The sequence below is a fragment of the Primulina eburnea genome, chromosome 13, assembly GCF_022965805.1.
Source record: "Primulina eburnea isolate SZY01 chromosome 13, ASM2296580v1, whole genome shotgun sequence".
NCBI lineage: Eukaryota > Viridiplantae > Streptophyta > Magnoliopsida > Lamiales > Gesneriaceae > Primulina > Primulina eburnea.
Genome location: NC_133113.1, coordinates 29,325,374 through 29,426,453, shown reverse-complemented (window position 1 = coordinate 29,426,453; position 101,080 = coordinate 29,325,374). Strand labels below are relative to the sequence as shown.

General features: G+C 34.7%; 11 protein-coding genes, 1 long non-coding RNA gene and 1 pseudogene across 29 annotated transcripts in view; 4 read left to right on the top strand and 9 right to left on the bottom strand.

Moving 5' to 3' along the window:
* The first annotated feature begins 10,289 nt into the window (after nucleotides 1-10,289).
* Nucleotides 10,290-13,860, top strand: LOC140809415 (ubiquitin carboxyl-terminal hydrolase 2-like). Of its 2 annotated transcripts, none has more exons than XM_073167032.1 (6): nucleotides 10,290-10,446; nucleotides 10,685-10,728; nucleotides 11,605-11,651; nucleotides 12,703-12,749; nucleotides 12,845-12,947; nucleotides 13,032-13,860. In XM_073167032.1, exons 2-6 carry the CDS (start codon nucleotides 10,698-10,700, stop codon nucleotides 13,803-13,805), a joined length of 1,002 nt encoding a protein of 333 aa, XP_073023133.1. In that variant the 5' UTR covers nucleotides 10,290-10,446; nucleotides 10,685-10,697; the 3' UTR covers nucleotides 13,806-13,860. The 2 variants fall into 2 exon arrangements, with proteins under 2 accessions (XP_073023133.1, XP_073023134.1); XM_073167033.1 differs by having other exon boundaries at nucleotides 10,305-10,442.
* Nucleotides 11,658-12,599, top strand: LOC140809416 (uncharacterized). The gene is made up of 2 exons (XR_012113111.1): nucleotides 11,658-12,462; nucleotides 12,536-12,599. It is a non-coding gene; the product is annotated as an uncharacterized lncRNA (long non-coding RNA).
* A 427-nt stretch (nucleotides 13,861-14,287) lies between the features above and the next one.
* On the bottom strand, nucleotides 14,288-32,628 carry LOC140809414 (phospholipase SGR2-like). Of its 4 annotated transcripts, XM_073167029.1 has the most exons (22): nucleotides 32,266-32,628; nucleotides 31,837-32,059; nucleotides 29,680-29,780; nucleotides 29,335-29,526; nucleotides 25,667-25,822; nucleotides 24,835-24,906; nucleotides 24,599-24,751; nucleotides 23,899-23,949; nucleotides 22,813-22,983; nucleotides 21,509-21,658; nucleotides 20,666-20,731; nucleotides 20,019-20,555; nucleotides 19,887-19,941; nucleotides 19,654-19,784; nucleotides 18,809-18,881; nucleotides 18,355-18,457; nucleotides 18,164-18,257; nucleotides 17,989-18,051; nucleotides 15,405-15,453; nucleotides 15,193-15,296; nucleotides 14,986-15,032; nucleotides 14,288-14,862 (listed from the first exon to the last, which is right to left on the bottom strand). In XM_073167029.1, exons 2-22 carry the CDS (start codon nucleotides 32,039-32,041, stop codon nucleotides 14,634-14,636), a joined length of 2,802 nt encoding a protein of 933 aa, XP_073023130.1. In that variant the 5' UTR covers nucleotides 32,042-32,059; nucleotides 32,266-32,628; the 3' UTR covers nucleotides 14,288-14,633. The 4 variants fall into 4 exon arrangements, with proteins under 4 accessions (XP_073023130.1, XP_073023129.1, XP_073023132.1 ...); XM_073167028.1 differs by having other exon boundaries at nucleotides 31,837-32,628; XM_073167031.1 differs by lacking the exon at nucleotides 32,266-32,628 and having other exon boundaries at nucleotides 29,335-29,504; nucleotides 31,837-31,859.
* Nucleotides 32,629-33,957: 1,329 nt separating this feature from the next.
* Nucleotides 33,958-36,827, bottom strand: LOC140809559 (CBS domain-containing protein CBSX3, mitochondrial-like). 6 transcript variants are annotated; one of them, XM_073167223.1, is made up of 6 exons: nucleotides 36,616-36,827; nucleotides 35,303-35,565; nucleotides 35,093-35,174; nucleotides 34,514-34,587; nucleotides 34,371-34,431; nucleotides 33,958-34,260 (listed from the first exon to the last, which is right to left on the bottom strand). In XM_073167223.1, exons 1-6 carry the CDS (start codon nucleotides 36,770-36,772, stop codon nucleotides 34,118-34,120), a joined length of 780 nt encoding a protein of 259 aa, XP_073023324.1. In that variant the 5' UTR covers nucleotides 36,773-36,827; the 3' UTR covers nucleotides 33,958-34,117. The 6 variants fall into 6 exon arrangements, with proteins under 6 accessions (XP_073023324.1, XP_073023325.1, XP_073023326.1 ...); XM_073167224.1 differs by having other exon boundaries at nucleotides 36,611-36,813; XM_073167225.1 differs by having other exon boundaries at nucleotides 35,303-35,570; nucleotides 36,611-36,751.
* Nucleotides 36,828-40,054: 3,227 nt separating this feature from the next.
* On the bottom strand, nucleotides 40,055-45,737 carry LOC140809431 (mitochondrial import receptor subunit TOM40-1-like). 2 transcript variants are annotated; one of them, XR_012113112.1, is made up of 12 exons: nucleotides 45,473-45,737; nucleotides 45,255-45,336; nucleotides 45,050-45,149; nucleotides 44,870-44,965; nucleotides 44,743-44,793; nucleotides 44,464-44,529; nucleotides 43,665-43,766; nucleotides 42,902-42,970; nucleotides 42,718-42,801; nucleotides 41,262-41,344; nucleotides 40,540-40,635; nucleotides 40,055-40,439 (listed from the first exon to the last, which is right to left on the bottom strand). XR_012113112.1 is itself a non-coding variant. In XM_073167052.1 (11 exons), the coding sequence occupies exons 1-11, from the start codon at nucleotides 45,609-45,611 to the stop codon at nucleotides 40,383-40,385; spliced, it is 942 nt and encodes a 313-aa protein (XP_073023153.1). In that variant the 5' UTR covers nucleotides 45,612-45,736; the 3' UTR covers nucleotides 40,055-40,382. The 2 variants fall into 2 exon arrangements, 1 of the variants encoding a protein (XP_073023153.1); XM_073167052.1 differs by lacking the exon at nucleotides 41,262-41,344 and having other exon boundaries at nucleotides 45,473-45,736.
* A 1,319-nt stretch (nucleotides 45,738-47,056) lies between these two features.
* Nucleotides 47,057-50,651, bottom strand: LOC140809485 (uncharacterized). Of its 3 annotated transcripts, none has more exons than XM_073167133.1 (6): nucleotides 50,393-50,651; nucleotides 50,241-50,275; nucleotides 49,320-49,508; nucleotides 48,689-48,739; nucleotides 47,497-47,561; nucleotides 47,057-47,370 (listed from the first exon to the last, which is right to left on the bottom strand). In XM_073167133.1, the coding sequence occupies exons 1-6, from the start codon at nucleotides 50,473-50,475 to the stop codon at nucleotides 47,278-47,280; spliced, it is 516 nt and encodes a 171-aa protein (XP_073023234.1). In that variant the 5' UTR covers nucleotides 50,476-50,651; the 3' UTR covers nucleotides 47,057-47,277. The 3 variants fall into 3 exon arrangements, with proteins under 3 accessions (XP_073023234.1, XP_073023235.1, XP_073023236.1); XM_073167134.1 differs by having other exon boundaries at nucleotides 47,057-47,361; XM_073167135.1 differs by having other exon boundaries at nucleotides 49,320-49,499.
* A 1,176-nt stretch (nucleotides 50,652-51,827) lies between these two features.
* On the bottom strand, nucleotides 51,828-58,430 carry LOC140810867 (auxilin-related protein 1-like). Its single transcript, XM_073168765.1, has 8 exons — nucleotides 57,473-58,430; nucleotides 54,383-56,072; nucleotides 54,129-54,267; nucleotides 53,932-54,029; nucleotides 53,741-53,806; nucleotides 53,209-53,298; nucleotides 52,835-53,011; nucleotides 51,828-52,176 (listed from the first exon to the last, which is right to left on the bottom strand). Exons 1-8 carry the CDS (start codon nucleotides 58,039-58,041, stop codon nucleotides 52,138-52,140), a joined length of 2,868 nt encoding a protein of 955 aa, XP_073024866.1. The 5' UTR covers nucleotides 58,042-58,430; the 3' UTR covers nucleotides 51,828-52,137.
* A 4,344-nt stretch (nucleotides 58,431-62,774) lies between these two features.
* LOC140809424 (uncharacterized) lies at nucleotides 62,775-68,300 on the bottom strand (annotated as a pseudogene).
* A 2,778-nt stretch (nucleotides 68,301-71,078) lies between these two features.
* Nucleotides 71,079-73,494, bottom strand: LOC140809551 (F-box/LRR-repeat protein 12). Of its 4 annotated transcripts, none has more exons than XM_073167206.1 (2): nucleotides 73,259-73,494; nucleotides 71,079-73,160 (listed from the first exon to the last, which is right to left on the bottom strand). In XM_073167206.1, the coding sequence occupies exon 2, from the start codon at nucleotides 72,400-72,402 to the stop codon at nucleotides 71,230-71,232; it is 1,173 nt and encodes a 390-aa protein (XP_073023307.1). In that variant the 5' UTR covers nucleotides 72,403-73,160; nucleotides 73,259-73,494; the 3' UTR covers nucleotides 71,079-71,229. The 4 variants fall into 4 exon arrangements, with proteins under 4 accessions (XP_073023307.1, XP_073023311.1, XP_073023308.1 ...); XM_073167210.1 differs by having other exon boundaries at nucleotides 71,079-72,663; XM_073167207.1 differs by having other exon boundaries at nucleotides 73,276-73,494.
* A 1,512-nt stretch (nucleotides 73,495-75,006) lies between these two features.
* LOC140808858 (large ribosomal subunit protein uL18-like) lies at nucleotides 75,007-78,187 on the top strand. The gene is made up of 9 exons (XM_073166166.1): nucleotides 75,007-75,101; nucleotides 75,655-75,724; nucleotides 75,811-75,902; nucleotides 76,327-76,453; nucleotides 76,538-76,617; nucleotides 76,744-76,860; nucleotides 77,202-77,336; nucleotides 77,472-77,641; nucleotides 77,845-78,187. The coding sequence occupies exons 1-9, from the start codon at nucleotides 75,099-75,101 to the stop codon at nucleotides 77,954-77,956; spliced, it is 906 nt and encodes a 301-aa protein (XP_073022267.1). The 5' UTR covers nucleotides 75,007-75,098; the 3' UTR covers nucleotides 77,957-78,187.
* Nucleotides 78,188-86,593: 8,406 nt separating this feature from the next.
* Nucleotides 86,594-90,738, top strand: LOC140808805 (uncharacterized). Its single transcript, XM_073166077.1, has 2 exons — nucleotides 86,594-87,299; nucleotides 89,276-90,738. The coding sequence occupies exons 1-2, from the start codon at nucleotides 87,058-87,060 to the stop codon at nucleotides 90,591-90,593; spliced, it is 1,560 nt and encodes a 519-aa protein (XP_073022178.1). The 5' UTR covers nucleotides 86,594-87,057; the 3' UTR covers nucleotides 90,594-90,738.
* Nucleotides 90,739-91,379: 641 nt separating this feature from the next.
* LOC140808804 (acyl-coenzyme A thioesterase 2, chloroplastic-like) lies at nucleotides 91,380-94,604 on the bottom strand. The gene is given in 7 exon segments (XM_073166075.1): nucleotides 91,380-91,700; nucleotides 92,332-92,460; nucleotides 92,602-92,814; nucleotides 92,816-93,066; nucleotides 93,523-93,700; nucleotides 93,912-94,384; nucleotides 94,482-94,604. Coding segments are annotated over 6 exon segments (1,305 nt in total). The 5' UTR covers nucleotides 94,299-94,384; nucleotides 94,482-94,604; the 3' UTR covers nucleotides 91,380-91,553.
* Nucleotides 94,605-99,757: 5,153 nt separating this feature from the next.
* LOC140809752 (asparagine synthetase [glutamine-hydrolyzing]) overlaps nucleotides 99,758-101,080 on the bottom strand; it is a 4,765-nt gene continuing 3,442 nt past the window's right edge. For 2 of the 3 annotated variants that reach the window (XM_073167471.1, XM_073167472.1), the window contains exons 11-14: nucleotides 100,978-101,066; nucleotides 100,797-100,883; nucleotides 100,390-100,497; nucleotides 99,758-100,282 (exon numbers count right to left, since the gene is read on the bottom strand). In XM_073167471.1, the coding sequence (XP_073023572.1) occupies nucleotides 100,037-100,282; nucleotides 100,390-100,497; nucleotides 100,797-100,883; nucleotides 100,978-101,066 (530 nt within the window). In that variant the 3' untranslated portion in view covers nucleotides 99,758-100,036. The remainder of the gene's footprint in view (nucleotides 100,283-100,389; nucleotides 100,498-100,796; nucleotides 100,884-100,977; nucleotides 101,067-101,080) is intronic. The other variant, XM_073167473.1, reaches the window with a different exon arrangement.

Below are 101,080 nucleotides of genomic sequence, written 5' to 3'. Positions count from 1 at the left end.
ATGATAGGGGCTAAGAGCAAAGATCTTTTTTATTCAAACACAAACATTTATTTATTACATAGTAACCTCCTGTAGAGGAGGAGAAACTTGTTTAGCTACTTATCGTAGCTGAACTCTTAACACACATAAAACTTGAAAGAAAATATTACAACCTTGTATGAAAGAAATGGAGAAAATATTTGATGATCTTCACTTCCTTCTTCCTGCCTTATTTATAGAAGGCTCCTTCGGATTTGAAACTTCGGATTTCAAATCTTCATTAGCCTTTACAGCTTGCTTGGGGACCATGTAGTGGTTGAAGGGTCCCTGTCTAGATTATTAATCTGGACATCAACTTCTCATCCTCCTTTATCTCTCTTAGATACCATTGGCGATGAGTTTCCAGGATATCGGCAGTAATTTCATCTTTCTTATACTCTTTGAAATGATTTACTAACCATTTAAGAGCTTCTGCCTCCTTCCTCTTGTATGTTAACCTTCTTTTCAAAACTTTTAAATATACTCGATACATTTTTAAGTTTTGATTCTGGTGTGTTAACTGGTTTCCTTTCTGTCCTTATTTATGGATGAATTTTCGGGACCAGTTAATTTACTTTTATTCATTGGATTCCTTTTAGATTGGTATCCAATGCTTTGCTGAGTCATCCACCATTTGTTATTGGTGGTTCATTTGTCTTTTACCACTAATTAGTGGTTGTAGTGGTCCTGCTTTTTATAATGGAGGGTCACATGTCCCTTTTAATTTTGTCGAGGAATCTTTGGTTTTTTGTATCCTCGAGGAAAATGTGAATGTGGTCCTTCCCCACTTGTCCTTGCTTCGGTAAAATGTTTCCAATCAGATCTCGGTTTGAAACCTTTACCGAACTCTGGTTCTTTCTGAATTTGGCATTCAGGGCAGATGTTCTCCGACCATCTTCCTATGTGCGCCATATTGCAGAACTTTCGGCGAGTCTCTTTGCTTGCCGGTAGCTTGCTGTTCCACAAGAGATTTCTTTTCTTCTCAAATAGATCTTCTGCGAAACTTATTGTTTTTCCTGTCATTGTATTTAACAGGAATGATCCGTTCACTGAATGATTGTAAAATTTGAACGGAAACTTGACTTTGTCCATCTCAGTAAGACAGACCCATAAACCCCAAGCTCTTCTGGTAGAAATGTCATCTTCAGAAATCGAAGATACCAGGGGTGTTTCTTCTGTCGGAGGGTCCTTGATAAATTTCTGGACATTTGAATCTGGCCTCCTTAGCTTGATGAAATGAAAGGCTTCATGTGTGCCTTTCCCTGCTGGTTCTGGTGTTGTACTGAAAAAATACAATTCCAGAATATCTCCTCTGGACAAATAATCATTATTTGCCCAAGTTTCATGAACAGCTTCCTGGATCCATTTTGGTAGACATGAAATTTCCGGAAAGCTGGGTGATGTAGTATAAACTGAGGCGAGAGCCCCAAATTCATACCAAGCTTTAACCTCCTTGGGATATGAATTAGGTTTCATCCATACCCTTGGATATTTTCCTGAAACATCAACCCTGTTTGTAGCTGGGTTAATGCCTATTCTTGTTTTCAACTTCTCCCAATTCTGCTGATAAACCTGGAATGGAGAAATTGTTGTTTCGTTAGTACCAACCTTAGATTTGCCCTTATCAATCCGAGGCCTAAGGTTGATCTCTCCCTCTTCAATCCCCGAGGTGAAGGGTTGACTTGAGGACTCAAGATAAGGATCAGGAGTCTCAACTTTTGTTTCAGTCGACTCATCTGGTGATGATCCCGACTTAACACTTGTGCAAGGGGTATTTGAATCCCCCGCTACAGGTATAGAGTCCTGTACTCGAAAACTCTCCATTTGAGAAACCAGTGGTCTCTCAATGCCCTGGAGGATAGGCCTTTGCGTTACAGACCATAACTGAGTATATGCCTGTAAACATCCTGTAATTCGATCAGAGACAACTCTCTTATCAGCTTGTTGTAGCCTTCCCGCAACTTCTGCGTTAACAGCTAACTTGTTGAACTCGGTTTGAAGCATTTCAAGGTGTTCCCTCAAATGCCTCTGCATCTTGATAATAGCATCAATGTCAATGCTGTCCATCTCTTGTTAAAAAATCTGCAAGAATATTTTCATGAGATTTTATTATCATAATATCAAAAATATAATTTTGACATAAAGCTTGCCATCGTAATAATCTAGCCTTCTCCGGTTTAGACTCAATTCTATTCCTCAAAAAAGCTTTAACTTGAGTGTTATCAACTTTCAAAGTGAATTTCTTTGCAAGTAAAAATAACGGCCATTTTTCAAAAGCCCTTTTTACTGCATAAAATTCCTTTTCGTTGATATGACATCTTATGGCTTCTGCGTCTGAGAATAACCCACTACAATATCTGTATGGTTGTTCTCCATCTGGTGTGAGCTTTGTTAATACTGCAGCCCACCAATGATCACTGGCATCGGTATATAATACCAGATCATCCTCGTCTTGAGGAATAGCCATCTTTGGAAGATTTTTGCAAACCTTCTTTAAATGGATAAGTCCTTTTGTGTGTTCGTCTGTCCATATAAATCTAGCATCTTTTTTCAATAATGGACTGAACACCTTCCTGTGTTTTGCTAGGTTTCTAATAAACATCCCAGCAAAATTAACAACCCCTAAAAAACTTTGAAGTTGCTTCTTGTCTTTGAGATTTTCTGGAAAATTCTGCACCTTTTCTACTATGTGTTCTTGCAGAATTATTCCTGATTCATCGATTTCAATTCCGAGGAATTCAATCTTTCTTGTAGCAATGAATGCTTTCTTTTCAGATAAAACCAGTCCTTCTTTCTTGCAAACATTAGAGAAAATCTCCAAATGTTTAACATGTTCATTCATATCTTTGGATGCTATTAAAACATCGTCGATGTAAACAAACATAAACTTGAAATAATCTTTGAAAAGATTATCCATCTTTCTTTGAAATATCTGGGGTGAGTTAGTCAATCCCATTGGTAATACTTCCCAAATATAATGTCCTTGAGGTGTGGAGAAAGCTGTGAATTTCTTGCTTTCTTCCTGCATCCGAATCTGATAGAATCCAGACTTGCAATCAAATTTAGAGAATATCTTGGCATTGCGAATGCAACTAATCAAATGTTCTCTACTAGGTATAAAATACCCATCAAACTCCAGAATCTTATTAATTTCTTGATAATTAATAACCAATCTGGGTTTTCCTCGTTTAATTTCACCATGATTTCTTACCAGAAAACCTGGACTGCTATATGGTGATATACCTGCTTTGATTAATCCAAGGTCCAAATGTTACTTGATTATAATCTGCATATCCCTCTGATCAAGGATGTTCATTGGGATGGGTTTACAACGGACAAATTCATACTCTTTGCCTTCCTTGATCTTAAGGCAAGCCCTGAGTTGATTTCTGTCCCACCATGCCAAAGGATCTTCGTTATAATTTTCTTTGATCCTCTTCTTGACATCTTCCAGTGATACCTTAGATTCAAACTCTACTTCATTTGTATGTAGAGTTATCTTAAGGCATTCTATATCTTCTGGTTGGAGTTCCTTATCTGCTCTTAACTGAAGCATTGTTTCTCCAAACCGTCTTGAATCCTTCATTTTTGGGTTCAGAAGTTTTCCTGAATCACCACGCTTGCTGCGAAACTGGATTGGCAATTTTCTGTAAAATGCCTCCCTAAGTCTCTGGACTATGATTTTGTGAGCACATGGTGTTGTGAACACTAATCTTCTAGTCTCATTTTCTTGTGTATAGGACTTGAACATTTGTAGGAAATTATTTCCTAACAATATGTCAGCTCCTGTATCATGAAAATAAATTGGTGGTGTCTTTACCTTGTACCAAGGTGTTTGTCCAGCACCGCCAATCATGATTTCAGTCATCTTAATCCCTTTACATAAGATTAAGATTCTTCTGGAAAAATCTCTTCCAGCAATCTTGGGTAATTCTTCTTCCAAATTATTTGGAAAAACTCCTCGTTTTGCTGTACATATTCCAGCACCTGAATCAATATATGCAGCAAAGTATTCTGCCTTATATTGTTCATACAACATTCCTACTGGAATGTATATGGAGAATGGACTTGTGGTCATTGGATTTTCCACATTTTATCTCCTGCCATAAACTCCATTCCATACTCTAGACGTTTCCAAGGTTTATGTTCCTCGAGAAACTCTAGCCCAAGAATCAGTCGTTCTGATTCTTTTCCTGGAATTCCTTGAATATGAACCTCCAATTCTCCGATATTAATCAGTCCTTGGTAAGTTCCTATCATCGGTTGTTCCAAATAGTATATTGAATTACAAGGAAATTGATTCCTTTGTTTTGTAATGTCAAATACTATTTCTACTTCCTTCCAACCTTCTGGGCATCTGAGCTTTCCTATTGTAGAAAAACTTTTCAACTCCTGTTGGGTTTCTATGACAGGCTTTTTATCCCATCTGTAACTTGTAATTCTATCTCCTTGAAAAGATAGTCTTCTTGGTTCCAGTCTAAGACTTTGATTCCTCTGTAGAATCGGTTTGTCTTGGATCTGGATATCTGTTTCCTGTATTAAAGGAAACTCAATTCTTTCTGGATAAATTGCCTGCGCAACTTTTCCAAATATCTCAGAGATTTCAATAAACACGTTTCTAATAAACAATTCAGAATGATGTGTATTAGATAGAGCATATGAAATCTGATAGGTAATAGAATATGGTCTATTGCCTTCTTTCATCAACCTTTTTTCCTTGAAGTTCTGATGTAATGTCAAGGCTCGGCTGAAATCTCGATCTGCCAGGTTGTAGGCTATCCTTGGATAGATTACTCCTACAATTTTTCCTGCACAGAGGTTTCCTGAGATTGTTCCCAGTACTGAATCTTGTAGATTCCCCATTCTTTTATCGCATATGGCGATATCAATTGGTGAATCTATCCCTTCTTTGAAAGTAGCCTTTATCATAATCTGGATTGCTCCTATATGAATCCAGGACATAGTCCTTGCTACTTCTATCTTGAGTTTTTGTAATTCCTCCTTTATTTCTTCGAAAGGAATTAACTGCATCTCCATTCTATTTCCTGTAAGTTCCATTGGGATTGCCATTTCCCTTCTAGAAACTTTATAGATTAGATGATGCTTTCTGCTTCTTAGGCCAAGACTTCCTAAGAACTTTTCTACCTGTCCTGCAGAGAAACCTTGGTATCTCTGTAGACTTGGATTTTCTCTCATGATTCTTTGAACCATGTTATGAGATATTGTTGTCTGGCTAAAAAACCCAGACAAATCTTCATGTGTTTCGTGTCGAAACACCTCGTCTTCAGTCAGATTCCGATTCTGTTCCATCAGATTCTTCCTGACTTAAGACTTCCTCTTCTTCATATATACTCTCATCTGAGGCAATGTCCTCAAATCGGTATACTTGAATGAGATCTTGGTAATAAACTGCATCTTCTATATCCGGAGTAGGATCGAAGCGTTTAATACCTCTTTTCTCATTTTCTGGACAGTTGGTTGAGATATGACCTCTTGCTCCACATGTCCAGCAATTACAATCTTTGAAACTTTCATTAGCTCGCGTATGAGCTCTTCTGAAAGTTTTCTTTGTAGGTGTTCTTCCTGTGCTTCGAGATGAACTTGATGCCTGGGATGATATCCTACTTCTCGATGGTCCGCTTCTTTGTCCAGATTTATAAGATCTGGCTTTCTGTCTAGACCATACGGTTCTTGGTTTCCAAGAACTTCTTCCACTTCGTGCATAAGGATGAGTCCTAAAACTTTTCCTTTTATGCTTCTGTGGTTTACTTCCAATAATTGTTGGAAGATCATTTTCCTTACAACACAAAGGAGTTCTTTTGTTGATACCCCTTAGTCGTTTGTAATTCTTTTGTAATGCTGCCATGTGACACCATTCTGTTAATTTCCCTTTAAGAAAAGAGGCTCTTCTTGCCAATGTATCTGGATTACCAGGTACGTATTCCCGTATGAGCATTTCTCTCCAAGGGCTTGGCATTTTTGCGAAGAAAAGCTGCATAGCTATATCTTCTTCGACTCCTGAATTCCATCTATATTTGGTGAATAACATAATGTATTCATCTACCAAACATATATCATGTAATTCAAGACTATACAGAGCTTGAGTATATTTTTTCTTCTTCTCTGTATCTTGACTATTGAAATAGTCTACCCCTATAAAGTGTGCTTTGAATAGGGTAGCCATCTTTCCAGCGATCTCACTAAGAGATTCCCCAACTAGGACTGACTCTTTCATGTCTGATGAAGTCATGTCCCAAGCAATTTTCACTGATCCCATAAGACTCATTTCCAAAAGTTTAATGAATCCTTCTTTGTTGAGATCAAGTGTTCCTGCTGCGATTCTCATAGCAGATATCCAATCGTCTATGAGATCTTCTCTGTTTTTGAAGTCCAATACATCAAGGTTAAGCATAACCCCGTAAGGATGTATAGGATCTAAAACAGTTTTCCCATAGGGTGTTTGGTGCAAAGGAATTTGAGTTCTCCTTGTCCTTGTTCCCGCTGGGTGTGATCCTCCACCAGTATGGAAATCAGTCTGAGATTCTCTCATATTTACATTATGAGATCCCATACTTTCCCTTGGTGGTTCCTGAGAAGATGACCAGGTTATTGCAGGTGGTGTTTCACCTACTGCTGTATTCATCTTTAGATCTACTACTTTGAGATTTGCGAAAGATTCCGCAAGCTCTTGTAGATCCTCCAAACCAATCCTTTCTAAAGTTGTCATTAGATCAATTTCTTTTCTGAGACAGACTTGATTAGATTGATCATCTTTTCTTCTTCAGTTAAAGGTTTTGACACCACTCTGGCCTTCCCTTGTTGATGTAACAAAGGTTCGGTACCAAAGGATGGTGGTAACCAGCCTCCTGAAGTTCTTCTACTAGAACTTGGTTGTTGTTCTAGTTTTTGTATTCTTGTTTGAATATCCTTTAAGATCTCAAGAATTTCTTCTTGTTTCTCTAGGACCTTTTCAATCCTTTGAGGTACATAATATAGCATATTGCCATAATTTTGTACCGTTTTCTGTATTTCTCTAAGATCCAGAGAGAGCTTAGAGGAGTCTGGTACTATCTCCAGAAATTTATTATTCTGAATCATAAATTTTTACCTGAGGGTGCTGTTGCTTCCCTTCGTAGATCTTCTGTCTATACAGATCCATTGTTCTCTGAAGAATTTCTTCTGAGTAGATTTTGAAGTATGTTTTTACGGTTCTTTAAACCTTGTAAACGCATACCTTTCGTTCTGAGTTCAGTGAAGCATGTACTTCGCTGTAATTCTTGTTCTAATTGAATTATTTCCAAGGAAATAAGTTCAATTTCGAACTGGATGGTAGTCTCTGGCATATTTAACAGATCATTGAAGATCTGGTCTTTTCGGCCTGTAAGAGTCTACCTTTTGTGTATGCAAGGTTTTGCAAACACTGCTGTCTTTCATCAGGAGATAAATTTCCTGATTCAATGAGTTGTTTCAGATGCTTTATAGAACATCTGAATAGCTCTATTCGGAAACTAATGTTTCTGGAATAGAGATTGAAATGATTTCGGGGATTCCTAAATCCTTTCATTTCTTGATATATGACATCTACCGTCATATGTCTGATGTTTCCATCAGATCTGTACCATAACTTGGTGGTCACCATTGGAACATACCTTTGTTCTCCTGCTTCTGATATCTAACAATAGTTAGATAAACTTGTGTATATTCCAAAATATTGGAATAGTTCTTGTAAATTATTCTTCTCGAACTAAAGTTCGGATTCATAATTTTTTCGAAATTCTCCTTCTCATACATTTAGTTACTAGTAATAATAAAATTTTCGTGTTTGAAATAAATTAACCATGCTCTGATACCAATTTTGAAGCGCGGAGGATCAATTAAAAGAAAATAGAGAATAAGGGTAGTTTTGTCAATTTTATAGGTTTAGGGAGTTAAAAGAGAGTTTTTGATGGCTAGGGAGTTAGGGACAAGTTAAGTTTGGATTTAGGGATTTATGAGCAATTTCCCCAAAATCTAACTCTAATTAACATAATATCTCGATATAATAATTTTCTAAATGTCATTATATAAGTCTTTTGTGAGACGGTCTCACGAATCTTTATCTGTGAGACGGGTCAACGCTACCGATATTCATAATAAAAAATGATACTCTTAAAATAAAAAGTAATACTTTTTCATGTATGACTCAAATAAGAGACATGTCTCACAAAATACGATCCGTGATACCGTCTCATATTTTGCCTAATTTTAATACAAAGCAGCATATTGTCTACGCAATAACTTCACAAATTATAACAAAATAGGTACGAATATATTTCTATACAAAATATTCGTAATCTAAATATTAACTTTAGATTATTCATAAAAATACTAATTTTATTACACATGTGCGTGCATGTAATAGATATATGGTATATTTTAATCAAAGTTTTTGTCACGTGTGATTTAATAAAGTAATTTTTTTGGTCGGGTGAAAGTTGCCTGCTCCTTTATAGGAAACTAGACAGCCTAATTTCAACGAGTAAAATTAAGGACAATTGATGCTTATAAAACACAAGATAATTTTGTCACAAATTTCATGGAGAAGTAGCTTATTAAAATTATAAATAAATTGACGTAAAAAATAATTTTTTTTAATGAATAATCTAAATAAAATATTTGTATAAAAAAACTGACTTATGAGACGGTCAAACATGAGTTTTTATAATAAAAAAATTCAACAAGACATTTGTATGACATGTAATTCATTAATGTATAAAGAATCAAATGGTTTTGATTATAAAGAATCAAATTGTAAAAAATATTGAATTGAATTGCTTCGATCATTTATTTTGAATAATTCAAAATATATTATATCTTAATTAACAGAATCGAAAATAGTGAATTATTTGGTCGACCAAATGTTGCTCCCATTATTTATACGGTAGTACGGCACCTAATTACTCGCGATGAGTGAGCAGTTACACGACTATGGGCTTCGTTATTTGGGCTCTCTTTTCCAGATCGGACCTTTATTTTATTAAGCTGCGTTTGGTTTGGATGATAAATTAATGATTAGTAAATAAATGATAAAAAAAAATGATTGTGGTAGGAATGTAATATATGATGTTATATTTAGTATGTTTTTTAAGTGTAGGATAATTTTGAATTTTTTGATGAAAGGACAAAATTGCTCTTTCTTTTTTTTTTTCTTCTTCCACTCCGGCGGCGACGGCGACGGCGGTGGTCCGGCGACGGCGGTGGCGGTCGGTACGCCCCCTTAGTCTATTACATGGGATAAAACTAGCTGGGGGATCGGATCGGAATTCGTCCCGAAATCCTCGTATCCACTTTTTGTCTCGATAAAAAATAAATTTTTTTTCTATTGATCTCGTAGCCGACAATACCAAGACCCGAATATTCAAGATCCAGAAAGTTCCAGATCCCGTCAGATAGAGAAAAGATAACTTGAAAGTTAGAAGAGTGGTAACAATGTGTTCATTTCACTTTTTAAGTTTAGGAGAAAGTGAGAAATGGAAAGAAACTCACATTTATTTTATTTTGTATAGTTTTATTTCCATTATAATATTTTTGTATGTAATTTTTTTGTTTTGAATGAAGTAATTAGCCATTTAATATAGAGAAGTTCTCATGTGAGATCGTCTCACAGATTTGTGAGACGGGTCAACCCTGGTCATATTCACAATAAAAAGTAATACTCTTAGCATAAAAAGTAATACTTTTTCATGGATTATCCAAATAAAGATCCGTCTCATAAAATACGACCCGTGAGACCGTCTCACACAAGTTTTTACTTTTAATATAATCCTTAAACTCATCATATATGAACAAATTATTTTTAAATACGTTAGTCAATATTTATACGGGCTTCGTTTCAATATATATATATATATATATATTTTATCTAAAATTACAATCTTCTGATCCAATGCCTTACTAATATTGTGATAATTTTTTAAAATAATCGGGCCGGGCCGGGCCGGGCCGGGTCAAGAATCCCGATGAGATGACGATAGTTTCTCGATCTCTATTTCGACAATAATCGGGAAGGAAAAAATCTCGAAAACTCTGGCAAAAAAAATGTGGGTCAGGATTTGAATGAAACAAGATTCATCAGGTTAGGTTGACCGAGTTTTTTTGTTGCAGACCCGGATAGAACATTAATGCATTGTCATCTGAATCAAACACATTATATTTTAACAAAATCAAATCCACTAAAACAAATTCTTACATAAAAAAAATTTATAAAAACTTTTTAAATTCTTATATTTACCACAAATAAATAAATTTATAGATCGGTTTTTTTTTTTGGTCAGACTCCAGAAAACTCGAAACGTCGAAGTTGAGCTTAGGCTGTGAAGACAGGCCAAAACTCGCCGTAAGGCGCCGCCTCTCCGCCGCTATTCGCAGCCTCCAATATTGAAGTAGTAGGTACGTTGTATAATCTTTAATTTACTGACAGGCTCCGCAATTTTCGTTTCATTTGGATTGACAGTGCGTCTTAGCTTATTTTGTGGAAATTGATAAGGTTTAATTTTTCTACTGCGTGTCGTGGTTTGTGTTCAACGCTTTCCGTGTCTAAATTTAGAGTTTACTGAGAATCTGAATAGTATAATGCATAAAAATTGCGCTTTTATAAAACTAAGCCGTAATTTTTGGAATTTTGCAGTTGCAGAAACATCATGTCTTGGTGCACTATTGAGTCGGATCCTGGTATGTTTTCCTTTGGTGTTCATATCATGTCCCTGTTTGTTGAAATGGAATGTCATGGCTTTTTTTTTTGAGGTGTCTGAATTTCACTATTTTTCCGCCTTCAAGATTCGATCTTTTACAGAAAACATCGATTTTTTTGCATTTTTTATTGGAAAATTGGAATGTTGACATGTCCTTGTTTGATTCAATGTACAACGTCGGGAAGAACTCTAACGCTGAACCCAATTATGTTTTTTCTGAGCTATCTTCTATAAAGTCACAATTTAGGTTGAAATACGAGTTTTGTCGGAGTGTTGAAAGGATGGTTGGAATGAAATTCGTACTCTTAAAGTTGTTTTTTTCATTACGCGATTCATTCATAGTTGTTTTATGTGGGTTTTCCCATAAATTTTTTTGCTTAGTGATAAGGATTGCTTCCTCTTCATATCCATATATCTACTGCTGTAAAGGATAATGCATGGATTCTAATGTTTGGTTGGGTTCATTTGATCTTAAGTATTAAAACCATGTAGCCAAAGATTCTTGATATTTTGGGCCAAGTTTAGTAGCCTTGGTGTATAGACAAGGACCCCACCTGATAACAATAGTGTCATCCAAAAGGTATACTTCCTTAGAAAGCTACAGAGGCAAGTAATTTTGACTTCTGAATCTCCAGTTTTAATAAAAGCAGTAAATTATTGCTCAGTAAACTTGAAAAAACAACTTTTATATTCCTTATTCAAAACTGAATTATGCTAAAGTTCTTTCTCCTGCATTTGTTTTGGCCTTTTCCCATATTGACTCAGTTGGAACGCTCTCTTGAGCTGCCATTTTGGGCTTAGAATATGAAACCCAAAATTCGCATTCTGTTTTATTGAGTTTGCTTTCTTGCCACAGGAGTTTTCACCGAACTCATTCAGCAGATGCAAGTTAAAGGTGTTCAGGTATTGTTCTTGATGCATATTCATCTTGCGAGGTGCTCTGAAATTGAGATCGTATTTCTTAGATATGCTATTCAGCATCACACACAATAGAATTGCCTTTTGTTTGGAGAATCTTTTCAGTGAATTTTAGATGATCTGAACTCGAATACTCTGGTGTAAGTAAACAGTTGGAAATGGGAAGATTGGAATGTATAAGTTTCTGTTTTCTTTCTTGTTTTTCTTTTTTTTTTCTTTTTTTTTTGGTGCTTGCGGTTGGTTTTTAAAAGATTGGAATATAGTCAGATTTTAAGAAAGAAAGAAAGATGATTGCTGCAGTAAGGTATCTTAGGGAACATATGAAATTGCCCGTGCCTTGCTGGAACGTTTCACACTGACTGCAGACATATTGGATGGGTTAAGCTGTCCGCCTTATGATCAGATTGGACTAGATGAATATAGGTGCTTCCAGACTATTAGCTAGATAAGTCATAAGCTCAAAGATACTGTTGAGTTGTTGGGTTCCTGGGAGATTCCCCTCTGGAGTTGGAAAAGAGTTAATATGTCACATCCTACTTTGTAGTGATCAGTTTTGTTTAATGGTTTTTATTAAATACCCAATCCAATTGTTTGTTCATGTATCCAAAAGAAAGATTTTATTTTTACCCCATAGGAAGTCTTTCTCCTCTGATGCTCAGAACCTAACCTTCAGCTGCGAAAGTCATAATATTGAAGATTCTGGTATTTATTATTTAATTTTGATTCTATGTTATAATTATCCTATGGAAAGTACTACTATTTTGGTGTTAACATAGGAGTAACACGTAATTCAAAAGTTGAAGTCTGGAAAGTATATTGGATTTATCTTGTGACAAGCATTTGTTTCTTTTCCCGTACTGGTGATAGAGAATTTTGTGGCTTGACGTGACCTGAAAAATTGTTGTTTGAATAACTAGTTTGGTTTAAGATTGAGCAAGAAATGGAACTCTGTTAGCTGGCTGACCCAGTTCTCGTGAATTATTTTATTTTCTTATTATGGTTTAGGTTCCTTACTTCTTTTGCTGTTCTCAAGCAGGTTGAGGAGTTGTATTCACTTGATCTCGATTCTCTAAATAGTCTACGGTAAATCAATTAATCCAAGTCACTGTTTTAAAATCCTTTCTTCATATTCTTTCTTCTTTCATTGTCAATTTTTTTTGGATCTTTATGTTTTTCAGGCCAATATATGGGCTCATATTCCTATTCAAATGGCGCCCTGGTGAAAAGGATGATCGTATGGTTATTAAGGATCCAAACCCAAACTTATTTTTTGCCAGCCAGGTTCATGTCCATACCATTATTTTGGCAGATACGTTTAGCAGAATTCTTAGATAATGCGATATCACTTTTCTTTAATGATTATAGGTGATCAATAACGCTTGTGCCACACAAGCTCTTCTGTCTATTCTGATTAACAGCCCTGACATTGATATCGGCCCAGAGCTGACCGCCCTGAAAGAATTCACAAAAAACTTTCCACCTGAGCTTAAAGGTTTGGCTATCAATAATAGCGAAGCTATTCGTGTGGCACACAATAGTTTTGCGAGGCCTGAGCCCTTTGTACCTGACGAGCAGAAGTCTGCTGGTAAAGACGATGATGTCTATCACTTCATAAGTTACATACCTGTTGAAGGCATACTGTACGAGCTCGATGGACTGAAGGAGGGACCTATAAGCCTGGGACAGTGCCCCAATGGACAAGATGGTGTGGAATGGCTACAAATGGTGCAACCAGTGATTCAAGAACGTATAGAGAGATATTCAAAGAACGAGATAAGGTTTAATCTACTCGCGATAATAAGGAACAGGAAAGAGATGTACACGGCTGAGCTCAAGGAACTCCAAAGGAAGAGGGAACGAATCCTCCAGCAGCTTGCTACCTCGCAGTCGGAAAGAATGATGGATGGCAGCAAAATGGAATCGCTAAATACGACACTTTCAGAAACCAATGTTGGGATCGAAGCTGCTACAGAGAAGATATTGATGGAGGAGGAAAAATTCAAGAAATGGAGAACTGAAAATATACGCCGTAAGCACAACTATATACCTTTCTTGTTCAACTTCTTGAAGATACTTGCTGAGAAGAAGCAGCTGAGACCCCTCATAGAGAAGGCCAAACAGAAAGCAACCAAATCCTAGAAGAGTGAGCTGCATTCGTTGATCTTTTTGCTTGATGACAGCCGTAAATGATTTTTAGTAATCGCGTATCTACTGGATATGTAACATATGGAATGCAATATTTTTTATTAGTATTTGACAACGCTTCTCTCTCTCTTTCGTTCTTCTCTTTCTTGGTTTAGTTGTGTTACTGGCTCATGAGAAAGATATGATCGAGTACGAAACATTAACTTATATATTTAAAATGTGTTCAGAATTGTTTCAAGAATATAGTTCTATTTTTGTTCTAGTTCTAGTTCAAGTTATCGATGAAAATGCTTGAGGGATAATAATAATATATCGAGTTTGAGCAACTCCATTCATGAGTTGAAATCGAAATATTGTCGGCCTTGATTTTGAATGATCCAATAAAGATTTGAACCCACGTAACATAGTATTGTTAGATCTCGGCTAGATATGTAAGTTGTGTAACCCTTTAAAGATAACAGCTACATAATAATAACTAATAAGAAACTGCCGTATCATTAGCAATGTGCGCAACCGCATGTTGCTCTTTACTTCTGTTTTTGGTTCACAACACCTAAACGTGTTTCTTTTGGGGGGGGAACAAAACTATTATATCTTGATGCTGAAACCCACTTCAATTTGCTGCTGTAGAACTTCAAAAGAACTATATATTTCATCCAGCAGATTTTGACGATCGAGCGACATTTGTTTGGCACACATCAGGTGTTTCTTGTTTGTTCAACACATTTCCTTTAACACTGGCTGCAAAGTTGGGCAAAGCTGTATTTCTGGTCGCGACACCAGTTTTACTTTTGCACGTGACAACATGTGAAATGATATCGTTCAGCTTCCCATGACTTTCTTTGCCCTTCGTGTGAAATTTTTTATCTGCACGGTATCACCAAAGGTCAACGGGAGTTCTTCATCAGCCAACTCCCTAGGATCAGACCAGCCCTTCGTGATACTCGCGTCTTCTTGGTGTTGCTCACTTGGTAAGAAAGGTTCCTCTGGTATATCACGATATAAGTGCTTTAATATGAAAAGAACCGTATCGTTATCTTGCCAATAGTTTCTGTGAAGAGATAATCATTTGAAGTTAAAAGTTCAGCACTCGTACGACAAGCTGTTAAGGCACGGAACCCAACAGTGATCTAAATGAAATTTGATAGGTCAGAATTGAAAACGTGACGCTTACGTATGCGCCCCAAGAGCCGATACATATGGGTGGCGAAAGGTTTTATCCTGCATTAGTAAAAGCCAAAGAGAGAAAAAAAAAATCAGTAAATTACAAAAATTCCTGAAAGTTTGGACTGATTCTCAGAATCCTCATTGAGGGAAAATTGGGAAACTAAAGATGCCACAATTGCTCTAGAATAGATAATAAATAAGGAAGAGCACATACTTGTAAAACATGATCAATTTGCCCATCTTCGCTTCCTGTTAGCTTCTCCATCATAATTGAGCCATACGATCTCTCTTCCTTATCTTGGACATGTTCATATTCCTCTGTACAAGAGATTATAAAAATTTTCAGTGTATGAAAATCTTCCAGCCTCTATTGCATGAATAAGAGCAAACAATATGTGAGAATTGAAACATATTAAAAGAAATTACCATCATTGGAATTTTCACTTCTTGATTGACAGAGTGTAAGCACTTTAACCTAAGCAAAAATCTCAGGATAAGACTTACAGGTAATATAACAGTTGAATCTACTTTACATATTAACTATTTACAAACAAAACAGGACTTATACTGACTTGTCACAATATGATACAATACTTCGAATGACGGAAAATAATTAAATCCGCTTGGGTAAATGCACTTACCTTAACACTCACACACCACCGCTTGTGCATTTGAACACCAACTGTTTCTCACATGTTCAAAGTTTATATCAATATTTAACGTTTTAAAGGAATATACATAAACACAACCAGTCAATGTTTCCTAACTGGTTAATAGGTCGAACAAGGTAAATTATATTTTACATCATTCGGGTAAGATACGAAAGTGATGCATATACAAATATTCTGAGCCCTGAGAATCAAATACCAGGTAGCTGGTAGACATTCATAAGCTTTACTCCATATAAATAAGTAAATAACAATGATGGTGACAAGGTAACCGAGATATGATATATCTAATCTAACATATATATAAATATATGACTTCTAATTGTGAATTTTCCAATATACCCTTTTCATTTAATGTAACAAATTAAATCAATAATTGTTTGATAGATTCTTTTATAATTTATTGTCTATCTTAAATGTCTTTGGATATTAATGCATATTAAATTTATCAATTTACCCATAATTTCTTTGTTGCTAACTAAAATTAGTGTATTTATTCATGATTGCTAATGAATATTTAATATTTATATCTTATCTTTTCTTTTATTTGCATATTAAATTTATCAATTTACCCATAATTTCTTTGTTACTAACTAAAATTTGTTACTAAAATTAGTGTATTTATTCATGATTGCTAATGAATATTTAATATTTATATCTTATCTTTTCTTTTATTTTATAAATTGATTTAAGTAATAATTAAATAAATAGTTACTCAATAATTTAATGATTTCATTTATGATTCATTATGTATTATGATAATATTTTAGATAATAATGTTTTCAAATTAAAGTTTCTATTATTATATATTTTGTTACAATTTTCTATTGCATTCTAAACACAATACAAAGTATGATTATATTAGCATTATTCTGTTACGAAATCATCATATATAAACATAATACAAAGTATGATTATATTAGCATTATTCTGTTACGAAATCATTATATATAACATATTGATTTGTTAACTTGTTTGTTCTTTTCAACCTATTAATTAATTTCTAATTGTATATGATGAAATTACATACATAAAAAACATTTTTTTCTCTTTTCTACATATTAATTAATTTATCATTATATATGATGAATTTATATATGTATAAACTATTTTTCACATTTCAAAATAACAAAATTGTTATTTAATATTACTCACTTATTAAATTAACTAAGTTATGTTTACCAATTCAATGTGCATTATTACTATAATTGCAACTTAATGAAGCATAGGCGATGACATAGAGTGGTCACCCTAACAATTAATATTTGTGTTTAAATTATTATTAGTAACTAAAACTACTTTGTGTTCGATGAAATTATTTGATTAATGAGAATAAATTTGATTTAGAAAAATGATTTCTAGAATGTAAAATAACAACTATATCATATTTGTTAAGTACAATAATTTGTAAGGTATAACAATCCAAATATGACGTTTGAGTTGTTTTACGATTTTAAAAGATTTTAGCTAATGTTGCATCGTTAACCCGGTTATAACTTTTGGTAAAACGGCAAATGCATGATCTTACAATTAGTATATATAAGAGTCAAAGTCATGTGATCGATTCTCATATATTGCAATTAGTGTAATTATTGATATTGTTGTAGTGCAATAATTGTAATTCTTGGATACATCGATCGAATCATGACGATTGAGCTACTATACCGTTTAAAATATTTTAGTTGATGTGTAATATCTATTATAAAAAAGGAAAAAGTTAAACAAAATTTGCAAGGAGTTAAAAGTTAACAAAAACACAATTGATATTTAACTTAATAACAAGTTTAGGAATTTTATTTTAACATCATTATAATAATTTAATTAATTAAGAGAATTTTATTTGACAATTATCTGCACTCCATATAAATACATTGTATTTTGGGTTTAGTAAAATTTACTATTCTCTTAATTTTATTTTGATTGTTTTTCATTGTGAATGATATTTGGATGAAAATCTTTGTTAATTAGAGAGCTCTGTCATTATGTTATAAATTATAATCATACAAACTGAAAAATATTATATAAATAAATGAATATATTTGATTTATCGTCATGGAGTATTTTTATTTATTGTGTTTTGATATATCTAGATTAATAAATATTCATAAACAAGATGTTATTCAAACGATTTTAAAAATTATCTAAATCTCGTTATTATATTTTTCATTATTAATTACCCACGTGCATTGCACGCGATCATTCCTAGTATATATATATATCGGTAAGAAAAAACGAGTTTGAGTTGTTTCTACCAATGTCACATCATTCAAGAGGGGCTAAAAGACAAAAGGGAAATAGCTGAAATCATAGATAACGGAGCATCAATAGACAATGCCACCTACCTGCATAGCGCTCATGTGATCCATCACAGCCTTAGAATGTGAAGACAATCCTTCCTTAAATTCCTGAGTGATATTGTATCAGTACATCAAGTGGTATTATTAGTCATCACAACCTTTCGGTCTCATAATGAGCTATGCAGAGCATAAACCATTTCAGACTTTCTAATGCACCAACCTGAAACCCAACATACAGCCGCTTTCCGCCTCTGTGGTAAGGGATCATAACTGCCCTTTTGTGTATAAATTCTTTACAGATCAGTGGTTCTATTCTGAAAGGAAAAAAGGAAAAATTATCCTATGCTATCAAGAATTTCATTAATGAAAAATCCTGTTCAATACTCGTTATGTTAAGGATGAAAGATGGACCTATACGCCACAGGATCATAAGGATGAAAGATGTTAAACATTCGCTGACATGCTGGCATCTCCTCGTTTATGTTTTCCTCTCCCCAATACTCTTTCCCTTCGCCTAGAATCCAAACAGTAGAAAGTAATATCATAGACAACCCTTATGTGTTCAATTGATAAATAGAATGAACAAAAACTAAAGAGCAATAGAGACATCTTCAAAAGTAGTTCCCTACTAGAATTTCAATACATAGACAGTCTTATTTACAGAACAGAAATCCGGAGAACTCGTATTTTACCCAATTACGATTGTACTTGCTACTTCTCCCTGAAACCAAATGGAGTCTAAGACACTATTTTGAAGTAAGAAATGATTCCTTCCCAGAGCTTCAAGAATTCCTAGCTCTTCAAAACATGGGAAAAATGACAGAAACTAAAATAGGGTATGCAAGTATTAGGTCTTAGCTGTTACCAATTCCAATGCGAACATTGCGAAGGGAAAGAAACACTCCAAGAGGAGACCCAACAGCAAAAAATGTGTCAACCTGAAATAAAATCCATGTGTTTAAGCTTATATAGCCTGTGCATGAGTTGCATAAAAAATGAAGATGACAGTGAGATGAAATAAAGAAAGAGACATGTAACATGGGTGCACAACAAAATCAGTTGGTGACATACATATAAGACAAGTTGTGGCATATCTGCAAGAAACTAGAGTGATACTCTATTACACATGAAATTTAAAGGGAAAGATGGCCAACTTATAATTTTGGCTAAGAAATATTGTGCAACCATAGAATATCACATTTGAGCAAGTGGTATAAGAGCCCATTTTCAAGTTTCACTAATACAATTTTCTTGCTTCCAATAGGATCAGAAACCAATGCCACAATAAAAGATAAAAGAGCAAGTAGCCTATGACTTGTAAACAAATTACTATGTGATGTGAAGTGCTACAAAATTGAGAACCTAGAAACCGAGGGACAAAACACCGAAGAGATCCATGTCTAAATCCCATTTACTTGAGACACTCAGATAGTGATGAGGCCTGTCTGAAGACACATTGGATCTATACAAAATTTTACCAACTATAACTTCTGACTAAAATCTCACATGCATGGTGAATTAAGTGCTCCACATCAAGTGCATTCTGTAGGTTATGATATCAGCAAACTTGTGCCTCCAACTGGCTAATGGGCATGGACATCACATCCGTGACTCGTAAAAATCAACCATCATACTAAGTGTATGACGGCTTATACAAGCTGCTGAAAAAAAGCACCAGATAGCAAACAACAAAGAATGAGAGAAACTTACCTCAAATTCTAACTTTGTGTATCTTATTAGAGGGGTGCAACTCCTCAAGGAATCTTCAAGTTTTGGTGGAACACTCTTGTAACCAGATTGACTTACAGCTGCGGTAGTCTTTTTTGCATTCTTTGGCAATTCTTCACATCAGAAACAGACATTTAAACAATCAGAATTTCCACAATGAACAACTATAATCCAAAAAGAATGTGTAATATCATCTTCAATCACACAGCCCATACCATCACCAGCACATTCAGCTTCAAATTTTTTGACTTTAGCCTTCAGCAAACGAATCTGAAACTCAAGTGAGTGGGAAGAATGTCAAACAGGATATCAGAACAAGAAGCTCAAAGAATAGTTAAAGGAACCACCTCTTCCTTCATTAATTTAATTGCTTCATCTTTATCATTATTATTAAAGATATCCTCATCGTCTTTATCACCATCACACAGTACAACCTCACCGCTCATGACATCAGGCTCATCTACCATATAACTTTTATAGGACCCCATGACATTCGAATTGCCAAAAGATTCATTAACTTTTTCATCTGATGACGAGGCATCATTTGTATTCTGGTAATCCATATTGGTGGTATTTGATTCATCAGAAACTGATAATGTAGGAGGTCCCAATGGAATAGATGATCCCTGCATAGATTCTTCTACAATATTTTGATCATCCACATGGCCAACAATGCTCTCGAAATCAACATTTTCAGATCTCTCATCCCCCATATTTGACATTAAATTATGGTCAGATGATACATTATTCCTGATAGAACAATTTGCCTCATTTCCTCGTTCTTTGTACATCCACTCCATTGGGAAATTTGAATACAACTTTTCTTGATGACAAAGGATATCATAAGCTAGAACACTTCCCAAAGAGTGACCATACAGGGAAACCTACAAAGAGATTTAAAATTGGTCAATTCAGTTTAAACAAAAAGTTCTAATGTTAACTTATTATGCTCAAATTAAATTGGCAGCTTTCTTTTTGTTTCTTGCCTCAGTACCTTTCCATCATAACCAGGATTCCTCGTTAAGAACTTCAAATACAATCTGTTAAGTTGGTTGGATACCTGAACAAGACAGATACTTTACAATAACAATTGCCCTAGATACATAGTTAACAGATATAATCAATTAAACAGAAACAATAAGATGGTATTTGAAAGATGAGTAGGAATGAAAAAAATCGAGTTTTTTGGGCAAGTAATGATCTGGCAAGTTCAATGAGAACAAGAAAAATCAATTATCTATTATCACAATCATCAAGTAGCATGGAGGGGAATATGGGGAATGAAGGTGATGTAGGTGTGGGTTTCAGGGGGTTTTAGATCGTACGGAGCACCAAGTTTGTAGCTAAAAACAGACCTGGCCAAAAATCATCTCCTTGTTTACAAAATCATGCAAATAAATTATCTACCACCTTTTGGTTTTCCTCTCTCACACAGGCCCCCTTAATGTCTGACTCAAGTCAAAACAAATCCTTGTTTAGGTGCAGAAAACAAGGCCGAAATGAGAAAACCTTGCCACGATTTCTCCAAGCATGTATTTAAAACAGTTATCTTACCAAGCTAAAAGAAAATAAATAATAAAAAAGAGCAAACTCCTCATTTTTAGGTTCTTGCTCAAGTTAGCATATGATCATTAAACTAGTATGTTGATTATTGATTGATGATAATTAAAAAAGACAGATGTAACTCCTTATATGATAGTATGAGATCCTGATATGGCTTCAGAGGATGAACACTACTATCAACTTAAGATATGAGTATCATCAAGACAGGGAAAAAAAAAGAGATATTCACGACTTGCAAGATGATACAAGCAAAAGTTAATAAATGAGGGGATACCGAGTCGATAATGTCCTGACAATGAACAGGGCTCATGTAGTATAATATATCATGAACAGTTCCACTCAACATCTTACGCAGCCCTCGGACGCCATCTAAAGTGATTTTTTCAACTGAAGCTTCACCACCAAGCGTCAAGCCCTTCCGCCACTGGAAAAAGACAAGAAACAAAAAGGAGCACATGATGATCCTGGAGTTATGTACACCATAAGATAAATCACAAGCAACAAGTATTTAAAATACATAACATCAGTAAATTCACAACCAGCAGCCCGATAGTTACTCATAAGGTAGCCAGTTAACACATAAAAATAAAATTTAACTGAAGTAAATAACCATTAATGGACTTAATATTCTCCAGAAACCAATGCCCTTCAAAAAAACTTAAACCTACCTTAGTAAAAGGTTCTTCGATTAGAAAATCCCTCCTCAGTAAATAACCAGCAATGTAATGTAATGTACGAGAAAACCTCATAAATGGCAGAACTTCTCACAACCCAATACAACAAGTGGTAAAGAGATTCACCAAAAGAGATTATATTTTAACTAAAAAATTTCTTCACTACTTGGATCCACACCGAGAGGCAGCCAAGCAAGTATTTTCGACACCAAGATAGATCCATTAGGTAATTTTAGCCGATCAATCATGAAAGTGGTTTACCTCGTTCGAGACAATACCTTCTTCAAGTGGCCACTAATATCTTCTATTGATATATCCAACAACAGTCCCAGTGATTACATAAAACGAAATGATCAAGGAATAGACAAGATACGTGGATTACATCTCAGCAGAGAAATCAGGAAATAATAATGATATAAAAAAGATACATAATTCGAGTAAATACAGCCAATTGTTTCGCCCTCGTCCAAATACTTATTTTTAGTTATGGCTCAGGAAGCCCTGGCATTGAAGTTTATAAAGGCTGTTGCTCTCTCTCTCTCTCTCTCTATATATATATATATATATATATATATATATATATATATTACTGTCTGCAATACTGAAACAACCATCATGTAGTCTTTAGTCTGATATTTTATTTTAAAATATATGAAGCTCCAACTCACTCTATCCATCATTTACCAAACTCTGAGTTTTTCATAATAAAGTTTCAGTAGATTTTCAGCTATTGGCATCATGAAAGCCAGTGCTGTCATTCTTCTGCTGTCTATTCTGGGAATACATTCCAAAGACTTTTCTTAAATCAAAAGAGGACAAATTAAAGAACCATAGGACATAAATCAATCCCCAAAACAGTAAAAAAGGCCAACATAACTTAACAATGCTATTGAGTGACACAGACCTGGCATGGTATAAAAAGGACTCTTTGGGTGCCACGTTGGTGATAAGTTAGGTGTCTTTCAGCGAGCCTTTCCGTTACGTGTCGATGAGTGGAAACATCATCCACCAAATTAGAATTCTCCAAACTTTGACCAATACCATGAATCACAAATACTAAATGTCGAACAGGAACCTATAACAAAAGAAAGTAATTTACCACTTGTAACTTGGCAGGTTCTACCTCTGAGATTTTATCATCACTAAATGTGGCAGGAAATATAAAAGAAGAAAACACAGGAAGGCTGGTTAACTGCCAGTTGAAATCAGAACATACAAGAATTTTTTATCAAACTTCAGAAAAAGAGTAATACAAATCAAAGTCAAAAGCTCCAATAAATTTAGATTCAAATATCCACTTAATGAACCATAAATAAATAAATAAATCTTAATTTCAGAAACACTCGTGAGCAGACCGAACAGTCACAAGTATCACCACACACCAAAAAAAATAAATGACCCAATGATTTGATAGACATTTAACTATTTTTATCAGCATCTCTGTCTTTGAACAGCTTGAAAACAGATCCCCCAAGTTAAAAAAGTAAGATATTCACAAAGACAGACAAGAAACATATTTATGACCAAGTTTTTGACTGAAGCAATTGTTATCAGAAACTCTTGCTATCTGACTATCGTTGTTAAAAAAATCCTGAGAATGAGATAGCCGTGCAGTGAAAAAGAAAAAACTATAACACTAAGTATATACGATGAGAAATTTGCCAAACTTCTCTCTAAGGTCTTTCAGTCTTAGAGGACACATCAGGGTAAAAGACAAAAGAGTATAATCTATCGACTCTGCTATTTCACATTACAATAAGAGTTTCTAGGACACAATTTGTAGCATACCAAAAGTACAATCTTCACCACATAAATCAATTCCATTATTCACCATGGTAACAAATAATTCATAGTAGGATGGAAACCAATAACCTATATCATTAGACTTTAGTTACTTACTCCAGGAAAATCATTTATCTGATCGAATATACATCAGAACTATCAAAACATGTCAGGACATATAACTACTCCTCAACATTGTTTGGCATACCTGCGAACAATAATCATCCACTTCCTCTTCCTTCTTTTGACGTAATTCATCCTGAAACATCGAAGACAAAGTGCATGGTGCTTATCATTTTCATTTCTGACAACAAGAAAAAGGTATAAACTCAATGTTTCAAGACATCCTGTGTGTTAGTTTGTTACAAAAGTTACAGCGATGAAAAAATCTACTGTGGTTTTTGGAATGAAACTTTTGACTGTTTCGAAAGTGAAAAGCCAGCATAGTAAAGATATCCACAAAAAGTCCAACACCTCTTTTCAATGCCTGCCTCTATTTTGACAGGAGAAAAAATTCACACTTTCACATTAATTTTTGGTTTCCATTTTATAAAAGATCCAATGCAAATGCTGCAAACTTGTAGTTCAGAACACAAAAAAAAAATTAAATATATATATATATATATATATATATATATATATATATATATATATAGACAAATAAAATATCAATATCAAACATCTCAACTTTGACAAGTTTGTATTACAGCTCACGTAAAATCATTAGATATAATTTAGTTAATTATATAACATTTAGTAATCACAAAAAGAATCGATAGTCGCAGGAATAAAGTACTTCATTAATATATAGGAAAGATATTAATAATGTACACTTATCCTATGTTTCTACTTCGCATGGAAATGACATATTTGTTCATAAAACAACAGTTGTAATTGTAAAGCTATACTTGAGTTGGTCTTTTTGATTGAGGGGAAGCATATCCTCGTCTTAGCTTAATGCCGTTCCGTCCAAAGTTTACAAAACTTGAAATCCCGGAACCATCAACATTTAGCCAAGATTCCCATGTGTCATCTTCCCCAGTGAAAAGGGCGTGCAACCCCTGGAACCAAAAAGTGTGTAAAAGACAAAATTTCAATTTAATAACCTTGACAAATAACCTTCAATAAATGAAGAGGATCCTACAGGGGTTGAGCCTTGTAAATCAACACGAGCAGCAAAGAGACCTGATGGTTGAAAGGTCCTTCTATGCCAAACCTGAAAACATGGCACCCAGCTTCATGTATCAGTCTTTTGACAGTTAGTACACCCTAATTCAAAGACTTGAAGCCCAAATCCAAAAGTATGACAAAACAATAATGAGAAACCATGTCATATGCTGATTGAGGGCTTAATACATTATCCATGAAAGAAGGACAAAACAGACAAAGACACTTAGCTTAAGCGTGTGTTTATCACTTTATTATGTAGGTAAGATAAGAGAGTGATATATAGTCAAACGATGAAAGGTGTGACAAGTTAAGTAGTTGTATGAGACACTTAATCAACTGTTTGGTGCGTATGAGTAAATGTAAGATCACATTTACACAATTATAATTTCTTATTTCTTTTATTTCTAAAAATAATATCTTAAGCAATTATTTCATCCCTCCAAAACCTGCAAATGATTACATGAGAAATAAAATGAGTGGAATCCAAGTAATTTACCATTTAATTCAGTTTATTGTAGCTCCAACATAAAACAACTTGCTAATCTGGTGAGATATTTGTCAAAAAAATATACAATTTACCAACCCAGCTCGTGGATTTATAGAAGGAAATGAAATTGTGAAGCATACATGTGACGAGAAATCAGTGTTTATCTATCCCCCTCTTATCATGGCAACCAGATACACCCTAAATAACAATAATCATGCACCTGAAGTCAAGAAACATGAGAACGAGAAAGAAATAGGCAACTGCAAGCACAACAAAAAGAAGCATCGAGTGATAGAATCAAAAGATAGAATTTTGGAACCTGACTCCGATATGCATATTCCAGTTGTTCAGAAACATCTTCACGTAGTGGAAGCCAATCAAGACCACCTTTACGAGCAAACCAGTGACCTCGTAACACACGCCGATTCTCACCATTCCAGTAAACAGGAAAACAACGTCTCTTGGCCAAATCAACCTACAAAATGAGGCTATCAGAAATTTTATGTGTTTTTGACCGAGAGCTGATGCATCCATGATGTGGGGGTTACCGGTGGTTTTAATATAATTAATAAAAAGTACATAACCGGGTGAGACTTTGAATAAAACAAACATGATCAATGTTTGGAAAATTATTGAGAAATACATTTCTGAACCACAGGAAAGAAGTGCAAGCAACATTATTCTGGAAAGTGAACCGAATGTAGGCAGTTCCCAATATATTGCAACTAGAAGCACCTAGAAAATTCTTGGCTGTCATGGGCTCCTCGGCCCAAACCAAGAAGATTTGACTATAGGAAATCCAAATAAAATATGATCCTCGGCCTAAATCAAGGAGATTTGACTTTGGGAAATCCAAATAAAAAATAGAATTCTAAGTTGATTGATATCTTTTATATATTCTATTCTAGTTTAGTTTGAATGAATGAGATAATTCTCATAGTATTGTGAGTTAGGATATAGCTATCTTTTAGGATATGATTATCTTTTTATTTTTGTTTAGGGTATGGTCATCTTTCTTTTGGAGGATTGAATCTGCATATCATTATAAATAATTGGACTCTCTCATACATTGGGTGATTGAATCAATAAAGAATATTAGAAAAATTATTAAGAATCTTGTAGATCTAAGGTTTTTTCTCAACGAGCCTAAAAACCAAGAGACTGAGATTTTCTTTCTAACAAGCCTCAAATTTAAAATGTTATGAATCTTAACAAACAACTCATAAGTCACTCCATAACGCAATCCATAACTCAAGACCATAACACTGGTTTCATACCAAATTATTTGTAGGCTGTAGCAAAACACAGACACAAGCTAATTTGACATATATGGCTAGTGAAGTCATCTGGCTAGTGAAGTATGAAAATCTTAGTTATATTCAAAGTTGTAAATGGCGGGGGAGGCGGTGGCGGGGAGGTCGGTGGCCGCCCACCGCCGCCGCCTAAGCGGTTGAATTTTTATGTAATTTTTTATAGATAATTATATATAATCATGCAATATAATCACAAATAGTCATCATTTTTTATGTAAGATGTATAATTAAATAATGTTTAAATATAAAAATCTTCATACAATATAACATCATCTTGATAATGTACAAATAATTATATAAACTCCTCATGCTTTAAGACATGCTTCAACTTGTTCTACAACACCCGCAAAATGATGTTTCATTCTATAAACTCCTCTTTTAATAAGCTTCTTACACAACTTGCATACGATCAAATCCATTTTCTCTTTATTATACAACACCCCATATTACAAAACAATACCATTACACTTTGACTCAAATTTCAACTCCGGTTGTTTATCCTTTTCTGCCATTAATCTTCAACAATAAATCAATAATAATAGGAAAAAAACAAATTTGATTTTAGAAACCACAAAATATGAAATATTATAAAAAAATATCTTAAATAATAAATATACAATTCCTAACCTAAAGCTTCTTGCTCCTGGCGGCGGCAGACAATTTAGGTGTTGGACTTAGTGGTTGATAGTGAGAAGGAGTGATAACCAAAAGTTTTTTTTTTAAAAAAAGTAGAGTGTGATTTAAATAACTAGTATTTGAGTTTTAAAATTAGTTGACTTTGAATAAGTTTTTAAAATTTGTGTTGACTACAACTGAAAAATATTGACGGCCTCACATTGACTACCTGCTCGCTGCCGGCCCGCCTCTTCCACCCACCTCGACCGCCTGCCCACCACCGTATAGCTTGGACCGTCTAAAACAGCCGTCTCATGCGTAAGCAGGTTGGTCGAGGACCGGTGCCTAACGGTCGCCTCGACCGTCATTTAAAACACCGGTATATTATTTATCACCAGAGATAATTAACACATCCACATCTACACAAAAAAATCTTTTTAACAGGATTAGTTTTCTTGTGCGAGCCTTGACAAAGGAATGATGGTATCGCTTTCAGAAACAAAATTAGTCCAAGATTTCTTCCCATAAATAAGTTTTACAATAATTTTCAGCAGGGTAAAATTTTTCTTGTGCAAGCATAACAAAGGCATAATGGTACACTTTGTCGTCATATGCAGTAAACAATAACCATGAGAGATTTTCTTCTGGGTTGTATTTGGATGAAAAGGTTTGAAATCAATAGATTTAAATGTATGTTCATTGTTTAGATAACTTACAAAAAAGAAATTCAAATTAATTTCCTTTCTTATTTATACTACAATTATAATAATAACAATGAATCTCAAATCCTTAAAAATTGGAGTCAATGAAATCCATTGTGATCCATATAAATATAGTGTAATAAATAGAAGATGGATTCGCGTTTCCTCTATTTAACTTATTTAAAAATGAAAATAAATTCAAAATCATGAATTTTAAACGACTCAATCAAAATGCAAACTTAAAGAATAATGAAGACCATGAATTTATTTGATATAGATTCCTTAAAAATTGGAGTCAAATGAAATCCATTGTGATCCATATAAATATAGTGTAAATAAATAGAAGATAGTTTCGCGTTTCCTCTATTTAACTTATATAAAAATGAAAATAAATTCAAAATCATGGATTTTAAATGACTCAATCAAAATGCAACCTTAAAGAATAATGAAGACCATGAATTTATTTGATATAGAATCTTTTAGTCATCTGAAATGTCCGCACAATTTCAACAAAAATACTATATCACAATATTCCTCCAACGGTGTAGGATTTAGTCGTCGTTCATGTAAAAGCTTTATAGGATATGCATATGCAAACAACACTTGAGGCTCACTTACCTTAAATTTATTGCAGATCTAAGTGCATGGTTAATGTTTTATTGACAATCTTTAATATATTGCAACATAATATACAAGATGAAAGTCATGTCCTTCTCTTGGACAATTCGATGACTGGAAAAATAACGAGGCTAGAAAACGAATGCGCAGATGTAAAAAATTGTAGCAAGTTAATATGCAAGAATCACAATGAGCACAACAATACTATTTTCCAATTAAATGTCGTCTACTGCTAGCATAGCTCTCCAGCAACATTAACTTCATTCTCCACGGTTTTAAGTTTGGTTGGTAGTAAAAGAAACCATAATTTGCGTTAAAGTGCCTGATAGGAGAACTTTAAATAATTGCATTATACTTAATTTTCTAAAAAAGAAGGATTGCGGTTATTTTCTTATCCATCAGTCAAGAGTTAAGATTTGAAATCTCCTTTGAAGAGGCACCCTTATATAACTGATCAAATCTTTTAACCTTGAAATAACCGTTGGCCCATTCCAAGAACAATGGAGAATTTCTCCTAGTTCCATATTTACATTTGAAAAGCAATTTCAGAATTTACTTGGTTGGTAATGGAGCTTGATAACCATCCTCACTCCATGCAGAAGATAGAAGACGATCTCTTTCTTACTAGGCTGTTTGTGTAGATGTGATTATTTTAGAAAACAAGTCAACATTCCCATCCTACTTCACAAATATGAAAACATAAATTTTAAAAATCTAGTAGTCACTCTAACGAGAATTACCTCGTACAACCCTCCCTTTACAGGGACACCAACTCTATCTTCTTCAGTCGCATACCGTTTCCACTCGGAACTCTCTGATGACAAATGTTTCGTCTGCATATTTGACTCGGAAATAATATTTGACTGCCCCCTTGGACCTTCACTACACTCAGCAAACTCTTTCCACCAACCTGAAAGCAACTCGTCCTCTCTCTGTTAGTATGCAAAGGAGCACATCAGTAATTTAACAAGTCTATTACAGATAGTGAATGATTTTGTATATTCTTTGAATATACAACATGCTTCCACTTACGTAAGTAAGAACTTGAAGAGACAAACGAATGAAAAGAAGGTAAATGGCATGACCTGCAAAAAAGATGCCTCTACCGCAAGAGAATCCCTCATACCAAATCGAAAATAATCACCTTTTCCCACAATTTCTGTTCGAGGAATTGATGCAGCAAGCTCTGCCACAGCAAGCAATACAGATCACACATAATGTTATACCACACATTGAAATCAAGTGCTTTTTTATCCTATGTATCTCATTATATCAATAAATTAAGCATGTGGATAATGAACAGAAGTAGTTTAGATTGGACACTCGAGGTTGTTAATCTAACAAAAAGTTCCACCCAAGTAAGCATGCCCACCAACGCAGGAGTTGCCTCAGAACCCACCATTTGTAGCAAAAACGCAATTATTTAACCACTTGTTAAATTTATAAATCTAATGAACATGGGTTCTTTACAAAAACCTATAATTTGCTCAAACTCATCGTTCACATTTGTTGTTAGAAGGACCAATACAATCACCTGTTAATTAGGATGTATTGCCTTTGCCATGATGTGATTCCAATACCATCTACCAGTGTAAGACCTAATACCATTTGTCACAACCATTTGCCGTGAATGCAGTGGATTAAGGGATGCATCAACAGTATAAGTTTTAACAATTCTGAGAGAGAGATATTTAGTCCATAACAGATCCCCAATCCTCCAAGATCATATTGTGCACAATTTTTTCTTTTACATTCAATATAGGATGAGGTATCACGACAACAGCCATGAGATAGCTGTTACCTATAAAGGTAGTTTTGAGCGTATTGTGGATATGGTTCTAAAATTATATTTGTATAAGTTCCATATCAAAACTTACACTTCATTTCCAAAGCATCTTGAAAATTTCTTACTAAAAATAATTGATCAGGAGTAAAACAACGCCATCATGCTATTCCTCAAGTATCCGCCACCTGGTTTTTGAACGTCAATCAATAAATTTCAGCACAAGCAACTATATCTCAAACCCCCTATGCAGGTTTCATAATATTATGTTATGATCAACTGGTCCAATGAGAACTATAGGAAGCCACTGAAATACGACCTTTTCATGTTACTCTTGGGAAGTGCATCCAATTGTTGAATAGAAGAGAACAAAAGGAGGGATAGACAATCCTCATAAAAGATTTCAAGTATTTTATTCATATTCCCTAAAACCTCTCAGTCACTTCACAAAGAGAAGCAGATATAATTTTAAATACCACAGCTTTCTCCTTCTAAAGAATCAGGTAAATTCAGAGAGTAATTCATAGTATCCTTGTCCACTGCTAAGTATAAACAGGAAGCCACAAGCTTGAAGTTCCTTTAACTGCTCTCTTATTCAAATGTGTGCTACAAGTACGAAATGATAACCATGGCAGGGCTCCTTTTTCACTTGATTAAAGTAGAACTTGCTCCTAAAGCATATTAATCACAATTTCAGAATCTACTCCTTGTGCTACCTCCACTATTTCCGGCAAAAATCGCTTCCAGCTCATGGATTTTTGCCTTCCCAGCTCATGGGCTGACTGTAGATTAATTGATCGAAGCGCTTGATTTATATTGTCTACATTTTTCATTCTTTATTCTTTGCTTTTAAGAAGATGATAATTTATTATTTTAAAATAAGCCTAAAAAGTTGATTAAAATGGAGTTTCTACACGCCAGATGCTAATGCCTGACGCTCCCAACTTATTTATTAGTTTACCCAACCTACCACTATTTAAAATGATTGTTTATTACAAGAAGAAATCCTCTTCACATCATAGGATCTCCATAAATGAATATCTCTGAGTTTATCACACAGATAAAGAAGCCAAAAATGTGAAGGCAATCATGATAGAATCAACCTGAAACAGATAGCGTCTGCTTCATGTCCCTCACATATCCCTCAACTCCTTTGATCTCCACAGGATCACAAGAAGTTCATATAAGACTAATCATAAATTTGATATCTGTCATTCGATCAGCTAATCACGGGAAAAGAACATCTCTTCTACTCTATACTGTATACAGTCCCTACGTCTATGTCCAGAAAATTAGCATGCTCCAATTCAATATTCAAATCTCACAAGCGTCCTTTGTGGATAGCAGATAAATGAAAGCAGTGAAACTATAGATAATGCAGATTAAAACTATTCAAACACAATATCTGAGGTATGTTTCCAGATCAACCAAGAAAACCCTTCAATGAATAGGGGCTGACCATTTACAGCCAAAGAGACCTTGCAGAAGTACCACCAAACATCGCCGCCATCTGAGGGACTGCTAGTACGAGCAAGGTATTTCTGCCTGCCTTCACATTGATCAATCTCATTAGCCAGTCTCCTTATATTAGACGGCGTATTCTTTAACATGTCCGGTGAGGTCTCATCAATCTCCCCAGCACCAGACCCCATATTAGGTTGCATTATTTCTGTCTTTTTCACCTAAAAAAAGCAAATTTATAATAGGTTTCACTATCAAAAAAAAAAAAGAAAAAGTGCTACAGCAATGTTGGGGCTTCCTTGGCTTTCCCCAAAATTTACAAGAAACTTTTCCAGCTGAATCAACGTATACAAAGAAAATAATCAATTGCAAAGGGGATATTAGCAAAAACACCAAACGGGATTCATCCCCTTCCCTTTTTTCTCACCGCTACTCGATAAAGTTTGGATTTTCGACCAAAACGGTATGATTCATGCTAATCCCCCCAACTTCAATCCATTAAACTGGAGGAAATCGTCAGTTGCGGTCATTTAACGAAGAAGATCGAGCAACCATAAATCATTTAACCAAAACTCCAATAATGGGATGATCTTCGCGACATGCATTGAAGTTTCAATGCATGTCCAAACTATGATACTCTCAGGATACCTTAACGTCCCGCAATCAAAGAAAGATGACTGGCCACATGGCGAATCCAAAAGAAGAAGACCAATGAAGGGAAACTCTGGAAATTTTCAAATAGCAAACAGGGGAAGAAAGATCAATAAATGGGGAGCGAAGTATGTGCGGATTGCCTTTTAAATAATGACAAAAATTTGTGTGAGACGGTTTCACGGATCGTATTTGTGAGACGGATCTCTTATTTGAGTCACCCATTAAAAAGTATTATTTTTTATGCTAAGAGTATTATTTTTTATTATGAATATTAGTAGAGTTGACTCGTCTCACGGATTATGACCCGTGAGACTGTCTCACATGAGATTCACTCTTAAATAATATATAGAATGGGAGGCGGAGTAGGTGTTGAATGCTGGCGCAACAAGCTCAAATGTTCTAGTCAAATCATATTATTTATTTATTGATAACCTTCCACATGTTCCAATGTGAGCTCGAGGTCGTGGAGTTTATCGAAATTTTGAATATAATATGATATTGATATCAAAATTTTCGATATATCAATTATACATAATTTGATATTTTTAACATTTATGGAAATATCGAACTAATATATATTAATTCATAAAATTAATTTATAAAAAAATTATAAAGTATTTTTGGGATATAAAATAGTATATATCAATATCGTATCGAAATGTGTACCGCAACATTTCAGTATAATCGACTTGTTAATTATATATATCGAAAATTTCGGTATAATACGATATTTTATTTTCGATATGGTACGATACGGTATGTATTTTCGATATGCAACAATCTTATTTCACGTTAATTAAAACCGATGCTATGGAAATAAGCATGCGTTTTGCACATTTTAGAACATTGATGGATCTTAATAAACTTCAAGTAGGAAATGGTGCTCTCGGACTCAAATCATATCCGGAGAACATCAAACCGAGTTGCTATGAAAATGAGAAAAGGAAATTTGCTTTGGAGAATAAGGGAAGGTTCGATCCTGGGTGTGGGGGCAGTGCCCACACCCAAGATCAAGGGTTGAGATTCATATCATGGAGAATAAAAAAATTTAAAAAAATAAAAAATTGAGCCAGAACCTTGGATGTACCCCTACAGACAGTGCCTGTAGGGGTAGGGTGAAATAATCCGAGAATAAGAGTGTTAGGTCATAAATTCAACGGATAGCACCCAAAAAGTTTGACTATTCTGCCATATAATTTTTCCGAGAATATAAGTTACTCTTTATTAATTTTAATTTTAATGTTATTGATTTTATTTTGGGAGGAGCAAAGGTGAAAAAAATTCGACAACATTTTTAATGAACGAGTTAACTTCTTTCAACTTTACATAATCAATACAAACTGTAAATTTCTATAAGTGATATACAGATTGTTAGTCAAAATGTTACTGAAAATTTCTTCCCGGAGAAGATGGAACCACAAAATTTCGTTCATATCTGTTTGTTAGTTGCTGATTTTGAGGCACATTAATGATTCCCAACACATAAGCATGCATCATATTACTGATAACAGTGTCGTAGATTCCATCTTTATCCAAAACATTCGTAGACAAAGCTAACATCAGACACATTTACAAGACTGGGAGACCATCTCAAGTTATTTTTACCAGCGTCTACTGCTCCCTAGCTAGTATCCTCCCTGTATAAAGGCATTCAAGCGATTCAGTTCTTCCCGATGCTCGTTCACCACAGCACGGACCACGTCTCCGATGGACACCATGCCTATCATTCCCGTGTCATTGATCACCGGAATGTGCCTGATACGGTTATCTGCGAATCAAGAATTTCATTTGTAAATTAGCAGCTTTACTTCTAGAACCGTTCATGTGACACTTTCTTGATTTTTTTCATAGCTAGATGGCATGTGGGAAACCAGTTACCTGTCATGAGTTGCATTGCTTTCAGCGCTTTGGTGTCTGGCGTTACCGTAATGAGTTTGTTCTGCACGCAATCGACATTTATATCATAAGAGTTGAGATGTGTTCCTAATTTTTCGACGACGCTCGTTTTGAGTATACTATACCTCTTCGGTCATAATGTCTCCAACCTTTGTCGACTTCGATGACCGTCCTTGTACGATGATTTTCCTAAGATAATCTAAATCCACGGTAGGAAAATATTTCATCAAGAATAACTGTGCTAAATTCAGTTCTTTGAAGAAATCTATCTAGTGATCTTGTCAATGTAGAATTTCAAACCGGATGAATCTGCCATACCATGCATGCTTTCATTTCCTTTTTCCATATACTTCGGTATAAATGGCATGCAAATAACAAAGACTAGAACAGAGATTACAAGCTTCAATTATTTTGAGTCAAAGGAGAAGATAAAGGAATCAATGTGCGAAGGTTATATATTCCAAGAAAACAATCTCAACCTCTCTTCGAGTCAAAGATCAAGTCTACAATTACATTGAAATACCATGGAATGGTTTACCTTACATAAAACAGTACAAAAGCGTATGAAATTAGACAGATACAAAAAATTTAGAGGGTCTCAAACCCAGGAATGGCCTCGGAAATCAAATATTATGAGAGGTCAAACTTACATTTTTCGAAAAGAGAACTACATGTTTGGTAGCATTACAGAAATGTAAGAGTACCTCTTTCTGTGATGATTCCAGCAATTGACTTCTGTTCACCTGGTTGAACAACCACCAAAGCTCCAACATTGTGCTGTGTCATCTGTAGTGGACTAGCGATATTCAGTTGTTTTCATAATAAATTTGACTAATGAGACGATGAAAATTTACTGAGTGGCAGAAATGAAGAAAACCGAACTGATGCAAGGATGAAAGATATAACACTCTCACCGATTTAACAGCTTCATACACAGTGTCATCTGTCGTGCACCAAAGCCAGGACCCATCTGCGGTTTTCCCTTTTCCTTTCAGAATATCGGATATTGTGGTGCTTTCAAACCCATGCTCTTCCATTCGAGCAGCCGAGGCTGATTCGTGGCGTGCTAACATAAGAGATCGCGTGGCAGGAGGTGCAAGACGCACATGATGTAGAACAGCATTCTTGAGCATATTCCCATGAGAAAAGAGAGCTTGAATTCCTCCTTGCATTGTTCCTATACTAAAAGAATATATTAGTACAGCTCCAAACAAATTAAATTTGCTATACTCTGGTTAACTGGGGGCCGGGCCCATGGCATATCACCCAAGGCAAATTCTAAGATTTCTGCTCTGGTTAGTCTACATATTAGTATCAGAGTCATATAAACCTGAGATCAAGTCCTAAACAGAAACGTTTTAAAAGAAGTCAAGCAATCTTAAAAAGGTTCACATATGACATAAATGAATTAACGGTACAGACGCTATGGTCTTCCCCTCTAACTGATTCAGTCCACAAATCCCACAATTCGTTAACAACAGCACATAACACCAATGGCATAAAAGAGGTTTAGCTCAATATCATAACCCGGATTTGACTAGGTAAATCTTGAATATCATCTTGAACATCATTTCTCTCAAGTAGACCAAAGGACTACTCGAATTCATATGCACATATCAACAACAAATAGTAGCCTTTTGTGTCCGATACCAGTACTAAAGCGATCTGATGAAGGTTCTCCTTTGGTGGTATGAAAGAAGATAGAAAGTCTATCCAAACTCTCTTTAAGTACTTACCTACCTCTTGTTCACTCTTTTCTGGAGTCAAATCCAGAAATCTATACTTTTCGGAATAGTATCACGAGCTTCCCACAAATTGATAACAAGAAAAGAGACTTTTTCGACAACCGTTACAGCAACCACCGACGAAACTGGACCTCATCCTTAACCATCATAATTCTTATCTGTATCTTGAGTGTATGTCTTTGGAGAGACATTAAAAAACAACAAGAGTATAAACTAGAAGAATCCGAAACAAATACCCCTTTTATTAAGCCATCTCAACATCAAATTTCTCAACCTATTCCGCCTCAACTATCTCAGCACAAAATTATTATCAACGCATTCACTCAACTCAAGATTGAAGATTCCCACAAAAGAAACACTGATTTTTCAGTAAAAAAAAATTAAACCAGATTTTCAAGAATCGCCAAAACAAGCAATCCATTCACAGATATCACACACACAAAGATTATAGTAAAGATTTGCGCAAGGGATTAGTACCTTACTCGTTGAAAGTGGAGTCAACTTAACTAGCTGAGTGAAGTAGCAGTAAAATTCCCAAGAAATGTGATCCTCCTTATAGAATAATACGATTATTATTTTGGATAAATATGTAATGAGAAGTGCAACCTTAAAATCATAAAAGCATTTCCTTTTTGCCATGATTTGATCACGACCCTACAGCAGCCCATTTGTTTCCTTTTTATTCTGTGGTAATCACACATGATAAGATTCTTATTCTTGGACTTCGTTGTGTTTCTCATATATATAATTAATAATAGGCAAAAACTCATGTGAGACGTCTCACGGGTATTATTTGTGAGACGAATCTCTTATTTGAGTCACCCATAAAAAATATTACTTTTTATGCTAAGCATATTACTTTTTATTGTGAATATGAGTATTGTTGACCCGTCTCACATGAGACTCACTCTTAATAATACAGTCTATTGGAAACAAGAATCAGATTATTTAATACGACCAAATTATATTTCAATGATAATAACTGAATGAGCATCCTATAAAATTCGTTGATTTAATTTATCTTTACATTAAAAATAATATTTTTTATTCAAATCAGTGTATATTACATAATATTTTTTCATAACAAAATAATACTTTTGCGATAAAAAATAATATTTTACAGATAAAAAATAATATTTTTCATGAGTCATATCAGGTCGAATTGAAAATTTATCTCATAAAACTGACATATGAGACAGTCTGACATGTATTTTTCTATAACTTAATTATGTATCGTTTTCAACTTATTTTATTGAGTTCTTTTATATTTTTAATGACGTTGAGATGTTTTAAATCTATAAAATATAATTCAATGAATTATAATATAAGAGTAAGTTTTTTGAATCAAACAAAAGTTAAAATAATTTTTATTATAATACTTTAAAAGTTGCGTGAAGTGTTTTTTTTTTTTTTGAAAGTATAAAATAATATTAAAAGTTCTGTAATTAAGACATAATATAAAACTGATATTACTAAAACATAATATGCACTTTTTTAAAGACGTTATCTAAACATTTATAAGATAAAATTCGATACATATATCTTTTGGAATTATATCAGGCAAAGTACAAGAGTTTATATATATATATATATATATATATATATATATATATATATATTATTACAAATTATCATACATCAGATATCGTCTTATTTATGAAGCATTATTGATGCTGTATGGACTTCGGGTGATCACGCGATTATGAGAGAATATCCGCTACTTTGCGTCCACACCAATGAATATCGGGATCGCCACCTACGTCACGAAAGGAAGCTAGAGGTGTCGGGAGATACACGGCGAAAAATCCTCCAACATTCAAGTTAGCAAATACCTCAAGATATAACTCTTATTTATAGACTCCCAGGTTGGGTCATGGACTTGAATAACATAGGCCCTCCATTGATCCTATCCCCTTAATTAATGACCCACCAATCTTTATAATCTTAATCAATTTTTAATTATGCAAAACTAATATTCACGAAAATGAACAACTTTCTAGATTAATACTCATCAAGTATGTCACTCAACAAACCAAAATAGCAAACTTCCTAAACTCAAATGTTAAAATTCTTACCGTTTGATCGAGGAAAAAAAAGGATTAATCCAATTATGGGGGGAGGCGGATTCGAGATTCGGGCCAATAAATTAAGTGAAAGCGTGATTAGATGCAACTTAACAAAATTAGATATGGTGTTGTGCGATCATGTGTGCCTAATATAGGGTCAACATAATTCAACGATTCTATTGTACAAAGGACAGTGCTCTGCATTCAAACTTGTTTTTAGGTAAATAGTGTTGTTAAGTTCATGAATAACTCTTTCTTTGACTCTTTCCTTGTTTTCCTATTCTGAAACAAACTTTAAGAATATTTGCTGTCTACTATTTGGTAAATTTGCATTTAGATTCTTGCTTGCTGCCATCCATCAAGCCAACAATCTGGCGGTATATTATCATTTGCTTCGCACGGAGTCACTAAAATGTTATGGTAAATTAAATTAAATTAAATCTTCTTCATCTAATAATTAAAAAAGGAAAAAAAAAATCACACGCCCGCGAAAGCAACAAGTTTTGCCACCTAGAAAAATATTTTAGAATTTGACATCTCTTCATGATTATGACAATATTTGGATGCAACCCAAGATCAAACAAATCTCAACCACCAGTGTTGATCTCATGGTCCAGATTTGATCTTCTTGATCTAGATCAACCCGTCCCATCCAATCATCATTCAACGGTCTTGATTGCACCTACTCTTGAATCATCACAACACTAGATCGTTATTTTTCAGATCACGATTCAACGGCTCGTAGCCTCTACCATTTCACTCGTCTTAGTGTCGCTTGTTCACTTGACATATCACTTAATCACTACCACATCAGCACATGCCACGAGTCTTGAATCATCACACCTCTTTATCATTATCTTTTAGATCATGATTCAACGGATCATAACCACTGCTATCTCACTCATCGCACTAGCACACAATCACTCGCCACATCACAAAATCATTACGACATGTATGATGACTGTACAACCGCCACATCACCGCACTCCACGTCATCGAGCCTCATTTTTGGGTTGCATGATTAAAGGCACATCAATGCTCTTCGTGTTGACTCCATTAATGTCCTCTTTGCGACGTGCATGGGGCTTGGTCAGTGTGTGTTGCACCTCCCCCACCTTGTATGACTTTGACATAGTTTGACTTGAACATGCGTAATTACTTACATTACAATGCTATTGGATTGATTTTTCAATGTGATAGGAGTTTCTTTGATTTCCTATTACAACATTAACTGACTTAATTACTCAATTTAAATCATTAATTTTTATTCACCCAAAATGAGACGAGTCCTCGACCAGACCTACTCCGTTGTGATCCCCTGTTTATCCTATATATGCATGTCAAATCCGACTGCGAGGTATGTGTTAATGAATGTTGAGAATCAACATAATTAAACTTCAAAATCCTACCAAAATTCATTGAAGAACCAGTAAACTGTTCATGACCCGACCCGTTTTCTTCAGAAAAAGAGTTAACTATAATTAACCAAGGGTTTCCAAAATCACCTGTGCAAGTGAGAGAGCATGAGCAAATAGTAGATTCGAAAACAAGAGAGATACATGGGATAAATTTAATCTTTTACAAAAATATTAAAATATTGTTTGGTAACAACGATGATACATTAATTGATTACACATTCTAGTTTTATTCGATGATTGGCTCAAAATCTACGAAAGATAATTATAAATTATTATTACATTCATATATGTATAATAGATGTATCATTCATCCTCTCATCCCGAGCATATCTCTGAATTACATGATGAGTAATCAAACTCAAGGGACTATAACGGAGAACAAAGATTCAAGGAAATTCTAACGAGTATTCTCATAGGCACATTTGATATAAACACTATAACCCAAACGCCAAAAGGCTTTTCACTTTTTATTAATGTTAACACGATTAATTGGATAAAAAAACATATATATATCTTTATGCATTTTAGCAGGTGATGAAATCTACGGTGCCCCAGGAAACGAATAACACCAAAAGTTCAACCTGTAAAAATTCAACTACAAACTGATTCGAGTCAATATAGCAGCAACTGTGGCTGCCAACGAATAATGTTTACTCGAGAAAAGCACGAAACCGATTCCTTGATTCTCATAGAAAGAGTAGAATCACCCGACCCAAATGATGCCCGCAACAACAATTGAAACTCAGAACCAATATGGTACCTATTCTATTCTCCAACAGTTAATCCGAATCCGAACTTGTAATCTTTCTTACGGTGATCTATCTGCAAGATATTGCAGAACATGTTGAAAATTGATGAAGTGGCAAAGGGAAATGAAGATAGGTCTAAGAAAACAGAAGGAAGCAGTGGGGTCATTCCTTACCTCAGCTGAAAGAAGAAAATTAAGACCCATATTAAATCGCTCTTCCAGGAAAGCAGCCACAACACCATTGGAATCAATTTTTCCTCTTAAACGACACTGCCAAACATAAGAGAGATGTTAGTAGGATACAGATGGAATTGTGTTTTCTTTATCCAAAGTATCCAAAGATAGTAAACTGAATCATAATACTATGTTGTTCAAATTCAAAAGCCTAGATGGCAAGATCGCATGAGTCCAGTCATGATTTCAATCCATCTCTATTCTGATCTGACAATCATTAGAGATGCAAAACATGTTAAAGAAAATTCAAAATAAATTTACATTAAATTGGTATTAAGGTTTGGATTTGGCCCATTGCGTACACCAACCCTATGCACAAGACTACTTGTTCGGTAATACAAGCAGTTCAAGTGTTTCTAGTCTAATATAAATTGATGCGACATAAATGATGCAGATATTCTCACAGCTGATGGTATGAATAATAATTCTCAGACAAGGTGATGGTTGCAGAGGACCTTGGCTTAAGCCAAGTATAAGATATGACCAATATAAAAAACAATATGTTTAAACACAATTTTTTTAAAAAAAAATCTTGACCAAATAAATATAACAATACATTCATTGAATTAGTATTTAGTAAGTACTGCTCATCTCTGTTGAATCTGCAAATCCTTCATTCTTCCTCAAAATTAAAAATAATAATCATGAAAGAAAGTCCTCACTGGCGATTGAAAAGCACGAGGTTTTCCAGTACAGGATCATGCTTGATAAGCACCACTGAATGATTCAGAATGCATTCCAATATCTAACATTTAACAAGAAATTTTCACTAAAAACGAAAGTGGAAAGTTATCAGATTCATGGCATTACAAAACACTGTCCATGATGGCTATGGCATTTTTTCCCAAAGGAATGGTTAGCCAATTTGTCAAGAACTTAAGGAAGCCAAAGACAAATTTAAATATTGAAGTCGAAGGGTTGATGATTGACATAAAGATAGAAGCATTATTTTCCAGTATATCCAAACAGCTCTCTCATTCATTTTTTTATCTGCACTCGAACTAACTCTTTGGTTAGCCACCTAAATTATATCTTAAGGCTTAACATCAAAATAAGAGTGCCATCATAAGGTCAAGAGTTCGCAGGTAACACAATGTCAGAACTAACTAATACTGAAGAAAATGCAATATTTGCCGCCTTTGTATAAGAAAACCTGCTTCTGATTATTTTATATATCCACCCACCATAGTTTCTACACTACTCCAACAAAATGTTCCCATTGATAAAGAATTCATTTTAATTTTACTTGCCTATAGGCATATGTAAAAAGTAAGTTGACAATATAAAATTATAGAAGAAAGTGAAAGCTAATCATCACAGCCGCACATTTGAAATTTTGAATTCAAGCAAATGTCAACAAGACTGAAATGCTCATAACAAATTGCTCCTTGAAATTAATACAAAATTATGAAAGTGATCGAGCACTTTCATCAATAAAATAATTTATTTAGAAAAAGGATGCATGGTTTTATGCCAGTAAACCGAAGGGTGTGATTCTATTTTACATGTATAAATCAGATGCTGAGAGAATAGGAATATGTACTCAAATTTCTACTGCTCTCTCAATAAGACAGGTATAGGAAGCTATCCAGCATAAAAAAAATGTACAGATGTTCCCACAATGCATAGGCCACAAGGTTGAAAAACCTTCAGGTGAGAAAAGGAAAGGAAACAAAAGCTAATGCACAAAAAAGGTATTAATTGTATATCATCATGCCTCCAAGCACGAAAACTGAAATTCATCTTTAGTTTACGATGTTACACAAAAGAAATCATATTAAACATAGAAAATTAATTTACATTATGAACATGTGAGTGATCTCACAATACTAAACATCAACCAAACAGTTGAAACACCAGAAAATTTCCAACTGGCTTTTCACATGTTCTTGATAAGAATATCTATTTAATAAAGTATGCCTCTCAACGTGAACATAACAGAGCCTCTCTTACAAGCACATGTCATCGCTTTAGATAAGTTAAAAAGCACGTCATCACCTTAGATAAGTTAAAATTATTATATCCACACACCCCAAAAAGGGGCACTGAGCTCAGGAAACTAGCACCAGACTACAGAGTTTTGAGTCAAGAAAATTAAATTAATAGAATGAGAATCACCTGCCGAAGGATATAATCATAACCAAAGCTGGCCGTGGCATCCCTAGACATATAGTTGTACATGAAATCTGATGCTAGAGAAACCTAAAAGTAAAAGACCTACTTATGATCTGCCAGTAGAAAGAAACGGGCACAAAAAGGTTATATGTAAAAGCTTATGCTATGGACTATCCACTAATGTTACCTTCTCAGATACTTTTTGTACATAGCCTAGAGCAACCATTCCCGTGCTAGCAACTTGTGCAGTTGTAACCTGCATGAGATAAAAGTTAATCAAGTGCTCTGCTCAAGCATCACCAACAGAGAAAAAGAACAAGTAAAACTTTTCCGAGTTTGGTGCTATTATGGCAACATATTGTTATTTTCAATATCATACAACAATATGGTAGTCCTTATCAGATGAAATTCAGATTAGCAGTCCTAATCATCTGAAATTAAGTTTAGCAGTTCCAATTGGCTAAAATTCATTGATTACAATATGCTTGTTTCTCCTCCAAATCAACTGGTGATTTTCATTTAATTCACAGGGTCAAAGGTCTGTTACTCTCATTACTTGCAAGCATTCATTCAATTTTGATTAAAAAACAACAAAATAATGCCTATTTCATCCATGAACGTTACTCAGCTATTACACACAGAATAGAGAAGCCTTGCTCAATTATAGACAAGATACAAGAATAAAGTATGATGTGCAAGGCCACCTCTCTTCACTTATACATAGGCAAGTACTAAAGTTCTAAGATTCGAGTTTTAGTATCCCTACAACTCTGTTGAAAGCCTTTAAATCTACTGAATGACATTTATGCCAGTATAAAATTCCAGGCAATAAATACAAACCAAGACTTCAATTAAATTAATTGTGAAACTACAAGAAAAAAAGTTGGAAACGAAACCGAAATGAAAAGTCTCAAACCAAAGCATGTGTTTGAAGAAAGACCCAATAATACCATCTTGTCGGTGTTGTAACGTGCAGCATAGCCAATGCCAGATTTTCTATGTTGACCAGCCCAGAATACTTCCCCACCCAATGATAAATGAGGAGTCACGCTCTGAAAAAATAATCATTGACTAAAAATTCAATCCTCTATAAATGCAAAACATCTTTAATATTTTTCATTCTGGAATTAATCATTGCAACCACACAAAAGAGTCGAGAGATACATCTGAGAGGACATGAACTTTCAAGAATGAAAAAGCTTATAATAATTGACTTAAGCTATAAAGGTTGTCATCCGATTAATAAAGAACAAGACAAAATTTCTTTGAGATCATTGTCCAGTTGTGCCCAAAGTTCAACTCATTCTTTGATGTTCTCCCATATGAGATACGAAGCCTTACATCTCTTTAAATATCCATTTATTTATTTATTTCCATAATTCCTTGTTGAAGCTAATATCACAATTTTCTTAGGGTTTTCGCACTCTCCCTTGTATTTCACAAACTGTTACTTTCTCCAGCCACAAGTGCTTCCTAGTTTTCTAAGTTGCATCAACAATAATACATACTAGTATCCTTTGGCACACAATCAGTGCCTATATATTAAATTTTAATACAAAATATAATTTTAAGTATATTAGATTTTTATATAGTGTAATCATGTTTCTATAAGTTTTTAAAATATTATTTTCAGGATAAAATTATAGTTTATTTAACCATTCCTAAAAAAGCATATAATAGGAAACCCACATTTGGTGACCACGAATGCCACTCGTTCTTTTATGTATTACAGAGAATCAAATCATTCACCTGAATGTAGCTTGCACCAAATAAAGCACCATTTCCTACTTGAAACTGAGTCCTATAGTCAGATCCCTGCACATTATTTGGCATACTATTAACAATTTAACATCAACTCTTTTATTCAACAAAACACTGGCATTTATTGTACTCTTGGCCAGTGAGGAGTATGGAACTGGACGAACCAAATTTAAATCTATTAATTAACAGCATAGATCAGGACTCCATAGCAACACAAAACCATCGCCATCCAAAAAAAGTATTCAAATGTTCGATAAGCTTATTTACCTTATAATCAAAATTGAACATGCCGTGTGACATATGTGGCTCATTAGTAAGCTACAGAAAGAAAGATAGATTATTGCTTGACTTCAAGATATGAACAGATATATAAGCAAACAGCAAGTCTGCATACTTGAGCATTTCCCTTAAGTGTGAGGTTCTCAGACAAATCGCACTTTAATCTTGCATTTAGTCTACCATCTGTCATCACTCTTCCAAAAAGCATCAACTGAGAAAAACCAAGTAACTTTACCATGGTCATACCACGTAATCTCGCTATAAATTGAAAATGAGGAGTAAGTCAGTAATGCACCTTTGGGTCTATAAAGTTAGCACCAAATTCATAATGAGCGGTGGGGATTTTAATAGTGTCAGATGATTGAGAAGGAATCTCTGTTGGTCCCATCATCACACTGATGGCAATTACACACCAAATTTCACATAAGCCTCAGCAAAGCAAAGAAAGACACCAAAAAAACAAAAACAGAAATGATGTAAAGAATAAACAACTGAGCCACCTATGACTGAGAGAAAAGTTCTGGTTTAGTCCTTTCGTAAAATCAAAACGCATTCCCTCAAAAAGCTCTGGCTTCAAGGACACTGTCAATAACAATAAACAAGCTCAGCATTTTTAAAAACATGACCTTTTTTAAAATATTATATTAGATTCGCTATCTAAAACAACAAAAAACAAACAAGAAAAAGACGGATGAGTATGACAGTAAAAAAAACTGACTAAAAGCTTCGCGATGAATTTCCTCATACGGAATGGGGCAAGGCAAATCTAAGTAATCTACTTTCTTCTGCTCCGTGGAGGTTGGATTCGACGGCGGCGTGGGAGCTGCGGCGGTCGACGGAGGAATTACAGTCGCCATGTTCTCAAAAAATTTCCTGAATTTTGAGAAGAAGATCTATATAAAAATTGATTCCTTTTCTTCTGCTGCCGAGACAAAACCCCTCCTCGATTAAAACCCTAAACCCAATAAGGCAATAAGGGTTCGGTCCACTTTACATATGTTTATTTTTATTTTTGATATAAAATTCAAAAATTAGTGATATGTCCCGTTTCTGTTTTTATAGCTCAATTTTTTATTTTTATTTTTATAACTATGTTTTAAAACGAGCCTTGTCCAAAATTTAATATGTCGGTGAAAAATCGAGGGGCTCGACGATAATTATTATCTTTCTTCCAAATTTTTTATATTACTATAATTAAATAAAATAGATATTTAAATTAAAAAAATTAAGTTCCAATATTAATACAAAAACTTGTGTGAGACGGTCTCACGAGTCATATTTTGTGAGACGGATATTTTATTTGGGTCATTCATGAAAAAATATTAATTTTTATGCTAAGACTATTATTTTTATTGTGAATATCGGTATGGTTGATCCGTATCAAAGATAAAGATCCGTGAAACCGTCTACAAGAGACATATTCCTATATTAAATTTGACACAAAGACATGTGGTGAATTGAATCTCTCAATTTATAGATCTGCGATGTATCTCACGATATTAGATAAAACAATGATGATTATATCATACTCAAAACATATATAAATTCACTGTTGAATGCATTATGTATCCAGAAATAGGTATTGAAAAGAAATAAAAATAGATAATCAATAATGTAATATATTAGAAATATCATACAATTTAATCAAGTAATCTAACGATTTTTATAGTTTTGAAATTTATAAACTATATCCAATATTCCAAGTTAACATATATCTCCAACTATTATAAATATCACAAAAATTCATATTAGACTGTTTCTCAAATTAATTTAGCGAAACAAATCTTTTATCTGAATCGACTTATAAAAAAAGTATTATTTTTATGTTTTATGAGACAGATCTTTCATCTGACTCATTCCTATCAAAAATATTATTTTTCGTTTTAAGTTTAGATTAGGTCGACTATCTCATATGTTGATCAATAACACATGAAACCTACTTTTTAAATATTTGTAGTTACTTAACATACATAGCATATGGATTAAAAAGAGCTTCTACACAACAAAAAAAGAATATATCTAAGTTTAAATCTTAATAAAACCTAATGGATGAAATTTAAAAGTCTGACATAAATTCTAGATAAAAGGATTTACAACTTATTTGATTTGAAAAAACTTATATTTGTGAGATTTTAGACGCAGCAAAAATTAACTAACAGCGTACCAGATTTTGGGAAAGAATTTTAAATAATCAAAATTGTATGTGTAAAAAAAAAATCTCACTTTTGGATCCGTAACCAAGAAAGTTATAAACTACTAAATTGTAGTGAATTATGGATAAAAGGTTTAACAGAGAAATATCAAAACAAATATATTGTAGCATACTTGACAGATTCTTCAAAACAAAACCCTCCATTAATAATACATAAGAACATGAAATGGATAGACATTCGAGATTTGTGGAGATAAATTACATCAGAACGTGACACAAAGGTTGACAAGCAGAGAGACAAATTCGATGGCTCAAAAGCTCCTGAATCCACCAAATTCAAGTTTATCACCATTACACAATCTTCACTGGTTTTAGTGTTTACCAGAATTCGCATTGTTCATTGCCTGTCGGAGTTCGCTCAAGAAATCCCTTTGCAAACCACTAGAAACAGTTGGCTGGATTATCTGAAATGATTAAACAATAATCAATACTCCACGAGAAAGGCGGATGGAGTTTTTTGATCTTCGGGTTGGAGTTGAAGTATGAAGGGTAGTGATAATGAATGATTGCAAGAACATATTCCATCATACCATATGAGGAAGAAATGCTTGGCCCCAGGCTGATGCACTCTTCTTTGTGTACAAAACTGGCCTTTCTAGTACACACAAGAAAAAATGTCAACCACATCAACACGGCAGTGGGACAAAAATGAAAGATTTCAGAAAATAAGTTACCAAATAACGAGAACAACTAAGTTTCTTCATAACAAGCACGTGTCCAACCTTGATAATCATAATATCTATTAAATGATCGAAGCTCGTTGAAAGTGATAATATCAGAATGTTGAGCTGATATTTATATGACGAGACTGTAAAGATCTGTTACAGCCTCACAGGTTGGTACAAGGTAAATTCTAAAATATCGGTATGTGAGCCTTAGGTAATTAGATGGAGCCCCACTAATAAATACTCGGTTGGCCAATTCCTAATGATGTATATTTCAAAACTTTGAATGCAGGAACCAGAACAAAAATTAGAAAGTACCATAGATAATTTTCAAATGGATAAAATCACATTGATCTATGATTCCATAAAAAAATAATTGCTCTTAAATTGAAATACAACTATTGCCAAAAGAAGAGGTAAAAATATCACTTTCCCATGTTAGTTCTCAAAACCATACTTCGATTGCATTCTGTATTCTAAAGAAAACATAAGGCACAACTTCCCAAGATAAAAAAGCTCATTTTTAGGCACAGGCAAGCTACGCTTAACCTTTCACACCCATTTCTCCCCGCAGCTTCGGTGGCTACTGGATGGAAGAAATCAGAAGGAAAAACTAGTCCTAGTCATTACAAGTAAAATGCATGACCATTGACATCAAAACTTCAACTTAAGCTGAATGTACATTCTAATTCACAAAGCAGTGACTGATTCTTTGACGTTTACTGAAATTTTCGAGGCTCTCAAACGCACAGTGAAACTAAAAATTCTTGAAAGAATCTTAAATAATTACGAGGTTTCCAAATAGACCAACTCACTAAATCTCTGACTTGGCATAGCAATTAAAGAAAAATATTATTACCATACCTAATTTCCAGAACACGTTGTTCAAACATCAAATTAACAAATTAAACAGAAAAGGAAATTGCTCAACTTCACTTTTGGTTGAAAACATATGCTAGATTGGAAAATTAGCTCCAACATATTTTCACATGAGAAGAATTAATGCACATGCATAAACATTTATACCAATAAATATATTCAGCGCTCGTGAACTCACCGACTGAATCTTCAGGCAAATTGTTGTATGCACTCATAGCAGCTGTCCAACCTGCACCAAGAAGTTAAAGTTGAATAGTGAAATGATCAAACCTGGTACCCTTTTAGACACTTAAGAATGCAGCACCGAAATTGGCTCCAGAAGCAACTAAAAACAAAGGCAGTAGAGCTAATCCACAAGTTGCATATGCCTGATTTTATTTCTAATCAACAACAGGTATATATCTATGCATGCAAGAACATAGAAAACTCCAGACAACTTTGCTCTCTGGAAATAGAGTCCAACAATTAGTTGTACATACAATCACACCTCTATTAAATGCGGTTTAAAACATAATGCTGACCAGAACTCTATTTTCTGGTTTTCAAAATCACATAGATAAGAACAATAGACCTACAATAAGCAGCAGCGCATGTTATGCATATGATATGAGATCCATGTGACAGATTAAATGAGGAAGTGTTTTTGATATGGGAAAGTCTTCAACAACTAAGCAAACCAAGGCTCATTTCCATGAATAGATGATGACGCTGTAGTTATTCAATCTGTCTACTTCGTCTTACTTTGAATGATAGCAGGAAATATTCAAAACACACGTAATTCCAGAAAACAATAATTGAAAGAAACATACGATTGTTCAAAAGCTGAAAAGCTTCACTGTTTGAGCATCCGTGCAAAGGAATTAGTCTCGAGCGATGACTTTCACCAGAACGTTTGTTAGCACCAGCATCTCCGTGATCGACCGTAGAATTAGTTTTCGTAGAACTAATGTGGTTTCTCTCTCCATCATTAGCATACGTACTTGCCCGTTCTAGTCGATCTGTAGAATCACATCATCAAAAGTTTCATGAAGAAAGGCATCTGTAAAAGAATTGATCTATGCAATTCTAGTTGCATACCTTGAATCAGATGAACTATCCTTAAATTAGATAAACTAAATTGTATTCTAATGCCCTATCACCCAATCACTATCTCTGGTCAGAGTTATGAATTTAATTTTTTTAACCCACCCAACCAACCCCTAACTCTACTGGAGTAGATGTTCCATGGAAACTATTCAACCCATCAGCAAAGTCGGTGCTGTTGGTGGAAATTAAATGGCATCTGTTCTTCCATAGTACAGTTGGCTTAAAAAAATGGGTTGGGCTTTAGAATCCTCCCACTAATTGCACGACTACCGAATAATAAGCTGGTTCGCAAGATATTTGATAAGAAGCCAAAGATCAAGTTTTTTTTGCACTGATGTATTCCACAACTCTGGCTTTCAAGCTTGAATCAAAAAGAGGAAGGATGGTCAAGAAATAATCAAAGAAATTACCAAAAGATGAAACTTTCCAAGTATTGAACATATGAAAGTTACACGAATCAGATTGAGACACAGTTGTACTTGAGCAATACAATTAAGTAAATCGATCAGAACAAAAATTAAAAATATGCGTAAAACTACTATAAAACTGCATAAGAAGAATGTGATCGCTTGAGAGACGGAGTAAGACAGAAATTCCGTAATTAGGCCAAAAATTAAACGTAATCTACACTTCCATCGAACTACCTCCTCCGGACTTGCGTCTGCCGAGCAACCGATTCCTGCATGAAATCAATCCAGTAAATAATTCCCAACTTCTCAAAGACCGCCCAGAAAAATAAGAGAGCGAAAATAAACGCAAATAGGAGAGGTACAAGAATCCAACTAGTTCTTCGTACCGCTGATTAGGTGGGGCGTAGCGCTTGACGGTGGCAATATTGGCGGCGGCTGCCGAAGAATCAACGCTCGGGTTTTCCAGCATTCTCCGTACAATTCTTCAAATTTACCGCCACCGCCGACAGCACCGCCACCGGAAGTTGAAATCGTGGAGAAGAGGAGAAAAAATGGGGGTTTTCGATCTATTAATTCGATTGCAATTTCCAACCTGGCTCTTTTTAGGACCGTAAGTACTGAGTCCCTTCAACGATTCAATTTTGTTTTGGTTAAGATAATGAAGGCTATTTACGATAAATTTACATTAAAATTTCGTAAAACCTTAAAATTTCAAAGATATTATGCTACAAAAAAAAATTCATAATATCTTTGAAATTTTAAGGTTTTACGAAATTTTAATGTAAATTCAAAAAAAAAAAAACAATTTCAATAGATTAATAGAGGAAAATAAGTATATTTTATTATTGTTGCTCCAAAAGGTGAAATCGCTCACCTTAGGCATCTCTCACCTCCGACCCGACAGGAATGTGAGAGGAGATAAATCGTGGTGACTCAGCCAACCAGCAGCAGCTAGACCTTATGCTACGCCACCCACAAGGAACTCCCCCTCATTGGAGGGAATTTAACTCCCACACTGTCGCTCGTAAAACTCGATCTCTGGTCATTGTTCCAAGATTCACGGCTGCTGATCAACTGAGCTAAGCTCATGCGGGCATATTTTATTATTGTTGATCTCTGCTATTGCAATCTTGATTTTATGCCTGCCCGTGCTTGGCTTCAATGTTAATTTGTCCTACGAAATATGCTCTAAATTTTGTTGTCTTAGAAATGTTGCTTCATGAAGATTGAAACAGGGACATTTTAGGGGGTTTTGTTCTTTCGAGTTCATTGTGTGTGGGTTTATTTTTCTTGATTTTTTCCCATGATTTGGAGCTTGAGAAACCATAATCTAATGCTTGGATTTGTACTGGTTAATGATATTTTTATTACAAATTTGCAATACCAAAAAAACTACTATTCACCGAGCATTATTAAGAAGCCTCAGGAACATAATTGCGAAGCCTAAGGAACATAATTGCGCCAACAAGAAATGTCATTTCGCATTTGTTGATAATAATTAGAAATTACAATGAATCTTAACTATGTATTCACGAAAATGGCGCGTTATGTTTTAATGGGAGTATGTAACAAGCTACTCTGTGTGTGTGTGTGTGTATTTTTACAGTAAAAATAAGTTAATAACGATAATAAAGGCTGCATAGGTTGGGAACACCCTGACAAATTTTTTTTAAAATAAAAGAACTAAACAGGAAAAAATAGAATCAAGGAAAAGAAGAGAGCCACAACCTAACAAGTAATATAACCCTAATACAATTTGTATTTTGATATTTCAAGTGCTAAACAAAAACCGTAGCAAAAAATAACCAATCACCTCAGGTATATGAGAAGGGTAATTAAATAAATCATTACATTCTATTACAAGATATTTGAATAAATGCTATATGGCTCAAGATGCTTCATTCTTATCAATGGCATAGACAACAATATACATTCCGAACAAATGTACAAACCAAATCAAAAATATTGTGGCGCAAAGGTCCCGATTTACAATCAGCACTTATGAAGGACCAAAAATGCAGAATACCTTGGTGCGTTGAAAGCACGCTTACGTTTTGAGATGAGTCCGGGGTTATTTCCATCAAATGGTTGGGAGGTATCAGCAGTTCAAAGATAGAATTTGTGACACCATTTAGAAGAGCTCCTCTGAGTTGAACTTATTCCAGGACTCCTATTTTGGTTCATATTAAACTCATTAATGACACCCTCAAGATGATGCACTCATAAACTGGCATAGAAATATTTCAAAAACAAAAAGTTCCATTTTTGTTGTCTCATGGCCTATAATATTTTCAGCCCTTCATGTATGTGATAATGTGATCGTCGATTTTAATTACATATCAGTTCTCCAACAATCACCTTTCGCCCTTTCCGCCAAAATAGTACAAATTGAAATTTCACACCAATGTATTCAGTTTAGGATGTTTAGACAAAATAATTAAATTTGATTACCATAAATGTGTAACTAAAGTAAAATTGATATTCGCATGCATTTTATATGCAAATTTACGCTAACATTTTAAAGAATGACATGTGTAAAGTTATTACAACTTCATAAAAGATTTTTGATTTTGACTCATCATAATTTTTCAAGGATCATTTACACGGGAAAGATTAAATAGATTTTGAGATGATGTTTGCATAACTAATTGATTATCGACACATAAAAGTACCAATTGACATATCACAGATGCCTATTGATAAAGCTTTTCGGAAACAATATTATTTCATATTTCACCACCTTGGACTTAAGACTCGATAGCCGCCACGTGCGCATAATGAAGAAGTAAAAAGAAATTTTTTTTAGAATAAAAATATTCAAATATTACCTTGAGCAGATCAAAAACCTTCTCTGCAATATACTTCTGTTGGAGAGTAGCGCCCTTTTGCTGCACCTTGTCAGGATGAATGCAAAGAGTAGCTTTCCGATATACTTTTTTGACAGAGGCACCCATGATCAAATCTGTCAATGAAACGGGCTGCCAGCCACATTCAGGCCAGAGCACCTACACATCCAGACAACAGTTCACTGACTTAATAAGAGGCAGGATGAATATTTTTTTCTTAAGAAAAATGAAATTTAAAACCCAGATTCGATTTCAAAGTCAAGAAATGCTCAGATATCCGTGAGAACCAAAGCCGAATTAAACTTCTGCTACTAGATAGTGTCAGATTCTGTACGTAAGAAGAAATTTTGACGCACATATTGCAAAGTTGACAGAAGAGCACGTAAATTTCCTTCTTTGCCAGCAGCCCAACGTTTGATTTCAATATCTAGTGTTTCAGCAATCCTCTGTAAACAAGAAAGTCCCAGGTTATACAGATAACACTATGGTCACCATATGAACTGCATTCAGATAAATTGACTGAAGCATCTTCAACTTGAAATGAGATCTGAGCTAGCTTAGAGCCAAAACTAACGTACAGCCTGAGGTTAAACAAAGTATATTTCGTCGTTCATCATTCCAACAAAAACTGATTTTTAACTTAACATCATAATAAAAGACAGCATTAAAAGAAACATTGTGCTATCAGAATGTAAAAGCGCCAAGGACAATGAGGCGCCATGTGCAGGATGAAGGTATGAAGTGAAAAGTAATAGTTGGTTCATGGTTGATTAGAGATCACGTACATCGTATGTGCACAAACCAATAGAATTTCGATGAAAATACAAAATGTCATAAATAGCCAAAGTCATAACCACAAATCGCATTGACCATTCTCCAGGCACTTACATGTCTTTCTTCCTGATCCCTTTGAGCTTGAATGTCCCGCTTATTCTTCTCAGCCAGTGCTTGGGTCTGGGAAAGGGTGGAACCCGGATAATATAATTGCAATGAAACAACGCATGTAGAAGATCAAACAACAGGAACTGCTTAATACAACAGCGGAAAAATAAAATTGTCATATGATATGACAAACATACCGCTCGCTCCTGAGTGCGTTGTTCGCGCTCCCATCTAGCTCTTCGTCTTTCATCAGTTTCACCTTTGATCTCTTGGAATTCTCCAGATGATGGGGCTGCTTCGAGAGAAAAATCATTCGGAGACCAGCACAGGAAATCAACAACAACAAATGTTCCACGACATTTTCACGCTAAACATTATGCTAAAGTCAACATACCTCCAAAAATAGAAGATAGATCATCGATGATATTAGTAGTGGATGAAGCTCTCTTAATATTGGATGAGACGCCACTGGATGTCTTCTTTGTAGCTTCAGATGCTCCCTCGTACGGAAATTGCTGATCGAACATAGAATCCTGAACAAAAACAGGACAAATTAATAACATAAACCTTGATCATGTACAATAAAATCACATGAATTTAAGAGAAAACTGGTGTTGAATATCTCCCAGTATCAGCACAAGCACTTACAGTTGAATTTTCTCGTACTCTTGGTGCACTGCTTGCTCGACCCATGCCAAAAAAGGAATCAAGATCATTATCATTCTTCCGTTGATTCGCTTTTGCAGCTGCGGCTGCCCTTTCTCGGGCATCCACAGCAGCTCTCTCCCGAGCCTCAGCTGCAGCCCTTTCAAAAGCAGCCCTTTCAGTTCGACGTTTAGCTTCGGCTTCAGCCTTTGCAGCAGCAGCTTTATTTGCTATTTCTTTTTCCCTAACTTCTGCAGTAGCAGCTCTCTCCCGAGCTTCAGCAGCAGCAGCTCTCTCTCTAGCTTCAGCAGCAGCCCTTTCTGCCCTTTCTTTAGCTTCTACAGCAGTTGCCCTTTCCCGGGCTTCTGCAGCGGCCTTTTCTGCTCTCTCTTTAGCTTCGGCAGCAGCTCTTTCCCGGGCCTCAGCTTGTACCCTCTGAACTGCTGCTCTTTCAGTTTTAAGCCGAGCCTCAGAAGCTGCTCTTACACGTGCCTCAGCTGCTGCTCGTTCACGTGCTTCCCTAGTAGCCCTTTCCACGGCTTGTCTTGCCTTCTCCCTTTCAATCTCCCTCTCCCTCTCAAGTCTCCTCTTTTCTCTCTCTTCATCTTCCTTTTGTTTCCTTTCATGGTCCACCCTCTCCTGGGTTTCCCTAAGTTCTCCATCCTGCCAATCTTGTTCCTCTTTTTCCATCTGCACTGATTCCTGACTTTTCGCACCCTTCGCGTATTCTCTTTCACGTACTTCCTTAGCATAACGAAATTTAGCCTCGGCTTTATCCATAGCATCCTTCATAGCAGCTGCAGATGCAGCAGCTGCAGAGAATGTATTTGCTTCTTCATTGGAACGAAGATTGGTGCTTTCATCAACACCGTATCTGGGGAAACCCTTCGCAAAATCATCAAGTTCATCAAATTTTGAAACTGTTTTACCCTGGGCAGCAAGCTTAGGACTTTGAGAATACTGAGGGTAACTTGGAGATGAAAAGAAATCACCATTCTTTTTGTTTGAACTTGAAGACAAGTAACTTGTTTCCGATCTTGTAGCTTGTTGAGGTATAGGTGGAGGAGGTCGTGATGGAGGCGGAGCATCTGTGGGTTGCGTGAAAAGGGGGATCTCTGATACAGTTAACCATATTTCATCGGATTGCTGTCCCTGCCCTGATGATGAGTAAGACATATCAAACTCTGCGCCTGTTTCATAATATACGGGAGATGAAGCAGCTTGACCAAAAGATTTCTGGAAATCAGCTGAAGCATTTGGCACATCAAACAATGGAGGTTCCTGGAAGTGGTCAAGAGGAACTTTCTTTTCCATATCGATTTCTGAATACCCAAAAGAAGTGTTTCCCTTCTGCTCTCTGGTTGTACCAGTTTGTGATTTTGTTGATCTCGGAGGACTGACATCCTTCCCTCCAATTTCTCTTTCGGTGGAATATGTGTGCAAAGAGCTTCCAAAATTATTGAGGGGATCTAAGTCATCAAATGCTTTACTACTACCAGATGTCACTTCAGCGCTTGTACTCCTAGAGTTTTCAGACTTACTGGTTTCCTCCGGCGGATCTGTAAATAACCTGGATGATGAAGAACCTTTAGCTGAAGTTGATTCTAATATGACAAATGGATCATCCGCTACATCAGGCCTTTGCTTTGAACCTGAAGCTGGTACAGAGCCCCAAGTAGACTCTGGTATCGGTCTGTTCACAGAATGGAACAGAAATGTTGGAAGTTCTTTTATTGAAGTGAATACTTAAAAAAAAATGAAATGTATCTTATGATTCGCCAGTACGGAGTTATTTGTCTCCCCACTACAATTTCAAATGCAGATTACAAAGACAAAACAAAATATCAACAGCCAAACAAAATTAGAGAACTTAGAAGTATTCACTCTTAGATTAAAAATTATTGCAACTAAATGGTTAAGAGTTTGAATTTTAGGACCCAACTGCAACGAAATGAAGATGGATATTCAACTACAATCATTACATACAAACCTATCAACCTCGGACATACCAGACAAACAACAATTTAGCACGCCATCAAATTAGTTTATTGCCAAAGCAGAAGTGATCTTATCAATAGAGAACCATTTTATCCCAGAATCACATCTCAAAATTCAGCCTCTTTAATTTCCTTCCAGCTCATATCACCATTTCAATGTCCACCACAATCCAGATCCAAAACCCATAGGGCGGCAACCTGTTTTATTTTTCTCTATTTTTACCAACTGCTCTAGGATAGGAGCACATAGTATCATGGCTGAAATACGAACCAAATATCAGCACAAATCAACAGACTTAATACTCATCAATCTATCCACCAACTCACAATACTTGATTCCTATGGATATCTCTAGTGGAGATCGACACCACCATCAAATTACTATTAGGACATTGTAGAATAACAAGTTTATAGAACAATGCATAAAAACAAAGGTAAATTGATTAAGATTATAATTTAGTTATCTCGGAAAACTTGGGCATTTGTTACATGCTAAATAAAGAAAAGGAATGGGAGAGGCTATTTACTTCAATAAGCTCTAATTATAGACCTCGTACTCACTCTAACTAATAAGAATACATCTATCTTTGCATTGCCAGCAGTCAGGGAACCCAAAAATGTCAAACTTCTAAGTTGCTTAAGCCATTAGCACGGGCACTATAAATGAACAACTTCAACGTGGCAAAAATATTTCGAGGAGACACCAAAAAAGATTTTCATCACTTGTTCATATATACTACTTGCATATGCTATGCCTTTGGAAATCTTTGGCATGCTAACGCAATAAGTGTATTAGAACCAAGTATGAAGTTATTGAAGTATCATCAATCCCGTTACCAAAGATCTGTCAATCACTCTACATAAGTTACTAGTAGCAATATATTTATATAAATGTCAATAGTCATGTCATAAACAAATGTTATACGTTACAGCCTAGTGGCCTACTATCACATCAATGTCATCACAATTTTGTATTCATCTAATGACAAGCATTTAACTGCATTTCCCAAACTAACAGGAGATCAGCATATTAATAACTGGAAAACAAACTACTAAACCGTTCATCATTAGCAAGCACTACAAAATAAAATAGTACCTGTCGCCAGTAGCAGAACTGCTGCTCCCAAACCCGTCTAACAAATCGTCAAAACTTTGTGAAGCTGAAGTTTTCTTGGCAGAACTGCTTTTGTTGCTCTGCCCAACCTTTTCATTTCTCCTCAAGTTCCCCAATAGATCATCAAAATCAGTATGATCATTTTTGCTCTTATTTATACCCAAAGAGTCAGTATCAAAATTCGTCGTGGTAGATGCAGGTTTGCTCTTCAACCCTGGCAACCCATCAAATATGTCATCATCGTATACAGGCTTATCGTACACAGGCAACGACGATTTCTTACTATTGCTATTGTTGCTCTTTTGCTCCGAAGATTTGAAAATTGAATCATAATCGAAATCACTCATAGCCGATTGCTTGTTGCTATTAGCATTTGACTTTAAGCTGGGAGAGTACTTGGAGGGGCCCCCAAATACGTCGTTGAACAATGGATCGGTAAAGGATGATTGAGCGGCAGGACGGGAACGATCGGCCGAATCAGACCTCATAGGGTTTGATTTTCCTCGAGGCCCAAACCCGAAATCTCGAGCAAGCATATCCAGGTCATCCATTCGTCAAATCAAACAAACACTGCACCAGCAACGGTAGATCTAAGACAAATATAGCCTCAGCAAGCAACGCAACCGTAGATAATATCCGGATCCCAAATTTCAAAGGAATCAGAGCAAAAAATTAGTTCAGATAAATCAACTTGAACTCGATTACACCCGCCCGATCACGGAAATCACCGAAAATTCTACAACCTGGGACATGGATTAGGCTATGAGAAAATGAATTCGAAATTGTACGCGTCCAAACAGAGCGTGCAGAGGAGAAAAATGGAAATCGGCAACTGTTATTACATGAAATTTGGAAAGAGAGGAGACAAAATTCGATTAGGGTTTTCTAACTACATCCGTTCCCCGAGTTCTTCTCCCTGATGGATTCCAACTTAATTTATTTTCCCTCGTTTAAATTTAATACTTCATTAGATAGGCCACTTATCTCATATTTGCCAAAAAAACCCATAATTTTCTACATATTTGTAATTATTATGTGAATGATATGATTGCCTTTTCTTATCAAACTCTCTCCAACTACAAATTTGATATCAATGTGATAATAATAATTTGATGTTGATTAAAATTAGATGAACATTATCTTACATATGAAATTGAGCCGAACGACAATATCAATTTCGGAGTGAGATTGAAAACATGAGTTATCTCGTTATAGCTCCACTTACGCTCAAACCAGAGACTAAATATATTTAAGAAGACAAAACCAGAGACTAAATATATTTAAGAAGACAGCTGATAGCACTGCCAAAATATCAATATAAATCCATATAATAAATGAGTACTAAAATTCTCAAATTTGATATTTATTTCTAGTTGAACTATGATACAAAGTCTAAGCTATGATATATCAATTACTAGGTAATATATGATAAAAAGAGAATTTCCCAAGTATAAATTTCATCATTAAAAAACTATATTAGACTACTTGAGTAGACCACAACTAAGTACTTGAAAAAGTTCAATACTTAGTTGCAAATTTGTTTTTTAAATAAAAAAATATTTAAATAAAATGTACATGTCATCCAAATGCATCTTGAATGGACATGCCAGCATTTTGTGAACTTACATTGCCTACTAAAATATCCAGTATTTTATTAACTTTTATATGTGTATCTCAATTATCAAATCAAGTATTTTAAAATTGAAATTATGTATTTCGCGAATAAAAGTAAATACTTCTAAATATTCAATGCTTAGTTGCGAATTTGTTTTTGTTTTTTAAATAAAGAAAATAATTAAATGAAATGAACATGTCATCCAAATACATATTGGATGGAAATGCGAGCATTTGGTGAACTTACGTTGCATATTTGAATATCTAGTATTTTAATACACATTCTGAGTATCTCATTTACCAAATCAAGTATTTTAAAACTGAAATTAGGTATTTCACAAGTAAAACTAAGTACTTGAAAAACTTCAATGCTTAGTTGCAATTTGTTTTTTAACAGTAAAAAAATAATTAAATGAAATGAACGTGTCATCCAAATGCATCTTGGATGGAAATGAGAGCATTTGGTTAACTTGCGTTGTATATTCAAATATCCAGTATTTTAATACACATTCTGAGTATTTAATTTACTAAATTAAGTATTTTAAAATTTAAATTAAGTATTTCGTAAGTAAAACTAAGTATTTCAAAAAGTTCAATTCTTAGTTGTGAATTTATTTTTTTTAAATAAAAAATTTTTAAATTAAATATACATATCATCCAAATGCATCGATCATGAGTGGAAAGAGAAGATAACAAACAAAAATATGTATTTATATATATATTTTTTATTAATTATAAGGGTAAAAAGGTAAAAATGCATGAAACATGTACTAAAAACTAAGTTTGTCTTTTGTCAGGTATTAAAATAGAAAAAAAAACTGATAGGTACTGAATCTTAAGTAAATAATGTGCAGATATATTTTTTTCCAAATTGCCCACATATTAATTACCCCCTATTTTTATGCTATATTTAGCTCCCTCAAACTTTTTTATCCTCTAACCTAATACTTCCGTTGAATATTTGGTAAATTGTATAGATTTGTTTTTTTAAAAAAAAATGAATGAACAAACCACAATATATCTTAAAAATAAGAATTACTTAGATACCTAATCAACTTTTAATTAGGCGGGTTAATTGCATAATTAATTGATTGATTTATCATTTTTCACTAAGTAAAGGTGCTTGGCAACAACATACAATGTTCAAAAGCATTAAAAAATAAAAGAACTGAAGGAATAGTAATTTATACGTGAGCTTTATCATACTTATAACATAAATAAAGAAACACAAAAATTGTTCTAAATTGTCTCACTAATTAATTTTATGGGACATATATTTGACTCGAGTCGATCATGAAAAAAATATTAGTTTTATGGTAAAAATATTACTTCTCATGGTACTAATTAGATCAGATTGACTCATCGTACAGTTGTAAATCGACGATATCGTCTCACAAAAGACCAATTCACAAACAAAAAACTTGGTAGAACGACTTAATTTCTAAAAATAAAATCACAATTTATTAGTATGTTGAAATGTAACTTCAGAAGTTAAGTTTGGAAACAAAATTCATTAAACGTGTGTACTGGGAGTTTGGTAGTTCCTCCTTTATTCTCCAATTATACAATAACAGCATTGCCTTTAATTGAAATCAAATTAAATATAACTTTATATAATTTAGATTGCTTAACCAACTAACCCCCTAAACCAAATTATTGAACCAGTCTTGCAATGACATTTTAGCCACATAAGTAAAAACTTGTGTGAGATGGTCTCACAGATCGTATTTTGTGATACATATCTCTTATTTGGGTAATCCATGAAAAATAATATTTTTTATGTTAAGAGTATAATTTTTTATTGTGAATATCGGTAACTTGACCAATCTCACAGATAAAAATTCGTGAGACCGTCTCACAAAAATCCTATTTTTATTTTAATATATATTTCTATGATAGTATATTCGATGGAAATGTTTATAAGACGGATTATTTAATAAAATAATTTTGTTTAACTTTTTAACCTTTTTAAATACATTTGAATATACTCAAATATACTTGAAAATATTATTATCGTGCACTATTTTAAGAATTTTAAAAATTACCCTCTCTTTTTATTAGTCGAATGATGTTAAGTATGCACATATTTAATTTATTGACGATGGATTCACGCTTATGTGACCATCCACCACGATGAAGCCATCCATGCCTACTCGGCTACTCCTACTAAACATTTTTTCCAATAAAGAATCAAACAATTATCAAGTCCTCCTGGTAGTGTATAATCTTACTATATTATAATATGTGAAACCTTAGAAAAATTATATTTTATAAATTTAATGGATGCCTATTTTTTTTTTGACTATTTTTTCATAAATTTAATAATTAAAAAGTAAAATAAAAAGTGATCAGTCAAAATATAAATTGATAACTCCAAAACTTCTTACCTTCTCTTCCAACTATTCCAAATTCTAATTATCATTATCACAATATCTTAACCCAGAAGGAAAAACTATAAATAAATTTAAATTTACTAAAATTTGAACTTGGCATATGCTCTATGCACTAGTTATATTTTAACTTGTAACCTTTTAGATCACAATCTAGTATCCCGCATTTACTTAGCATGAATAATATTTTACCGGCAGCGTAGTTCAAGGAAGTGAAGATCTATCTCGATGCTCGACGAGTGCGTAACTGGATGAGGCGGGCAACCGCCCCTGCGGTCCGACCGAGTAAAGCAGAAGCCCGGTGGGCTTGTCGGATATAATTTGAAAAGCCATGTAAATTTGATTTTGCACCACTTGAATGGACGAGTTTGAGATTTGTAGTCTACGAGTTTGAGATTTGTAGTTTAATGTTGGAAGTGGCCGGTGTCACGGCATCTGACGATTGCCCCCAAGATAGTACTTTTCCATGTTAAGTGTGCTATCGGCTCCAACCCAACCAACTACGGCACTCGAGCCACCATTTGCCCGTCGGGTGAGAATCCCATCGCGTATGAGTTTGGATTCGGTGGCAATAGCACAAAGCTCCATACGTTTGACGATGCTTGCACATACTGAAATGTACCCAGAGACATGTTAGACAATTGATGAAATTTCAATGCCGGCAAACGGAGATGGCTACGATTCGTGAAATTTCACCTATGACAGATCCAAATTTTGTTCTAATCAAGAAAATCTATGGCTACGCAACTATTTACTAACACTAAATTTTGTCTTTGTAAATTCGACAAGGTAGGAAAAGAAAGTTGAATGGCGTAACGTGACTTTACACAACCATTGCACGCTCCGGTATCCTGTCATTTGAAGTTTCTTAATTCCAAATTCCAGGCCAATACATATATCGCCTCTCTTCATGTACACAGTCACAACCATATCAATTCTTCTTTTTGTATAATAACAGTGACAACAAGGGCTACAAAACGTGCGTTGACCTAACGATTATTAACAGTGGATTTTTAGAAGAACAAACCCTCGACAGCACTTCAAAAACCATTCAAGGACAGCACTTCAAAAACCATTCAAGGACTTTCCCTAAAGAAGTTTACAAAAACTAAAAATCAATTCTACGCTACTGAATGCAATTGGATGCTACAAATGCTAGTTCCTTGGAGAACTGAAGCAACTGAAAGAAAGAAAAGGCAGAAAACAACAGGCTAACAACTGAACTAAAATAATGAAGAAACGACTTTAACGAAAATTTCAACTGGACTTGAGTGGACCTCAGCCAACTTATTTGCAGTAGATGTATTTCAGAGGTCAAACTTGAAAGAGGCAGAATTATCGTAAGTTGAAGCAAGCTAACAAGGACCTCGAGATTAATTTGGTAGGGTAGTTCGAGGAAGAATGGTGTTAGCCAGCTCTACATTCAGCCTTACAGGAAGTGGCGGCATCTGCTTCATTACTTCTGGCATGTCACTACAGCTGTAATACACAATTCATACAAGGTTTTTTAGAATATTATGGATTCAATACTAACAACGATCTTAGCAGTTGCATTGAATGTGTATGTCAAAAGCATGTATAAGAGAAGCCGCATTCTTCTGAATTGTTCTGGCAGGATTTAAAAATACAGATGATAGATTGGAATCAAGAACAATTGATGGTTATTTATCAAGACAGTGCATTCGAGATTCATTAAATAATAAAGAGTATACAAAGAGTAAGGCAAAAAGATGCAGTTGATAATGAGGAAAATAGGCAGCAAACATCAGAAAAGTCCATATATGCATCAATTATGTGCAAATGATCCCGCATAATTCAAATGAATGAAAAGCTAAATCGACATATAGGTAGGAAATCCAGGACGTACTCATTTAAGATAGAAAGGATATTATTTCGAGCTTGAAGGAAGAGATTGACGTTCTCATGAAACTGCATGCAGAAAAAAACAAAAAAAAATGTCAAACACGATTAATTATATCTAGGGATGAAGCATAGTTCCATGCTGTCCAATGGAAAACCTAAGACAATGGCCGAGGAATGCCTACAGCTAAATTTTAACTGAAACCAGAAATCAGTAACATATAGAACTAACATGGAAAATTCAGACAAATTCATTATTATTACAGCATAATCTCCGCATTATATTTAGTAGGGCATTTAATAAACAGCCTTACTCGATTTCCTGTTATTGGATCTGTTCCGACAAAAAATTACCAAAATTAAGCCTTTCAAGACACCACAACGGTCTTGCAAAGCAGGAAACGTTTACTATTTGTTAAGAGCCTATTTGCAAACACTTAAACGAAGGGCTTCTTCACTCAAAAGCAAAAAATACTTGTGTTTGGTCTGCAAACAGCTCATAGAGTAGCTCCTACTTTATAGTATTTTAAAAAACTAGCTCGGAGACAGAAGCTGCCTCCTCCATGCTTTTCCAACTCATATCTATGTTTCAGCAGTTTTTAAGCACACTCTACTAGGAATAAAAACCACTTGAACATTTTGATTTATTCATAAGTTCTTCTAATACAGAAGCCCAAACAAATAGGCCCCAAGAGTAAAAAGATTGTTTGGCCATTTGGAATCCACCATGTGATAGCATTCAACAACATAACATTGGGTATTGCTACATCTAAGCATCCAGCATCATAATATTCCATGACCAAATAAACCAAGTAAATCGCCATGGTGAGTTTAACCTTCCATTAGTATGCACAGTTGTTTACAGCTAAAATCTCTATTAGTGAAAGAAATGCTGGTTCTCATTGTGGATATCATTCATCAAAATACACATGAAACTATCAAATAGTTACCAACTTTTAGACCCTTGCAGTTAAAAAAATAAGTATATGAAGCTTCAAGTACCTTGAAAGCAGCAAAGTTGGAAGAAATTTGATCCAATGCCTGAGCATTTTGCTCAAGAAGTTGTCCAGTGGTACCACCAATCACTGAAAACACAAATTTGAAGTTCTAAAAAGAAAAAATAAAATAACAAACCATCTAGATGATATAAGTAAACTTTGTCATTTGATCGATCAGCTCTATAGAACAGAGCACTTCAGTAGTTTCAACAATATACTTCATCATAATGGTATCTTAAGTGATTATAATCATCTAAAAACTATCCGATGAACTATGAGGAAATTCTAGCATCAGAGATGACTGTAATTGAGGATATGAACTACAATGAGATCCACTTGACGTTTGAAATTTCATTTTAGAGACTCATTTTTTCTCTGGACACGAGATTGTATATTTGATGCCAGTTGGATTGTGAGAGTTGAGATGTCACAAGCAATATCCATATACACCATAACATTTTGAAGATACAGTTTTTATAGTTACCGTTTTCCATCAAGTCATAATACAAAAAAGGTAATTATCCAGCAGATGTCATTACTTATGTTTAATTTATATGCATCATCTTACCTGTACAGTATAGCTGCAAACAATTATAAACTGAGAGAAAGTGAGCACTGAGACACATGATTTCAGGCAGATAACCAGACAAAATAGAATTTGGCGGATGATGCATTAACATATAAGGCTCCACAGAGAAAAAGGCAATAAGCATGAGACACATGATTTCAGGCAGATAGCCAGACAAAATAGAAATTCGCGGAGGATGCATTATCATATTAGGCTCCACAGAGAAAAAGGCAATAAGCATGTGGCACAAAAAAGTTCACTTTCTTTCTAGAGTGAAAGGAAAGAGTATGGACTGACTCTTGTATGAGATTCCATCATCGCTGTCCATCGACATCATTGAAGAAACATATGGAGGATCATTGGAGCGATTTGGAACTTGAGAAGATTTTGGCAACGAATCTGTAGTCTTTTCCTGAGAAAAATAATTTGGATAGGATATAAAGTGAGGTAAATATAATTCTTTTGAACTCTAGGCATATCAATTTCTTAAAACCGCTGTATATGTCTAAAATATAGTATTTTTATTCCACATAAAACAGGGGAAATGAAAATGAACAACAAAACAACACCGTACTTTTTCAAAACTAATTATTTGCACCTCTCTTATTTGTTAGTTCAACCTGAGAAGTAGAACACAGACACCATTAAACCATTTATAATCTGTTTTTCGAACTTTTATAAATGAGGAAACCTTCTAACTAGGATACCATAATTCTAAGACCAGTGCAAATAATGTTATTCATTATGATAGATGCTAACGTCCAACGAAAATAATCATAAAATTTTGTAATTATTTGGAGAGGTACACAGAAAACTCGTATGATTTAGTAAATAGGAAATGTACATGTCCATTACAATCATTTACAGTATTAGTGCTATGGGAAAATAATCACAATTTGAAATGAAATTATCATGTAAACTTTCCATTAGAGAAACAAGTCTTGGTGGTAGATGCATAAAGTGATTCCTGCCTGGGATTATCATTTGCTCTGCTCAATCTTTTCATGCAAGAATTATGCTGACTGTTTATTAAATTCATTACATGACTTTCCGTAAAGTCGTACTAATTCTCAATCCCATTCTTAGATGAAAAAATGTATTGTGAAGATGTTGAACAAAGAGGCACTCATTTATTGTGTAGTTAAATAGACAGGTGATGAAAAAGGACATCATGAAACTACGAATATACCTTTTTGTCTTTATTTTTCTTTGAAGAATTTTGATCATCTTTCCTTCTCTTTCCGTTTTCCTTTTTCTGCCAAACATTGAAACATTGAAATCAGTATTTCCAGAATTAGCTCAAAACAAATATCAGTTTGTCACGACTATCCCTTTTAGTCACGCTCTTCTTCCCATAGTCCACCACTAATCATAATTGAAACAAATCCAAATAGATTTTTTACTTCTACAACAGATCAAATACATCTCATCTAGTTTCTTTTCAAAAAATAAAAAATAAAAAAAAATACATCTCATCAAACACAGCTGGGATTTAGTATTATAATTCACCCACCTATACAAGGGGAAAAAAATAAGCATGCAGGCTCTTCAGATTTAAGATTTCAAACTAGTTTTGTTCTCCTGGGGGTTAAATCGACCTTTGACACCTCTAATCGAATTTCAGGATTTTATAACCCTCCCAAACATTCAAGGGAATTTATTATTAACCATCTTAACAATCAAACTATATAGAAAACTTCAGGTCAGATGGAGCAACTTCTTAACACAACCGCAACTCTGCTGCACCCCACAGAATATATCTTATGCAACAAACTGCGCCAGATTTTATCACCATGTGCAAGCGCAACCTCATAATTGAACAAAATATACCAATAAAAACGTCCAGTGAATTAATGAGAGAAAATAAGGATCTACTTTTTTTTGGTCCATTCACCCATACTATGACAGGTTCTAGAATAATGCACCAAGACACACTCTAAAATTAATGGCTAGTATAATAAAGAGACAGAAGGGCATCAGACTCGTCTTTGTATGATTTCTTGCATGGAAAGTGATCTTTTGAATAAAAGTATACAACAATTGAACTTCTTACATTCCATCGGGGTCAAGAAATCTTGTCTGTGACACCATATCCTACAAGGGCTTACTCTATTTTTTCTTCTCTCTAAGGACAAATATGAAGTGAAAAGATTTAGCTAGCCAGCATGGCTCAAGGCTAGTAATAAATTTTGATTTATATTTGATGTCTTGAAAACCAATTCGGCAGAAAAAGAATCCTATTATGCCGAACTTTTAGTGTCAGATAATCTGATTGTGGAATATCACAATAACAGATCAAAAAAGCAAATTAAAAGAACCAAAAAATGGGGAAAAAGAGCTCACGTTCATCCATCTGCAACGTAACGCAACATCGCGAACTGTCTTCTCTTGTAATGCCTGGGCAATTTTAGCATATCGAACTAATATGGTTTCTGAGGCATATCTGGAAAAGAGCGATGATAGAAATGACATTAACATCGAGCCAATGCAACAAATATTGTGACCAAGAGATCACTGCTGGTCACAAGGTAGGCAAGTGCATTTTCTGCCATTTCAATCGTCATATGGTAGCTTTTCCAACCAAACGAAGTCAAATTTGCACTTGCATCCATTTATAATCTAAATTTTATGGGTTTACGGATGAATCAAATAATGGATTAGGCGGCTTCGAGTTAGTCCTGAAAGTGACTTGGTCACTTGGACCAAACGGATAGTATAAACAAAACTGTGCTCAGAGTACAGTCCTGAATACATAGAGGTTACAAAACGTTGGAACCCAAGCCAGTGGAAGATCAACTATCCATAACCGGACGAACACCGAAATTGGAGGAAATTTGAGCCGTAGCATAAAAAACGCATCCAAACAACCCGTAATCATGTTGACAGACAAACAGCAATCAAAACATACAGAGGTATGAGAGACATAATAGCCACGGAGAAATAAAGAATCAGGAAGAACCTAACTTCGCAAGTAAATCTTCGAGGGTAGACTGTTCTTCGGGAGTCCAATCGAGAGATATGCCAGGATTGTGGCGGAGGGTGGTCTGAGCTGGTCCCAGCCGCAGAGTTCTCCGCCACCGAAAGACCTCCGCCGTTACTCTTGACGGCATCACCATTTGCATTCTCCTTACCTCCACCGCTGCAATTCCCGTTGTTGATATTCCCATTATTATGGTCACTCTGACCCCCTGAAGGGCTAGCACTAGCGGCCATGAAAATTCCAAATCAACAACCAAGAAATCAGAATTTCGATTCGATTCAAAATCAATTATGTTCCCAAATCGGATTCGATAACGATTATTCTGGTACGCGCCAGAAACGTGAATAGATGAGATTATCTGGATTAACAAATAATCATACAAATATTTAGAGACCGGATGAAGATACTATCTGATGGAACTGGTGTAAAGCGCAGCTTTTAATTTCATTGTGGTACTTAGATTTCGAAATCGACTTCAATTTATCCCCGTATTTTCAACTATTTTCATTTTAACACCCTTTTGCTTCAGATATTTTTTGGTCGTGCTAATTAAATCGGTCATATTCACATAAGTATTATAATAAGGAACCAAAAAAATGTATTTTTCTGGATTTTATGTATGTTGATTTTCTAGTCTAATTAATTGTTTTAGAAAATTTAATTATTAAATCTGATTAAAAATAAAATATATTATCCTTTTTATAAATTCAAAATTACAGATAATGACAGAAAAATATTTTGATATCAAGAATTTGAGATGGTGATAAACTTAGATGGGATAATGACAGAAAAATATTTTGATATCAAGAATTTGAGATGGTGATAAACTTGGATGAGATAATGACAGAAAAATATTTTGATATCAAGAATTTGAGATGGTGATAAACTTGAATATGATAATTAACTCGATTATAAATTTACTAAAATGCAGTTGAATGGTAATTTTTATTAAATGGTCAAGGGGTATTTTGGTCTATTTGCTTAAAGAACGACTAAAAAAATTAATGTTTATGTTAAAATTGAAAATAACAGTTTAGATGATGTAAATGAACTGTTATACATACTATAGCAAATAAAGCTATACTTAATATGTGTTAACATCTTAAATCATTTTTCAATTAGACTGAATAATTTGATCTATTAGAAACAAGTTCTAAGTGTGAAATCTGTTCATATTAGCGAGTATGATATAAAATCAACAATTCGGTTTTCATCAACAGACTTATCAGCAAGATGATAGTGTTAGCAACACAAGTAAATAGTAATAAATATAGAGGCAAGAAGTTGTTTATGGAAATTTGAAGGCTAAGTTTCTACATCTTCTTCCTTTATTTTGCTTACACAAGTATTCCAATAGAAACATGGATTAGTAGACAACTAGTTTAAATCCACTTCAACTCAGTTTCACAACCCTAAAGAACTAAAACTCCTAACACTCTTTTTTTTCAACTTGATCTGTTCAGAAACAAGCTTTTGACTGTTACAAATGATTATCATCATACAACGCTCACGTGTAAATGATAAGTGAGATTACAAAATGCACAATATTGATCCTGAATCGATATAATGAGAAACTTTAGCGTGTGCAAAAATATTTTAATAGGTACAATACATATTTTTGTACAAAGCTTAAGTAATTTAATAGGTCTATTTTAATATTTGAGTGAGTCTCATGTGAGACCGTCTCACGGGTCATAATCTGTGAGACGGGTCAACCATATCCATATTCACAATAAAAAGTAATACTCTCAGCATAAAAAGTGATATTTTTTCATGGGTGACCCAAATAAGAGATCCGTCTCACAAAAACGACCCGTGAGACCGTCTCACACAAGTTTTTGCCTTAATATTTTATGAACAAAACACATAGCTAAATTTTCAGCAAATAAAATACTCGAATTTGATTTGGAGTTTGGTCATGTATTTGATTGTACATGCAATCCATGCTCTTTCGAAATTTTTATTTTCCTTTTGAAAGAAATGTGATTAAAAACTAGTCATAACAAGATTGTACTAGATTGGAATCTAATAAGTTGAGGAGACAAAGGACAATTATACAGTGCAATATTACTTCCGTTCCCAAACCATCCACCGGACCACCACAAGCACATACAGTATGAGAGGAAGAAGCACAATTATGGGTGAACATTGGTTATAACCGAACCGACTTAAACGAGTTACCGAAAACCGAAGTGATCGAATTATTTTTCGACCAAACTGAACCAACCGAATTTTTCAGCCAAACCGATTAAATCGAACCAAAATAACATTTTTTATGAAAAAACATAAACAATAGAATTTTATCCCATTTAACCAAACATGGCCATCTCTAATCCACTGCACTACATTCTGCATAGCATTGGTGTTACACTAAAATCATATCCAACCACATTGCACTACATTTTACATTACAATAGAATATTCCAAGAATATTCTTTTTTTTCAATATTAATATTTATGTTTTATGTTAATTATTTATAACACATTATTAATTTAACGCATTATTAATTTAATCTGTGTTTTAATGTATTATTAATTGTTTTTTTTATTTTTACACTTAATTAATTTCTAATCAGAATATTAAAAATTTTATAATTAAAATTTCAAAAAAATATTAATTAATTATATATTAAAAACACTTATATTAAATTAATCAAATTAAAAACTAAAAAAAAATAATAAAAAAATTGTGGCGTAGCAAAATTGTTGTGCCACATGTGGAGCAGCTTGTAGAGCTGCTCCAATCCCGCGCCAGTTTTGGTGCTGGATTGGAGTGAAAAATCATGACACCACAATGGTGTGGCACCAATGTGGTGCCATGATGGGACAAGGTAATCGATGGTGCTGAGCCGGTAATTCCATGGACAAGGCCGACAGTGACTGGACACTTGCTGAAAGAAGTTTTCGATTTGGCCAAGGAATCGCCAAGGCTCAGCAGAAATGGAAGAGTCCGAAAGGAGATTAAAAAAATGGAGAGAACTCTAACCTTTTCCCGTCGGCCATGGTTTTCTAGAAAAAGTTAGGGTGAAGATATTTGAAGTGATAAAAGAACAGAGATGATTATTATTTTTTTCATTACTCACAGGTTTGAGTTCATAAAATGTTTTCTAAATTTGGCTCAATATCTCAAAAAAGCCTAAATGCTAACAACACAGGAAATGAGTTCTTGACATTCATCTGTCTTATGCTTAATGTATTCGACACTTGTACTGCAAAAATTATAAATGCAAACAGGAAATACATGTTTTTTTCCCTCAGTTTATAAGAAAAAAGACGGGGACATAAGAGGGAGTCAAATTTCCAAACAAAATTAATATTATTTGTACCAGCTATGACCTGAAGGCCGAAGCAGGCGCAATGCACATAACTTCATCATCCACAATCTTCACGTCACTTCTCAAACACTTGAACATCTCAATAGCCGTCAAGCTCAACTTTCTGCATCGACTCAAGTACAAATGCTGCATCCTTTTGCAGCCCTCTCTCAGAGATTGCAAGCCCTGATCACAGAGGTTCTGGCACCGGTTCACATGAAGACGCTCCAATTTACCACAGTTCGACCCGATTGATGCCCATCCTGCCAATCTAACTTCATGGCACAGAGCCAAGTTCCACTCTTGAAGCAGTGGACACCCCACTGAAATTGCCACTATAGCTTCGTTCCCAATGGTTCTGCACAACCGAAGATTCAGCACTCTGAGTTGGGAAAGATATCCAGAATCCATCGATGCCAATCCGTGACCGTGTATGCTCCAGATTAAGTTGGAAATGTTTAAGTACTCTAAGCCACCACCACTAACCATGCCCTGTATTCCTTCCGGCTCAAGCTTACACGAATCGGCTTCTAAGTAAACTAGTGTATTTGAACATCCTTGAAAGCCAACACCACTTATATTTCTGCAGTGAGATATGTTGATAGCTCGAATATGGCGGCAATTTTGGGTGAGAGCACGAATCCCATGATCAGAAACAAGTACAGAGTACGAGATATTGACATCTTTTAGTGCGACACAAGATTTAGAGAGTACTTCCAATCCAATATCAGTAATGTCACACCGGTAAAGGCTAATGGTTGTCAAAGAAGGGCAGCCATGTGCAATGATGGAAAGCCCGTGATCTGTTATGTCAAAACAACAATCTAGATGCAAGCTCTGCAACTTTGAGCCATAGTGAAGCAATGCAGATAAACCTAAATCAGGGAGCTCGGTACACCCAGATAGTGATAGCGACTGTAGCTGCTGAAAACGACGGAGTAACTGGTGCAGATGGAAGGGAAGGATCTTGGTTGAAGGAAGGATGTGTGAGACGGTCCTTAGACAAGTGAGCGAACAATGGAATTGCAAAGATCGACGAGAGGAATTTTGAATGTGAAGCCACCGACGACAAGTTAGTCCAAATGATTCACGATCAGAACAACAGTCAAGATTTTGAAAAATAAAATATAAGCAATCGTCAGGGAGTTGGAGGACGGATGTTGACAGAATGATTGGATCATTGGTCATTTCGACACACTATAAGTCTTTAAAAGGTTGCAATGCCCAAATATTTAACACAAGTGCAATCAAGTCTCCACAGTCCACATTATAACCATGGGATGTCCACAAGAGCAGGAAGATGGTACACCTAATCAACTTGAGTAAACTATTTGGGATAGCTAAAACGAAATGACATAATCCATGTTAATAAATCTGTTATACTTGGAACCTAAGCCAAATGTTCAATAATGATAGATGGTTCAAGGAGAAGAAGGTTGTCAGATATAGCTGCAAAGATTGAGAAAGAAACAAACTGGTCACATAAAGCTATAAACATTCATAACATTGATTCAATGAATAAAAGAAGAAACGAGCATAGCATGCTGATATATTATGGCACATTGAATGTACAATGTTAAAGCTGTTGCCAGAAATGGTCATAATTCACTACATAGTCAACACTTCAATGCATCTTCAGACGTAGTTATACCACACGAGAATGACACCGACCAAATAATATACACACATGGCATAAGCCATATTTTCTGAAGAGATTAGCCCCGTGACTTGGTTCCTCAACTTAAAATCACTGCATTTTACCAAGTAGAATCCCAGTTCCAGTCGAAAGTAAATAATTCTGCTTAAGATCGACAAAATATACTGTTCATCACACCTGGCGGACTTTACAGCCTTGCATATTAGCTCCGTATAATACGAGATGAATTATCTAGTACAAACATATTTGATTACAATAAAATCACGATGAGAATTTCAAATTCAAGAACCTAGAAAGCATAAAAAAGGTCGATTCAGTAAGCATCAATTCCCAAAGGCCGAAGGAAACGAAACAACGATTCAAGAGCTTAATTAAAAACACGAACACCAAATTGAGAAAATTACTGAGACGAAAATGAGGGGATGTTGTTTTCAACCAGGGTGACCACAGCTTGTAAGAATTCTTGACTCGAGGATGAAACAGAACTCGTCGCCTCAGTTCATTGGATGATTTGCAGCAAACCATCAATCAAATGTTTTGAATTTCTAAGATCGTTATCCGGTAAAAAAAAAGAGGAGAGAAATTTAAAAATTAGGACAAGGTTAAGGCCTGAACATTTGATAATGTCAATTATTCCACTATTAACTTCACTTTTGGCCCCTTGTTTTTAGATTTGATTGACAATATATTCAACTCGACACATTCAAGGAAATGTTATGATTTTTTTTGAAATATTAGTTTAGATGTAAAATTTGAAAGTTATGTCATCATGTTTCAATAAGAATAAGAGTAAGTCTAAGTCTATTGTCAGACGTTCTCAAGAATCTTTATCCGTGAGACTGATCAATCCTACCGATATTCACAATAAAAATAATACTCTTACCGTGTGTTTGGCAACCAAGATTTGGGAGGATTTCATGGGATTTGGATTTCAAAATCTTATTTTTACTGTTTGGCAAGGTGTTAAAAAAAAGGATTCGGATTTGCTTATGATTTCACGAGATTTCCACAAGTACATACAAATCCCATCAAATTTGATAAGATTTGGTTGGATATGGATTTTAAAAACATAAAATTATTTTTTTATCCAACACATCATTCTCTAACAAAAGTTTCTAAAGGTAGTTTAGTAAAATTTTAAAATTCCAAATTCGAATCTTTTTTTCTCCAAACAAGAAATGGATTTGTAAATATCATTTTTAAATTTTAAACCAAACACCAAATGAAATTTCAAATACTTGAATTTCCAAATCCAATTCCAAATCCCACGAAATCCTCTCAAATCCTGGTTGCCAAACACACAAAAGCAGTATTTTTTCATGGATGACCCAAATAAAAAATCCGTCTCAAAAATATGACTCGTGAAACCGTTTCACACAAGTTTTTGCGTAAGATTAATAATCTTAATATCTAATAATTTATTTAAAGTTTCAAATTAACCTAAAACTTAATGTCAAAGTAACAACAATATTTATTTAAAAGAAAACTGTATTTTAAGTTATATATATATTTCGATTTTGATATTTTGTTTGTCAAACTTTAATTTTAATCATATATATTTCATGTTGTGACATTTATTTTCATCATGAAGTTTTGATGATGGAGCAATGTACACATCAGCACATATCACCACTCACCACCGTATCAATGTCACGTCGTTGTCGTATCGAAAAAAATAATTTAAATCATAAAAAAATTACAAAAATAACAAACTAAATCAAAATTTGATATTGTAAATAAACAAAGTCTCCATGAACAAATATTTTAGATCAAACATTTAAATTTATATTTATATTTTATTATTATTATCATAAGCAACACATATGAGAAGTTATAGATATTAAGGAAAAAAATGCCATATAATATGGATATATTTAATTTTGTACTACAAAGCTAATATTTTCAACATTCATACAAAATTTAAATAAATTATGAAAATGTTAAAAGATGAAAATTCTCGATGAGATTGAATAGAGAAGAAGTAAAGAACGCTTTCAATCGTTAAATACAGATCCACTCGTTATGTTAGTGGAAGCAAAGTGAGCCCAGTTGCAATATTCTCATTCAACAATATGGGCTCACAAATAAGCCCAAACCAAGATGGAATGTTCGTATAATTCAGCCCATAACTTCACTAGGGTTTACTTCTATTTAAGGGTTGCCGCAAACATTAATCTTGTTTCGTCCCTCTGTTTGCAGGCTGCAGCATAGCGAAAAGCAGTCGACAATGGTGAGATTTTAGTTTTGAGTTTTGAAATAAATTTTGCTGTTCTTTTGTTCAATAATTTGTTTTGTGATGGGATGTTTCTCTTCGTAACGTTATGTGTTTGTGCTTAGATTTTAAAAGGAAAAATGTTACTGTAAGCTCTTTTTGGTTCCTTACCTAGATTTCAACTGCGTTTGGATCAAAAACTGTTTTGTTGATTTTTAATGTGTTTTTGCTTGTATATCTCAGTGTTCTAATGATGTAATGGCCGAGTATCTGTGGTTTTCGTTTATTTTATTTTATCTTATTTTTAAATTTGAAATTTTCTTCGATTTGTATCTTGAAAATGTTATGGGATGGATTTTGGTGACATTTGGTTGAGTTCTCAGGTTGATATGACGTGTATGGCGTATGTTTTTGGGTCGTCATTTGAAATTTTTGTCTTGAAAAATATAACTTCTGCTTTTTTAACATGATTTTACTTTTTCTACTTATAGTTTAGGTGGAGTTTATGTTAGTAGTCCATCTATATGTTTACTCTATTGCAACATTTTAACATTTCATGATCTATTTACAGGTCTTTGTCAAGGCGCAAAAGTCGAGAGCCTACTTCAAACGGTTCCAAGTTAAATTCAAGAGAAGGAGGCGTGAGTAACTGACGATGTTTTATGTACTGCTTTTGTATTAAGTCAGTAGCTTGATGACTTTGAAATAATAATTATTTTTAATTTAGAGGGAAAGACTGACTACCGGGCAAGGATTCGACTGATCAACCAGGACAAGAATAAGTACAACACTCCGAAATATCGCTTTGTTGTGCGATTTGTATCCTGACACGCCCTCATTTGTCATTAATGTAAAATAATTTTTTTGTTAAATCAATTGAAGCATTTGATATTTTGCTTTGGGTCCCAATCACCTTGGATGCACAAATATCAGTACCTATATTCCCCAAATTGTATATTTGTTTGAAATTCTAATTTTTAACTCTATTTTTTAATCTTGTAAATTCTTTTTGAAGTGAGCTATGGGGTGTTGTAGGCAGTGGATTACATGTTATTTGAAATCCGTGTATGATAACCATCTTAATGAGCATGATAGTATCTCTACTGATTGATTGTACTTGAATAGTTTAGAAGTTCATTTGTGTTGAGTTATTGATGTGGAATTTGCGTGTTCTGGTGGGCATCTATATATATGTATATCTATCTATCTATCTTTGCATAGTATATCCTTAATTCACTCTTAGACCAATAAAGATATAATTGCCCAAGTTGTCTCTGCAAGCATTGCTGGTGACCACATCCTTGCTGCTGCTTATTCCCATGAGTTGCCTATCTATGGCCTTGAAGTCGGCCTCACCAATTATGCTGCTGGTATTTTTTAGTGAATTATTTTCCGGATACTTTACGCTTGCTTATAAATGGTTTCTAATGTATAGTGTTTTGAATTTGATCTAGCTTACTGTACTGGACTTCTGCTGGCTCGTAGAGTTCTGAAAAAACTCGAAATGGATGAGGATTATGAAGGGAACGTTGAGGTTATCGATCCATTCTCTGCATATCTTATTTATCTTTTTGTGGATGTTATATCATTAATCATTGTCGGACACCCCATATGGTATGAGGTTTTTACGATGTTTGTCGATGGCGAATAATCTTTTCAGGCCACTGGAGAGGATTATTCCGTTGAACCATCCGAAAGCAGAAGGCCTTTCCGTGCACTCCTTGATGTTGGACTTTTAAGAACTACCACTGGAAATCGTGTTTTTGGTGCCCTCAAGGTATCGTCGTTTCATGATTAGGCATTTAGATTATGGCCATTTTCTGGGCAGTTTGATTTTTATATGTTTATATGTATGTTTTGTAAGGATCTTTACTGTTTCTGGTTTTGTGGGATTTTCTTCATGTCTACCTCCTTTGATAATCGGGTTTTGAGGCATTTCTTGAGAGAACCTCTCAAGATCAATGCAAATACTTTGTAAAATGAATTTAAGCTGCTCATTTACTCGAAGTTATTTACAAGTACCATGGTGCCCCTTACCGACGAGGAGTAGTTTGGAATAAATCTTTTTATTTAATAGTTAAGCTTTAGTGTCAACTCTGCTCCTTCATCTCTTCACAGGGAGCTCTGGATGGTGGACTTGACATCCCTCACAGTGATAAAAGGTTTGCTGGATTTGACAAGAGCAGCAAGCAGCTTGACCCTGAAGTGCATAGGAAATACATCTATGGTGGTCATGTTGCTTCCTATATGAATGTAAGTTTTAACTAGAGATATTTACTGTGTTGTAACACATGGCTTGCCTTTTATAACTTTTTGGTTGGTCATGATACAGTAACAATTTCTTGTTCTGCTAGTGCTTTAATTTTTTTTACAACCTGAACTGTGCAGATTTTGATGGAAGATGAGCCCGAGAAGTACCAATCTATCTTTAGCAGGTTTATCAAAAAGGGTATTGAGTCAGAGAACATGGAGGAGATGTACAAGAAGGTTCATGCTGCCATTCGTGAAGATCCCACAAAAAAGAAATCTGAAAAACAACCCCCAAAGACGCACAAGAGGTATAGCGATCTCGCCATCTGATCAGATTATTTCCTATCTTATTCCCTAGAGTCTAGGGCATGCTGTGATAAGTGGTTGTCATGTGCTCCATGCTATGTGCTCTAGTAATTGTGGTCGAGAAATCGTCTAATCAATAAATCAGTCTTTATTTTAACTAACTCAAACTATTTTCTCAATTTGTGTTTTGGAATCACTTCTGCAGATTCAACCTTAAGAAGCTAACTTACGAGGAGAGGAGGGAGAAGCTGATCCAGAGGTTGAATGCTCTTAATGCTGCAAAAAACAATGACGAAGACGAGGATGATGACGAGTGAACAGAACACCCTGCATTTTAAGACCCCATAAATTTCTACCTCCAGCACACCATAAATTTATGCTTTCAGCACACCCTGCACAGGGGCTTTCTTTGTTTCTCATATGTAAGGAGATTTGGCGGTTTCGTTATTGTTTTTGGACACAGTACTACTTGTGGAAGTGATCGATGTCGTTTTCCCTTGTTCTGAATTTTGAATCAGCTATATTAATGGTTTTAGATTTGAAAGAAACGTTGTCCTACTGGCCCCGACAATGGGTATTTGGTTTATGCTCTCTTCAGATGCATTTTTACAAATGTGAATTTTGGTCAACGAAGGTTTACACATGAAAACGAAATATTTTCTTGATATAATCTGAAGTAAGCAGAGCCCACTAAGAAACACCATTTGTTTTTAAGGGACAAAAACGATATACAGCATATCTGATCGAACAATTTCAATGACTTGTCGTCGAAAGCAAAGAAACATGGAAAGCTTCAATCATCATTAGGGTCAAAATCCTTAACCTTCAAATCTGCATCTTCTCCATGCTGAATGCAGTCGTCGATTTGGGATATGTACTGAATACTGCACAAATTGAGGAGATATTAATGTTTCCATTAGCTATAACTTGAGGCCTAGAAGTCTCTTCCCTACGCCTCTCTGGGTTTAGATATTAATGTTTCCATTAGCTTCAATCATACAGACACGCTGCAACGATTTTTACACACGTGCGCAAAACTTAACCAGGTTTATCCTCATGTTTAAAGCTTCCCCAGCCAATGAAGATGAAAATGAGGAGATTGGCAAAAGGAGACTAAATATGTAGAGCTATAGGTCTTAAGGAGCAGATCATGAATGAGCAAAAAAATGAGTTCCAAAGTGATAAAGAGCGACAATTTGGATTTTTGTTTTAGATGAGCTAGAATTGATTAAGCAAGCCTTTGTAAAAAAAATGTCCTTAATTAAGGCCTCTTTTGCTTATGAAGCAAACAAGAGACAAAAAAGGACACAAAAAAAGTAGAATAAATTTTCGATATATCCCGTAGAAATTCACCCTTCATTCATGTCAACTTATACGATTACAAGTTGAGGACTGGAGGCAACTACTAATAATGTAGTTTGAAAGAGGTGAGACGGAATCAAGGTTTGGTATCTTTATCATGATTAAGTTAGTCATAACACAGAACCTCATTTTAAATTTGAAAATTCCTATCAACAATGCAGGAAAAGTTGGCCACATACCTGCTCTCTTTTCTCAGGTCAAGGGGAAAAAAGTTCACCATACTATACTGATCAACCTGATCCAAGGAAGTAGAAGCGATTTTTAAGAATATAGTTAGGTAAATAATAAATGGAGTTGTATAAATACTTGATGGGGACAATATGCATTGATACTTATGCAAAAACATAGAAATATACAAATATATTTTATAGACATGCATACCTGACAGACAAAATATACTAACAGAAATGGCAACGGCACCATCAGAAGTCACTATCTTCAAGACCACGTCTAATTACCTAATCATTTCTTTCATTCAACACCAGAACCATTTTTATTTCTTGGGCGAAACAAAGGATATATTGTTGATTAAGAAAGGGATCGTACTGTGGAGCCATGCGCTGGTTTAACTCTGCCAGCAGTGTCTGTGGTTCTGGGTTCAAATAACTAAAGGAAACAAAATCATGGTAAAAATTCAAAGACAAAATAATATGAAAAAGAGTTCTTTGTAATGTAAAAGAGCACTGACTTTTCAATATCTCTTGTTCGTCACAAGGTCCATTTTGGAGAGAATATTGACATGAGGTAGCTCCAGTTGAACCATGACAGAAAGTGAAGTCATGCAACCACTTATAAACTTGGTTACATCTGTAATAAACTAATGATAAACACAGAATTTCAGTCTGCATAAGTGGACAGGCATGGCAGTAGATGGGTTAAATTACAAATGTAAATACCTGAGAATCGAGTAAGTATACAACACATATATTGAAATTTTTTCGCCTTAAATGCTCCACAAAGTTTTTCAGCACAGGAACATAGGAGAAGAGCTCTATCTGACCTGTTATATAAGAACAATTAAAAGATCGGCATACATAGAGTCAGGTCATATAGATGTTTACTGATAATAAATGATTCCCCGTTATCATTTTGAAATATTTTAGTGATTGACTACATTACAAGTCAGAAATTTAATCAAAATTTTCTCATACTAATGAAGGGAAAGAACATAGAAAGAATGTCAATTAAGTACAGAATTGGAAATCATAGTCTGCTTTCAATAGGATCAAGAGAGCACCCAGCAGCAATTACAAAATCTGAGATTCTGAAGGGCTATGCCAAGGAACCTAAGGGATTTGAACTTAATAGCATTTCAACCACCACATGTCAATATTTTTGATAAATGACTATCAAGACATTGTACTGGTAAGCATTGCTGCCAAGACGTCGACAGTGGTTTCTGCCAGCAAGAAAATGAAATGCAGAACAGCCAAAATCAAGTCAATTTGAAATGAACGGAGTGATGATTCACAGACTTCAAATGGGTAAACTATTTTGCAAAGGCTGCGAAACCAACTCAAAAGAAAGATGATTGGTAAAAAATAATAACAGAATTTTCTTTCTGATATAACTCTGTATACAAAAGAGTAAATGATGGCAAACCATGCAGCTGGTAGCGCAAATACAATGGTATTCCAAACAAGCTATGTCGAGTGTGATACTTAAATGCATTCCGTACATATGTTCCTTTTTGACAACTTATTCCACTTCTTTGGATGACGACATGAGGAAAGTACTTCAATATTTTGCCAAGATGAATTTCTCAATCAAAAAGATTAGAAACAACATTATCCCAGGAAACACTTCCATGTCCAACACAATTCATAAATAATTTAAACTAAAATTTGATAAAAATATTATATTTTTAGAAATGAAATGCTTCAGGACAGATAATACGGAGGACACTAGAATATCATAATATGAGTAACCTGGGAAGTCAAAAACTAGATAGTCATCAGCCAAGTAGTTATCTAACTCTTCTGTCAGCCAATCATCCAAATTTTCTTCAAGGTGCCTAACCTTTCCACTCCCAGCAGGGCCAATAACTAATTGTGCATAGCCCATGTCGACGTCTTCTTTAATCGATGAGATGTTCTCTTGAACCTGTCATGTGGCGTGAGCTTCCAATATCAAAGTACCAATGACCTGCAGTATTAATTTTCAATGAAGTATAGACAACATTATAGTGAGTTTTTACTTTTGGGACCCAAATTTGTCTTACTGTAGGTCGATAGTGGGAGGTGTTGTGAGAAATGTTGGACCACATTCGGGGCAACATCCAACTAGACTTTTGATTCAAGCGATCATCCCTGAGTTTAAAACAGTAGGGCCTGATATGACCAGGCTCAAAGCAGTAATGACATACATACCTGCGTTTTCGTTTCTTAGAAATTTGTGCAGCAGGTTGTCTTTTTGATGAAGAACTTTTGATTGGTGAATTGGATTGTGGTTGAGGAGAGGTGTCAGCTTTTCCCTTCACGAAAACAGTGGGCTTGGAGGATTCTCCTATCTCAAATACACTGTCTTTGAACCCTAAGCCTTTCTTGTCATCTCTTCCCATCAAAAGTATGGATTCAAGCTTGGATGTGCTTGAGTTAAACTTGGACAAGGTTTCAGTTGCCTTTTGAAGTTCTTCTTTGGTCTTACCAAGTTCCAGATCCTTTTTGCTCAAAATTACTTCAAGTTTGGCAACTACGGTTTTTAGTTCAACATTCTTTTTCATGAGGCTTGAGTTCAACTTGTTTCTTTTGGTCCAATATTCGAACAGCTCTTCATAAAGCTTTTGCACACTCTCCAGAGTGAGTTCTTCACAATCAGCTTCTGATTCATCATCTCCGCTCAAATTTCCAGACGTTGTGGATTTTAAACATACTGAATTTTTGCAGATGTTGCGGCCAGATGTGGCAACACCTAGGGCAACACCTGAAGGGTTCACCTGCAGCCAGCGATTTTCTGTAAACAGTGCATTCAAGGAGGTTTGATTTTCTTCATCAGTGGATTTCTCCTCAACACCGGATTCTTCATCGCTTAGAGACACATTGTAGCCTTTGTTTTTTCGCAATCGGTTAGCACATTCATTGGCATAGTGTCCAAAGCCCTTGCACTCTCTACACTGTACCGAATCATACCTTTTTGAATTGTATTGTCCCTTGCCTTCATTCCTTGGTTGAAATTGTTGCTTGGCAGAGAAACTTTGTTACTTTTCAGGTGTAGGAAGACTAGAGAGTTTAGATGATTGTGCATCTTTCTTCTTGTCTCGAATTCTTTTCAAGTAATCACCAAATTTTTTTGTGATAAATGAGATAGAATCCTCGCAGAGATCAGAATCATTGACTTCTTGAAATATTTGAAGGAGTTCATTGTAGGAGTCATTTGAAGCTTGGAGTGCAATTGTCTTCCTTTATCCTTCTTCTCCATGTCCAGGTTCATTTCGAAAGTACGTAATGAACTGATAAGGTCCTCCAATGCCATCTTAGAAGTGTCATTGGCCTCATCTATTGCGCAAATTTTTATGTTGAATCTTTCAGGCAAAGAACGGAGGACTTTGCTAACTAGACGCTCATTGAGATAGACTCTCCAACACTGAATGCCTCATTAACAATTTCTCGTAGTCGGCGATCGTACTCGAATATGTTATCAGATTCTTCCATCCTCATCATCTTGAATTTGGAAGTAAGCATCCTTAATCTGGTTCGTCGCACACTCTCAGACCCTTCACAATGACTTTGGAGGATATCCCATGCACTTTTAGCTGAAGTACAGTTTGTGATCAAACTAAACATGTTTATGTCAACCGATGTGAATATAGTATTTAATGCCTTTGAGTTTTGGTTAGAATTTTGCACTTCATCAGCAGTTCAGTCAGTTTCAGGTTTTGGCCGTTTGTCACCTTCTTCATCTAACATGACTGGTGGAGTTCATCCATTGATGACACGCTGCCATGCACGTTCATCTAGAGATTTTATGTAGTACCTTATTTTGACCTTTCATAGGCTATAATTGGTGCCATCGAGAACTGGTGGTCGAAGTGCTGCGCTTGCAAACGAAGTGTCCATTTGATTAGTTCTGTCAAACAAAAACAAAAACCAGAATCAGCACTTAGTATATCAAGAGAAGGCTCCGATACCACTTGTAAGGATTATTTTGTCCGACAGATATCCAAAATAATGAAAATATCAGAATAAGATTAAAAATAGTAAATTTGTGTTTTGTCATAACTAAATGTTGTGCCAGATGTTACAACATCTACATGCAGCGGAAAATTAACTTTTATAACACAAATTGACCCGAAATAAATAGATGAACGAGATTAAATATGCACAAGTATAAATACTTGTGCGGTGCCTTATGGCAAAAATTAATCACTAGAAAAATCAATTGTTTACAAAAAAAACTAACACTAGTGATTATGACAAAAATCAATTTCCTCAACAAGTTGAGAAAATAAAGCTTTCTAAAAACAAATAACCAGAATAAAAACTAAAACAAGAAAGCAAAACTAGATCCCAGGAAACCACTATCACTCAGACGCAAACTTTAGTCAACATCGTTACGGATGTTGTCTATAAATGTTGGCAACATTCAGCGCAACACAGGAATCACCACTTCAAACAGTAACGGCTTCGAGAACACTTTTTACTCTGCAAATCTCTCCTTCGTGTGTGTATGTATGATCGATATCAAAGCCGCCTATATCGATGACCTTTTCCTTTTATTTATAGGTGAAGAATCTCCACAAGGAAACCTAAAACAAAAGGAAAGTAGGAGTTTTATTAGGAATAAACTCTTTTTAAATACTAATACCATATCTCTTGAATTAAGATCTCATTATCTAAGGAATGCAAAATCATATTAAATATTTGCTCAATCAAATCAACAAAGAAAACTCTATTACGGAAATAAATAAAATATATCATTTAAGAACGAAATCTTATTTCCCTTCAAAGTGGAAATAGAGTATTTGAAGATATCAAACACGACGACGACTGCGTATGTAGCAACCCAAATAGCACCCCCAAAAAACAAGCTCGCTGCATCAATGAAGCCCATAAATCATGTTCGCCAAAATTGAACATTACACACCACCTGAGTGGCCAATGAAACAAGCAAAGAAAAATAAGTAACGGATGAAAGACACTAATAATTAATTCATTTTCACTCTAAGAATCTAAGTAACCAGAGCAGACCATAAGAACAGAAAACGGTGCCAACTTTCACATGTGATGGTTTAGTAGTCCACCCACTCCCGAAATCTTTTCAGTTAACTTGAATGAAATTGTTTTCTGAAAGTGAATAAGCTCACAAAACATTCCGTTTACCCATAAACATAATTATGAAGATACAAAAAAGCTTAAAACTTTTTATACAGTACAACTATCATTTATAATCAAGACAAGAACAATGCAATTTTATCAGTCATCTACAAAAAAAAAAAAAAAAAAAAAAAAATCAACATAGCATATCCCAAAACTAAGGGTATTACATTTTTCCTGCCTCTTCAACTCATATTTAACTCAAAAGATGCAGATGTATCATTTTCACTTTATAAAAATAAGAATCTTCGATTAAATTTTTAGAAAAAGGGAAGAACGAAAAGAGGCAACACAACCACCCTAGGTTCTCATATATTCCACAACAGAAAACGGTACCTTTTTGCAAAACCACACGAACAATGTAAGGAAGTTTACAGATAAAATGAGTGATTCAATGAAATCATCCCTTACCGAAACATTATAATGGAAATACATGTTAAGTGCCTTAACAAAGTAGTCATATTCATTTCCGGGAACTGCAGAGGAATAAGTTCCGTCTTTTTCTTTAAAACAAGGAATAAAGAAGTTAACACTAACATATCCGGCAGATTAAGTGTATTTAAAACATTAAAATGTCGTTGCAGTTCTCCGGCATGAACGATTAAAGACCATGAAAATGATGTTTACCCCACTGTCATCAGTGTCGTCCCGATCAAAATATGGTAAAGGCAAAAGAAAATAATATTAATAAGTTCCATGTAATAAATCAACTCGCCTGGAATTAAAAAACACAGACAACTGAAAACCTCATGTTCCCAAAATAATCCTTTTCCACCATGGCAGTTTGATGAAGAACCACGGCTTAGAGATGGCCAGTACTTATTAAGGTCATCATGCAATGTTGAAATCTGCAGTTGGTAACGGTCAAAAAATGAAAAGGCGTGAGGTAATTCCCAAAATAAGTGTCCATATGTTGTTGACGGTAAATATTTGGTAAAAGTAAAAAATGAAGCCCTCTAGAATACAAGATACGGATACGGATACTGGATATACTCGTAGGTATTTCACTGATTATTTTCCATCTAACTAAACCTAAAGGTTTAAGCAGGGATACAAGATCAAAGCTTCTTATCCACTACATTATGTGGTAACTTTGAATATGAACATTATACACTATAGATGACATTTCCATCTCCAAATACGTGGTAGACGATAATCTCGACTTAGTTTCTGAAGCCAATACAAGCTTCTAAGGGACCGCACCAGTTGACGTATTGAGACCTATAAAGTCCACACTCCACATATTCGTTATGAAACGAAAATGAAAGATATTAGCATATGAAAGAAGCAAGTTTAACGAATCGCGTCAAGAGGAACATTACGTTAATTTGACATTTCAAAGCATAGACGAATAAATAGTTTCACGAGGCTGAAGTGAACTTGGAACAAAGGGAGATCATTTAATCTAACCCATTTCCTTGAAAAAATAGTAAAATTATGGGTTAGATTAAATGATCCTTTATCCACATGCATCAACTTCAATTTTTAAAATTGATCAAGAATTGGATCCCATAAAACCACAACCAGCGAAACACCTGAGACTTGCACAGTATCTAATAGCACAGCGAGAAAATAAAAAAGTACCCTCGGCAACAGCCATTGGAGGAACAACAACGGGGGGTCTTGCGGCAAAATGTGCCAGGCCACTGAAGCGCGAGCTTAAAATAATCAAACTCTCTCTGCTGACTTCCTCCTTTTCGCAACACTTCTCCAAAGTCCCCACCTGCGTTAGTTTCTGCAAAGCATAACATTCCAATCCAGAAAATCAAGACGAATACGCATTTAAGTGCCAGACGAAGGGATACCAATATCAGAAAAAATTATTTTTCGTCGAGTTTTTTTTAATGTAAATAATGTGTTTATAGCGTTAAATAACACATTATAGATATAAAATAAATTTGGACACTCGTGGATATTGAATCTACTTGTATTCCTATGGATTATGTGCCTAGTTCATTTCCCATTTTTCACTTGGAAAAATTGGTTTAAAAAAAAAACAACCTTAATAATCTTTACCATAAAGATTTAAAAGTGCTATTTCTACATAGATAATTGTCCATTGTGAATCAAAATCATACTATATATAAGTAATAAATAATTATCTTTTATTTTTGTTCACATGGAGTATGCACAAAAAAAGGACTTGATATTACAATCACATGATCGCCTGGTCCAGCTTGTTCCTCACTCCAATCATTATAATCATACATTTGGATGAATAGAACATGCGGCCATCCCCATTCTTACTCTTTTGTCCCAATTTCCTTCAAAATCATACAATTTATTTTTTAATTTGAATATAACAAGGTATTTAGAATATAATATTCATGCTAGATTGAAATGACATGATATATGTATGTATCATATATGTGCAAAATAATGGCTAAAACAACTGTTTTGAATTAAAGATTCAATCTTTATTTTTGTTGACATTGAAATTACTGAGGAAAACCTGTGGAGTGTCAGATCGAATGGATCGGTGGGAGATCACTCACTCCAAATATTAGTATATGCTCATGCTTATATATAAAGATATTTTTTATTAATTTTTTTTGTTGGGTTTTTTGAACGATAAAGATGTGTTCTTTCCCAGCTATTTTCTTTAGTTATGGCTCACTGCTAAGTACATTTTCAAGGTGAGAGAAAAAGTTAACTGGAAATGAGCTTCCATTTCCTGCTCCACGTTTTGGATCTAACAATATTGGCCTATTTCATCTCCTAAAATCTGCGGAATAGAAGACAGAATGAGGGTTTTGGGGGATTCCTGGTGTTTCTGCAGCGGAGGTGGCAAGTCGGAGAGAATGAAGGCTGCTATTTTCTCCGGTAAGGCGATGGCAATGGCAAGAATCCACGGAGGAGGCACCGGATTCTTGATCCACCGGAATCTGCTTCTCACCACCCACGCTAATCTCCCCTCCGTCGCCGCTGCGGAGACCGCCGACATTAGTTTCCAGAATGGATTTGCCGCTAGCCTTTTTCCTCATAGGTCAGTTTAGAATGTCGTTTTCGTTCTTTCTTTTTGGCTTTGGGTCTGTGTTGAGCTAGAGATGAATGCATGTGCTCTATGTGTGACTTGTGAGGGATTTATGTTGTTTGATGTTTGCCGAGAGATGGTTGATGAAATCTGGGGAAGTTTCAAGAATCACTAAATTTTGATGGGTAAATGAAGTTTTTTGTGTTGTGTCAATTGTTGGGAGCCTGGTGTTGATTTTGGATCTGGTAGAATTTGCCTTTTTAGGTTTGAATGAAGATAGTTGCTTTTCAACAGTTATTATTGGCGAAAAAGTATGTCAATTTTAAGTGGGAAGAACGCCTTTTTTTTAATCGGAAATGTACTGATAATGGACTCACCAGTTAACTGTCGAGTTAATTGATATTCAGTTCTCCGATGTAGCCTGCTATTATTTTCATTGTTACTGTCATTGCGATAAAGTTGGTTCATAAGATGTTTGAACTTGATTAGATTCGTGAGTGTGTGATACAGGTGTACGAAACACGTAAATTTCCTTTTTTTCAACTTAAAATACCAAGAAATAGACATATGAAGTTAACTACTGAGTTCCAGGGTAACTTTATGTAAAAAAAAATTTATTAAATGGATGATTGTGATAGCAAAAGCATGTTGGTACAAGTCTTAGAAACGAGGAGGTAGATGCCGGAAAAGCTTCACCCTTTGTAGGTCTCTGATCTGGCTTTTCGAGTTAGGCGGAACCTAAATTCTAACGTGGCTCTGGAAATTGGGGGCCTAGAGTCCTAGACCCAATAACATGTATGTTTGTGCTATGTCTCTCACCATGTGTTCTAGGCTTGTTACAGTTGCTAATATCGCTATAACCCATGGTCTCTAAATCATCCCACCCTGAATCTTGAGGTATAACAGGTCTATGAGGTGTATTCCAAATGTTCCGAAAAGTTTTCTATGGAGAAAGAAACATTGTTCTCCCTGGTAAGTTGAAATTTCAGCGAATTTTGAATTATATCAACCAGAGAGGTGTCCACTTTTGGATCCACCATCCTTCAGTAGAAATTGGGAGAATCTCACTAGGAAGGTGGTTGGCTAGCCTTCATTCATTTCTTGTTGGTTGTGGTTGTCCTATGTTACCACCACAACAAATATTTCTTTATTGGTGGTTGAGAGAGATGAAGCTTCATCAATGACGTGCTTTGAATGCATCTAAGGTTGTCTTCTAACATATGGAAGAAATTGTCTATCGAAGTTTTTTAAGGATTGATGGTAAAGGACTTTTGTGAATTGTTCTCTGATATGATCCGTTCAAAAAGGGATCATACCCTTTGGATAAGTATTCTTTTGTAGACTCATCGTTACACAATCGAGTCCTTGTTTCGATTATATTCAAAGAAAGATATTTTCTATCTAAGGCTCCAATTCTATAAATTAGGAATCATGTAACAGCTTGTATATTGTATCACGACAAAACTTCAAATATTATTGAAAGTAACAGTTGGTGTGAAGTATTTTATATCATTAGTGATTAGTTGTGGTGGGGACTGGGGAGGATGAATCCTGGCACTTTCATGTCTAAGAATGGCCTCTAGCTTTAAACAAAGTCACTAGCTTCACTTTTCCCCTTATGGAATTGGCAAACAAGATCATATGGTGCCATTTATACTCTATAATGGCCTGTTCACCTGTAAACATCATATTTTACTCTAATTCCTTTTTTGGCTCCAAAGGGTACGTCAAATTCTGCGTATTTGGAATGTCGTAGGACACGGTTTTATTTGATTTTTTGGAACTGTAAGTCGAGGAACAGCTCCTTGGATTATTTTTTACCTTGATTGACAATCCTGTGATATAAATCATGATTTTCTAGTGGCTAGTCACACAGAAGTGAATTTCCCTGTCTTCTCAATGTGTGATTGGATGTGATATTTTTTTTTGTTAAAAAAGGAGCATAAACTCATCCGATGCATGTCCTAATTTTTTTTTAATTTTTCCAGATTCTTTATTACGAGCTCTGTTCTTGATCTGGCAATTGTAGGGCTTGATGCCCTAGATGGAGAGTCGAATGCACAAGCACAGCCTCACTACTTGAAAACTTGTTCAAAGTCAAATTTGGAACTGGGAAGCATGGTTTATCTTTTAGGATATACGGAGAAACAGGAGTTGGCTGTGGGTGAAGGCAAGGTGGTTATAGCTACAGACAATCTGATAAAGCTGTCAACCGATGGAGTGACTTGGAGTGCGGGCTCTGCTGGTTTTGATATTCATGGAAATCTCGCTTTCATGGTTTGTGATCCTATGAAGCTTGCAACATCACCAAACACTAAATCCTCTTCTACTTCAACTTCTTCAACTTCATCATGGAAGAAAGATGTGCCCATGCAATTTGGTATCCCTATCCCGATCATCTGTGATTGGTTAAACCAGCACTGGGAAGGTAACTTTGATGAACTGAACAAACCTAAGTTACCTTTGATACGGTTGATGTCTACTGGTCAGAAAAGTGAGCATTCTTGTCCATCATTCACAATGCGACGAGTTTTTAAGGCAGCTGAAGGTGAAAACATGGGGACACCAACATCCTCGACTTTAACTGGTGACCCACAAGTTGCAACTCATATCCAGGGGATTCCAACTCCGGCTATTTACGAGTCCCCAGTGCTAACTTCGTTCCCAGTGAAGCAAAAGGATGTCACTCAGATTCAGCTTTTGGACATCAATTTTCCACCTAGAACTGTTAAAGCTTCACTCTCACCTCAACCATCAAGAAAAGTGCTGGCCAACTGTGATCAAAATTATGCCAAAAACTTAACTCAGCTACCACCCGAAGGACAACGGCTTCATGATGTAGGACCATCCAGCCCCATGGTAGACGCTGAATCAACTGGGTCAGTCAACGGGGTTGCCCATAGTGATATCCAATCAAGTTCTTCGCCCATTGAGATACCAGAAGCACTGCATGAATACAGCAGCGAAGGAGAAACGACCATGTACTCTGCCGAAACGGCTGAAAGCCGTAACTATACCAGTCCTAGAGAAGGAATGTTTTATCAAGTAGGGAGGAGCCAAAGTTGTGTCAACTACAACCGATGGGGGCCAATGCCGAAAAATTTAGTTGCCTGTGGGGCAATGCTGGAAAAGCACAGAAGCTTTATGCAAGGAAGGCATGTTTATTCTCAAGTGACAACTTCTCAGAGAAGCAACGACTACTTTAGCCCAACGGTTTCTTCAATAATGAAGAAGCGGAACAATTTGGAGCAACAAAACAGACCAAGGCAAAGTGCAGTCCATTCATCTCCACGGTGGCTGTTCTAACAGCTAAATGGTACATTATAACTTTTCTTTCTGTATGATGAAATATATATGGACTGCACATATACCTCCAGCTCGCCTCTAGCATACACATGTAATTATTACATCTTGTTGATCAATAAGAAAATTGCACAATGAGCTTCTCTGAAATGGAAAATGTTATCGCCAATGATAGTAGAGAAACAGTTGTCCATAAACATGATTGAATGTGTGGTCACAGAGGGTTGAAGTTTTCGGTGCAAGTCCAGAATTGGCTTTCTTATTGAACTGTTTGTGATGGTCTTTTCGAGTAGTCAAATGGTACGTGAATACGTTATCACACAAGGATGGATCGTGTATGTGACAAACATGTTTGGTGACGATGAATATGAATTTAGGATATTTTAAACAAATTTTTCAGGAGAGTGAACATCGATCCACGGGGGAACCCCTGAATGAGAATAAAGAGATTTTAATCATGCATGACGAGCTTTAGAACGGAGAGATTCATTTGATCTGACCCATTTCAAATAGCACGGGGTTATGTTTCATTTAGCACTGGGGTAGAAATTTCTTTCGCGATGCAAAATTTCAAAATTTGTAGCTTGTTGCAAGTAGAAGGGAAATGAATCCCAGAACTATCCTGCCCAATATTCTAAACTACATTTCACAAAGTGATTAGCATCGCGGGAGCCCAGAGCAGTATGTGATAGTTGTCTCACTCCTTATAGTTGCTGAAATTTTAAAATATTGAATATATACGAGTTACGTTTATTTCACTCATACGAAAATAACAATGATTTATCCAACATACCAAAATGAGTGGGGGAATTCGATTCTTTGAAGAGTGTTTGATGTTCGTATTCAGATATGTACTTTGTTTTTCAACAATAAGATTAGATATAAAATCATATTTCCTCCTTTCATCAAATTTATATTGAACCTGTACTCTAATTTTGCAATGAGGTTCATCTGTTGGAACGGCTACAATAAATCAGCGTCAACTCGCTCGGCGATTCTGTGTGCCTCCTCCTCTGTCGCCGGAACCACCTTTCGAATCCTATGACCATTATTCATCATTGCCTTCGCCTCTGGACGAACGGTGAATGTGAAGTAAAACCTGTTAGACACCTATTTATCAAAAGTACGAAGCATGTCAATTAATATCGATAAGAATTCAAATGAAGCATATTAGCAACCAATGGATATATTTTTAATTGGAACTGGAAGTTCCAGAACAAGAGGCTGGTATACCACCATAATGAAACTGTCTTTTATTTTTTTTATTCGTGACCGCGACCAGTTTTCTTCACCCCACGGACCGGTACCCATGCACTTATCTTTCAGGAGTATACTTATGCATTTGTAGATCCCACATCCAACCAAGTCTTTGACAAGGGAACGGGGAGTTGCCATTTCTTTAATTACTATAAATGGATCCGGGTTCGTTTTGAATCCATTTTTGCCAAGGCAACAATCACTCGAACAATAGGGAAGGTAGGGGCACGTTATTTTTCAGGGAAGGTAGAGGTCTCTTACAACCGCAGTTTATTTTTCAGGGAAGGTAGGGGCACGTTACATTCATTAGAGCGAGTGCTCCAGTGAGACCGGCCAAGCCAGAAGACCAGCCACCTCTTTTTTGTACATCTAAGTCATATTTGAATATAACGTGCGTGTTTCGTATATGCATGCGCAGATTGTCGTTAAACGAGATCAAAATTTAGAAAATATTTGTTTTCCGTATTTAGTGTAAGAGAGATACCTCACTAGACCTGAATTCAGGCCTCGTAACATGAGCGACAACTTCTACGTGGATTAGGGGCCGATCCGAATCCTGGAATTCTGTGTACAATACACATGATTTGAAACGTAAGAAGTCTCCGACATCCACCTGTGTTGTTCATCAAAATGACAATTGATTAGCCGTTGAACGACTATTGTAGCATTTGGCATGATAAATTACTTGATCTTTACATGTTACTGAATTTTAGTATCTGTAAAAAATCAAATAGATATAACCATATACTCGTACCGGTTTCAAAAAATCAACATGATCAACTTCCATAAAGGATGGCATCACTCCAGCAAACACATAGCATGTTGAAAAAGCTAATTCGAATGCTCGGAGCATCAGAAACCCTCCAAAGATCCTACCATGAATGTTTCTTTGCTGTGGCTGACAAATTAAAGAGTTCTCGAGGCGAGTATCTCTAAGAAGAATGCAGTTTCTGTCTGCCAAGGCTGGCCATGTCACAGAAGATGCGTCCCTCAGCTAGTAATGCTTTGAATCTGTTCACCTCTCCGTTTTCACTAACTTTTTTATCACCATTTAACTTATTTTTTCTCAGTTCGCTTCTTATTTCCGCAGCCTCATAGAGCAACTTCTCTTGTTCTGTTTCTGGTGCTAGTCGATTCACAGGAGCAGCTTTACCCGTCTTGTAATCACGAGCCACAAAAATAAAGTTTGCGGTCAAGGCAACTGAATCGGTGTCTTCAGCTATTACAGTGAAGAATAACTTCTTTTAGTTAAAGTTGTGAACAAGTCTATCTTAATTAATATCACTTTGGCAGAACTTCAAGCTTTCAGCTTTATCCTCGCTTTTGGGTCGGACTAGACATTCCGTGAGATCGTGTATTTGTCACTATATTACTCAAAAATTTTAATCACGGCCTAAACGACCTATTTTAATCAATGTGCAATTTGATATCAATTTTAAGACCAAACATTTGTCATTAATACCAAAAGCTACACTCAGGTGTTAGCGGTGTGACAAATATTTTCCATAGCAAAGCAACCTAAGCACAATATTTTGATAGTCAACTCACATACACAACCACACGGACAACAGGACAGTGATTGCTGCTCGACCCGTTCCAAGTCAGGCAGATGTGGATAATAGAATCAAGGGAATAATTTGAAGACAAAACTGGTATCGGCAAGAAAATAAAGTACCAGCGCCGGGCTGAGTCACATCGAGCTGAATCTCAATTGAAGACCGGCCAACCCAAATTACAGCACCAGATAAATTCAGATCAACGTCAACAAAAATTGGCTTCTTTAGCACCATTTTGTCAACAGAAGCAGTCACCAGATAGAGCGGTCTAGTAGTGCTATCATCATCTGAACAGTGCTATATCACACAAGGAAGAAATGAAAGATTTCAAAACAAAACAAAGAACGTTGTTTCTACTCCAGCCTAACACCCTTCTCATAAACAAGGTTATTCCTATGCAAGGCTGAGTACAAACATCGAATATAAACACCATCCAGATGCAAGGCTGAGTACAAACATCGAATATAAACATACTGAAAAAAAAGAAACTATCTTGAAAGCATTTTACCTTGACAGATATGGTTCCTGCAAGAGCATCAAGATCTTCAAGCAACTTCCCAATTCTGACCTCATTCCAAGGATCCCTATATTGCTCTCTCAGCGTATAATCACTAGAGAAATTGTACAGAATAGTCATTCTGCTCTGTGATGGTTTTTTTGTGAGCAATTCACTCTGCGGGGGAGCATCAAGCGGAGGATCGAGAAGCCTTTCAAATATCTTAGACCTTGTTTCCCAAAGGGTACTTGTGACAGGTGAGTGGTACATTCCGGGCCACAAACTAAGGGGCTTCCTTGTTGAAGATTTGGATTCAATCTTCTCGGGAGAGTCCTCAAATGGCGAAATAAAATTGGAATAAATTGGAATTGAATTTGGGGAAGTGGGATTGGACTCCATGGAATTGAAATTAGAACTGAGAATATCACCTGAACAAGGAAAATGAATGGTGATTCTTGAATGCTGGTTCTTGATGAAATTTCAGCCTGAAATAAGGATATTCGGGAAAATTACTCAAGTGGGTAGCAACAATCCAGAGAAAAACACCAGAAAGTGAGAAATTGGAAGCGGAAGAGGGAGAACCACGAGATTTTCACAGATTAGTTAGCCGGCTTCGGAGAAAGCTAGGTCAGCAGCATTATTACATGATCAACTCCTGCTTTGATTCTGACAAAACTGCAACATTCCCTCACCGTTGTGCATATTTATATTTATTAGAAAAATGCACGTGCACGTAAAAAACTAAACTACTGAAAATATATGTACGAAATTTTAATAATATTTAAATGAATTAAAACATGGTTATTAACATTTATCAACTGAAACAAACTAACCCATAAAAAATAAAAAAATCATGACCATAGACGGTATATAAATCAGAGAAAGTATCTTATCCACTTGACACACTTTCCAATATGCTTCTTGGTTGATTTTGACAACTCAACAGCTCTTTGTCGTAGTTTGTTATAATATAAATATAATTATTTTGATATGCTCAACAAGTATCTGATCGTCTTTAACATCTAATATGTTATTTACAATCCTTATCCGGGATCTGACATGCTCGTAGTTTGCTTCTTTATCACGACATTTTTTCGATTTTCTATATTGTTTTTATTTGATAATCTTATTTTTCCGACTATTTTTTTGTTGTTAAATGATTTTTCAGCTTTTGACAATAATCAACTATAACTCCTAAGAAAAAATGCTTTTACTCATGATAAGTTTTCACTTGTGACTAAAAGTATTTATAACCTATATATTCTTCAACAACATAACCAATGAATGGTGTTGCACCTTCTTCAAATATTGTGATATTTGTGATATCATTTTTATATATTTAGTATCATATTATCAACATATAGCTGTAAGGTTAATAAATTTTTAACAACTATTTCTCAATCAGTGTGAGAAAAATACTTGAATTTTTTCAAATGGCTATATCTTAGAATTGTGTCCTCATTTAATTTGACACAATTCAAGAAAGTCATCTTGATCGTCATTTTTTGGAAGCTTTGAAATAATGATTGCGAGCATCATGTCATAGTGATGATATAGTTTCAATCTCATTTGTTGCGTTTAGAACATAATATTATATTATTCATTGAAACAAAACAAATTTTTTTCTATTGAGTTTATATTTTGTTTTATAATATTTTATATCTTGTGGAACGTTATACAAAATTAATTATTGTATTTTAAAAAGCTTGAGAAGAGATACGAATAATGTTATTAAGATATGCATATGAGATATCATTCAAATATATGTCAAAGTATTTGTCTTATTCAATATCTCATCTAATAATATAACCATTTAGATTTAATGAGTATTTTATGATAGTCAAAATTAATTTGATGAAATATTATAGAATTTTATTTGAATTTCAATATTTTGTTAAGTGAATTTATTTGACGAGGATTTTTCTATGCTACCATCATATATGTTATAAATTAGCTAGTTAGACACTTTGACTAAAAAAAGAGACAAAAACAATATCGTATCACCTCGAAATATATCGAGATAATATTGGAGAAAATAAAGTGAAACTGACTCAATGTCTCAATAAAATGCACATAATTGATCTGTTATATTGTGTCAACAAAGTTTTAGAATTGTTCTCATACCATTATAAATAGAATGAGAATTATGCACAATTTGTTTTTCATGTATTTCTTTTTCTAAATGAATAATTTTTTTCTTTTTGAAAAAAACTACTTTATTGAGAAATATTGACATTTTATATGACATTCATATGTCGCACAACCATGAAGTAGCAACATAATCATTATATAACACTTAACGTACACATACAAATTTTCAATTCCTTCTTCATTATGTTTCGTTGAAATTTAAATTTGAATCATTCTTGATCTTAACATTTTGCTTTAAATATGATTTAATATATATGTATATGTTTCATGTTACTTAATTAGACATAATTTCAAATATCTATAAAAAAATGTGCTTGAATTATATCATACAGAAATTAGGACATAGTATGTAGGACCGAACGCTTGCCGCTTTACCAAAAGCTATAGCTAGTAGTAATGGTGCAACTCAAATCTTTTAAATCGCGCAGCAGCTCAAGCACCACAGTTCGGCCGCTCAAGCAAGCAAGGACAATTATTGCATCCAACAATCTTCCTCCCAATAATTGCACTCCTTGCAATCAATGGGAATCGAACCCGTGACCTTGCCTCTGATACCAATTGTAAGACCGATCGCTTGTCGTTTTACCAAAAGCTATAGCTAGTAGTAATTGTGCAACTCAAATCTTTTAAACCGCACAGCAGCTCAAGCACCACGGTTCGACCGCTCTACCAAGCAGGGACAATTATCGCACCCAACATAGTAATACACAACATTATTTTTTTATTTAACATGTCTTTTTTTTCATCAACTATGTTTGTCAAAACTTTTTTGTTCAAAATTTGACGCATTTCGTAGATTATATGTATGAAAAACCAAGAAATTATATAATTCACAGAAACCATTTACTATTCTCTTCGTAGAACAGAAGACTCAAAATACGTAGCTTTGATTGATGTACTCTCATATTTATTTTTATATAAACAACAAGACACATGATATAATATCAGAAAAATTAATTACCGCCAACAATACTAATCAAAACGAATAAAAAAATCATAACACAAACAACCTCGATAAGAAAAAAATTATAACTCAAAGGTTAAAAATAATTTATTTAGTACAATAACAAAAAAATTGAAGTATATACGTGCAATAAAAACCATAAATCACTCTCAAATTAAATATTAACTCATATTATTCACAATTTGTATAAATTTTCCAATATTTTTTTCAAATAAAGAGAAGAAGCCTTATTAATGTCATCGTTTTATAGATATTCATTTCACTTCTTTAAAAAACACATGAAAAATGGTGCCTTGAAATCATAATAAAACCATTTAGAAAAGTAGCCGTAATAATATAATACAAAGTCACACAATTTTTCTTAAACCATAGAAACATATTAGACTATTGACTAAATATATCTAGCAACAACAAAGCATGCGTTAACTTGTGATATAATTAAAATTTATAATCATGCATAATCATTGAATTAGAGCAAAATCGCATGTCAAAAATCTACTGGATATTATATATTTTAATAATTTATCCATATTTGTCGTTCACCAGAGGACTCTTAGACCTACCAAATTTTGTAGTTCACCTATTATTTTCATGATAAATAATATTACAAAAATAATATAAGCAAGAACATAAAAACTCAAATTAAAATGCCTTCTATCAATTTAAGTAAAAAAAATTGATTAGAGAATATAATAATGTCGTAAAAAATTTAAATATTGATTTATAGACAGAAGTTTGAAAATACATTTGCCCCAATAAATAAAAAATGTTATATCTTGATATTATGAGACATAAGGTAAAAACGAATAAATATTTCAATCTTTTTAATATTTTCTAAGTCACTTCAAACTAAGTAATCTAAGCAAGCAGAAAACATGCATTATGTGTTTAAAAATTAACAAAATATCTCAACAATAAAAAATTGAAAAATAACCGTTTTTGTTGGATATTTGATTTTGTTTTCTCTTTTCTTTGTGCAAACAAACAAATCACATAAACAATGCAAACACAATTACATGATCAATACAAAAGACATATAACAATCAAACATGTTAACGCTAGGGTAAAAAAAAACTCCTCTCGTTGCAAGAACACAAAATGATCAAATGGAGCATATTATTTAGTAATATTTATTTAGCAGCATTTATAAAAAAATTGACTAAATAACTTAAAAACAATGTTTGAAATCACTTAAAGACAAATATTTCTCTTAATCACATATCTTTATTGACACTTAAAGAGTCTGAAAATATTTTTATTCTAAATGGGAGAAAGAAATTTTGTATGACATTAATATTTATAAATAATTTATTTTTATTCAATCCGAATCATTTCCCTTTGTCTTCCTGTTATTATTTGATGGCAATGTATAAATTTAAGTAACTAAAATTAAATTTAAAGTAAATTAAAATAATAATTAGTTTGATTGAGTTAAATACACTATTAATGATTATTAAACTAAGAAAAAAAATGAATTAAATAACACCATTAATATGACAAATTGTAAAACAAAAAAATAATATAATAGTAAGCTAACAAATGAAAGTCATATACTTAATAGATAATATATCATTTAGTAATATGTATTTAGCATCATATATTGAAAATTGATTTAAAAAAATATATATTAATGATTATTATTAAATGAAGGTCACATTCATATATTTATATTAGTATAGATTAGTATAGATAGATATAGATAGATATAGATTATTTGTAAGGTTTTTTCTCAAAACAAATTTTAATCTCGGCTATTGAATTTAAAAGTTTAGTAATTAGTAAATAAATAATAAGAATAAGGATTAAAAGTTTATTAATTAGTAAATAAATAATAAGGATAAAGACAAAAGAGTAAATGCATAATTGTAATTAATAATTAATAATAAAGATTGAATTTAAAAGTTTAGTAATTAGTAAATAAATAATAAGGATAAGGACAAAAGAGTAAATGCATAATTGTAATTAATAGATAATAATAAAGATAAGGACAATAGAGTAAATTCACAATTCAATCCGTATATTTATATAGATATAGATAATATAATATAAAATATGCTTTGATTCTGACAAAACTGCCACATTCCCTCACCGTTGTGTGATTTTTTATATTATAAATATGCTTAGAATAAAGGCAAAAACTTGTGTGAGACGGTTTCACGGGTCGTATTTGTGAGACGGATCTCTTATTTGGGTCACCCATGAAAAAATATTACTTTTTATGTTAAGAGTATTACTTTTTATTGTGAATATGGGTATGATTGACCCGTCTCACAGATTATGATCCGTGAGACGGTCTCATATGAGACTCACTCTAGAATAAAAAGGTAAAACCTATAAAAATACGTCATTCAATTGGACAGAAAAAGTAGCAAAGATTTTTATTTTTCAATTTTATATTAGATATCGCTTGTTTTGAAATCAGTTATTTTACTAAAAAGGAAATGGATTTTTGAAGATTTTGCATGACTTGGACCAAATGTAATATTTGACAAAAGCTCGTGTGAGGCCGTGTCACGGGTCGTATTATATGAGACAGATCTCTATTTTGGGTTATATATGAAAAAGTAATACTTTTCATGTTAAGAGTATTTTTTTTGTTAATATCAATAAAATTGACCCATTTCACAGATAAAGATTCGTGAGACTGTCTCACGAAAGACCTCCTAGTAATATTTTAGATTGTATTTTGCAAAACACACATACATTCTTGATTTGACAACAAAATTTACCTTGATGACATATATGAATACAAAATATGGACAATATAGTGCGAACGAAACAGAGGCCAATACAGTTTCTTGGTTAAAGGAGCTGCTTGAATAACAAAGTCAAGCTAGAAAACAACAGATGTTCTACAGAAGCTGGTGTCTAAATTCATTTACTATATACCACCAGCAATACTTTTATTTAAGTTAATATATATTATACACAGCCCAAATACAGCAGCAATTAAAATAGATACTGCTGCTGATAATATTTCAAACTTATAGACCAAACTGCTTAATCAGCGAGCAGCTGCGTGCTAGCCCCGAATGGTCAGCCCTGGTGCAGTAGTCCCCATCACTCGTGCCACAGGCTCGGTGACTTTAGTAGTCAACTTCCCGTTAGCGACCACAGTTGCACGTTTCTCGTAGGGCGAATTATGCACGCCAATGGCAGCCCTGCCTGATGGGTCAAGGTTTTTGGACCAAGATTCGTCCCATGCCACAGCAGTAGCAGTGCTGCACGCCACACTGGCACCACCTGGGACAGTGAGGCTGGCCGAGTTCTGCATTGGAAAATAATGGTGATGTATCATGATATCGCCCTTTTCTACGCCAAGAAGTAGGCACGGATTTGAATTCTCTTCATTCGCGCATCTGAAACAAACCATACCTGTGGGAAGAATCTGTCGAATATCATTCTGTAATAGTAGGCCTCCTTCGTGATTGGAGTATTATGGGGAAAGATATGCGCAGCATTGAGCATCATCCTGTCATTGACCTGTTAAGAGAACGTACCGAATCCATTTATCATTTTGCATTGCAGAAATACCCGATACAAGAGGCTGAGTAAAAAGAAGAAACAATATCAATTTTTCCCAAAAAAATAGAGCATGATCGGATGTAGGCAGGAGTTAAAATACTGATTTAGTTGCTCTTCAAATTTCTGTAAATTTTAGCCTGAGGTTCGACAGACCTTGCTGCCTAAATATGTTTTACCAAAAAAATAGTCGTCGCAAAGAATGGGAATACAGAAAAGTTGATATTCAGCCATTTTAGTGAAAGTTATACAATACATACATGGTGTTCAGCATGAGCTTTGAGTCCATCAATCCAACTATAGCCCACACCATCGCTAAATTGTTCCTTTTGCCTGTAGAGAATATGCTGCAAGAATCCAACCAGAAAAATTTGGGAGAAATTTTTCAAATTGTGAATATTTAGCTACATGCAAGCACACGAGCGGATCAATCTTAAATACCTTTGGAAGATAAGGGCGCTCCTCATCATCGAAGGCCTTCCTTAAAATCCACTTCTCAATACGTTTTTGCTCTGGTTTGATCTGAGACAGTGTGAAAATATGG

Excerpts from the sequence above, each read along its gene's own strand:
- LOC140809431 (XM_073167052.1), bottom strand. The coding sequence starts at position 45,611 with ATGGCGACTGTAATTCCTCCGTCGACCGCCGCAGCTCCCACGCCGCCG. Across the intron at positions 44,794-44,869 it reads CACTTAAGGGAAATGCTCAA|CTTACTAATGAGCCACATAT; the intron begins GTATGCAGACTT and ends TTCTTTCTGTAG. Across the intron at positions 40,636-42,717 it reads ATGATTATATCCTTCGGCAG|TGTCGTTTAAGAGGAAAAAT; the intron begins GTGATTCTCATT and ends TATGTTTGGCAG.
- LOC140810867 (XM_073168765.1), bottom strand. The coding sequence starts at position 58,041 with ATGGATGACCTGGATATGCTTGCTCGAGATTTCGGGTTTGGGCCTCGA. Across the intron at positions 54,268-54,382 it reads GAGTACGAGAAAATTCAACT|GATTCTATGTTCGATCAGCA; the intron begins GTAAGTGCTTGT and ends GTTTTTGTTCAG. Across the intron at positions 53,807-53,931 it reads AACGCACTCAGGAGCGAGCG|ACCCAAGCACTGGCTGAGAA; the intron begins GTATGTTTGTCA and ends ACCCTTTCCCAG.
- LOC140809551 (XM_073167206.1), bottom strand. The coding sequence starts at position 72,402 with ATGACCAATGATCCAATCATTCTGTCAACATCCGTCCTCCAACTCCCT.
- LOC140809414 (XM_073167028.1), bottom strand. The coding sequence starts at position 32,041 with ATGCAACCTAATATGGGGTCTGGTGCTGGGGAGATTGATGAGACCTCA. Across the intron at positions 19,785-19,886 it reads AGCTGAATGTGCTGGTGATG|AATTGCCAAAGAATGCAAAA; the intron begins GTATGGGCTGTG and ends TCTGATGTGAAG. Across the intron at positions 15,033-15,192 it reads AAATTGATCATGTTTTACAA|GATAAAACCTTTCGCCACCC; the intron begins GTATGTGCTCTT and ends TTACTAATGCAG.
- LOC140809559 (XM_073167223.1), bottom strand. The coding sequence starts at position 36,772 with ATGGCAAAAAGGAAATGCTTTTATGATTTTAAGGTTGCACTTCTCATT. Across the intron at positions 34,432-34,513 it reads GAGACATTATGACCGAAGAG|AACAAACTCATTACGGTAAC; the intron begins GTATAGTATACT and ends GATTGCGTGCAG. Across the intron at positions 34,261-34,370 it reads AGCAATGCAACTCATGACAG|ATAACCGTATCAGGCACATT; the intron begins GTAACTGGTTTC and ends CTTGATTCGCAG.
- LOC140809415 (XM_073167032.1), top strand. The coding sequence starts at position 10,698 with ATGTCTTGGTGCACTATTGAGTCGGATCCTG. Across the intron at positions 10,729-11,604 it reads CACTATTGAGTCGGATCCTG|GAGTTTTCACCGAACTCATT; the intron begins GTATGTTTTCCT and ends TTCTTGCCACAG. Across the intron at positions 12,948-13,031 it reads ACTTATTTTTTGCCAGCCAG|GTGATCAATAACGCTTGTGC; the intron begins GTTCATGTCCAT and ends TAATGATTATAG.
- LOC140808805 (XM_073166077.1), top strand. The coding sequence starts at position 87,058 with ATGAGGGTTTTGGGGGATTCCTGGTGTTTCTGCAGCGGAGGTGGCAAG. Across the intron at positions 87,300-89,275 it reads GCTAGCCTTTTTCCTCATAG|ATTCTTTATTACGAGCTCTG; the intron begins GTCAGTTTAGAA and ends TAATTTTTCCAG.
- LOC140809485 (XM_073167133.1), bottom strand. The coding sequence starts at position 50,475 with ATGCTGGAAAACCCGAGCGTTGATTCTTCGGCAGCCGCCGCCAATATT. Across the intron at positions 50,276-50,392 it reads TACGCCCCACCTAATCAGCG|GAATCGGTTGCTCGGCAGAC; the intron begins GTACGAAGAACT and ends GATTTCATGCAG. Across the intron at positions 48,740-49,319 it reads TTTTCAGCTTTTGAACAATC|GTTGGACAGCTGCTATGAGT; the intron begins GTATGTTTCTTT and ends TTCTTGGTGCAG.
- LOC140808858 (XM_073166166.1), top strand. Across the intron at positions 75,725-75,810 it reads TAAATTCAAGAGAAGGAGGC|AGGGAAAGACTGACTACCGG; the intron begins GTGAGTAACTGA and ends TTTTTAATTTAG. Across the intron at positions 77,642-77,844 it reads CCCCCAAAGACGCACAAGAG|ATTCAACCTTAAGAAGCTAA; the intron begins GTATAGCGATCT and ends TCACTTCTGCAG.